This window comes from Vipera berus (assembly GCF_964194415.1).
Source record: "Vipera berus genome assembly, chromosome: Z".
Taxonomy (NCBI): domain Eukaryota; kingdom Metazoa; phylum Chordata; class Lepidosauria; order Squamata; family Viperidae; genus Vipera; species Vipera berus.
In genome coordinates this window covers 87,658,507-87,788,353 of record NC_138205.1, presented here as the reverse complement: position 1 = coordinate 87,788,353, position 129,847 = coordinate 87,658,507, and the positions used below count along the sequence as shown (strand labels likewise).

Genomic DNA, 129,847 nt, shown 5'->3' with positions numbered 1-129,847 from the left:
ATCACTGCCATATGCAGTCCCAAGAAGAAGAGAAGTTTGAGGGCAATCCCACAAACAAAAGCTTGTGGGCAGTTTCACAAACAAAATAAGTTTGTGGGCAGTCCCACAAACAAAAGAAAATCAATCAATCAATTCCAACTTTACAAGATCTTTTTTTTTCATGAGAAATTGAAATTGATTGATTGAATTCCCACTTTTTTCTTTGCAAATGGCAGAGGAGGACTGGGAGCCGCACGTGGCTCCAGAACCATGGGTTGCTGACCCGTTGTCTAGTGGCATTAAAGCCAACTGAGTAGCTTTGGGCAGTTCCTCTCTCAGCCCAATTCACCTGACAGGATTTTTATAGGGAAAATAGGAAGAGTATTAGATATGTTCGCTGCCTTGAGTTATAATAATAATAATAATAATAATAATAATAATAATAATAATAATAATAATAATAATAATAATAAATGATAATAATAATAATAATAATAATAATAATAATAATAATAATAATAATAATAATAATAATAATAATAATAATAATAATTAAAAAGTTGGAATAGAAAAAATCTAAATAAATAAATAGGAGAGATTTAATAGATCATACAGATCTGGAAATTATTGAAAAATTCTTAAAAGTCCATCTAGTATCTAAAAACCTCCAGAGAATGGGAGTCCATAAGAATTCTGAAGAGACAGCTCCACTGGTTAACTATTCTTATGATTAGGAATTTTCTGTTGATTTGTCTCTTCTTTAATTTCATTCCATTAATTATAATTTTGATCAGTGAGAAGAAAGAACAGGTCGCATTTGAAGAAAAAATACACAAGTCTCGCTAACAAGTCTTGCTAAATACGTCTAGCTCCTTTACTTGCCCCCTCCTCTTACCATTCTGTAGATCTGCTCTAAAGCTTGTTATTATCCATCTTACATACTGATTTTACTCTTTAATGTGTATGCCATTCCCTCTAGTTTAATATCATCTACATATTTAAATAAGCATCCATCCATGGGTTGAGAACAGAACCTTGTTGAGCTCAATATTCAATTTCTTCCAGGGTGCAGATATTCAACTAATTGCAGAATTTCCAGAATTAGTACCATATAGCCCACATTTATTGATAGAAACATTGTCAACTGTTAGGGAGTAAAGATTTAATGAACTGTTGATGAACAATCTTTGAGTAGGATTATTAAGCCACCGTTAAGTCCACTTAATTGCCATCCCATTTAACACACATTTAGCTTGCAAATCAGTTAATTATGAAGACTGTAAAACATTTCACTGAAATCAAGGACGACCACATGTGATCTACTACAATATATAATCTGAGATCACATGTTTGCAATATGTTTGCAATATGTTTGCTAATAGAAGATGTCTGTTTTAAAAGTGAAATAGATTTGTAGAAAGCCAGCACCCCACTCCCCCAGAGAAGGAAATATTTGGGAGAATATTTAAAAAGGCAGAATATTACATTTCCCCAAAGGAATAATGGAAGAAAAAAAATCTTAAAAGGCTTTTCTCCCCAAGTTTCTCCAGGCGGAAACTGAGCAGGCTAGCTCTGTAGAAATGCAGATTTGATAATTCTATTCAGAAAGAGTGGGCCACGTATTCATAAGCAAAATGCCTTCAGCCACAGCCCCAGAGAAGCAGGACATGACCTTTAGGACATAATGGGATTAACCACCACCATTAGAATGCCAAAGGGACACACTTAAGCTCCAGTCAAAGTACATACCATAGGAATAGGAAGAACCTCAAATATAAAGCCACAGGATCAGGAACAACTCCAAACCCAAAAGCCCAAAAAGGTATAAAAACCCACCAGTCCCAGATCCATTTTGTCAGCTTTCCTAGAACTACCTGCTGTTGGTTCTGTTCTTCAATAAACAGAACGTTCTTTCCTAAGCAGTCTCCATTTTTTGGGACTGGACCTGATGATTTTTCTTTCAACAGGTTGGTCTGGTAAAACTTCATTTTTCAGACTCTGAAAATGGAATGTGGGACATTCTGTGTGAGCCTTATAAATAACTTTACTATATAACTGGGCAAAGCAGCTTCATTGTTCTCAGTGTCAGACAGCCAGATCAGGTTACAAACAAGCTAAGAATTGCAAGGGACCAAAAGCCTTGTTGCATTTTGCTGATACTTGGGGAGCTAAGAAGAAATCATGGTGATTTATAATGGCTGGAGGGTAGGAAAACCAGCAGGATTTCTTCTCAGTTGTGCCACGTGGCCCTGCAATGGCCCAGCAAGGGACAGCCTTCTCTATTCCAACTTCCTGAGCTCTGGATATCTTCAAAAGATAAGTGTGCAATTGTGATAAGGTGGGGTATGGAGGAGGACTTTGGGGAACTAAAGGGGAAGGAGGCAGAGTGTGGAATATCTCAGAGGGTGAAGGTAGCCTCCTGGGAGTTTTTCTGCCTGCATTAGGTCTCCCATGGTTTTCCCCATCCCTGAGTCATCACATGTTCTACCTAATGACCAATGCACTTGACCTGTGCATTAATTTAATAAGGACACCAGTTTGCCATTCACCTTTGGTACTGGAACTGTGAAATAAATGTCTGTGTTGGTGGCATGAAGGAGAGAGATCCTCCTTTTGGATCACAAGATCCAGCAAAGTTCCAAGCAGTGAGCTTCCAACTTGTTCTTGCTACTTCCCCATTCTGGAGCCTAAGAGTGTTTATTTGATTGATTGATTGATTGATCGATTGATTCATTTTATGTGCTGCCCATCTCACTCTAAAAGCAATTCAGTTATAAATATGGAAGCCAAGTTACCAAAATAAAGCAGAGAAACAGTAAAATGAAAAGTGTTGGTTGGAAAGCAGACCATTTGGAGAGTGACACCAGCTGCTGCCATCTTCTCCGTCCTTTTTGTTAGGGGTCACCTTGCGAGAAAGTGAATCCCAAAGCAGGCTGAGCAAGAATGGCCTGAGAGAGGCCCCAGGGCAGACATGTCAAACACAAGGCCCGGGGGCCAGATCCGGCCCGCGAAGTGGTTTCATTTGACCCGCAAAGCCATCCTGGAAACAGTGAGGGAACAGCCCCCAATGCCTTGGCCCTGGCCCAGAGACCCTACTTCTGCCAGAGACTCTCAGATCTGTCCCACTCCTGCCCAGGCCCCCATAGGCACCCTTGATGCGAATGATGTAGAGTTGGCCATGCCCACCCAGTAGGCTATACGCACTCTAGCCACGCCCACCCAGTAGGCCACGCCCACCCTGGCCATATCCACCCGGCCCCCTGAGGGCAACTGCAATGCTGATGTGGCCCTCAATGAAATTGAGTTTGACACCCCTGCCCCAGGGTCTCAATAGCAGATGCACCCTGCCACAGACCGAAATGCTCCTGGTTGTGCCTTCCTGGGCTGGGAAGAGACACTGGCCAGATCTTTGGAGGAGGTGAAAAGGTTCCAGGGCCTTAACTTAGGCAGTGAGATGAATAATACACAAACCATATATCTATACTGTGCCAGCCTCCCAAAATAGCAGCATGCAAATTATCAGATTAAGTACTTTCTGATCAAAATGGAGTTTCCATGGTCACCCCTCCTCCTCAACCTCTTTAATCCAAGGCTGCTATGCCACAGAGTACTGTAGGATGGTGACCAGAAGTGAAAGAGATAACATTTTCTTTCTTTTGTCAGCCAAACTGTTATTTACATGTCAGGTCAGAATCTTTATCTCAAGACTTCAGCTTCAATTGCTTTATTGCTTTACTGTTATACTGTATATTGTGATTATTGTGTTTTATTATGTACTTTAATCAGTTTATAATTTTAATATAATTTGGGACAAGAAAAGGTAGCAGGTTCATTTAAAGAATAATAATTTCTCTGATCAATTGTAAGGAAAAATGCACCCAAAATGTGTATATGAGAAAAATAAAGGTAAATTGCTTGCAAAAACCTTAAACATTATAAAACTGCAACTCCAATATGTGCCCATTTTTTAAAAATGCAGAATAGATACATGAATTTTTACTCAGAGTGTTTATTTTTTAAATAAAAATAACATATAAGCTTTTGGGGAAATGTATTAAACAAAATGTAGGTTTGAGATACTGAATGAGTCAGAATTTGACAGATTCACTAATCCCTGTTAGTACAATGTGTATCTAATGGGATCTATAACAAGGGAAATGTTGTCTAAGGTGGCATGTTATATTAATGGCTTAAAGAGGGTTATGTGAGATGGTACAGCTAAAACCTAGCATATAATGTTTTAGAACAAGCAGTTCCAGGAGAATAGCTTGAATCTCAATTCTAGCTGCCCACAATATCTCCAAAAATATCATCTTTAAGAGAAAACTCTGCTCTTGACATTCATTGGCTAGTTACTTACTCATTAGATTAACTTCATTTATTTTGATAGCAAATGTCTTCACTTTGTATCAAATTGTATAACACTTTAGAAGTTCTGAAATGGAGTTAGTCTTTCTGTCCAAAGAATTTAGAGATTTTCTTTAATCTGCACGGCTTTCATCAGGAAAGACCATTTTTCATAGTCAGAGTGGTTTCAAGCTTGGCACTGATTCATGCATAGCAACAGTGACAATTTACATTTATATAGCACTTTTCATCCCCTAGGACCTAAGCAGATTTTCTAAACTACGTACACCTAGAATAACTTAATCTTGGAATGAAGGAAAATCATCACAACTGAAAGGTGAAAAGGACCTTTGTGCTAAAGGTCTGTACTGAATTTATAACAACATCCCCGATGTGACTGGAGTGTTAGTTTGCTTTTCAAGGCAAAGAATCAGGACAAATAAAAACATGGTAAGATTACAATTTTAAAAAAGAAGCAATTTCTCTTTCCTATAAATAGCTGTTCTGGTAAGCTAATATTAGACATGATCTTGAACCTGTTACAAACCTTTAAATCTGTATCTGTTTCAGCTGCACAGGTGTGCAAAATTTGCTGGCTGGCTGGCTAACCATGATAAATAATGAGATCCGACAGCAGCAGGATACTGAAAATACTATGTTCCTGCCACCTAGCGGATATCCAAATTTTTACAATCCAGGTCCAGGTCTATAAGCATGCATTTTTATTTGATTATTAGCTGTCACAAAACCATGGAATTTGGATCCTGCTTCAATTTCACTGTTCCATTATTAATAAATGGAGGAGTCAATGCAATGCACATGCACTCTGATAATGTTTGAATTGTTATGATCTTGTATCCTGCTTTCACAAAGTGGCTATTTTGGTAGCCATGGATAGATACAAACTATCAGTTTATTAGAAGGCAAACTGATGAAGTGTTCCTAGCCATCCTTCTCTATGGATGGATGGGAATTATGGGAATTGAAATCCACACATCTTCAAGTTGCCAAAGTTGAGAAACACTGCTCTATAGTCCTTTAGTGTACATCCTATCACCCCAGCTTACCACTTCCAGATAGATGGCCTCAATGGATAGAGTGCTGGGCTGTAGTTATTCCCATGTTTATTTTCTAGGAATACTGCTGGGCATATAAAGAATATTGTTTTTTTCATATCAATTAGATGAGCAATCAGTTGCTCAAGGTCTACTTGCATCCTTCAACTTTCTAAAATGGGAAGGCTTAGACGGGAAGAAAGTCTGGTGGATTTTTTTGGAAAGGGTCAGCAACTACACCAATGCCTTCAGAAATCTAGTCATCTAATTCTGAATCTAAAAAGATAAAGGTCAGGGAACAGTATGGCAGAATGTTGCAACATGTGGCTGAAAGGCACTTTCAAACTGTCTAGTGAGAGCACTCTTCTTTGTGCTATCTGCTCTAGTTCAGAGCTCCTGTAGAAATCGGGGTGTGATTACTCCGTATGAATATTCATGTATCGTCATCAATATGCTTTTCTATTATATACTGTGAAATTGCTTGATAGCCTTTTGATAAGAACAAATGGGGAGAACATTGTTGAGAAATGGGATATAATTTCAAAGGCTATGCTGACTTGTTCCCAGAATTATTAATAACCTTAAAAATAATAATATGAAGCATAAACTTTGTCTGCAAATATGATGTGTTACACTAAATAGAAGAGGTGATAGATAGCTCTGATCTGGCCTCTATTTTTATTGAGCAATAAGGCAAAGGAATGCACTGACTGAGTCAGTGATTAGTTGCTCTGAATGCCTCCCTCTTTCTTGTCTGAACAACACTTCTTGTATATTAGAAAATTTATTGTCATGAATTATATAGGTCATTATTTCTCCAAATGTAAACATGTGCTGTCTTCTATTTCTTTCTCTTTCCATTCCAAATAGTTTATTTTAAGTTTCACCTACAAACATTTCACTATTATAATCCACTAGAATCAAATTATTTTTGATACACAGAGAAGAATTCTACAGATCCTACTTTCTGACTGAATAGTTGAAAGAGGAGATGGAACAGCTGTCAGAATGTGTATACAGCTAACCTAGTCCAAGGCGTTTTGTTTTTTTGAAGTGTGCTCTTCTCACTCCCTATACAGAAACCATGGCTGAAGACATTAAGGTAGATTCTTCTGGTGCAAAGTCAGTGTCTTTCTGCCACCCTAAAATATTTACTATTTATGGCAATAGCTTCATACCCTACTATACAATTCATAACGCTCAAGCTAATTTCACTAGCACTGGATCTGAAGAAACATTTTTTACTTTCTTTCAACATTCAAGATTTTGAATAAGAAGAGACTTACTCTAAAATCAGGTGGTACTGTGGCATCCAAGACAGTAGGTTTGGAGAGGTTAAAAAAAGATAATTATTGCCACTAATTTGTGTTTTGATACTTAATTTAGGATTTGCAAACTGATACACAAATAATAAGAAAACTAGGATGGCAAAAAACCTTGAAAGTTTATTAAGAAATTGTCCCTCAGCAAATGGCGTTATTATTCTTAGATGCCCAGAAGGCCTTTGATAATGTTAAGTGGCCATTTATATATCAACAACTTAGGTATATGGATATGGGTGAAAAATTTATAAATATAATAAGGGCAATATATACTAATCAGGAAGCTAAAATAATAATAAATGGGGAAACAACCAGGAAATTTCAAATACAAAAAGGAACACAACAAGGATGTCCTTTATCCCCATTACTATTTATACTGACACTAGAGGTCCTAACGAGGATAATTAGAAACGAACCGCATATAAAAGGATTAGAAATTAAAAAAGAAATTTTTAAACTTCAAGCATTTGCGAACGATTTGGTCTTTATTATGGAGGATCCACAACAATCAGGACCGAAACTGTTGGAAGAATTAGATAAATATGGAGAAGCCGCTGGGCTGAAAATAAACAAGGGTAAAACTAAAATGATTGTTAAAAATATGATGAATAAACAGAAAGAAAACGTGGCTAGGATTATGGATATACAAATAGTCCAGAAGATAAAATATCTAGGAATTACTGTTACGGCCAGATGCACTTCAATCAAAGAAGACAATTGTGACAAAATAGTGAAACGAATAAAAGAAGACCTGGAAAGATGGAGAAACTTGAGCCTTTCATTGTTAGGGAGAATTGCTGTCATAAAAATGAATGTATTACGTAAATTCCTATTCCTCTTCCAAAATATTCCTATACAACTTGATCAAAAAATTTTTGGGAACCTGAACAAATTGACATTAAATTTTATATGGCAAGGGAAAAAACCAAGGATTAAAATGAGACATCTGCAGGATGTTAAAGAAAATGGGGGTTTTGGACTACCAGACTGGGAAACATATTATCATGCAGCGGTGTTAACCTGGATTAGAGAATGGATAATTTTAAAGAATAAAAGATTATTAACTCTAGAAGGCCATGGTCTGCAATTAGGCTGGCACGCATTCGTATGGAATGAGAAGCAAGGGCTACATCAACATTTTCAAAACCATCGGATTAGACAAACACTACTTAAAATTTGGAATAAAATTAGAAAACAAAATTACATTAAAGTACAAGTCTGGTTGTCCACCCTTGAAACAATAGTCTACCCAAATTTGTTTAATTTGGAAAACAGTACTACATACAAGGATATTATGAATGATTTGGGAGAATTGAAATCTAGACAGCAACTAGAACAACAAGGGATAAAATTGGAATGGTGGGCTTACCTACAGATACAAACACAATATGGGAAAGATAAGAAAGAGTGGGGGATAAATATTCAAGAAACTGCATTGGATAAAATTTTATTGGGGCCAGATGAGAAACAAATAAGGAAATTGTATAGTTTGCTATTGGGGTACAAAATGTTTGAGGAACAAGTTAAAGAACCAATGCTGATATGGGCTAAAAATTTGGGACATGGCATAGATTTTGATATTTGGCAAACTCTGGGATAGAAATAAAAAGATAACGCTGGCCTCAGCTTATAAAGAAAATTTATATAAAATGTTTTACCGGTGGCATCTCCCCCCAGCACAATTAGCCAAAATGTACAAGACAATATCCCCTAGCTGTTGGAAGTGTTCCAAAGAATTAGGTACTTATTTTCATGTTTGGTGGTCCTGTAATAAGATGCAAAAGTATTGGCAAAGGATTCGGATATGGTTAGAAGAAATATCAGGACGGAGTGTAGATTATAGACCAGAATTTTTCCTACTAGGCATAACAACAGAGAAGCATACCAAAGAAGAGTTATATATAATGATACATATCATCACAGCAGCGAGAATGATGTTCGCCCAGAAATGGAAAAACAGTGAAATACCAGATGAGAGTAAAGTGATAAATAAAATTTGGGCGTGTGCAGAAATGGACAAGTTAACTTTGGAAATTAAAAATAAAGACCAGTCAGATTACAACAAAATTTGGAATAAGTTTTACTCATGGTGGGAACAGAAAGGAAGGTCACAACAGAAACACACAGGATGCTGATTTCACATATTACTTGAATAAGGTGGTTGATAAGATTCAATATTCTATAACTGTATATAAATGATATGTACATAAAGTGTATATATGTATATAAAACACAAAAACAGGATTATTAAGATTATAGAGGCCTTCTGATTAACATAATTCTACATCAATAGTATAGGAAGAATCTGGCTTGGAAAAAGGTACTGCTGGCTTATATAGCAAAATATTAAGTGTCTTGTGGAACCATTTCTGGATTATTCCTATTTTATTTTCAGATAATTACAATTTCAATCAACAATAAAGGACTCTAAGTGAGAGACAACTATTCACAACAAAGTTGAAGAGGAATCAATATCATTCTTTGCATATTGCACTTGGGTGGCTGAATTTGAGAGATTTAATTCAAGGGACTGAAGACAGATTCAAGCCATCTTGATCATAGTTTGCATTCTGAAATAATGCATTGTATTTAGTAATTTTATATTAAATATAAGCAAAGTGCTTATATTTTTGTGTTTTTTCATTTCTAGCATTTTTAAAAAATATAGTTCACCCAAAGAAAGAATGACTCCTTGTAAAGCATTCTGGCCTCACATTTTTGTTTTCTCTTCAGTAATGAAGAATATATAGTACAAGGAGCAAAGGGGCTGATCATAAACAATCTTTTTCATAGCAATAGTCTTGGGCAGATAAAATAGAATAATAATTAAACAGGCCTTCCCTGTGAACTCTCCCTTTCTGTCAGGTGCTTTTTATCGTGGAACATGAGATTTGGATATTCTTTATTAACAAGCATAGATGTAAATATTAATTTGAACAAGTACACTTCCATATTGCTTATTTAACCCCACTTACCCATAGTTTAGCTATAAGCATAGCTATAAATATTAATTTGAACAAATACATTTTCCTATTGCTTGTTTAACCCCACTTACCCAAACAACCCATGTCTGCTGCAGGACTACCGCTAGTAGGAATTCTTCATTGCTTAACACCCACCACTACAGAGACTCTTTAAAAAATAAAGACAAAACCAACCAAACTTATTTCAAGGATAAGCTTTTCCTCCTAAGATTTGTCCAGTAGCAATGAATGTCTCATCTAAGGATTTTATTCTAATTATTTGATTTTTGCTTTATTTGCGGCATTAGCTAATTGTCAACTCTCCTAAAACTTGTATAGAAAAAGAAGATACTATTGTCACCATATTTATATGACTGTAGTGGAGTGGAGTCTGGATTCCCAGAAGGAAGAGACTGCATTCCAGAGGGCAAAGAGGCAGTTTCATCTGGAGAAAGAGAGTTAAGAAGATTCCTCCCTAATTATTCCTAGACTATATCTAAAATGATGCTATATCTATATCTTTAATTTGGCATGATTTCTGTCTGTAGGTGAGGAACAATAAAGGAAGAACTCTGCATGTCTTTCTTGTTTCTTGGGACCTGACACCGGCAAAAGGTAATCCTTGATTTAGTATAAATCCTACAATCCAAGATTTGACAAATCCCAAATAATTATCAGGGGATTTCTACACATTTCTACATTTCTACTCTCATATTTCTCTGAAAGGTAAACACCTTTCCCTCCTAGCAATTCTCTTGATCTCAAGGGGGTTTCACCAAATATATGATTTTTATCTCTTTTTCAATCCCAATGTTTGCAAATAGCAAAAGACCACCATTTTTCTTGGAATCAGGATATTTCAGTTTCTACCACAAGTTCTTATGGTAACGAGTGGAGCCACACCAATAGCACTTATATACCACTTCATAGTGTTTTAGAGCTGTCTCTAAGTGGTTTACAGAGTCAGCATATTGCCCCCAACAATCTAGATCCTCATCTTACCGATCTCAGAAGGATGGAAAGCTGAGTCATTCAGAATCGAACTCCTGGAGTGAGCAGTGAGTTAGCCTGGAGTAATGCATTCTAACCACTGTGCCACCACAACTCTTCCTTAGAAAGAACAACTCTTTCTACAAGAGTGAATTTTTGTTTTGGCCCATCTGAGTTCTTGGCCCCAATCAGCCATTGCAGCACCTGCAATGAAACCTCTTCCTTCCCCTTCATAAAGCTTCAGCATCTGGTTCATTGTGCTTCCAATCTGCTATGGATTAGATATTGTCATTTTTCACTCCCTTCTCCATCAGCCAAAATAGTAACTTATTGACACTATCAGGCATCTGGATGGAAAAAGGCTAGCATGCTGCTGTCTCATGACTTCTATCCCAGTGAAAGAATTGGAATGTTAAAGATATTCAACACCATGATAACTGATGACAGGTGTTTCAATGCATTTATGTGGAGATGTTTCCTTGCAGGCATCCTACATGTATTTTGGAAGGAATTTATTTTGTAACCTCCACATAAATGTACAAATATGTGACAGAAGAAAGACAAATCCAACCATTTATTTCATTTTTCTTGGGGGTGAGGATGGGGACGTATGGAGATGGGACTTCTAAATGGAGAAAAAGGTATATAGTATTTTATTTATTTATTTAATTTAATTTGTATACCGCCCTTCTCCCGAAGGACTCAGGGCGGTGAACAGGGCCATAAATACCAAAATAACCAAAATACAAAATTAAAAACAAATTAAACCCTGGTGCCCAAATGTAAAAATAAATTACACTAAAACAATAATTAAAACCCAAACCCATCAGACCAGGCCGGCTTGTTCAAACAAATAAGTTTTTAGATCACGTCGGAAGGAGCGAAGGTCGGGAGCCATCTGGAGCTCAACTGGTAAATGGTTCCAAAGGTCAGGCGCACCCACAGAGAACGCCCTCCCCCTGGGAGCCACCAGACGGCATTCTCCGACTGGTGGCACCCTAAGGAGGCCCTCTCTGTGGGAGCGCACTGGGCGGAGGGAAGTTGATGCCGGCCGCAGGTGCTCCCTAAGGTATTCCGGACCCATGCCATGTAGGGCTTTGTAGGTCATTACCAGTATCTTGAATCTCACCCGGAAGGTAACCGGAAGCCAATGCAGTTCACGGAGCAGAGGTGTAATATGGGAGTATCGGGAGACCCCCAACACAACTCGTGCGGCTGCATTCTGCACCAGTTGGAGCCTCCGAGTGGTCCTCAAGGGCAGCCCCATGTAGAGAGCGTTGCAGTAGTCTAACCAAGAGGTCACGAGCGCATGAGTGACTGTACACAAGGCATCCCGGTCTAGATAGGGCCGCAACTGGCGCACCAGGCGGACCTGGGCGAAGGCCCCCCTAGTCACAGTTACTATATGATCTTCTAAAGAAAGCTGTGAATCTAGGAGAACTCCCAAGTTGCGAGCCTTATCTACGGGGGAGGGGTAATAACTCACCCCCCCATAGTGAGAGATGGAATGATCTGAATTTCCTGAGATTCTGGCACGTACAGCCACTCAGTCTTGTCAGGGTTGAGCTGAAGCCTGTTCCTCCCCATCCAGACCCGGACCGCCTCCAGGCAACGGGACATCATGTCGAGGGCATCACTGGGGTGGTTTGGGGTCGAAATGAAAAGCTGGGTATCATCAGCATACTGATGATACCCAACTCCAAAGCCACGAATGATCTCACCCAGAGGCTTATGTAATAAGCCTATGTAATAAGCTCTCAAAAAGTATACATGTGCTAGCATCTACAGCAAATTGTGTGTGTGTGTGTAAATTAATATAAATTAATAAAACTTAGATTTAACTTTGATTTAAGCTTGAGTGTTTGACAAATGAAAATGCTTTTTAGGGTATCTTTGAAAGTTCTCTAAAACGATCCTCATTTAAAGGTATATGCTTTCATAAAGGAAAAATACTACCTTACATACAGTAAATTGTTGTCTGACTCGGAAATGGGAAAGCTTGTTTCCCCTTTTATTTTGAACAATGCTATATAACAACAACAAAAATCATACTGTATGAATGTATGAATATATGCATCAGCCCTTAGCTTTTTAATAGATTCTTACTTTATTTTTCAAGTCAAGGGAGCAGTAGTAGCATTCGGCCAGTAGGTGGCTCTCAGATCACAAGAACAAAATTCTTGGTGGGGGGTGGGAAGAGGAGGGAAACGGTTAAGCATCAATCAAGCTGCAGCTGCATTGTGAACAGGTCAAAGAGCCTTCTGCTTGCTCAGCTGCATTGCCATTCTTCCAAGCCTCCTCTTTGCCACCTTATACTCTCCTCCTTTCCCAATCATTTGATGGCATATATTGTTATTCATCAACATGGCAGTACGTTATATTGGAGCCAGGCCCACTTTTGAGTTTTCTGGAGGTTTTGCCTGGAAAATACACCATGTTATTTTTGTGCTACCTGATCACAAGTTCTTTAGGCAATGCATGTGAATTATACAATTCTATCTCCTCCTTTTAAACTATTTCATAGAGTTTTCCATTCATTCTTTCATTGCCTTTCAGCTGTTTGCGCTGTTAATACTGCAATTGTTGTGGAAATCCATGCAATTTAAAACAGATTGCATATTGATTAGTATGAAGTCTGACGAACAAATAGTTCTTTTGCAGAACAAATGTTCTAGATTTTGTTTTTTATGATATAACTGGGCAAAAAGCAGCCTGGTATATAAAATCCAAGATAAAAATTCCAAGTCCAATAATTCAAGGGTTGTTATTAGTACTTTATTACCAGTTCTTTGAGTATGTTCCTGAGGGCAATTTTTAAGAGCCAGTCTTTAAAAATTTCTCCTAGCTGAAATCCAGGATGAAAAAAAGGTAAGTGAAGTGGATAAAAACAGCTTACTGAAGAAATAACCTGAGAAAGGTTTGAGGACAAAATGTGAAGAGCTGAGAGGAAGTGAAAGTCTATGAGGGGTGCATATAGATGTGTCCAGTGCTTTTTTTGTAAAAGAAAAAGGTGCCGGAACTCACATGTTATACAACCTTTCCTTGCCTACCCTACAAGGTTCCATCCAAAAAAGGTGCCGGAACTCCGTTCTGAGCGTTCTATGACAAAAAAAGCCCTGGATGTGTCCAAGAGATCAGGGGTTTATGCAAAGATTTTTCATAAAACTGCCATCAAAATATATTAATAAAATTAAGAATGACTTTTAAGTAGAGTTCCTTGTAGTAGCCAAATTTTGTGCACTATGATTAAAGAAGTAATGACTCTTATTTTTACTAATACCTTGTTCTGTTGTCTTTTAGTAATTTTTGGATGATATATATTTTGGTGAATAGTCTTACTACATTGTATTTAGTTTATATGCAGTTGTTGTTTATTTACCTTTTTTCTGATTCTGATTCTCCTTGTTATCTTTTATTCATTTTGTCTGTTTTATGTTTTTGGTCATTGGCAAATGAATATTATTACTTCTAAGAAAAAGAAAAGGGCAACTGTGCACTAAATAATCCCAGTTGATCCTCCTTAAGTCTAGCGTTGTCGAATAGTGGAAGATTTTGTGAGAAGAAATATTAAATATTCTAGCATCTTGGTTTTGTGTGTGTGTGTGGAACAAGAAAACTTTGTTATTTTCTGCACTGAAAAGTCAACTTAAAAAAAAAAGATAAAGTTATTGCATTGGGTAAAAAATTCCATACCTTGCATCCTCCAGGAAATATCTAGAGCATAACTGATTTAGAAAATCAGAACCGAATTAGGCAGATTAAAAAAGAAGTCTTCACATAATTATTCTAGTTGCTGAGATTGTGGGTAAAATTATGAGGAGATACTGATGTACTGCATCCTAAAATTCCAAACAGAAAAATATTTTTTATTATTTTTATTATTCTTTGTTCTCTATATGCATTTTTAGAATTGCAAAACAAAAAACAATTTGGAAGTAAAAATTAGAACTGTCTTTGTATGCAATGAAACCAATTTTACAGTACTTCCTGTTTCAGAACCAGTTCAAAACTATTTCATATTATGTGATTCAACATTTGATGTTTCTTTATTAAAACATAGAAAGTGTTAATTCAACTGCTGTGATTCACTTAATGAGTGCTGCAAAAAAGGCAATAAAATCAGATACAACCACATAGTGACCCACTTAATGACCATATAATTTATGTTCATAATTCCAGGCTCAATTATGATTATAAATCAAGAACTACCTATAACATCTCTATTAGTACTTGCAGTTCTATTTTACCCAGAAGCTCTGGATACATACAACTAAATAAAAACAGATTTACAAACTTCATTGTACACTTTATAAATAAAAGCTTCATTTATTCATACACACATATTTATACATATACAACTCCCTCTTTAGGAGACTAAGCTAGGTTTGAGTTCCAGAAGAATCAAGGTGCAATGCTTGATACATTCTATCTGATAGTTTGAAATACAACAATTTCCATTTACCTTTATAAATTACAACACGGATTGGCCAGTTCCAGCTTGCTCCCCTAATCAGTTTTCCATCTGAGTACTATTGATTTATCCAGCTCACCTTGGTACCATCTTTTGTTATATGAATGACCATTTGAACTTTGACAGCTATCCTTTTAAAGAAATTTTTATTCTGTTATTTTTTTACATGTTTTTTTCTTGTGTTCATGCCCTACCATATAGTGATTTACAGAAATATCTACTGTATTTTCTGGCGTATAAGACGACTGGGCGTATAAGATGACCCCCCAACTTTTGAGATGATTTTCAAGATTTTTCATCTTATACGCCAGAAAATCAGCGAGCCCGGGAAGGCACGCCCTCCCCTCTCACTGTGGAGGAAGCAGGGCAGGCTGGTGTCTGGCGGGACTCCTTAGGAGCCAGGGAGCGATGCTGCCTCAAGAGGGAAGAGTGTCGGGCGGGAGCCGGCAGGGAAGTCCTGCACACGCGCGCACTCCCCAGCTGCTAAGGAGCAGCCGGGGAGTGCGCGCGTGCGCAGGACTGCCCTGCTGGCTCCCGCCAGACACCAGCCTGCCCTGCTTCCTCCACAGTGAGAGGGGAGGGCGTGCCTTCCCGGGCTCGCTGATTTTCCAGCATATAAGACGACTGGGCATATAAGACAACCCCCCAACTTTTGAGGTGATTTTCATGGGTTAAAAAGTCATCTTATACGCCGGAAAATACGGTATATATGCTTTTTCAACAGACCCTTCTATCTTTATAAGATACTTTGAATAAATTTCAATTATTCATTTGCTATATGTGAATGTGTGTGTGCGTGTGCGCTTGCATGTACATATGTTTCCATTCATATCTTTACACAAATATGTGGCACATGGCACGATAACCACATAGCAACAAAATAATATAGTGACAACTTTATTCTGTGTACCATTAAAAGCACTTAGTACAGTTAGTGATAAAAGAATAAAATTGCTTCATAACATCAAGCTTATTTGAAATATGTATGCTAAGAGCAAAATTGTAAAATAGTTTCCTTGGAAAAATTTTATTCCCAAATAAGCAGGGAGGAAATTAATAGTAAAGCTGAAGAAAAAGACAAAGAAGCTTATTCTGGCTACATAAGACCAAGTCTTATTTATTTATTATGAATAAATACATGTAAAACTAGAATGGAGAAGACAGCAATAGACAGCAAAGTAATGGAGGCAGGATAAAAATCTAATAAATAAGTAGAATTTAAAAAATTCTGTCCCTGCAAAGAAACTGAATTCCTTTCAGGAAATTGGGAATTAATGGGCTGCAGGAACACTTAGTTTAATTTTTCACACTTAGTTTGGGTCCAGAAGACATGGCCATCACAAAAGTCTACTGATAGGAGACCCAGCTCCTTAGGGTCAAAAGATAATTGATACAAAAGCATGGAACGGGAAAGCATTCTGCACAGGTTTGCATGTGTGGGAAGTCAGCCCCCCCACCCCACCCCAAGAAGGAAATATTAAAAGGGAGAATAGTATATTTTTTTCAAAGGATCTTAAAGAGGCAGAAAAGCATGCCTAGTTTTCTTAATAGCCCCAAGTCTCTCTCCTCCAAGCAGAAACCAGCTCTGTAGAAATGCAGATATTAATAATCCAGGAAGGTTGAAGACCCCCAGATAGAAGCTTAGGAAGACAAAGACATCTAAAATCTACATACCCCACCCAAAGTCTAAGACAGGACATAATAGGATTAACCCACAGATGCCAAAGGACAAACTTAGACTTAGGTCAAAATACATGACACAGGAAATACAAAGCCTCAAACAGGAACAGGAAACAACCTTAAGAGCCCCAGTGGGTATAAAAACCCACTCCCTACATGTGCTCTCTCTCTTTTCTTCCAGAGCCATCTTTCTGTCTGGCTCTCCTCTTCAATAAACTGCAATCTTCTTTCTAAAGCAGTCGCCATGTTGTTTATTCCCAGCTTGGACTGAACCATGATGAAGACTTTTCCTTCAACACGTGTATATATTTCTGATTGGTACCATAGAAAAATATGCTCCTGCAGCTTTTTTCTACCAGATTCCATTCAATTTAATTGAAGAGAATTTATTTTGACATTTCTTTTTTTTAAAAAGCGAGAATGTTGATGAGAGTATAGATTTACAGTAGGTGCTGGTTTTGCACCACCAACCAGTTAAGAAATGGCAAATGGGGATAGCTAGATTACCTATTTTTCATTGTGTACTCATGCTTTGAAGAATCTTTAGTTTCCTCAGTTTTCCATACTTCAGTTGAATTCCCAACAAAGAATGCAAGAGAGAGTTCATCTGATGGCTCTTTTTCAGATTGAAACATGTTGGTTGTCAAGAAAGCTTCAAGATAATAGAAGTATGGTGACAGAAAACAACAGCAGTAGCAAGCTTTGGCTGCTTTCAAAACAGCTGAAAAGCACTTAGAGAATCTAGGAAAAAATTCTCAAGCACCTGAGAATAATTGAGAGGGGGAAAAAGAGCTTTAATTACAAAAAGAATAGGTTTGTGAATTTGAAAGGCATGGTATTAATACTGACTGATTTCATAATGAAAAATACTGAAGATGTGAAAAGTTCCTTTACATAGGTTAATCACAGAGATCCAAGCAATGAAGCAAAATGCCATGTTATATATTCACAAAGAACATTTTCTTCTTCTCTATTCATGATATCGCCTTTCAAAGGAGCATGGTGGTTAGGATGCCAAGTTGACGGTTAGCAAACCCGTGTTCAATATCCGAGTGCTGCCATGGGGTGGAGTGAGCTCTTGTCCTTCTCTCCAGCTCCTGCTGGGGACATGAAAAGAGCCCCCCAACTGGGTGTCCCCTGGGCAGTGGTGATGTCACCAGCTGATCCTTTCAACCCAGAAGCTCCTTGGTGCTTCTGACATGAGTACAATGCCTTTGAGACAAATATCGGAGAAAAATATGGTGATTCCGATAGTTATCCATTCCAGTCCCACTATATTTTTACATATTTTTCCATGAAGTACATGGTTTATAAATTTTGATTTGGAATTAATTAAAATATAATAATTGTTGAGAGATTTTGTGTTTACAACACTTTTCTAGAGACTAAGAGTTGTCCTAGAATATTTTCTGAGATTAAGTGAGCGGGTGGTCTTTCAAATAACTTTGCCTCTTGATAAGATTGCAGGGTTTTACAGTATATTTTTAAATGCTCTTTTTTAATATTACGAAGGTCATTTCATACTTCAAGGATTGTTGCTTCCCTACCTCCCACCATCCACATCATTTCAATGGATAGTTAAAATGTTTAAAAAACAGTACTGTGTAGCTGAAAATAATTTTAAAAATATGTCTTAAAAATTCTTCATTATGCACAAAATTAAAAATGTTTTTCTAGGAGTGAAACAACCAAATCAAATTACTTTTTTAAAGGAATTTAATAAAATATTTGAAAAATCTTATGTTCTTAAGTGTTATTTCAAGTATTGTATACACAAAGGAATAAACTGATAGGAGTTGCCTTTTTACAGATATATCAAGATGTACATAAATCAGTCAAAGAAAAGAAAAGCTGTGTTTTATTTTTCTTCCTTTTGTTTTAATAAATTAAAGGCATTACCCAGTTTTCAATTTAGATATCTTCTTTTCCTTTATTTTGCATCTCAGTAACAGCAACATTTAGCAAATATTTAATTAATGATATTCTGCAGCTGTTTTAACAAGCATGTTTTATTTTGGGCAATTGGATGAAAGAAAAGCGAAAAATAGCATGATTATCCTGTGATGTTTTTACCTCCTTTTATATAGATGAAACAAACACATTTGCAACTTTTGAATTAGTATTTCCTACTAAACAAAAAATCAAAAATTATAGTTTAATATTGATTTATCAATGATTTGGTATAGAAAATCAAAGTCTGGATTGAAAAGTCTTCTCTTCCAGTGTAATGCAGGGAAAAAAGAAATAATTTTTTTAAATGAATAAAAATAGATTTAATAGATTAACTTGTTTTGCTTAATCTAATTCTGCTTTATAAGGTTTTTGAAAAATCCAAATGGAACTATAGATTGCCTGTGCGATACCATAGAATTTGGTTTTTTTGTATTTTCAATAACAGTATGTTTATCTTTGTATGTATCGTCTTACAGATATTTTTAAAAACCCAAGAATTCAAACATTCTATTATGTATTGATATAAATTGCTTGGAAACAGTTGAGTAATAGTTAACTGCTGTGTCTGTTTAAACTCCAGAATGCTTGTCTCCAGAACTGTTAACTTGCCTTTTAGGCAGAAATTACCGCTTTAATTTCATTGGCCGCCGCCTAGTAGTGGTCCGTATAAATAGAAGCTAAGCAGCAGTTACTGCTGCTTCTGTGTTAACTGAATAAATGTGTTGCTGTTTCACCGTTCTGCTTCATCAATGCCTCACCGATCCCGAAACATAACAATGGCGATGAAGGGGGGATGTGCTGCTAAGGAGAAGAGAGCCAGAGACCCTCACTAGGGGTGAGGCCAGGCATCAGAGCCCTGGCAGGAAGTGTGTTCCCCCCTCTGTCTGCCAGCAAGTCATGCTGGAGGCAACTACGACCTAAGGGACCTGTCCCTAGGACCAACACAGAAGCCCTTAGCAGCACAAGGCATTGAGAGGTCGGTGACATCTTACCATGGCCAAAGTCAGCAAATTGGCGAAGTTCAATGTGGTGCATCCTGAGAGATGGAGCTCAAACATCTCTCACATCGAGAACTACCTACAAGCTAACCAAGTTAGCAAAGATGGCTTAAAGGGCACAACACTGCTGTGCTTGTGTGGCCAGGTGACATTCGATATAGCCAAAAATCTAGTCACTCCAGCTATACTAGAGTCGGTTACCTACTCTGACCTCAAGAAGAAGCTCAGGGAACACTTAGAGCTGAGGCTCTCTGTCATCGCATGGAGACACGCATTCAAACAAAGGGAGCAGCAATCAGGTGAGTCAGCCGCCGAGTTCATAGCCGCACTATGACAGGCATCTTGGCTTTGCAACTTCACAGACCTTAAAGAGAGACCGAGAGACCATTTGGTATGCAGGTTGAGGAACAGGGACCTCCAGCAGAAGTTATTTGTGAAGGAAACCCTCACGTTCCAAGATGCCCTGAAGGAGATAATGACCAAAGAAGCTGCTGGAGGGGCTATCAAGGCCTTACGGCCCTCCAAGAACACTCCCAGCCCAGAAACTGTCCACCATGAGGATACCGAAAGAGCAGAGGATCCCGACATGAACCATGAGATTGATCGGCTGCAGAAGCAACCAGAAAGAAGCCAGCAGCCATTTGAGAAGGCAGTTCCCTTCACTCGATGTGCGGGCTGTGGAGGCTGACATAGACACTCAAAGTGCAGGTTCCATGCAGCAAACAAGGCCACATCACTGCCATCTGTAAAGGTCACCAGAGGGACGTTCCACAAGAAGAATTATTCAGGAAAAGTACCGGGGCCCCAGGGCAACACAGAGTTGGCTATTGCTCCAGCCGAAGGAGCGTGTTTAGAATAGGTGCCCATCACCCCATTAAAGAAAAGCTTAGACTCCAAGTCAGGCTTCAAGGAGTCCCATGCCACATGGAACTGGACACAGGGTCAGCCCTATCTATAGTTTCCCAAGAAACTTTTGATCACATTTGCAGTTGCAGCAGCAAACGAGTCAAACTCAAGCCATCTAATCTCCTGCTGATGGGTTTCCAAAACTCCTGCGTAGCAGTTAAAGGAGAAGCTATGCTCAATGTTCAGTTCAAACAGTTTGAGGGTCCCTTGGATGTCATGGTGGTAGAGGGCCACCACACAAGCCTCATTGGGCTAGACTGGTTTGATGTCTTGGGCATCCATGTGACTGGCATAAACAGAACTCAAGCAGCGGACCTGTTGGCAGTTTGCCAGGAGTTTGCTGATGTTTTCAGCCTTAGCTTAGGGAAGTACAAGGGACCTCCAATTGCCTTCAACCTCAATCCTACCGTAACCCCAATACGGATCAAGCCTTGTAGAATGCCTTTTGCCCTCAAACCCAAAATCGATGCAGAGCTGGACAAGCTGGTGCAACAAGGCATGTTGCCGCCAGTAGATAGTGGGATGTGGGAAACCCCTGTAGTCACGCCACTTAAGGCCAATGGTGAGATGCACATATGTGCAGATTATAAGTACAATATTAACAGAGCACTTCAACAACATGCATATCCGGTGCCTGTAGTCAGCCATATTTTAGCTTCACTACAGGGAGGTCGCATATTTGCCAAATTAGATTTGGCACAAGCCTACCAGCAACTGCCAGTGGATGATGCCACAGCAGAAGCTCAGACCATTGTCACCCACAGGGGGACTTTCAGGGTTAGGTGCCTACAGTTCAGGGTCAGTGTAGCCCCAGGGCTTTACCAGGGAGTGATGGAGCACACGCTCAAAAACATTCCAGGTGTGTGCCCTTATTTTGATGATGTCCTCATAGCTGAGGAGTCAGTAGAAATATTGGCAGAATGGCTCACAAACTGGCAGAACTAAAGTGAGGGAGCAAAATCTTTTTTCTTTTTTAAAGGAGAAATGGGAGATATAATCTAGCAAATTCTAGAGTAGCAGATTATCTGTAATTAACTTTAAATGTTTCGAGTAAGTTACAGACAGTATACATGACTTTGCAAGAATACCCTACATCAAGAGGTTAGCTGCTCTTGGGTTTACAAACCTTTGCCAGCAAATTTCTCTTTGGATTTAACTTCAAAAGGTTTTGAAAAAAGTTCCATTAAATTTTGCTATATCAGTTCTAAGAAATGGTTGCTTTTACTGTAAGTTTGTGAGAGAAAACAAGGCAAATGTATGAGGCAGGAATCTAGCTTTGCTTACATCTTTTCTATGATGGGATTTTCAGTAGCATTAAAACATACATAATAGTTAGCATGTGGGTAACATGTAATTACCACTCTCATACTCTCAACCCACCTCCCCATATACATAGAAACCATAGCTGAAAAACAGCTGGCTCATAAAAACCTAACTTCCAGACCCAACCTTCCTTCTGGAATTTATATTTTGTGAGTGGCCTCAGTATTGAAATAGTTCTTTTTTAAAACTAAAAAAGCAACTAATTCTATTGCCTTTGGTTTTCAATGAACGTTCAGCAAGAATAGATTGAGGTGTGCCACATTTTGCTGCCTGTAAACCTTTCAGGTTAAAGAAATCGATAAATGTCAGTGTTATTGGTATGGTATTATCTCTCCCAGATACAGTCTGGGAGAAGAGAAGCTACTTGAAAAAAGTCTGGAGTGAGAATTCTTATAATTTATAAGAATTTTTTAAGAATACTAGTAACAGTTATGATTTATGGTATGATGCTCATCTGACATAGAGTATGTAATCATAAGAATATCAGAATCAGACTTCTTTAAGACCATTACGCATACTTACCCCAATTCAGGATCAGTATTTCAACAGTGTTTTGAAGTTATCATTTTTCTTCAAATGTTCTGCAACGAAGTCAGTTAACTTACAGATCAGTTAGTAACACAAGGACAATAGTGGTAAATTCATGTGGAACAGTACATATTTCTGTTGTTTGAGAAGTGAAACTTGGTATGTGATAGTGCTCTGGATCTGTTGAAAGAAACAACTTTATTTACACTATTAATATCCTTGGATATTAGCTGATACTATTGGACTCCAAGTTGTCACTACAGTTGTAGAAAGATATAGCTCTGTGATTCACTTGGAGAAAAACCATGAATATTTTTATCAGTCTTATCAAGAAATATCAGAAGCACTTAATCTTTAGTTTGTATTGTAGAACAGTTTTATTCATGTCCACAGTTACAAACTCTTTGAGCTCTCATTGGCTACAGAACATTCTGTTTTCATATACAGCCTCCACCAATCACATTTGCTTCTAGAGATGCATAAGACATATATATCAATTTTTGAATATATCAGTACCTTGCTATGTAAACTTTGAAAAATATATTCCCATTTTCAGTTCTGAATAACATTTTCAGGTGTAATAAGGTCATTCAAATATTAGAGAGAAATGACTTTTGCTAGAAAATATGAAAATAAAAGTGAAAAGCTATGGAAAGCATATACATGCCTAGCACATTAATATGTTAGCCACACACTAGTGTCTAGTGGGATATAAATCCAAATATCTAGTAAGTCCAGGTGAGTTTTCCTTTATAGATATTAGCAATGAATGACTCATTTGATTTTATATCTTTCCAGAAGGCAAGTATCCTACAGGGTATAAATAAGGTACAATCTTCATCAGGATCCAAGCCTTCTCTTTTTAATCTCTGTGGATGAATCTTCAGAGGAGAAGGCATGATAGAAATTCGGGTCCAAAATATGAGCGATTTTAAGGTACCGTATTGAGATATTAATAAATGATATAAAATGTTATAACAAGATGGTGAAGCAGATTTCATCTCTTTTTTAAAATGTCTAAATCATCCAATTCATTTGAGGGGAAAGTAAAACAAATAAAACATTCTTGCTATCATACTGTAAGGGAAAACTACTAATATGACTTTGGAATTAAATGCCTTTCTCAGAGAATTTCATGTAGGTTTCATGTTTGTACAATATGGGGTTTGGGGCTGTCCTTTTTTCATACCTGAAATTTCATTAAACCTACAATTTAAAAATGCTGTTTAAAAGTCTATTTTATTACTTTTGGGGCATTAAGTAATCTTTATATCTTGATTCTGCTATTATGTTTTGGACCTTTTCATTATTTTAAAATATCCTCTTGTTTTTATTCAAATATCTTGGACCCTTTAGAAATATATTTTGAAAATTAAAATACATATCCTAAAATGAATTACAGTCCTCGCTTAACAAGCATTCATTTAGCGATTGTTGGAAGTTAAGATAGTACTGAAAAAAGTTACTCGTGACTGGTCCTCAATTCTGTAGTCATGTGATCAAGACTATTTATGATATTCACAGCGTCCAACATCACATGACTGTGATTTGCAATCTTCCCTGCCAGCATCCCACAAGAAAGTCAATGGAAAAGCTGGCTGGAGGTCTCAAGTCACACTCACACAATGTTTCTCTTAATGACCATCTTGCTTAGCCTTGGATTTTTCTGATCTCAACTAAAATTTTATATAAATGTCCCTTATCAGGTTGTTCCAAAAAAAATTGTAAAGGAGCTCATATTATTTGTCTCAGCTGAAATAGATGTAGTCAAAATGTAATATTGACTAATAGTAATATTGAAAGATAACATTCAACCTATATTTTCAGCTTCAGTTTTACAGATCTACTATGCAGGTTGCATAGGTTATAAAAAAGGTTCATGATTTGTTTTCAGGCACAAGATACAATTCAGATGTTTGTTTTCCCCTTCACACTGGTAAAGGTCACATTTAATGAAGAAATTCCATTAGAAAAATTTTAGGTTTGAGTCTGGCCAAACCCGAGTAGCATTTATCATTTCAACAGCTGATGAAATGAGAATTTCAGATTTATTTTTCTATATTGAAATCATTATGCAAGTAACAATTAAAAACAAAAACCATTATCAGTTATTCTCTGAGGCTGTTGGTTATATTGACCCTTGAGTGGCTTTCTGTTGCTGAATTTCATATAAAATCAAATTAGCACAATTATTTCCCATGTATCTCATAATCCCTTTGCTGTCATATTAAAATGATAATTTAGGAGCAACTTTTGGAAGGGCTGTATATCTATTACTTTTGTAGGTCACATATGACTCAAAAACTTTATTTTGCACTATACATAGTTCTAATTTTATGCCAAAGCTTATGATATATACCACGATTTTTAAGAGAACTTTATTTTCTTTCAAGCAGGGAAGTATTTCAAATCAATATCATTTCTGGAGCAGCCAATATGAAGAGTCCCTCTATGAGGGAGATGGGAAGTTTAGAAACAATTCTCCATGTTTTATTTCTATATAATAAAGTGAGCAAAAGGATATTCTTAATAAGTAGCTATTTTGCTTCTTTTCTGTAAACCCACAAAATTACAACAAACTTTCTTCCTTCTATTTAATAACTTGATTTTAATGTTTTTAACGTTAATTATGCTCTTAGCTGCCAGAGGCATTTGAAATGAGACTTGTGGTAAATAAATTTAATAAATAAATAAACAAACTTGCTAAAGAGAAAAATCTGCTGAGCATATCTGCTTTCCCATGTCCTTGCATAAAGTCATATTGCATTTTCTGAATTTTGTTCATTCTTACCTCTCAGATTTATGCCAAGCACTTTCTTGGGCATATTTAACAAATAAACCTTCTGTAGTTTTGTTTGTTTGTTTTCACTCTTGTTATATTTTATTTTACATTCAGAAATTATAATGCTATTCTTTTAATATTTAAACAGAGATGCAATCTTCAAATATATGTTAAACAAATCACACAATCACTCAACCACTCTATATTTAATATTGAAATTCATTTTATTTATTCATTTAAGAAAATTAGTGGCCACTCAATTCTCAAATTACTTTGGGCACATTACATAATTAAAAGAGAGGAAAACATTTTAAAACAAAAGGACAAAACATACATTGCATGATATAAAAATATGGGGGCCCCCTCAACACCTATATATAAAACATAGAAAAGCCATATTGTACCATATCACTAACTTTCAAAGTGTTTTTAAGGGGTCAGCAAACATATACATTGCAAAGAAAACCTTGTGAAGAAAAGCTCTTTGTCAAAGTCCAACACCAAAAGCTTCTGAGCAAATTAAACAGGCAAAGAATAAGCGGCAGGAAATTTCACTGATTGGAAACTGCAAAGAAAGAAGAAGTAGGACTAAATAATGTTTAAAGTGGGATCCCCTCATCTTCACAAAATTGGAACTGGTAATTTTTAATTTGTTTATAAAGCATCCAATGTTAGAGAGGCCAACAAGATAGGATTATTGTTCAAGGTAGTAAAATAAGTAAGGAACTGTAAAACTGTGAATGGGGCCCAAAAGAGCAAATCAAATTCAGTGTAAACAAGTGTCAAATGATAGATTCAAATTCAAATTTAAATTTGAGTTAAAAGGGTCTGTGCTGGTGGTGACTGATCAGAAAAAAAGATCTTTAAATCACAATAAGTAGCTCAGTTTCAAAAGAACAGTAATCCAAATTCTATATCTGGAACATTTAGGATGGGGACTGAAAAGAAAACAGCAAATACAGTATGAGAAAGTTCTTATATAATATATTGTATTCTGAGACCCACACATGGGATAGTGATTATAGTACTGTTTACCTCCTGTTTACCTACTGTTAAAACAGGTATTTAGAGCTACAACAGTACACACACACACACACACACAAAGACCAATAGACTAGAGAGCTACAGCAGTTCCCTATTAATAAAGTGGAGCATTTCCTTGAAGAGTAATTCAGATAGAAGACATAAGAAACTATATGGGGTATAGAAAATGTGAATATGGAGGTTTTCTCCCTCTCTAATACTATTAAAAATCATCATGATCTATTAAAGCAAAGTATGGGGAGACTGAAAACAAACAATGTAATTAATTCAACAATGTGTTATAAAAATAAAGAACTGGTGTCAACTGTACAACAAACCTGGCTGAAGCCATCTTGCTCATTCTTGGTTGCCACAAAAATGGGAGGGGAAAGTGGAAGTTTTCTGCTAGTCTAAACAATTCTCTGTCCCAGGGGAACCAAGGTCATTTCTAACAGTTGAATTGGGGGGTTGAGCATTATGTCAGAAAGCCCGCCAAACTATTCTATTGAGAAACGCAGTTAATTGCATAATACAGGGGTGGGGAGTTTAACTTTGTAATATTATAATTCTTTTGAGGGAATTTCAGACTTGGTTTCACTTTTGACCGTGCCAATACTTTGTAGCCAATAAACATGTTCTTAAGGAAACTTCCAGCCTCAGAGTTCTGATTTGTTTGGTCTAATCTATTGGAACCATGACAACTGGTGCTATTGGATGTGGTTATGGTCAGAAATTTAGGTTTTAAAAGGTTGCTGGCCAGCTTGATGAAAAGTAGTTTGATAACTGTTTCTGATCTTCAGAATCACAAGTAATACACCTTAAACCAACTTCTAAGAATCAAGAGAAGGTAAAAGGTTTTTTACACATTTATGAGCTTCCAAAATATATCTGTTGGCTACTACCTGATAAAAAAAAGTCTTGCTTCTTATTTATCCATTGATTAATTTATCAGTCATCACTATGGCATTTCCTCTGTTTACAATATTCTTATATAAAGCCTAGAACATTTATTCAAATGACTTTAAATTTGACCTCCACATTAAAAATTGATACTGGAGTTTGACTGACCTCAGCTTATCTACAAGCCAAATATGAAGCATATCAATAGAGGTTTTCAATGAATTTCTGAATTTCACACTGGTTTTGCTGGCATGATAAAAAATGGTTCTAAAGTGTTCAGTGCAGTAACTTGTTTCAAACATCAATCATTTAACCATGTATTCTTCAAATCAACATAACTCTAGTGTCATTTTCTGCTGAAAACTATGATAAAGTCCAAGAAATAATAGCCTCTTCAGTTTTATGAAAAGAACCAGATGAATGAAGGCAAGGGAGCACAATCCTAAATTTTAGAATAGAATCTGGTTAATTAACTAGGCTGTGATTAGTTTGATCGAATCTCTCTGGGTGTTTTTAGTAGGCAATTCTGGAGCTATAGTGAGAGATTGCCATTATAGAAATACCTGTCTTGCAGGAGAGGTCATTTCAATCAATACAAACTCTGCTCAGGCAGATTCCTAATTTGGAAAAGGGAGGTCGTCTGCTTCTAAATATTTAAAATAGATCAATTATTGATTGCTTCAGGATTGGCTTTAGGTTCAGTTCCGAATCATAATTTTTTAATAAATAATATGTACTTGGCTTTCAAGAAAGCTTTTGCATTCAGTACAAAAACCAAAAGGAAAACACACAAAATACAAAGAACATACAAAGAACCCTTGAATATGATGGATGAGTTTCATCCCAGGAAATGGCCAGGGAAAAAAGGGGAGGTGTGGAATGGGATGGGGGAGGAATAGTTGCCTATATAAATGTATTGTACAGATACTCATAGAATCATGTTAAGGCTTAGCATGCCAGTAGCTTTAATTTCTCCTGTCCTCCTGTCTGCCTTTTTCTCCAATATTCTAGCACCCTCTCTGCTCTTAATGATAGAATATGGCTGATGAATCACCAGATATTAGCTGTCAAATTAGTTGAATTTCAGAGAAACCATATTTAAGTTGAGCATATTGCTTCAGAAACATTATCTTTCCTTCAAAAATCAAATAAGCACCCATCCTATCCAGAAGTATGTAGCCTCTTGAGTTCTGAGTTTTATATTGAGTTTCTCAGTATATTTTCTCTAGCAACATAGCAATTATCATCCCAAGTAGAAATGAAGAGGGATAAGAAGAACCTTGTCAGGTTATACAATTTCTATCAGCTCAAGGAGCACAATCAGGCTGTATGTAGCATGCTGAGAACAAATATGTAAGTAGTAAATAGTGAAATGGGTGCTTTAAATTATCTGCAAAATTTAAGCCATTGTGCCATCCAACATACAAAAACAGGTCCCGGATATCTATTCCCATCCATGCTGATAAACAATATTTTTTTGGTGTAAGCAATGGTTCTAAATTTCTGTGACCAAAGATTAACTATTCTGCCAGCTTAGCACATTTTATTTTCAGTTCCTTTACAAAAGACATGTTCAGACAATTTATATAAAGTGGCCCTAATCTTTTGCCAAAAATCTAGTACAATTTGTTGAGATGAACTTGCTTTTTAGAAATAAAGAGGTGGGTTAGACATATTTTAATTTAAATAAGTTTCCAGCCTTTCATAGGCATAAATCATTACTATATTGTATGTTTCTACATTTTGCTTCAGGGATGATTGTTAATTCAGGCTGAAATCATGTATGTACTGTATAATTGCTAGTCATTAAAGAAGGTAATATAGATAAGAGCAAGAACACAGACTTATTTATAAATATGTTTAATAATAAGTTGTATCTGCAACATAAAATTGTGACATTTTTGTTGACAGTCACAGCCAGCCAGGCAATCAACTGTGCTTTTTTTGCAGTATGTTAATTCAATTCCTTCTCCCCCCCCCCCACTTTTTCTTTTCTTGAGCTTGTTTCAGTTCTCTGATATCTTTTTTTATTAGTTCATTTTCTAAAAGATGTTTATGCATCTGTGATTGCCTATTTTTGTCTTATTCCTAATTGTAGCCATCCTGGATCCATATTTACAGAAAGAAATTGTTTTTGATATATAACATATGTATTACCTGGTTAAGACATTATTTTATGTAGTTTTTCAATCAGCCAATCACCTCTTCTTTCAAGAATCCCAAAGCCATTTTTCACCACTGTGTTTTCCTGCAAAACCCCTGCCTCCAAAGTCTGTGTCCTCAATATATATTCTGCAAAGTCTTCATTATCTTATTAGCTCTTACCTTTTCTACTTGGAGTGCTTTTTCTTAAATTATTTTTGAGGGAGCTATTTCTGCAAATATTGGGATTCTCTTGAGTATTATTATTTTCAATAGCACCATTCTTCTAATATAGCCAAACCACCTAATCAACATGTTACTTCTTTATAGGCATGCACCATACTTATTTTCTTAGTTTTTTTGTGACTGCATAGCTTGTGCAGCACATCTGAAGAAAAAATAGGTTCAGAAAGGTTAAATAGGTTTTCCAGCCTATTGAAAGCAGCTCTGGACTTCTCAGCCAAAGGAAATAGAGATTTCCAGTGGTCTGTTTCTGTTTTTGCTCGTTTTTTTAAAAAACAACAACAATAAAATAGAGAAAAAATGGACTCCATACTGGAACATATCTAACTTATTTCCATTCTTATTTCAGTATGTCACAGAGATTTAAAAACATATTGTATGACTTGACATACTGAATTCTGCAAGTGATTAGTATGGCAATACATATAACCAAAATCATCTTTCTGGAAATAGTAGTCACTTTCATGACACACAGATGTCATCTCTTTTGTGAAGACTCAGATGTATGAGTGTCATTAAAGAAGGACTTAATTTTTTTTGCTATGTTCCACATGAGATGCTGCTGTCACATCCTTGAATTTGTTAGTTTGAGTTGGTTGCAAACACAGACACAATAAATCAATCTGCCATTTGTCAGGAAGATGATTGCCTGGAGAAATGATGTGCTTTTCAGATATGGATCTTTCACATGACCCTATTTCCATCTTGACTTATTATTCTCAGAACAGTTGTCTCAAAGGTATTCCACTAGATTAAACCAGGTACTTTGCAAACCCTCCATTTTTATTTCATGTAGGCTGACCAAGAACAGAATCCTTTATCTGAAAATTGTTAGAGAAACAGACTTACTTAAATAATTGTTGCTGTTTCATGAAAATCAACAAACCTAATATACCAAACAAGTACATTCTGTGCCTGGAGAAGACATTGTGTGGATATCTGGTGGTGCGAATTGTATTGCTCAGTGAATGTCAATTTGAATAATGTTGGTTTCTCAATCATGACTGCAATAATAATTATGATTGACTGAATTATAATCTGAAAATAGCCCACTCTAGCTGAACTGGTTAGTGATAATAAAAGCAGGGATGGATTCTAAAGAAGAAAGAAGGAAACTACATATTTCTGCAAATTATATGCTTATGTGACCTGAATGATGTTGAAAATCAGGTTTTTAGTAAAATGCCACTGAAAGTACAAATATCCTTGTGAGGAAGAAAAATCAGGTCCAGTTCCATGCTGGAAGAAAGACACTGAAAATAAAATGGAGGCTGCTAAGAAAGAAGGTCTCTGTTTATTTGGTATCCAGAAACAAAAATGGTAGCAGTCATAAAGTTATAAAAATGGTTTACAAACCTCATGGATGGATTTATATAACATTCTAAACCAGACATGTCAAACTCACGACGTCACATGACGTCACACAACGTATCGGGACGGTTTTGCCATTGCCAGTAATGGGGTGGGCATGGCTTCCAGATGACGCGTCTGGCCCATGGGCCAGCAGTTTGACAGCACTGTTCTAAACCAAAACACAGATTACCTTAGGGGATATTAAGGTATCTGAATCCAATAAAATACACCTGCTTATTGATTTAAAGAAGAATTTCTGAGTTCTTGGTTTTGTTGTTGTTTATGTTGATGAGAACATTTTGTTTTAATGCTAGTCACAATGGATTGAGTGGCATTTAAAAGGATGAGACAGAAGAAGGCATTGGATCAGATATCAGATACCAATCAGTACATGTCAGGAGCTATTATACTGAAGACAGACATGATTCTACCAGCAGCAAGTGGTTGCTAAAACCAAAATACCCCAGCTTCTCATTTGCACAAGAGAGAAAGCTATGCAGTGGGAATTATCTGCATTCTTTGCTTGGCATGCTTTTGCTAAATGTACCCTTAAAGTAGTTGGAAGTTCTTCCTTCGTTCATTTATCAATGGGTGGAAAATGACAATCACAAATGTCTGCATTTGTCTAATAAAGACAGCCAAAAATTGTTGTGCATTTTCAGATCCTCCAAACTTAAGGGAACATGAGAACTGCCAGCATTATTGGCTATTCAAATTGGAGGACTATTACTAACGACAAGCAGGCAGTTTGCTGACAGAGTGCAATGTGACGACAATAGCATTCTTTAACTGTTGAAGGAGAAAGGGGGAAGAATTAGTTCCATGGAATTGTTTCTGTATGAGCTGTGGAACAACTGAAAGATATTTCTGTAGATAGCAAAAGAGCAGCAGTTTAGCCTAGCAGGAAAAAAGATGAATATCATCTCAGCAAGTGATAACATATGGATTCCTTCAAGCAAAAGGGACCTAGCTTGAAAATGAAAAGAGATTCCAAACTCAATTTCTCCACTGACAGCTGAACTATTTTTAAATACATTGACCAAGATGGTTGAGCAATGGTAAGAACAGCCAAATATTTTTAAGTCTGCAGAAAATAGCAGCCAAAAATCAGAAAGGGAGAGATTTAGCTTTACTTTTTTGTAAGTCATAATGGAATTATTAGTTACTTCTTTTTCAAATATTCAAGAATGTAGTCTCCGTCTACTTTAACATCCTGATTTTCCCTATGAGAGAAGAGATAGACGGGTAATAGATGAGCTATATGTGAGCCAGTTCAATCTAGTGGTTAAAGCACCAGACTAGAAACCAGGAGACCACGAGCAGAAAATTCCCACCTTAGATGTGAAAGCCAACTGGGTGACTTTGGTCCAATCACTCCCTCAGCCCAACATATCTCACAGAGTTATTATTGGGGAAAATAGGAGGAAGTAGTAGTACAGGTAGTCCTCAACTTACAACCAAAATTGAGCCCAAAATTTAAATTGCTGTGGGACATTTGTTAAGTGAATTTTGCCCCATTTTACAACTTTTCTTACTACATTTGTTAAGTGAATCACTTTAATTGTTAAATTAGTAATCCTGTTTTTAAGTGAATCTGATTTCCCTATTGACTTTGCTTGTCAGAAGGTTGCAAAAGGTGATCACATGACTCCTGTAATCATCATAAATGTGAAACAGTTTTCAAACATCTGAATGTAAATCATGTGACCATGGGGATGCTGCAACAGTCATAAGTATGAAAAATGATCATGTCACTTTTTTCAGTGCCGTTGTAACTTCAGACAGACAGTAATCAAACTGTAGTATGTCAAGGATTACCTGTATTAGGTATGTTCACTATCTTGAGATTTATAGAAATAATTAAGACAGAATAAAAATAAATAAAAACAAAGATAGTTAATAACTAAAAATAAATATATAAAATGTCTGAAAAAAATTCACACAATCAACTAGTTAGAACAACAGATTCCATTTTTTTTGCCTGCCATTTAATGGTAGACTGGATTTTTGTAGCTCTGATATCGTAATTGTAACAAGAAATTGAATCACTTATCTCAATCAGTTGGTGTGTAAGTTTTAGGCCCTGAAGTGTAAACAGAATGAGGAAACAAGGCTGGGCAAATGATAACGTGGACATGATAATATTATTTGCAAACAGCCTGTCAGGTAGAAGAATGGTCAGAGATCAATATTATAATATATGCTGTCAAAAATTTCTGCATTGCACAGTAAAGATGGCAAAGGATTTTATTATAAAACCAGAAGATTTAATGCCAATCAATGTAAATCAGTCTTTCTCAATCACATCCCATTTAGACATGCTGAAGTAGAATTCTAAGCTAGCAGGTCTAGACACTATTAAGCTAGGCAGACCAGTCATGGGGGAAATGGAGAGGGGATGGGGGTGTCAAAAAGTTTAGAAGTTGATCATAAAGTCTTTTTCCCCTATTTTGTGTGCAAAGAGAGAAGGGTTTCGGGTGCACAGTTCTGGCTGTTTGATCTTTCGGATACCCCTCCCCCTGACCCACTAGCACATATTGTTGTATCTAATTTGGGATAAGTCAGCTTTCTAAACAAGAATTTGGCACCTGCACTAGGTGGCCACTGCACATTTTCCTTGCAATTTCTATCCCCTACAGATAGTTATTGACTTACATCTGTTTAACAATGATTCAAAGTTATGATGTCCTGGAAAAAAATGGACTGTGACCCGCTCTCTTTAAAACCATGAAGGTTTTCTTAACAACTGTAGTAAAAATGGATGTAAAACAAGACACAGTTATGTAATGACTTGCTTTTTGACTGTATTGATTTACCATGGAAATTCCAGTTGCAATTGTGATCATGCGATATTAGGACTATCAGTAATTTTTGAAGTTGGATAACCAGTGCATGGGGCATCCTAGAAAAGTAAAATGGCTAGGAGGTTTTGTTTAATTTCGCCAATAATGTGACAATATGTGTCTTCCATCTACATTTTTCCTGCTCCTGAAAGAGACTTCTGTATTTCTTCCTTATTTTTAGGGGACATTTCTTTTGTTGGTGCTTCTGAGCTTCCTTTATTCTTAAGTGGTAGAGAATAAACAGACTCCTAGTTTCCAATGTTTTCCTATCTAAGGAAATCCTATATTTAAAAATTCACTAGATTGTCATATCCTGTTCTTAACCTTTTAATCAGTTTTTTTTTTTTGCTTTGGGAAGGGCGGGGTGGGATATTTTGCTAAAACAACAACAAAATATTTAAAGTTGGTGGTTTGAAATACCGATTTCAAAACAGGTGAAGTTCATAATATGAGATGTAATTTACCTGTCCTTTTGAATTGGCAAAATATCCTCTGAAAAGCTGGATTTTTCGGAATGATTTAAACATTTTTATACCTGGATCAGAAGGAACATCTGTATGGTTTATTGTTACTTTGTTCTATGTCTGCTAAAGTCAGACTAATATTCCTGAATTAAATATTTCTTGATTCAAGTCCCTCAAGAGATGTTTCAAGGTTCCATTCTGGAGTTATTTGCCTTCTGCCAGAGTTTCATGTCTCATGGGTCAGATTTATGATTTGTGAAGTATACCTGTAAACCAAGAACTCAAAGTGGTTTTAAAAAGATTTGCACTCACTCCCTTTGGCCCTCTTAACCTTTTTTTCTGCAACAAAAGCAATGAGCAACATCAAATGAATAGAACAGTGTAATAGCAGCTGCTGATCAAAGCTGCGATCTTACATACCCTTTAATCAGTGGTGGGATTCAAATATGTGAACAACCAGTCCTCTGTGTGGATGTTGCTTCCAGAAGTCCATTCTGGGCCTGGGCAACAAAAAATTAGCTACTGGTTCTGAAGTGGTGCAAACTGGCTGAAATCCCACCACTGCCTTTAACCAACAGTAAATCTCATGAAATGCAGTTAGATTTGTTTGGAATATGCTTGTAGAGTATGTCATTTATAGAGAAAATTTTTATGCCCATTTTCAAGAAAACTATTTATTACTCAGCTCTTATAGCTTGTAAGTTGTATGTTGAATAATGAAATCTTTTAAAATGCCAGGCAGCTGCTGATATGGTACAATATTGTTGTTGTTGTTAGCTATGAAGTTGTGTCCGAACCATCACGACCCTATGGGCAACGTTCCTCCAGGCCTTCCTGTCCTCTACCATCTTCTGGAGTCCATTTAAGCTCACGCCTACTGCTTCAGTGACTCCATCCAGCCACCTCATTCTCTGTCGTCCCCTTCTTCTCTTGCCCTCAATCTTTCCAAGCATTAGGCTCTTCTCCAGTGAGTCCTTCCTTCTCATTAGGTGGCCAAAGTATTTGAGTTTTAGCTTCAGGATCTGGCCTTCTAAAGAGCAGTCAGGGTTGATCTCCTCTAGGACTGACCGGTTTGATCGCCTTGCAGTCCAAGGGACTCGCAGGAGTCTTCTCCAGCACCATAGTTCAAAGGCCTCAATTCTTTGGTGCTCAGCCTATTTTATGGTCCAACTTTCACTGCCATACATTGCAGCTGGGAAGACCATAGCCTTGACTATACGCACTTTTGTTAACAGGGTGATATCTTTGCTTTTTAGTGTGCTGTCTAGATTTGCCATGGCTTTCCTCCCAAGGAGCAAGCGTCTTTTAATTTCTTGGCTACAGTCCCCATCTGCAGTGATCTTGGAGCCCATCCTGGGCTCCAAGATGGTACAATATAATATTTGCCATTTAAGCTTCTTTTTTTTGTTTTTTGTCTTTTACAAACCTTGAGTGGGGATGAGAAAATGCTAAACATTCTCTAGGATGGATATGAAGTTTTTTGTAGTACTTTTTTTGCAGAATTATACAAACCTTATCATGAAAGTTTTCAAACCCAAATACATCTTCAATTATTTAAAACATTCTTATTCTCACTTGAAACAGCAAAGGTTTGGCAGAAAATAGGGCATTAAATCATTCCCCGCCCACCCCCAAAAGGGAAAATTATCAGTAATTTGTTTCTTCAGCCAGACAAGTCAAGCTAAGTTATGATGAAAATGATGTGGTGTTCTTGATCACCTCCCATTCTACAGCAGATGTGATTGCTTTTATGGCAGCTATAATGTTTCTCACAGCGCGATTCTGCTTATCACAATTCTCGTCTCAGTAGAACAATATTGCCACAGCCAAGTCAATTCAGATGGCAAGAAAAGGAGAAAAAACTACAAAGAACAAGACCCAGAACAATAACCCAGATGCATCACAAGTGATAAATGAGAGGAGGAAATTTACAAAGAAAAATTCTATTCCCCATATCCCAAAATGATACAGAGTAGGGGAATGACTGAAAATGTACTTGCTAATAGGAAGCTTTATGAATGATTCAGAATAAATATTTGGTTAAAAAAAGAGAAAAGGGGAGAAACTGAGGGAATTCTGAGCCACCTTACACAGGCTTATAATTTAGGTGTGGTTTGTTTATTGTTCCTTCTCTGCCCCTTTGGGGGCATGTGTGCAACATTGCAATGCAAAATAGAAAAGATCTGGGGGTTATGTGGTGATGGTGATGTTGCATTCTGCTCCTTCTTGCTTTTCCCCTCCTCCAGTTAATGCAGTTCTGATATTTTTTTCCTCCAAAAGGGGCAAAAGATTCAGTCTCTGTAAGGCTGAATGCATCTGATTTTGCACTTTGAACTCTTTGCAATGCCCCCCTGAAAACTTTAATGCCTCTTCCGGTGACAATCACCAGACATGCCCCTTGCAGCCTAACTTATTTATTTATTTAATTAGTTTTATATACCGCCCTATTCCCGAAGGACTCAGGGTGGTTTACAGGGCAAAATTTAAAAGACAATATAAAAGTTGAAATAGAAATAGAACTAAAATTAAAACTTAGCTGATGTGTGATGCTTGAGCATCACATCAGAGTGAAGGGATCAAAATCCCAGGCTTATATAATATAAAAAGTAAGAACCTAGGCCAGACATGTCAAACACAAGGCCCGGGGGCTGGATCTGGCCCGTGAAGTGGTTTCATGTGGCCTGCGAAGCCATCCTGGAAACAATGAGGGAACGGCCCCCGCTGCCTTGGCCCTGGCCCAGAGACCCTCCTCCTGCCAGAGACCCTCAGATCTGTCCCACTCCTGCCCAGGCCCCCATAGGCACCCTTGATGCAAATGATGTAGAGGTGGCCACGCCCACCCTGGCCATACCCACCTGGCCCCCTGAGGGCAACCGCAATGCTGATGCGGCCCTCAATGAAATTGAGTTTGACACCCCTGACCTAGGCCCTCCCAAACCCACTGATTTCCTGCTGTAACTGCTGTGTGTTGGAGACTGCTGTATTAATAAGTGTATATATATTCCTCCTGGTGTATGATATTGTAGACAGTATAAGATAAACCACCATTTAATATAGACCACTGTTTAATGAGTTTACTCCTGGGTTATCTGAGCACAATAAAACTGTGCATGCTCTGACAGGTTATGGGCCCAGAGAGAAGAGAAACCCAGTAACAGCTTGACCCAGAGCCAGAGGAGTTAAGGCTTGTGGTTTGTGGTGGTAGCAGGCAACATGGACTCTGTCAGCATAATGGGAAGAGGTTTCGGAGTATCTCATCTGAATGAGACAAACTACTTCTTCTGGTGTCTGAAAATGGAGATGTACCTGTGAAGGGAGGAGTTGTGGATGATATTTGCTGATCCACCTGCAGCCCTGGATGATGGGGACCAGAGAAAGAATGAGAAAGCATTGGCCAGCATGACTGAGTAGATGACTGAGTAGATGACTACACCAGATATGGGTTTTGTTATTTATTACAGAGCAAAACAGAACTTCTACAGCAGTTCAGGCAATGGGTGAACTTTGTAAAGTGAAGATATGGTCATAAAGTATGCCAGCTGCAAACAGACAGGAGAACAGAGTTCATGTCTGACAACTTCCAAAAGTGGCTGAGGAACTTAGGCATAAGGCATAGACGTACAAACTCATACTCACCAGAAGAAAATTGGGTAGCTGAATGGAGGAATGACATTTTGCAAACCATGAAAGACTCACTGCTGGCAGATGCAGGAATGAATAAAACATAATGGGGGAAAGCCATGAAAACAGCCAACTATCTAGTAAACAGGGTATGGAGTGTTACTATCAATGAAGCTCCATATTACCTGTTATATGGAAGGAAACCTTCATTGGCTCACCTAAGAACATTTGGCAGATATGCCTGGGTACATATTCTCAAAAGCACCAGAAGGAAAGGACATAAAAAGGCCAGGGAATTTAGGTTTGTTGGGATACTGAGGAGGTCTCAATGTAGCTATAAAGGTGTACCTCCTGATCGGTTCTCGGCAAGTGGGGTTAGAGCATATAGTGTAAGGTATGAATCCTGTAATTACCAAGAAATGTTATCATTGCCTCAGGTAGAACAGGATAAATGGAAGGAGGCTATGAACAGAGAAATGAAGTCTATGGATGTGCATCAAGTGTTTACTCTCATGAAATTACCAGCAGGAACAAAGGCTGTGGGGTGTAAATGGATATATATAAAAAAAGGATTTACACAGAGAAGGAATGTTCATATGTTGACTAAGCCTTTAAATGCAGGTAAGCATCAAGAATTGGGTAAAAGCATTTGGGTTAATAGCTGTTTAATTTTAAATGGGAGGGGTGTCAAGATAATTATTTAGAAGTTAACCAGCTGATGTAATGTATGATGTAACGATGGGAATGACTCAGCAGGGTCTGTGTCTCTTTAAGAGCAAACAGGATCTGTATCTCTTTAAGAGCTTTGAATAAAAGGAAAGGCTCCACAGATGTGTGCTTTCTCTCTTCTGTTTCCTGCTGTAACTGCTATGTGTTGGAGACTGCTTTATTAACACATGCATGTATATTGTTCCTGGTGTATGATATTGTAGATAGTGTAAGATAAACTACCATTTAATATAGACCACTGTTTACTGTGTTTATTCCTGGATTATCTCAATATAATAAGACTGTGCATGCTCTGACAACCTTCCCACAGGAATAAAAATCCCAGCACAGAGGTTAAGAAATATAGCATAAAATCATCACTTGCATGGCTGTATAACAATAAACATGCTAGATGATGATAAACATTTTATCTAGGAATGGAAAGATCCCATCAGGTACTACAAAGTCTCTCTAGTGAGAAGTCTCAGCACTGGAAGCAAAGAGAGCTGCAGAACCTAAGTAGCTGGTCAAATTCATGGGGCACAAAGCACAGACACAAAGCACAATAATGTCACAATGACAAAACATGTAGTATAACAACACAATGTGTGCTGCAAAATGCAAGTTCAACCACTTTTCCCATCCCTGCGGATTCCCATGACAGCAAATATTCCTAAAGGTAAACTGCTTCAAGTAATTTGTTATTCTGTTATGTTTCTTTCTCTTTACCAAACGGATACTATAATCATTTCTGCAAGCTCTGCCAGCACTGATAACTCCTCTGTGTCAGTGTACAGTGATACCTGCAGCCCTTCCCACTTCTATTAACTGGGGAGCACATATGCTACACATGAATATCACAAGTGACCCCCATTTGTCTGCAATGCTTCAATATCTAAGAGTAACATAAAAGAGAAACACAGGTGTCTTTAAGTGAAGAATAAATTTAATGCTTTACATTGGCTATAAATTAGTATAGCCTATATAAACAATAAATTAGTTAGGATTTGGAAGATTTTAATGTGAGACTGGTAGGATATAGAGAAAATATTTTTAGTTAGTGTTTATTCCAGGAATTTGAACTTATTTGTGTCATAAAATTCATAGAATTTTATGTCTATGTTGAAAGCAATTTTTAACATGCTTGTTTTCTTTCCAGCAGAGAATTTAATTTTGCCATCAGTAATGCATACGGAATTACAACCTATATATGACTGAATAAAAAAGTAACCATACTGTGAACAAATTGAAATCCACAGCATTTCTCCCATAGATTATTTTGAAATCAATGAAAGTGCAAAATACATTTGGTATTTTGAAGAGGGAAACAAATTATTCATTAACAGAATAACAGAGTTGTAAAAGACCTTGGAGATTTTCTAGTCTAACCCCTTGTTCAAGCAGGAAACCCTATATCATTTCAGACAAATGGCAGTCCAATCTCTTCTTAAAAACTTCCAGTATTAAAGCTTCCATAATTTCTGGAGGCAAATTATCTCACTGATTAACTGTTCTGTTAGGAAATTTCTCCTTAGTTCTAGATTGATTTTCTTCTTGTTTAGTTTTCATCCATTGCTTCTTGTCCTGCCTTCAGGTACTTTGAAGAATAGGCTGAACCCCTCTTTTTTGTCAACCCCTTAGATATTGGAGCACTGCTACCATATCATCCCTAGTCCTTCTTTTCATTAAACTAGACCAGGGGTAGGCAACCTTGGCTCTTTTATAACTTGTGAACTTCAACTCCCAGAATTCCTGAGTCAGCATAACTGAACTAGACATACCCAATTCCTGCAACAATTCTTTATATGTTTTAGCCTCCAGTCCCCTAATAATTTTTGTTGTTCTTCTCTGCACTTTTTCTGGAATCTCAACACCTTTTTTATAGCATGGTAACATGTGCTTTAAATTGTAAGCCGCCCTGAGTCTTTGGAGAAGGGCAGGATATAAATGAGATTAAAAAAAAATTGGATGCAATATTTCAAGTGTGATCTTACTAAGGCATTATAAAATGGTATTAACACTTCATGTGATCTTGATTTTATCCCTCTGTTAATGCAGTAATAATAATAATAATAAGTTGGAAGGGACCTTGGAGGTCATCTAGTCCAACCCCCTGCTCAGGCAGGAAACCCTATACCATTTCAGACAAATGGTTGCCCAGTCTCTTCTTAAAAACTTCCAGTGTTGGAGCATTCACCACTTCTGGAGGCAGGTTGTTCCACTGGTTAATTGTTCTAACTGTCAGGAAGTTTCTCCTTAGTTCTAGGTTGCTTCTCTCCTTGACTAGTTTCCATCCATTGCTTCTTGTCCTGCTTTCAGGTGCTTTGGAGAATAGCTTGACTCCTTCTTCTTTGTGGCAGCCCCTGAGATATTGGAACACTGCTATCATGTCACCCCTCACCCTTCTCTTCATTAAACTACACATACAACTACAGTTGTAGTCTTCTTTATGAAATACCTTACTAAAGTCCAAGTAAACTACATCCATAGCTTTTCACTAATTCACTTATTTTGTCACTTTCTCAAAGAATGTCTGGAATGATCTGTTTTTGACAAACCCATATTAGCTTCTGGTTATGACTTTGTTTGTCTCTTGGTGTTCACAGATCTGTTGCTTGATTATCTTTTTCAAAATCTTCTCAGGTATTGATGTCAGGTTGATAAGTCTGCAGTTTTCTGGATCTATTTTTTCCATTTTTTGAAGATGGGAACTACATCAGCTCTTTTCCAGTCCTCTGGTAGTTCCCCAGTTCTCTAGTATCTTTGAAAGATATGGTTCAGTCGTTCTGAGATCATATCTGCCAATTCTTTGAGAAGTTGGGGTATAATCCATCTGGTCCTGGTGATTTGAACTCTAAACTAGAGTAATAAGTGTTCTGTTACCATCTTTCTTTCTGTCTTTCTTTCTTTCTTTCTTTCTTTCTTTCTTTCTTTCTTTCTTTCTTTCTTTCTTTCTTTCTTTCTTTCTGTCTGTCTGTCTGTCTGTCTTTCTTTCTTTCTTTCTTTCTTTCTTTCTTTCTTTCTTTCTTTCTTTCTTTCTTTCTTTCTTTCTTTCTTTCTTTCTTCTTTCTTTCTCTTCTTTTCCTCCCTGCCTCCCTCCCTCCCTTCTTTCCACCAGTTTTCTTTGTCTGTACACTGAGACATTGCTGCTCTGATGTAACTTGGAAACAAAGAGATAAAACTCCTCAGAGAAAAGGAGGGTAGTCCTTAGAGTAAAGCGGCAAGGTGAATATTTTTAGATGTTACTCACAAAAGGATAAAAAGGATTTTTAAAAAAATAATCTCTAGGGCATTTGCAAATTAATAAAATGTAAAAATTTATTAATTTAATTTATCCGTTAATAAAATGTAAAATCCATGTAGTGAAAGTCCAATATAGGGGTAAATCAAATCCAAACATTTCCACTACTCCAAAATATGCCGTGTTTTCCTTACAATAAGCAAAAGTTATTCAAAAGAGCCAAAAAGATCAAAAGAAAAGAAGAAAGAAACATATAAAATCCAGCAGAGGGTTAAAATAAATCAGCATTCAACCAGCCGATCAATTTTTAACAATAAGAAACAAAGCAAAATAGAAGCTTTAAAAAGTGTAGTTAATATCAAGGTATGCTTAAGAAACAGGTCTACCAAAAGGAAAAAGATGAATGACTTGGTTTTCTCAACTTTCATTAGGAACTTCAGTCTTCAAGATTCCTCCTCCTTCTCCTGGTTGGGTCCACGGTTGTCTGAAAACCATCTTGGGTCATTCCTAAGTGCACCTGTTCAAATCCATGACACATTGCTACCAAACTGGTAGCCAAACTGGAAGATCATCAGCAGGAGAGAAAAATCTCCCTATTGTGCAGCAGCCATCTTGGGAGAGGAGCAGGATATATATATAAAAGATCACTACATCTCTACAGAAACACCCAAAATCAAGGATAAAAACCTCCTAGAATTTATATGGTCAATATAAAAGGGGAAAAATGACATTGCTATAGGCATGTACTACAGGCCATCCAACAAAGCAGAAGAAACAGATGAACTCTTTGCTAATCAATTAACAAACGTATGTAGAAACATATCACAGTAGTAATGGGAGACTTTAACTACCGTGATAATCAACTGGGAGACAAACTCTGCAGCAAGTGGGAGATCAAACAGATTCCTAAACAATTTAGCTGATAACTTTGTCATCCAAAAGGTAGAAGAGGTAACTAGAGGAAAAACTATACTGGATCTAATTCTTACTACTAGAGAAGAAGTGATAGAGGGAGTTAAAGTTGCTGGAACCTTGGGTGAGAATGACCACGTCATATTGGAATTTAACATAATGCCAACACAAGCAACAGAATATAATCCAACTAGTGTCTTAAACTTTAAAAGAGCTCATTTTAAAAAAGTCAGAGAAAGCTTAAAAAAATTCCATGGATAAAAATCCTAAAAGGGAAAACAACTCAAGAAATGTGGGAAACTCTGAAAAATATCATAAAAGCCCAGTCCAATACAATATCTAAAAGAAAAACAAGAAATCCAAGAAGAAACCAGCATGGCTGCACAAAGATCTCTCTGATAAACTGAAGGACAAAAAGGATAAGTACAAAAAATGGAAAGAGGGACATATAAGAGGGAACTACCAGAGGATTGAAAAAGAGCTGATGTGGTTCCCATCTTCAAAAAAAGGGGGGAAAAACAGACCCAGGAAACTACAGACCAATCAGCCTAACATGTTACTGTACTGTTTTTGGGAAGAAACTGTAAAAAATAATCAAAAAATAGATCTGTGAACATCTAGAAACAAAGCTATAACTAGAAGCTAGCATGGGTTTGTTAAAAACAGATCATGCCAAGCCAATCTTATTTCATTCTTTGACAGTGAAATGCTGTGAACATAGTATACTCAGACTTAAACAAGGCATTTGACAAAGTAGACCACAATCTACTTCTGGGTAAACTAGAAAACTGTGGATAGATAGCATCACCACCAGATGGATTTGTAACTGTCTGACAAACCATACTCAAGAAGTAGTCCTTAATGGTACTACACCTACATGGAAGTAAATAAGTAGCAGGGTACCACAAGGTTCCGGCTTAGGTCTTCAAATGTGCAGATGGCACTAAGCTGGCAGGAATAGCCAACAGTGCAGAAGACAAGCTCAGGATCCCAAAGAATCTTAGCAGACTTGAACAATGGGCCCTATCTAACAACATCAAGTTTATTGTGGAGATAAACAAGGTTTTGCTCCTAGGCAGGAAAAACCAAAGTTACAAATACAGATGAGGTGAAAGCTGGTTCAAAAACAGTAACTGTGACAAGGACCTTGGAGTCCTAATGGACGATCACTTAGACATGAGCCAGCAGTGTGCAGCAGCATGCAAAAAAGCTAGTACAATCATAGGTTGTATAAACATAGAATCAAAATCATGTGAAGTATTAGTACCACTTTATAAAGCCTTAGTAAGAACACACCTGGAATACTGCATCCAGTTCTGGCCACCACATTACAAAAAAGATGTTGAGACTTTGGAAAAAGTGCAGCTAAAATGGTTAAAAAACAGCAGCTAAAATGATTAAAGGCCTGAAGACAAAAACATATGAAGAATGGTTGCAAGAATTGGGTATGGCAAGTTTAAAGAAAAGAAGGATTAGGTTTGACATGATAGCTGTATTCCAGTATTTGAGGGACTGCCACAAAGTAGACGTGGTCAACTTATTTTTCAAAGCACCAGAAGGCAAGACAAGAAACAATGGATGGAAACTAATCAAGGAGTGAAGCAACCTGGAATTAAGGAGAAACTTCCTAACAGTGAGGACAATTAACCACTGGAACAGCTTTTATCTTCAGATGTTGTGGGTGCTTTATCACTGGAGGTTTTTAAGAAAAGACTGGACAACCACTGTCTGAAATGGTATAGGGCAGGGGTGTCAAACTCAATTTCATTGAGGGCCGCATCAGCATTGCGGTTGCCCTCAAGGGGCCAGGTGGGTGTGGCTAGAGTGCGTATGGCCTACTGGGTGGGCATGGCCAGCTGTAGATCGTTTGCATCAAGGGTGCCTATGGGGGCCTGGGCAGGAGTGGGACAGATCTGAGGGTCTCTGGCAGAAGGAGGGTCTCTGGGCCAGGGCCAAGGCAGTGGGGGCTGTTCCCTCACTGTTTCCAGGATGGCTTCGCGGGCCGCATGAAACCACTTCGTGGGCCGGATCCGGCCCCCGGGCCTTGTGTTTGACATATCTGGTATAGGGTTTCCTGCTTGAGCAGGGAGCTGGATTAGAAGACCTCCAAGGTCCCTTTCAGCTCTATTCTGATTGATTGATTGATTGATTGATTGATTGATAATTTTCCTGCAGATCAGTTGGTTTAAGAAACTCATGTAACTCATATAACTTTATGTGCAAAGGTGCTCTTCACCTGTCATATATCCAAATTTCCAAAAATACGAAACATTGGACCTTGGTTAGCAAAACTGAATAAACCAAACTCTCATATTTTATTTTGCATTAAAATTCAAAATATTAACTTTTCTTCACATAGAACTAGCTTTTTAATAATCTAAGTGGAAGATCCATTTCCATTTAAGATGCACAGTATGTCTTGTACTAATGGGTACATTTTCTTAATTACTTTGTGTGTGTGGATGTTTACTACTTCAATGAACATAAATATTTTAATTTTTAAATATGGCAATTAAAAGTCTATGATATCTGCTTCGTCAATATCTTTCCTCTTTCTGAGAGTTGAGCCAAAGACAATGTGAATAATAATAAATTATTTTTGACTAATAATAAAATTCTGACATATTAAGTCTATAAAGGAGAGAAAAGACTATACATAATACAAACAATCTTTCCCCATGCATCTCAAACTGATGAACATTTGTATCCATCCAATGTTTTTTAAAAAGGAGAGTTGACAATGAAAAATAAATATTTGAAATTTGGTTTCTGTTGGTTGATGATTCATTTGCTTGCTGAATAACTATAGACAGATGGTTAAAAAAAATCCTTATCCTCTTCTCAGTTCATCTGGAAAATTGGATGAAACACAAAACTTCACTAAATACCAGATGTTGTGTCTGAACTACATTTTGCTAGGTAACTTTTAAAGAAAAATGCTCTTTTCTAGAAAAACAATAAAACGACATGTTCTGCCTTAGATCTATTTTAAAATCACCACAGATAGTATTCCTCTCCTGAATCAACTTTATGGAGGGATTTGGACCATATTTTTAAATGTTATTTTTTCTTGTTTCTTATTAACATTAATCATGGAAATAGGGAAAATTACTACAATATTTGCTTATTTCTTTTTTTTTTCATAACAAAGAACCCATAGATTAGAAAATCTAGCTAAGCACAAATATAAAAGTATTATATTTCTTTCCTTTAACATTAACCTTTTCCATTCTGTCCTTTAACATTAACCTTTGCATTAGCCAGGATTTTTTAGTAGATTCATATTGGCTGGACTACATTTGCACACGTTACTGTATAGTAGCTTGCCTGCCAGTGTTGCTAGGGGCATAGTTTTCTCCTTGATATCCTTGTGGTCTCCTTGATTAGGGCAGGGCTTTTCAACCAGTGGTACGGGTACCACCTGTGGTACATTGGCACCTGGCAGGTGGTACACGACCATCCTAGAAAAGTGGTAGCGGGGGAGGGGAATGAGCTGAACCGGTGGTAGCGCCGATCAGCTGGAATGTGGCAGCATTTCCAGGGTCTTGTGATGTACATTCAGATGCTTGACAACTGATTCATATTTATGATGGTCACAGTGTCCCATGGTCATGTGAAGTGATCCAAACATGCTGCAACCACCCATCAGAGGGGGTGGTGGTGGAAATAAAAACTAAGCACCCCCACCCCACCCCCGCTGCCAATCCTCAAGTGAAATGCTCCCAACAATGAAAACCTCGGACAGAAGGAAGAGTGCTGCCAGGCAGGCAGGCAGGTGTCCTGTTGGCTGTGGCCTGGGGGGCACTTCTTCAGTGTCACTGTAACTTCAAACAGTCACTAAGTGAACTGTTGTAAGTCGAGGACTACCTGTACTTCATCACTTTTTTTTTTGATCATCAGGTTTTTGACACCTTGCTAGGTGACTGGTGGCACTCGGATGTTGCCATACCCTAAAAGTGGGTGAATGGGTGAAAAAGTTGAAAAGCGCTGGATTAGGGTATTGGTTTCTGCAGAAATTTACTTTGCAATCTAAAACTTTCTATCAATGAAAATTGAGCAGCCAGTGAAAGAGTTAGGTGCACTTTTCTGCCAAAGATGCTGAGACTTTTCAAATAGGATTTCTAGTGAAGTACATACATCTGATTCTATTCAAGGTACATGTATACAATGTTGGCTTAGCTCATCCATTCTCTTGTTTTAGTTAAGAAAGCAAAACTATCATAGTCAGCTAAACTGTTTGAATTGGACTGATAGCTATTTAAGCTCCTTTTTTAAAAAAAGGTTTTATCTATTTTTACTACAATATCTTCCTGTGGATGGAATAGTGCTTACATAAGTAAACTGTCCAAGAAGAAAAGTAGATATTAGAATACAGTTGTTATCAAAGGTTTTTACAATTGGGAGAATTTCCATTTATAGCTATTTCTTTATTTAGACATGCATAAATAAATGCATACATCTCCATCCTGGCCAAGCGAATGGATTTAACTTCTTTTAGCAATGCATTGATATTCTCCGAAAGTAAGACTAAAAATTAAAAACTTTATTTTATATTCTTCAGTAAAAACCTGATTCTAATCTCAAACCTGTTGCAAATTCAAAAGACAAACTGAAACTTTTTCCATGAAAAGGTTGCTGCCTCCTTCTCCAACCTTCTGAGTTGAAACCATCAGATTATTATTTATTGTGCTTTGGTAGCCATTGAATTAATCTTTCAAAAACAAAGGAATATTTAAAGGATGTTAAATGAAACATTAAGGGTGATCATTCCTTGCTCATTCTCCTTCCTTGAAAAAGAAATAATTTCATGTTGCAAAGACATGTATATTCATTGTTGCATTTAATATTTTTTGCTTGTTTTCACTCTGCAAGCCAACTGAAGCTCATAAGAAGACAGAGGAATCCCATAATTTTCAATGAATCTGAGGATTGCAATTTTTTAAAACTAATGTGCACTGATAAGCTTCTTCTACTCAGCAGGACTTCTATTTAAAACTACGTAGGATTGTGAATGAGTCACCCTAAATCAGTAATTTGACAAATATTTTGTTCATCAGTACAAAAGTTTGTATGGAGAATTGGAAGAGAGTAATATATAGAATATATATCTTATTTGTGGAAATAGTTATTGTATAGATATATCATTTATGCTCCTAGTATGTAAAAATAATCCTTTTTCAGATATTGAGTTCCTGAGTAAAATTCCTGATGATTCATATAAGTTATTTCATATTTGCAAGCTGTAAAACATATTGACCTTTTGATCTGTGTGTCGATGGTGCCAAGAAAAAGAAATAGAGTAGAATAGAATAGAATTCTTAATTGGCCAAGTGTGGTTGGACACACAAGGAATTTGTTTCTGGTGCATAAGCTCTCATATACATACAAGTAAGTAACAGTGATAATCAAAACCATGAAAAAGAGCCCTTTAAAATTAAGAATTCTTCTATCTATCATAGTAAAAGACAAATGCTACTCAATGATAATTTTAGGAGATTCTGAAGACACACATAAAATTTGCAATTTCTGTACAAGGGTAATATTTCAGCACCAGAAGACAAATTTAATTTATGGCCACGTTTTCTGCAACACTGTAAGGTAAGATAACCTTTATTGTCATTTTTTACTGTGAGCACACTGGCACACATCAAAAATGAAATTCTGTTGCCCGCTCTGTAAAGAAAGTACATACGGTATATACCCATACCTATACACAACACATACATACACAATACATACATAAATATTAATACATACAATATATGTAATATAGAAAACTTGGCCCTTAATAAGCTCACAGATCAACTACTACTGAATTAGCATGAATACATAATTGGACACAGTGAAATTCTAGCTATGTATTCAATCAATCAATCAATCAATTTATATGGCACCCATCTTGTCTGGAGCAAAATGTAGGCAGTCTACAATTATTTATTTTGTATCCTTTTTAGTTGACTTAGTTAATATTTATACTCTTCCTTCTTAATGATTTGATCACTACTTTATCTAAGCATAATTATCTTATGAAATACCTTGTGATTTTATGCCATTTTTCTATAAATATGCAAATATCACAAAATTGTATCTGTAAAAGTGTAATTGACAACTATATTACACATACAGTATTTAAAAGTGGAACTAATATTGATTTTGCATTGTATATTTTGTTTCTTGTTTATTTTAAACAGTAGTGCATGCTTCCTTTTTTTTAAAGGCATGTTACATTTCATTGGCAGCCTGCTTGCCTTCTGACATGTTTTAAAGATCATCTTTACATATAAAAAGGAAAAGCAGGAATTCCTATTATGAGATAATACTGGAGAGGGATGAACAGGCAGCAAGGGATTTATTTTGTTAACAGCTGTTATATGCTTTACAGCTTTGGTGTTTATTTATGTCTTGTGATTCTCAATTTCAAAATGGCGAGGATTTGCCCCACTGTATCTTTCTCAAATGGACTGCATTTCTTGAGTGTTACAGATACTGTCACCACTGTGCTTTGCCATCTGATCAGGGATTTCCCTGTGATGCACAAAATGAACCACAACAATGACAGATGGAGTAAGAAATATGTGGCAGTTCTCACAGCACAAGCTGCCAAAGGATGCTTTTGATGATGGCAAATGGTTGATTACTGATAGCAAGTGTTTGGCCTAGTCTTTTAAAAAGCTGTCTATTTGGAGGAAGAACTCGTGTTTTATGCATTTTCCAATATGTTCTTATTGCCTTTTCAGAAAAACAGGGAAAGGATTATCCTAAAGTGGAATGAAGTAAGGGCTGAGGATAATTATAGTAGAATCATCACTATAGTGCTATTGAGACATATTATCTTTCAGTTTAAAAATTCTACATGATACATCCTTTTTATCACAACTGATGTCAAAAGGAAGTAGATACTGCGGAATCCTTGGTGCTCTCTGAGTTTGCTTTCAGACGATTCATTACCCAATCACATAACATCATCAGTGATAGTGAGTGTGGTGTTTGTTCCCTATTTATGTACAGGTACCTTTCCATGAGACATAATGAGCGGAGATGAATTCTGCTATCCTCTTCCTTCAAAGCACAGAGTTTGCAGTTATCCAATGAAAGGGTGTATGGACAAATAGATTTTTGGAGGAAAGGAAAGGATCTGTAAACAAAACTAAGATAAAATAAAAGCTCAGTAGAAGAGAAACAGAAGCGAAAAAGAAGGAAACAGCATGGCACTGATTTGAAAGAGGGAGCGAAGGGGACATTTATCAGGTTTTCAGATACGTGCTGGTTCATTCTTTAGAATTTAAATAGATATAGATAGATTTGAGCAGTGGGCTAAAATAAGTAGAATGGAAGAAGAATTCTACACAAAAAGTAAAACTGTAATTTTCTGTGAATGGAGAAAATGAAACAGACTAAGTACAGAATGGGAGGTGGTGATATGTCTTTACAGTAGTACATGTGAAAAGCAAATGAGTGTTCTTGCTGGCCACAAGTTAATGTGAACCAGCTGTGTGATGCAGCTGGTAAAAAAGGCAAGTATCATCTTGGGGTGCATAAACAGAAGCATAAAGTGGAGATCATGAGGAACTTTATAGATTTCACTTGTAATCTTGTGTTGAAGACTGGCAACTCAATTGAAAAAAGTGACCAATTAGATCAAATTCAGAATAACTACCAAGATGATGAATGCTTCTTTCCAAGTCTCTGCACATTCTTTATTGTTTCCTCCACTACATTCCAATGCTACTAGTTGTTATGCTCTGTCGACTAATATGGAAAGAAGAGCTTTTGTAGAAACTTTGAAAATCCTATGGCTATTCTCCCTCTTTTTTGGAGATATTATGTGTGGAGGCTCATCCATCATTATTGCTTATTTTCAGATATTTCTGTCATTTCAAACATTATTTTACAAATAGGCCTATGTAGAGGTACCATAGATAGCCACACTTTCTTGGCATTTGAGAAGCTACACAAATCAATATATCAATATATCAACCAGAGTTGCTTGGATAGCGAGATGAGTGGCATGGTAGGTAGGTAGCTAGGTAGGTAGATAGATAGATAGACAGACAGACAGACAGACAGACAGACAGACAGACAGACTCCTTATAATATTCCCAGCAATAACTATTATAAATTTTTGGATATCCCTAACCAACCCCCTTTTTTTTCTTTTCTATACTCAGTTTTCAATATTTTTATCTGACCTTCAAAAATCAAAACTTATATGTTTTTCTCTATTTTCTTGAAGGTCAAAGTTGTAAACTTCTCTTAATTCACATGATGTCTGGTCAAGGCTTTATCAAGCAGGTTTTTGAACTCAGGTAGCATTTTGGGATAATTATTATCAGGTTCAAAAACAGTCCTGAAATGCATTGAACAATAACCAGAACAAGCTGACAAACCTATAAAGCAATGACTTGGAGACGCAATGCTCTGATGATTCTCATAAAAACTCTGAACATGTTAGTTTGTTTTTGCAGTATAAATAAAAAGAAACATCCTAAACCTATAGCATGGAAACATAAATGCAGAAAATACATAAAAATATTGCATATATTTTATTTTTAACTTAATACTTCTTAAAAATATAATTTATATAACAATATTTAACAAATTTGTAGGCTGCCCATCACAGAAATGTGGACATGAAAATATTTTTGAATATTTGACAGTATTTGACACCAATAAAATAAAGCAATTTATATTTAGTACATTTTATTAAACATTTTTAAAGGAAAAGGAAAAAAAATAAACAAGGTAAAAAGAAAAAAATATGCAAAATTAAAATATGCACAATTTAAGAGACTAATAGATTTTCTTGTTTTTTTGAATCCTCTAATATTTTGTATTCGTAGCTGGCTGACAGGCCGTACTCAGCGTGTGGTCCTCAATGGAACCGCATCTACATGGAAAGAAGTGTGTAGTGGGGTGCCCCAGGGCTCTGTTCTGGGCCCAGTGCTCTTCAATATCTTCATTAATGATTTGGATGAGGGGATAGATGGGGAACTCATCAAATTTGCAGACGACACCAAGCTGGCAGGAATAGCCAATACTCCAGAAGATAGGCTTAAGATACAGAAGGATCTGGACAGACTCGAACACTGGGCACTATCAAACAAAATGAAATTCAATGGTGAAAAAAGTAAGGTTCTACATTTAGGCAGGAAAAATCAAATGCATAGGTATAGTATAGGTGGTACCTTGCTCAATAGTAGTAACTGTGAGAGGGATCTCGGAGTCTTAGTAGACAATCACTTAAATATGAGCCAGCAGTGTGCTGCAGCTGCCAAAAAAGCCAACACAGTGCTAGGCTGCATTAACAGAGGGATAGAATCAAGATCAAGTGAAGCACTAATACCACTTTACAATGCTTTGGTAAGGCCACACTTGGAATACTGCATCCAGTTTTGGTCACCACAATGTAAAAAAGATGTCAAGACTCTAGAAAGGGTACAGAGAAGAGCAACAAAGATGATTAGGGTGCTGGAGGCTAAAACATATAGGGAACGGTTGCTGGAATTGGGTATATGTAGTTTAATGAAGAGAAGGGTCAGGGGTGACATGATAGCAGTGTTCCAATATCTCAGGGGCTGCCACAAAGAAGAGGGAGTCAAGCTATTCTCCAAAGCACCTGAAAGCAGGACAAGAAGCAACGGATGGAAACTAGTCAACGAGAGAAGCAACCTAGAACTAAGGAGAAACTTCCTGACAGTTAGAACAATTAACCAGTGGAACAACCTGCCTCCAGAGGTGGTGAATGCTCCAACACTGGAGGTTTTTAAGAAGAGACTGGACAGCCATTTGCCTGAAATGGTATAAGGTTTCCTGCCTGAGCAGGGGGTTGGACTACATGACCTCCAAGGTCCCTCCCAACTTTTTATTATTATTTTTATATTATTATTATTATTATTATTATTATTATTATTATTATTATTATTATTATTATTATTATTATTATTATTATTATTATTATTATTATTATTATTATTATTATTATTATTATTATTATTATTATTATTATTATTTTAAATTGAATCCTTGGTCTTTTATTGGACCATATAATGTGTCATGCCTCCGTCTGACGCTGAATCTGAGGAGGAAATGGAGCTGGAACAGGACCCTATGGAGGTTGAGGGAGAGGTGTCTGTGGCTTCAGAGGGCTGTGGGGAAGAGCAGGCTGAGGCAGGCCAGGGCCCTTCAGGTTTGGAATAGGGGAGACAGCGCTCAGGCGAGGAGCAAGGCCCACCCCCACTTGATCCTAGAGCACGGAGAGTGGAGAGAAGGAAAGAACAACACAGGTAGGCTCAATTACTCAGGAGAAGAACGTCCCACCCCACTCCACAAGGCACACCTGGGGATTGAGATTTAAGGAGACGCTGTGGGGTGGGGCATTTGTCAGGAACAAATGTTGAATCCTGGGAGGGTTGTGTATTGTTGCTCTTGTTCTCTGCCTCCTGTTTGGAAAACCTGGACACCTTGACTACCAGACTGGCTGACCACGTGGATTGAATATATTATAACCTCGGACTGTATTTTGGATTCTCTTTTGAAAACTGCTCAGACAAGCTGAGGTTCAAATGGACTCGTTAAGTGTATGTTTTCTTGTTTGTTATCTATATGGCCTTGAGTACATTCTTATACTAATCAGGCTGTATTGAGACTGCTCTGTTTGTGTGTATGTGTGTGTGTGTGTGTGTGTGTGTGTGTTGTTTTGTTGGAGGCTTGCCAGCAAATGCGGGAGCATTTGGAGGAAATTTCTAGCAATTAAAGAACTGCTGACTGCATTGCCTTTGTGCTGTGCCTGGGTCATTACATAATATTTGCCTCTAATGATCAATTAATATTTCTCCAATTTTATTGGAATAATTTGAAACAGGAAATTAAGCCTTGGTGGAATATTTGTTTTAACTTATTTTTTGTAGTTTCCTATCTTTATGTCTTTTATACAATTCAGAAGTACACATTTGCCCCTGCATAGTATTTTCTGACACAAATTCTCTATGCATATACTCTATTAACAGCTGGAGTTTTGTGTAAATTTAAAAAAAGTTACATTTGGGGAAAAATGTGCAAACTGCATTCTAAAGACTTATTTGCAATGTGATAAAAGTACAGTTTGTCAGAAGTTGAAGTTGATGGCATTAATTAATGGTAGGGTTGTTTTGCTGTTTTCTGGAAAGCCAGCTCACAAGTCCTCAATTAAGTCTAATGCAACAAAGATTTGCTAATTCATCTCTGAAATCCCCGGTTTATTTCATTTTATAAGACAAGAATTATAGGATCTTGAATCCAAAGAACCTGAATAGAAAGAGGAAGTATAATAGAATCGTTCCATCAATTCTTGTATAAATTAGAATCTTCTTTACAGTACAAATTCACAATCACTCAGAGATTATATTAGAGCAGTGAGTGAATGATCTTCAGCCCCAGAGCCCTTTATACATCCTGGTACATGGTTATTTGCAGCAATTGAAGATTGAGTCTGGATGACAAAATATTTGTCATGTTAAAATCCTTGTCTCTTTAAGTACTTATGTAGAAAATCATGATGCAAGTACAAGTGAGGAAGAATGTGCATCATGATATTGTGGTGTTGCCTGCCACCCCTCATATTTTCCTATAGAAAGCCTTCCTTTTAGCATCATCCCCTTTGTCTAGGCTAGGGCATTTGAAAACTGTTAGCAGACTCATGTTCCTTTTAGGTGCGTGTAATCTCTAAAAGAAATTTACCATATTTATTTTTAAAAAGATCTCACAAACATTCCCAAGACTATAGCTCCATCCTTATCATTTCCTTTGTGATTTCCTTTTAACCATTAACCAGAAGGACCTCCCACCCCCATCATTAAGTATAAGAAGTTTAAAACACTTAAGAAATAGCTTGATTTCACATTATTTTAAAATGGAATTTATTGTGTAGTGGGTCCTGGACCGCGTGGCAAGGAAGAAACGGATGAGTACTGCATGACAGCTCTTTATTCGTGGTAGGCGCGTACAAGACAAAGGGGGTTACCTGGACCCCTTATATACCTAGCCAGGTATCACCCTGGCTAATCCATCCATCCGAATCTCCCGCCAAAATCCCTTCAGCCAATCCAGCCACAGCACAGTGCCACCTGGTGGTAACTGCAGAGCTGCTGCTCCTACCCCATACATAACACCCCTTCCCCCTTAAAAAGAAAAAAAAAACCATATAGAATACAATTGGCATGCGTAGTACATTACAACACAAATTAATCATATACTGTGAATGGCTCTGTGAGTCCTGATAGACCGTCTCAGTCCTTGCTGGTCTTCCAAATCATCATCGGTCATGGTTGAGCCCTGGTTCCAATATTCTGTTTGACCCAGTCCCTGGGCTTCCCTATTTTGTTCATCTGTTTTTTGTTGTGATTGGTCACCCTGAGACCCTTCAGGAACCCGCTTCCTGATTTGATCTACATGATGCCTGATCTGACGATTCCCCTCCACCCCAACAATGTAGGACAATGGCCCAGTTCTGTCAACCACCACCCCCAGAATCCAAAAATGACCTGGCCTGTAGTTCCTTGTCGTTATTGAGAAATTCTCTAGAGCAGGGGTGTCAAACTCAATTTCATTGAGGGCCGCATCAGCATTGCGGTTGCCCTCAAGGGGCCGGGTGGGTATGGCCAGGGTGGGCATGGCCTACTGGGTGGGAATGGCTAGAGTGCGTATGGCCTACTGGGTGGGCATGGCCAGCTCTACATCGTTTGCATCAAGGGTGCCTATGGGGGCCTGGGCAGGAGTGGGACAGATCTGAGGGTCTCTGACAGAAGGAGGGTCTCTGGCCCACGGCCAAGGCAGTGGGGGCCATTCCCTCACTGTTTCCAGGATGGCTTCGTGGGCCACATGAAACCACTTCGCGGGCCGGATCCGGCCCCTGGGCCTTGTGTTTGACATGTCTGTTTTAGAGACTCTGGGATGCTCAGTCTCAGCAGCCACTCTGTCAGGGTGCAGCCTGTCCAATTTGGTGATGAGCCTCTTGCCTGGGGAAGTGCAGGGTGTGGTATGTTGAGCTAACAGGAACTGTGCCAACCATTGATGCCAGTTGCCATTGATGATGTGCCGCAATGCGTCCTTGGTTGTTCTTACCATGCATTCTGCTAATCCATTAGTCGACAGGTGGAAGGGCGCCATTGTAACATGCCTAATCAAGTTGGCCCTGGTGAATGCCTGGAATTCAGCAGAGGTGAATTGAGGCCCCCTGGTCTACCCGCGGTCACGATAGTTGTTGTGCCAGCCTCCGGTCTACCGCGTCAATCTCTGCTGCCTTGTCTTCATCCGCTCTGCCATACGCAGTGCTCTCCTGGTGCACTGATCCCCCGGAGCTGCTGCTGGGTTGGTGGGTTGTTTGACTGTCGCCGCTGGCCACTTCATGTGCCTGGACCTCATCCAAAACCTCTTGCAGGCTCATCTTCGGCTTCACGACCAGCTTCTGCTGCAGCCGCTTGTCATTCAGCCCAAAAGTGATACGATCTCGCAGGTGATCTTCTAAGTCAGGAAACTTGCAAAGACGAGCGGCTTGTTGCACATCCGCAATGAAGTCAGTTGTTGACTTGCCTGGCCTCTGGATCCGCTGGACAAACTGGAACCTCCAGGACATCTCAGACCTCTTAGGCATAAAATGCCCATTCAGCTTGTTTATGAGATCATGGTAGGGAACAGATGCGATGGGCGTCGGGGCGAACAACCCAACAGCCACATCATAGACATCAGACCCGCTGATATACAGTAGCGCCGCCACTTTCATGTGATCCTCAGTAATACAGTTGACAAGGAGGTACCCTTCAACCTGGCCCAGGTGTGATTCCCATCGGTCAGGCTGGTGAATGTCGAACTCCCGAATCTGAGTAATTTTTGCCATGGTCTGACCAGTCTAAGATGCTGCTTCGGCAAGAGATCGGAGAAGAACTCTTTCCCTCCGACCCAGTGACTTCAGCTAGTGATTCAGCTCTGAGCGAAACAGCATCCCATCCTCGTCTATTGTGTAGTGGGTCCTGGACCACATGGCAAGGAACAAATGGATGAGTACCGCATGACAGCTCTTTATTTGTGGTAGGCGCGTACAAGACAAAGGGGGTTACCTGGACCCCTTATATACCTAGCCAGGTATCACCCTGGCTAATCCATCCAACCGAATCTCCCGCTTCAGCCAATCTTCAGCCAATCCAGCCACAGCACAGCGCCACCTGGTGGTACCTGCAGAGCTGCTGCTCCTACCCCATACATAACAGAATTCTTTTCTCCTTTGTCCGAAATAGTCTTTCTTTGAGTGGAATAAAGTCTTTCTGCTGATAGATATTTTCTAGATAAGATGTATTTGATTGCTACCTGCTCACCACTAATTGTGACCCATTGTTTTCACCTTCATCAAACTGGTATCTACCATAAGAACTACAACCAGTATGGTCAATTGTCTTTCCAAAAATATCAGGAAATAGAAACTTACTCCTTTTATATGAAAAATCATAAAAATCTTGATACATGTATTACAGAAATAGAATGGAGAGCTAGAGTTAATAGCAATATTTTATAATAAAACAATGGATTATTTTTATCTTCATTATGATTCAAAACAGGAAAAATTAAGGAATTACAAAAAAGTAATAGGAACTCCCTAGTTATATTTTATCAGTAATTTATAATTAGCTGGGTGTTCTACTGATAAAAGCCAAGCTTTCTAAGGCTATCAAATGTAGATGTCTAAAGCTATCCCTTCTTCTGTTATTTTCTTTTTCTTTTACAATTTCTTGCTAAAAGATCAGATCTGAAAATGTTAATATGCTGATATATCATACTTTATCAACCCATCTCATACTGTGTTTTTCCTCATACTGAATAATCCATAAGTTATCATTGTTATTTATCTTCATCAGTTACATCATAGTATATCTTGAGTGCTTGCACATGGTCATGCACTGAAAATGGATTATGCCATGATATAATGCATAGTTAAACAACAGCTTTAGCTGCAATCAGATGAAATTGAAGGTCACCAATTTAGATGGTTTTAAAGAAAAGTGGCAGAAAAAGGATTAGGCTATAGTTTTGGTAGGGACGTGGTGGCTCAGTGGGTTCGGATGCTGAGCTTGTTGATCAGATGGTCGGCAGTTTGGCGGGTCGAATCCTGAGTGCCGCATAACAGAGTGAGTGCCTGTTACTCATCCCAGCTTCTGCCAACCTAGCAGTTCAAAAGCACATAAAAATGCAAGTAGAAAAATAAGGACCACTACGGTGGGAAGGTAACAGCATTCCGTGCACCTTTGGCGCCTAGTCATGACAGCCACATGACCATGGAGACGTCCTCAGACAAGAGTTGGCTCTTCGGCTTTGAAATGGAGATGAGCACCGGCTCCTAGAGTTGGAAACGACTAACACACATGTGCAGGGGGACCTTTACCTTTACCTTATAGTTTTGGTGGGTGCTGGATAGCATACCTTAAATTCTAACTGTTAAACAGCAATAGAAAGATGTTGCGGTCAGTGGTGGGATTCAAATATGTGAACAACTGGTTCTCAGTGTGGATGCCGCTTCCGGAAGTCCATTCTGGACCTGGGCAACAAAAAATTAGCTACCAGTTCTGCTGAAGTGGTGCAAACTGGCTGAATCCCACCACTGGTTATGGTCCTACGTATTTTATTAAATTCCAGGATGGCAAAGGTTGTCTCGATTGCAAAAAATATAAATAATCAAGAGATAGAAGCAAAGATTAATAAACAAGTCTAAAATACATTGGAGTTGGGTGGCCAATATTTAAAAATGAATAAAATTCTGGACGTTACATGTCACTAGTTTGATCTAACAAGTCTCTTATTTATTTTTTAAACTTATATTGTGGATTACTGAAATGTCCCTGCTGTTTAAAAATATATATTTTCATGAATGGCTACTAGTCTTTCTGATATTATGCTCTCCTTAGAAGCAAAGGCAGCACAATCAGAGACTTTCATCAAAATGACAAAAGCAATGTCATGCTAATACAATGCAAGCTCCCCCTTGTTTGTACACAAATGCAGTGTCAAGACACAAAGACAAAAGAATGGAACTTGCAAAACAAAGCAGCAATGCTGCTTTTGTTATTTGCCATTATTGTGCATCTTTTCCAGGTGCTGCTAAATGTTTTAAGTATCAATGAGTGACAAAAGAAGAGGACTATCAGTTTCAACTTCCCTCTATGAATTTCTTGATGCATTTTTTCTGGCCAGTTTATAATATCATACTATAAAATATTCCAGTCAACTTCAAATACTTCTGGCTGCATAAATCACAATAGTTTACTATATTTCAAAACAAGCAAAGTTATTATAGAAGAAACCACAGTCAATCATTTGAAGAATTTAAAACAGTTTCTAAATCTTCCAAACTGTGAATAAGGAAGATTTTTAATACTTATCTAAGCAAATTCCACTTAATCTACCACTAATTAAATACTACCATATCTCTGTATCTGCATATACTTTAATTCTATAGGAAAATGGTTTAGGTTTTCTCTAGAAAGAAACAAACCACCAAGGATTTATATTGTTTAAGTAAACAAATCTAAAATGTTTTCAGTAGCTTCTCATTGACAATAGTACGGAGACCTTAAAGCTTCAAAATGTTTAAAATTTGTGGCTCAGATTATATGAATCTATAATGTTGTTTTGCTGATGAGAAGCAAACATTAATTGATCTTTCAAGAACTGCTACACAATTGATAATGTTCCAGGAAATTCAAGTATTTAAGGCAAGCTTCAGGAAATCTGAAGATGCCATGTTTTTTGCTTACTAGAACAGAAGTAAGAAATTGTATGGAGTCTGCAGCCCAATCAAATTCTGTAGCTATTCTGGTGGGTAGAAATAGGGAATACTAAGTTCTTCTTTTATTCTTCCTGGAAAAAGGCCATCTACACAGATTGTAATAGTAACTCATAGCTGCATATCTTGCCCTGCATAGTTCATGTCTTCTGCATGGACAGTGCGAGAAAGAGCTCCAGACAGAGTACCCCAAAGGATGATTTTTGCTGTATCTTGCCAATTTCAGTTTGATTTTGGGCCTCCAAATCAGAGTTATATTTGTAAGTTACCTCCAGTAGGTTTTGGTAGATTACTAGAACCTCCACACTAGTTCAGGTTCTTAAGAACGAGATGTTGACTTGCAGGAAGGAAAGACTCTCTTGGATAGGCTAATCTGTCAGACTAGATATCTTGAATAATCTTCTTTCATTTGAAGGAATGTGTGAAGAATTGGGAAGGAAACTTCTTTTTGGGGCTATAGCCTGTTATGTACTGGGCTTGTGGTGATACACCATGTGCATTGCTGGAGCAGCTAACAGCTCTCCAGCAACACAGACTAGCTGTCTCCAGTCCTGCAATTGGCTAGCCCCAGGCGGCAGGAGTGGGTTCAAACCTATTGGCTGCCGCCTAGGGGCTAGACTATATATTGTGGCTGGTTGCAGCCCAAGTTTCAGTACAGTTCTAGCAAGAATAAAGTATGAGTTATCCTGTACTCAGCCTCGTGTCGTCATTCCTGCACCCAAGAGCCCACGACTTAACATGGCCTATAAAAATCATCCGTAGAAATTGATATTTTGTTTGAGAAGGAAGTTGCCACTGGCAGGAAATTAGCATACCATATGAAGAAGAACACATTAATTACATTCCCCAAAAGATTATTTGATGATAATGGATCAAAAATGGGATGATAGCTGAAACAAATAATGGGAGAGGGGGAAAAGAAAACTGCCATTCAATATTTTTTTGTTAGCTCTGTGATCAAAAGCAGGAAAGAAAAGAAGTAGAAATATTAATTTAGTACTTTTTATTACTCCAAGTTTATATCCTTATTTTCAGACTTTACAAATTCAAATATGGATTGTTCATTGTGGAATAATCATTTCTGATATTATTTATCAAACCTTTGCCTAAATTTGCTGGCACTAATTAAGTGCAGCTGTGGATGCAATTCCATGTTATTTGTGCATATCAAATCATAGCATTGGTTGGAGAAAAATGTTTAATATCTACAAGTCTTGGCCTTTTAAAATCCTACAAGTACTCCAAACCTTTTCCTGTATTTTAAAATGAGTATATGGAGCAGCAGGCAGAGGCCTGCAAAATAGTATTGGTAACACTTATTCTCATATGGTCATTAAAACAGAGCATACTTTTTAATGTTGAAACAGCTATATGGAAGCATTTTGGGGTTTAGTTGAAAGGTTCAAATTAAGAGCTCTTAATGAAGTATATATACTGTAATATTAGAGAAAAATAATTTGATAGGATGTTGGTTTAGGCTTAATGGGTCTTCATATATATCAGCTATATATATAGCTATCCTATTTCAGGTGACAGAAATATGATATTGCATTGTGAGAGGTTTATCTCAGTATTTATCTCAGACTTATCAGTAATTCTAAACTAAATACAATTATTCCAGCTCCCAAACCTCTCATCTTTTCTCATCATTAATAATTTTCCATAACGAATAATGTTATAATAACAATAATAATAACAACTTTATTGTCACTTTGAATGTACACCAATTGGCATACATCAAAATGAAATTTCGTTGCATACAGCTCTCAAAGGGTCGCCACCTCCGATATACACTCCTTGTTCGTGCCCAGCGCAAGTTTCAGAATGTCCATTTTAGTCTCTAGGGAGTGAACGATGGCAAACAGGACATATGGAAACAGAGCGCCATGTGGATTAGCCCTCAAATTAGCTTGTATTCCTGTATGACAACCTCGCCTCCTTTCCTATTTCTGATCCTGTCTCTTCCACTTTTTCCTTAAAGGGGCAATATATTCCTATCATCCTAAGAGGAAAAAGTTCCACAATTCACAAAATGAATGACATAGCAAAGGATGGTAGACTTTTAAATATTTCTGAATAATTTATTTATTTGTATCTCACTTTTATTATTTTTACAAATAACTCAAGGTGATGAACATATCCAGCACATCTTCCTCCTCCTATTTTCTCCACGACAATGATTCTGTGAGGTGAGTTGGGTGTGAGAGAGTGACTGGTCCAAATCTCTGAGTTGGCTTTCGTAGCTAAGGTAGGACTAGAACTCAGGATCTCCTGCTTCTTAGACTGGTGCCTTAACCACTAAACCAAACTGACTCTCAAAATATAATAATGCACAATATTTGCTTAAATAAAAGCTGACAAAGAGCTTTTATTTTACAAAATGTGATGCAATTATTGTGATTACTTTCATAATGACTAAGTGCTCACATAGGACTACAGGTAATCTTCAATGTATGACCACAACTGGAATTGAATTTTTGATTGCTAAGTGATACATTCCTTAAGTGAAATATCATGTTAGGTAAAGGTAAAGGTTCCCCCGCACATGTGTGCTAGTCGTTTCCGACTCTAGGGGCCGGTGCTCATCTCCGTTTCAAAGCCGAAGAGCCAGCGCTTGTCTGAGGACGTCTCCGTGGTCATGTGGCCGGCATGACTAGACGCCAAAGGCGCACGGAACGCTGTTACCACCGGAGTGGTCCCTATTTTTCTACTTGCATTTTTTACGTGCTTTCGAACTGCTAGGTGGGCAGAAGCTGGGACGAGTAACAGGCGCTCACTCTGTTACGCGGCACTCGGGATTCGACCCGCCAAACTGCCGACCTTCTGATCAACAAGCTCAGCGTCCTAACCCACTGAGCCACCGCGTCCCTTGAAATATCATGTTACTAGACCCATTTTACAAACATTTATACCATGTTAGTTCAGTAAATCACATGGTCATTAAGCAAATCTAACTTGCTCAATTGACTTTGCTTCTCAGAAACTGGTTGGGAAGGTCGCAATTCATGATCACATTACTGCAAGATAGTGCAACTGTCATAAATGTGAGCCAGTTGCCAACTACTGATTGTGTGACCTCAGGGATGATGCAACAGTCATAACTTTGAGGATGGGTTATAACTCATTTTTCAAAAGCTGTTGTAACTTCAAACTATCGTTACCCATAATAGATAAGATCACTAACCTCAAAATAGAATTACATATAATTTTTCAATAAAGTCGGACTTCCGGTGGCGGCGCAGCGCCGAAGACAGCCGTTTTCGGGCTGTCCGCTCCGCAGCTGTGTTTATCCACCGAAAACAGCGCCGATCAGCTGTTTAGGTGGATTTGAAGCCCCCTCCTTGGGAGAAGAGGAGGGGGTGAGGCCCCAGGTAGGGGTTGAGCTCTCCGGGGCCACCTGAGCTGAAAGTTTGGGCGGCTGAAGGATTGAGCCCCCCCGAAGCCTGGGTTGCTCCGAGCTGCTCAGCGTCTCTGCTCCGGGATCTTTGGAGCAGAGCCAGGCGTTAGCGACCACCCCTGCCAGAAGGAAAGACTTTTGAGTAATAAGGAGCAGGCAGAGCGGTACAGGAGGTCAAGGTGAAGTGGATTTTTATTTCTACTCCCTAGCTCAATGGACTTTATAGCTTTAAAGTGAAAGTACGCAACAAGTGAAAGTGGGGAAAGATGGCGGCTAAATCTTCCTCTAAAGTTCTTCGGAGTGCGGGAACTTCCCCGGTGCAACAGACATCATTGCAAGCTTTGCTTCCTCCTGCACCTCCTGTGGCATTGACACTTAAGGACTTACAAGATGCCTTTGCAAAGCAAACCCAGGTAATGTCAGAAATGATGGATGATAAGATGGTAAAGCTGGAGGAGAAACTGGAGAAATTGGAGGAGAGGATGGAAGAGAAGTTTAGTGCAATGGAGGAGAGGATGGAAGAGAAGTTTAGTGCAATGAGGGTAGACATTTTGTCTACAATTGAAAGCGTGGCTGAATGTGTGCAACGTTTGGATGAAAAAGTGGAGGATCTTAGTCAAAAGAACTCTATATTAGAAGTAAAGGTACTGGAGAATGAAAATTTAAGGGATAAAATGGACGGAGAATTGAGCCTTGTCCAGTACCATCAGATGCAGTATGCTATTAGAATCAGGGGCTTAAAAGAGAATCCTAAAGAAGACTTAAAGCAGCTGATTTCTGAGGCTTTGGAAGCAGTATTGGGCCAGCCAGCATCTCAAATAGAGGGAAGCATGGATAAAATTTTTCGTGTAAATTCATGGATTGCAAGGCAGAGGAAGCTACCTAGAGATGTGGTGGTCTATTTTACAAAGAGAGCAACTAGAGATGAAGTTATTCAAGCTGCTTATGATACTAAAGTTGTGGTTGCTGAGCAAGAAGTCCTGGTTCTAAAAGAGATTCCTCCAAAGATTTTAAGGAGAAGGAAAGATTTTGCATTTCTTGCACAGGAACTTAAGCAACGTGATATCAAGTTTAGATGGGAGATTCCAGTCGGATTGGTGGTGATGCACGAAGGTAAAAGATATCGTCTGGTTACTGTGACTCAGGCGCGTGATTTCTACAGCAATGTTTTAAAAGCAACCCCTCTATCACTCTTGGAAGCTGCAAAGGGATCTGGAGAGGGAAAATTTCAAGATGCTGAAGGGGGACAGACAGAGGAGAATGGTGCTGGAGGGGATCAAATTACAGTTTCATCGGCTGTTGCTGGAGAGCAGAGGTTGACGCGTGCCGCTTTAAGACGAGCAAGACAAGTACAAGAGCAAGCCCAGCAGAAGTTTATGGAACTTTCAAAGCGTACTTACAGTGAAGCTGTGGGAGGAGCGCGGCCCAAAGAAGTTACAGGGGCTATTGAAGATGTGCTCCAAAAGTTTCGGGGCGCCAAGCATGGCGACTAAATTTCTAACCTTGAATGTCAATGGATTAAACTCACCACAGAAGAGAAAGAAAGTTTTTCAATATTTAAAACAATTTAAGATTGATGTTATATGTTTGCAAGAAACGCATATTAGGGTTATGGACCAAAAGTATTTATCGAACTCAAGGTTGGGCACGCAATTTGTTGCCTCCGCGATGAATAAGAAAAATGGAGTGGTTGTCTACGTTAAAAGTACTCTAACAGCGGAACTAATTGAAGTAGATAAGCAAGGAAGATATGTTATGATAGATTTGCTGTTAGAAGGTAAAAAAACGCTTCTAGTTGGACTGTATGCTCCTAATCAACAACAAGCTGATTTTTTTTAGTTTACTTCACACAAAGGTTACCCAATTGGATTACAAATCGTTTATTTTTATGGGGGACTGGAATGGTGTTTTGGACGTACAGATGGATAAGGCTGTTTCTTTTAAGCGTGTTCCGAGTCATGCCAGATTGCCTAAATCTTTTTTCGAAATGAAGGACGATTTGGAACTGCAAGATATTTGGCGTGACACACATCTACATGAAAAGGATTATACTTTTTTTTCTGACAGACATCAATCTTTTTCCAGGATTGATTTTATTTTGCTGACTAATGATTTTTTTTCTAGGATTAAGAAGGTAAAGATCTGTGCAAGAACTATTTCTGACCATAGTCCAGTTTGGTTAGAGATCAATAAGGACAATAGGGATAGGCGCTCATGGCACGTAAATGAGAATTTGTTTAGAAATCAGAGAAATGTGGAAGAATGTAAACAGCAGATGAAGGATTTCTTTGAAATTAATATGAATAAGGATACCTCTATGGACATGGTTTGGGATGCTAGCAAGGCCTACATGAGAGGGGTGTTGATATATATGAATAATAAATGCAGACGTACTTTGGAAGTTAGAAGGAAAGAACTGGAGAATGAAATTAGGGGAAAAAGAAAAGGCCCTAATCGTGAACCCATTGGATGTGAAGACTAAGGAGGTTATTAACCTATTAAGAGGACAATTTGATAAGTTGATGGCTGATCAAGTGGCAACCAATTTACGGTTTGCTAGGCATAATACTTTTTGCAATGCTAATAAGCCAGGTAGATGGCTAGCTTACAGACTAAGGAAAAAGCAAAGGGCTTCTAATATAGATAAAATTGAATATAAGGGAAAGGTTGTGTTTCAACAGGATCTTATTAAGGAAGCTTTTGTGGATTTTTATTCTAAATTATATGCTAAGGAGAAGATTAATGAAAAAGACATTGATGTATATTTGGAGAATGCTAGCATCCCGGTTCTTACGCAAGCACAAAAGGAGGAGATTAATCAATTGATAACAGAAGAAGAAATTCTTATAGCAATTAAGGAATTGAAGGTGGATAAAGCGCCAGGTACGGATGGTCTTACTGCGGCTTATTACAAAAATTTACAATTGGAGTTGATAAAGCCGTTAAAGGAACTGTTCCAGATAATTCAGAGAGGGGGAAAGGTGCCTCCGTCTTGGAGAACTGCTTTTATCTCTTTGATTCCGAAGGAAGATCAAGATGCTACTCAAGTAAAAAACTATAGACCGATATCACTTTTAAATACAGATTACAAGATATTTGCTAAGGTGTTGGCTAACAGATTGATGAGGGTTCTGCAACAGGTGATTCATGGGGATCAAACTGGGTTTATTAGTGGTAGGCAAATGAAAAATAATGTGAGGCATATAGTTGATGTGATAGAGTTTTTGGAAAGGAACAACCAGATCCCTGCGGCGCTAATTTTCCTAGATGCTGAAAAAGCTTTTGATCAATTGAATTGGCAATTTTTGATGAAAGTTTTAGATAAAATGAATTTTGGGGATAATTTTTTGCAACCAATTAGGGCATTATATCAAAAACAAACTGCCCGAATAATAGTTAACAATAGTTTGACTGAAGCATGTAATATTGAGAAGGGCACAAGGCAAGGGTGTCCGTTATCGCCTTTATTATTTGTGTTAACATTGGAGATATTACTGGTAAAAATACGGAATTCGGAAAGAATTAAGGGTATACAAATTAGAGATCAGGATTATAGATTGAGAGCATTCGCAGATGATCTGGTTGTTACGGTGACCCAGCCGGAGAACTCTGTTGTGGACCTGATGGAGATAATAATGCAATATGGGAAGGTTTCTGGATTTAAAGTTAATGCACAAAAAACTAAAATTCTGGCCAAAAATATGACAGTATCGCAAAAGGCTCTTTTAGAAGGATTAACTGGATTTGAGATTGCTAAAAGGGTCAAATATTTGGGGGTGTTTTTGTCACCCTCTAATACAAAGTTATATAAAAATAACTATGAAAAATTATGGGGAAAAATTCAAAAAGAAATGGAGAGTTGGGAAAAATTGCAATTGTCTTTGCTGGGAAGAATCGCAGCAGTGAAAATGAATGTCCTGCCTAAATTTCTATTCTTATTTCAAATGATACCGGTTCTTAAAAAAGATTCTAATTTGGAAGAATGGCAACGGGGTATCAATAAATTTGTTTGGGCAGGGAAAAGGCCACGAGTTAAACTTAAGATTATGCAGGATACTCATGAAAGAGGTGGTCTCAAAATGCCTAATCTTAAATTATATTATGAAGCTGCTGCGTTATCAGGAATAAGTAATTGGATTAATTTGACACAAGAGAGATTATTAAATCTTGAGGGCCACGACTTGTTATTTGGCTGGCATGCATATTTGTTGTATGATAAGAAGGTAGATAATGTATTTAAAGTGCATATTCTAAGACAGGCATTGTTGAGAGTTTGGAAGAAGTATAGACATAAGTTAGACTGCAAGATGCCATTGTGGGCAATTCCAAAACACGCAATAGAAAACATAAATGTTGGTTTCAAACATGATGTGACTACGTATAAGGAGATTTTAAGCTTGGAAAGAAGTGTCTGGTGTTTAAAGCCGTACAACCTCTTGCGAGATGAGAAGATTGTTCAAACTTGGTTTCAATATACTCAGTTACGGGCCAGGTGGAAAGAAGATCAGAAAACTGGTTTTGCAATGACTGACGAAAATTTGATAAAGCAAATTAGAAATCAGGGTCCAGCACATATCAAATGAATATATCTTGCATTGATAGAAATTGACTCAGAAACAGAACTTGTTAAAGATTGTGTGATAAAATGGGCCCAGAGTATCCAAGAAGTTATTACAATGGACACGTGGGAAAAGATCTGGGTGAGGAACGTAAAATTTACACAAGCTCAAAACCTAAGAGAGAACTTTTATAAAATGTTTTATAGATGGCATTTAGATCCTAAAAAGCTTGCAAGTATGTATCCGAATTATCAGCCAAAATGCTGGAGGTGTGGTGGCGAAGATGCAACATATTTTCACATATGGTGGACCTGCAAAAAGGTTAAGGCTTTTTGGATAAAAATTTGGTGGAATATGCAGAAGATCTTCAAGCAAAGGATAAAGTTTTGTCCGCAATTGTTTTTGTTGGGTATAATTACAGATGCTACTGTTGTGGACACTAAGTTGATGTTGAATTTAATTACAGCAGCAAGACTTTTAATAGGTCAATATTGGAAGAAGGAGGAACTGCCGACTATAGAAGAATGGACTTTAAAGGTTTCTGACCTGGCGGAAATGGCAAAGATCTCGGCTTATTTGAAAGATCATTCGCAAGAACGTTATATTGTGGAGTGGAAAAAATGGATTGAATATATCCAGAACAAATATGGGACTAAAAAGTTTCATTTAGCATTTGAATAAGTCTTCCTTTCTATTTTCTTTTCTTTTTATATGTAATATTAGTATTGCTTGTAGTTATCTTATATGAGCTAGAGAGTGATAGATTTAAGAATTTATTGTTGGTAGCATATGGATGTTTATGATTGTTCTTTGTTTTTATACCTTGTACTTAGCTCTGGGAAGTCGGGGGGGGAGGGGGAAAGGGGGGGAGGGGTAGGGAGGGATAGGTAGGGGTGGGGGGAGGGGGGATTGTTAAAGATAAAATGTATTTTAAAACTTTTCAATAAAAAAATTTTTTTCAATAAAGTCACTCTTACTGAGATACAATAGTGACTTTCCCAAGGTCATAAGAAGAATCATAAAAAGCTGCAGTAATCACTTGTTCATGCAGTAACATATGTGAATCAGCTGTTTACATAGATATTTTCATAGATCATTAATAGATTTTATCTATGCTGGCTTTTCTTTAGTAGAAATGCTTCTTGAATGTTTGATGAGCTTTCCTATCAACAAGCAGGTGCTACTTATGAGAAAAGATGAGATTCTAGACAGTGTATAAAATTGCAGTAGGTAGGGGTGAAAATCAAATGCCTCCAAATGTACATGGTTTTTCTAAAGACAAACCTACTATAAACCAGTGGTGGCGAACCTATGGCACGGTTGCCAGAGGCAGCACTCAGAGCCCTCCCTGTGGGCACCTGCACCATGCCTTGGAGGTGGCAACTGTCCCTCTTCAACCAGCCGCCCCCCACAGGTATCCCTCCCCACAAGCAACATTGAAGTGACCACACCCACCTTGGCCACACCCACCCAATCTTCCATGACCACCACAGCCACACCCACCGAGTAGTCCATGCCCACCTGGCACCCAGTGATAAATAAGTGGATTTTGAGTTGCAATTTGGGCACTCAGTCTCTAAAAGGTTCACCATCACTGCACAATTAAAAATTGTTATTGTCCATAGACAAAACCTGTTTCCAATAAGAGAAATAAATGTAGGAGCTGGATAAAAAGCCTAGCAAATCTGATGCAGTGATTAAGATCTGGAACTGAGATTTTGACAGAACCATCCTCTGTTACCATTCTTTTTCTGATTTTTTTTTAAAAAAATCCCATTTATATCCCGCCCTTCTCCGAAGACTCAGGGCGGCTTACAATCTAAGAAGCACAAATCAATGTGCTTAGCAATAGCCTTCATTCTATGTATATGCCTGCTTATTAGGGCTTTCGCCGCCCCCCAAGCGGCATTATTACAAAGTCAGCTTATTGCCCCCAACAATCTGGGTCCTTATTTTACCTACCTTGGAAGGATGGAAGGCTGAGTCAACCTTGAACCTGGTGGGATGTGAACCTGCACTACCGTATTTTCTGGCGTATAAGACGACTGGGCGTATAAGATGACCCCCGACTTTTGAGAGGATTTTCAAGATTTTTTGTCTTATACGCCGGAAAATACATGCCAGTTGCCAAGTGTCCGACACAAGTCCGATTCAAACCCGTCTGATTCAGATGGTGCAAAGCCCTGCCGGTTCCTGCCCGATGCTGGACGGCTCCGCCGGTGCCGCCTCAAGAGGGAAGGGCGTTAGGCACCTGCCACGGCTCTCTGAGGACTCCTTAGCAGCCGGGGAGCGTGCGCGTGCGTAGGACTGCCCTGCCGGCTCACGACCGATGCCGGACAGCTTTGCCGATGCCGCCTCGAGAGGGAAGGGCGTGAGGTGCCTGCCACGGCTCTCCGAGCAACCCTTAGCAGTCGGGGAGCGCGCGTGTGTGCAGGACTGCCCTGCCGGCTCCCGCCTGACGCCAGACGGCTCCGCTGGTGCTGCCTTGAGAGGGAAGGGCGTGAGGTGCCTGCCACAGCTCCCCGAGCAATCCTTAGCAGTCGAGGAGCGCGTGTGTGTGCAGGACTGCCCTGCCGGTTCCCGCCCAATGCCAGATGGCTCTGCTGGTGCCACCTCGAGAGGGAAGGGCGTGAGGCACCTGCCATGGCTCCCCGAGGACTCCTTAGCAGCTGGGGAGCATGTGCGTGCGCAGGACTGCCCTGCCGGCTCCCGCCTGACGCCAGCCTGCCCTGCTTCCTCCACAGTGAGAGGGGAGGGCGTGCCTTCCTGGGCTCGTCGACTTGCAGCCACGCCAGAGCTGAAAGGGGCTTTTCCTTTCACCCACCCTTTGGAATAAACGCAAGAGCTCCCGGGGTCTGGCGTTTGCAAGGGGGAGGGGAAGGGGCTTAGAGGCTCTTTGGGGTGGGAAGGGAGAGTCATGTTGGAGGGGGGACTGGACTAAGGAGGCTTGAAGTTGCTTTGCAAGAATGGGTGTGCTTGATTGATTTATGTACTATTTTCCGGCATATAAGACGACTGGGCGTATAAGATGACCCCCCCAACTTTTGAGAAGATTTTCATGGGTTAAAAAGTCATCTTATATGCTGGAAAATATGGTAATTGCAGGCAGCTGGTGTTACTTAAGGAGGCATTAGCCCACTGCTCCACCAAGGCTCTTGAATGAGACACAGAAACTCTATTGTCAAGAAAAGTAGAATATCTACCATTATATCTAGAGCCAAAGAGCAGAAAGATAAGACAATGTCCATCTTGGCAGGAATGGTGTAAACTAAGAATAAATTATTAGTATTCCAGTTTTCTATTTATTAGCTTACATTGTTGTTTTAAGGATTTCATTCATTAAAATTCATACAACTGTTAAATCACTTGTACTTTTATCTAGAAATTTTCCTTTTATAGGCCTCTTTCCTTTTAGGGGCTTACAGCTAATATATCTTATTAACTATATTCTATTCTTCATTCTACAGGTTAGACCTCTATTATAGCCATTGTACTCACTGGAGAAGAGCCTAATGCTGGGAAAGATTGAGGGCAATAGAAGAAGGGGACGACAGAGAATGAGGTGGCTGGATGGAGTCACTGAAGCAGTAGGCGTGAGCTTAAATGGACTCCAGAAGATGGTAGAGGACAGGAAGGCCTGGAGGAACATTGTCCATAGGGTCGCGATGGGTCGGACACGACTTCGCAACTAACAACAACAACAACAACAACATAGCCATTGTAGCTACCAGCCATGAAATCCATTTCCCAACTTTCCTTTTCATAATTCTCTCTAGTGATATTTAGAATAATGACTTTATTGTCAGTGCAGTACATGACAATAAAGCTATTGATTCCAACTCATCTGCTCCTATTCCTTTTCTGTAACCACTATGTCCTATAAGAGTCTAACCTATCATCTACTCTTGGCTTGCTATCAGCAAAGCAAGGGCAAACTATTTTGTTTGGATGTTTGCATGGATGCCTGAAGAGACAGTAAGAGGCCTGGGCTTCAATCTGTAACAGCACATACAGTATGAACACATAAACAATATAGTTTCCTCTTTGAGGGAGATGGATGGTTTAAAAATATGAAATATAAATAAACATATAAATAAAAATGTACAGTAATAAGGGTAGGTGCATACTAATGGATTATAATTTAAATAATGCTAAGTAGTCCAATGAACATTACAAAGAGAAGCTTATTTTAAAAATAATATTATATTTAAGCCATACTGAATATCTATATGTACTTAGTACTCAAGTTTATGTATTGGTGCTCACATTAATAGCACTAACCCTGGTTCAGGTTCAGATGATTTAGTAAAAACCCATCAGCATGAGAATACTTTGGGTTCTAGGAGAATTGTCATAGGAAAAATAGATAAATGAGATGACAGGAGTGGCATCTGTTTCATCTTTCTTCAGCTAACAGGTAAACAAGTGTCTCTAAAGCTGTAAGATATTCTAATTTAACATTAAGACAGTATGGAAAAATTCCTTCAGCTTTAATCAGAATGAGAGCTTTTGACACTCTTGTGAAATGTGTTACTATTAGTATTCCATCAGTATTACGTGTTCAATGCTATACCTGAAAGGAGTAATGAAAACATATTTCCCTAACTCTCTGAATAGCAATATCAAAACCAATTTTTAAACTTTAATGTGACATCAGTTTTTATTAGGACATAATAAGTTTTGGATGCTCCCTGCTGAAATATGTTCCCTATGTTTCCCATTGAACTCCTGGTTATTTCAGAAGTGTTTTGATACTGAAGTGTATAACTACTAAGGGAGTAAATTTTTCCACATGCTATTTTCATTTTGTGACTAATCAGTTCTGTTTCCATGTCCAAAATTAGAAGCTCTTATCATTCTCCTCTTTAGTTAAAACATTTTAACATATGTTAAAAAAATCCACTTTAAAAGATCCACAATTATCTGTAAAAAACAGAATGTTAGATAAATATAAATTTATTTTTAATAGCTGAGTCTTTAATGAAGAATACCTTTTTGCTTTTGTATATATTAAGGTAAAGGTTCCCCCACACATGTGTGCTAATCGTTTCCGACTCTAGGGGCCGGTGCTCATCTCCGTTTCAAAGCCGAAGTGCCAGCGCTTGTCCAAGGACGTCTCCATGGTCATGTGGCCGGCATGACTAGATGCCAAAGGCACACGGAACGCTGTTACCTTCCCACCGTAGTGGTCCCTATTTTTCTACTTGCATTTTTACGTGCTTTCGAACTGCTAGGTTGGCAGAAGCTGGGACGAGTAACAGGCGCTCACTCTGTTACGCGGCACTCGGGATTTGACCCGCCAAACTGCCGACCTTCTGATCGACAAGCTCAGCGTCCTAACCCACTGAGCCACCACGTCCCTTATATTATATTATATTATATTATATTATATTATATTATATTATGTTATGTTATGTTATGTTATGTTATGTTATGTTATGTTATGTTATGTTATGTTATGTTATGTTATGTTATGTTATGTTATGTTATATAATATATATATATATATATATATATATATATATATATATATATATTATATTATATTATATTATATTATATTATATTATATTATATTGTATATAAATTATATTGATTACATTATATTATATATTATCCCTAAAAAAAGCAAAGAAGATTTTCCTGTTCCTACACTTCTATTATACTCTTACTTCTGCATTATTTTTCCAGATTTTGAGTAGAAGTCATTTTTTAAAAAAATGTTCCATGTATTCAAACTTCTGGGGACTTGCCAAGGATATAGCATTTCTTGTTTCTTTATCAAAATATTCCCTAACTGTATATTTTATCAACTGTAAGTCAGAATGTTTTTATTATTCAGCTATCGTGAACAATTGTACGGCCCCTTGTACATCTCTCACAGACTAAAACCCTGAGAAGGATCTTCCTCTTTCTTTACTTTGTGATTGGTAGCAGGGTTATCTGCTTTCTCTTTCTAATACTCTCCATCTTTGACAGACAATGAGAGCAAAATAATCACAACTGCTTTCTTCAACATAATTAAACTCCTGGATCAGAAAAATCCCTTTGTATCTTTAACACTGACTAGATAACACTTTGGGTTATTATTTCAGAAATATTTTTACCTAATACACACTCCCATGAACCCTCCCCAACCCTTGTCACCACTCTTGCGCCTCCCCCCCCGCATTCTCTCTGATCTGCAGGGCAGCTCTTATGACTTTGTACACCTCCGTGCACTCTGCCTGACTCCATGTTACATCTTATGCACTCTCTCACCCATCTCTGTTCCCTCCTGGATCACATAGTGCCTTTTACACACATTTGTGTAATCACCCCAGTGGGGTATGTGGCATGGGTTGGAAAGGTTGCACAGGTATGCATGAGAGTGCTGCACAGATTGAGGAGACTGTATGGGAGTGCAATGCAAGCCAGAATGCCACACAAGAGTTGCTGCATGGGTCAGGAGGGCAGTGGTCATATGGCATGGGTTGGTAAGGTTGAGCATGATATATGAGATGTGCTTCAGGAATTGGGGAGAATGCACAAGGAAGGGCATATGGGGGTGCAGATATCCTGTACAGTTTAGGGTGGTGCATGGAGGTACAGCATGGGTTGAGAAACAGAGATACATAAGAAGTGCCTTATCGGTTGAGGAGAGTGCATAGGGGTGTGCTGCAGTTTTTAAAGGATGCACGGACGATGAAAGCTAGCAGGGAAGATTGTGGGTTGCTTGGGTAAGTCTATCTCACCCAAACAACCTGCAATCTTCCCTGCTGGCTTCCCCATTGCCTTTTGGGAAGCACTGAGGGAACACTGGAAATGACAATCACATGACTGTGAATGACCATGGCAATGCAGTGGCACTGAAGAAGCAACAACTTTCTCAAATTTCGTTCCAGTGGAATAATGGATCCTGGCATTTTATAAAATTATACCATGTTAGGTATCCTGGTTCAAAAATTGTTGGTCTCTGATGCATTGTTTTGCCCAATAGAAAGTTACAAACAGACACAAAAGTTTTAGTAGTATACACATGGAATGGAAATGCTTGTTTGAAACAGAAGGCCTCAGCAGGCATTAAAAAGCGATTTGCAGGAAGCTGTTGTTTTGTCAGTTCTGTGTGAATGATATTGAGCCTAAGCCATGCTCTCTACTAATGATATAGAAGCATCTTGAGTAGTTAGTTCTACATGATCCACACATTGCAATTGGAGAAAAAGCCTTTGTGATGGGGAAGAAAACCAAACCATCTTAATGTAATAGTGATCTGAGAGTTTCTTAGCTGGGATCAAATCTGTCATTCACATATATTGCTCAGTTTTTCTCTTATATCATATATTATCTAACGAAATAAATTCTTGTTACCTCTGAACATAGTTCATGAAAACTCAACATCTTCATCATGCTATTACCCTTGATAATTTCTTCTTTTCCTTCTCTGTAAACCTTGTTCCACAAAAAAACTTTTCTTCTCTGTAACAGAGAAACAATCTGTGAGAATCTATATAATTAATCTAAATATTATTATATCATAAACAATCCTCCAAATCAAAGTGTGTTTCAAAATCAGATGCAATATTCCATACTCTTTGCTAAACCTTCTGTCTTAATTCTGATTTTCTTCTATAATGGTGAAAAAAGTAGCTGCAGAAAGACATAAAAATCCTATAGATTGCACAGGAATTTTGAATTCCTTTTTGAGCTTAGGGAGAACTACAAATTCTGTTTATTTTACTTAATATTTTAAAAGACTCTAGAATCTTTTCAAATATTGGAGCCAATTGATATTATTCCTCAAATTTTGCCCAGTAATTGGGTAAAATTCTTGATGGATAGTCTAATTGTTAGTATAAACATCTCATTAAGAAAGGAACAAGTTAGGCAACAGTGTGGCCTGTCAGCATCTAGCAAAGAAATAGATTCTTATGGGATATAGTACCTGCTTGAGAGATGTACAACTGGCAGCACCTGGTGGCTTTCCCCCAATAGCCTTTTCTTCAGTTAATTAGCAGTTATGCTGACATACAACCAGATTTCAAAATAGGATGAAGAAAAGTTATATGGGACTGAAATTGGACTAAGTTAATCCACTTTGTTCACTAAGATTAATTCGACTCGAGTTGTTACTATTGATTTTATTGGAACTTAAGTATAATGAATTCAGCACACTGAAAATAAAATTGATTTCATAGGTACTTTTCTATATTTTAGATTAAATCAATTATGAGGTGGACCAAAACATTATTATATGACCAAGTTAATTATAATTCAGGAAAGATTTATTGGACTTTGGCATAGAATATCATGGAAACCTTGTATTGTAGCCACTATGCTTCACTTTATGCTAATTACATTATAGGGGAGGAAGCAAAAACGATTAAGTGTATAGTTTGCTTCTGGTTTTTCACATATCACTGATTCCATGCACAGTTATTCACACAGAGTATTCATAACTCCATACACAGTTATCCATGCAGACATTATTATATGGATGTTGGGAAACAAATATGTTGCCTGCCTAAATTGGGGATCAGAACTAATTTATTTATTTATTTTATTTTATTTTTATTACATTTATATCCCGCCCTTCTCCGAAGACTCAGGGCGGCTTACAAGCTTAGCAGTAGCCTTCATTCTATGTATATGCCTGCTTGTTAGGGCTTTCACCCCCCCCCCCAAGCGGCATTATTAGAAAGTCAGCTTAATTGCCCCCAACAATCTGGGTCCTCATTTACCTACCTCGGAAGGATGGAAGGCTGAGTCAACCTTGAGCTTGGTGGGATGCGAACCTGCACTAATTGCAGGCAGCTGGTGTTACTTAAGGAGGCATCAGCCCACTGCTCCACCAAGGCTCTTCCCAATGATACATTCTTACTATGTTGAACCCTATATATTAAAATAGATGAAGAATATTTAGATTTTACTGGGTTTTTTTCCAAAACAAAATATTAAACTGGATATTTGGTTTTCAAGAGCTATTCCTACATTTTTTTTCTCCCCTTGCCTCCTCCATGTTTTAAAGTCTCAGTGTGGGCAGATGGGGGCCATGAGCTGCCCAACTCCGGCTTAATGGCTAGATCTGGTCAGTGCATGCTGTCTGGGGAGTTAATATTTTTATGCAATGATCTTTAGATAGTGCTAAATTTCAAAAGCAAATTAACCCTCTTTGATGACATTTATTTTTATTATTCAAAAGGACACATTGACAATTATAATAAGTCAAGATTTTGCATGCACAAATAGACACCTGCTGTCATAATCATGCATAAATTGAAAACATATTGACTATGTGGATATTTTGATAAAAAATACAGTTTCCCTAACTGTTTTAATGTTCAACTCCATTTGTACTGTTGCTATAGGATAATAGTTCAAATATTTAAATGCAAAACACTGAAAGAACAAATTGGAATTTCAGTCAGCTCCCTATTTAATTTCTTTTGTTTCATTGTTTCTGCATCTGACTTATTAACCTCTATATCTGTATTTTGCTTGCTGAATCTCATTTTATTTAAAAAGTTTATATCACATTTCAGGTTTTGGTTTTCTGCACATTGTACTTTTAATGGAATCATATAAGAAAGGTATATATCCCAAATCTACAATTTTATCTAAAGTGAGTGTTGGATTATAAAGTACACAAGTATGCTAAAACAAGTTACTGAGATTTCATCCATTATGGCTTTTAATTGATTATGCACCATTAAGTTGGTGTTAACTCATGTCTTAAAAATCATACAGCAAGATTTTCTCAAGGGAGCATCTGTTTCCAGTCTGGACGTTGGTGCATCCATTGCCACCTTAGTTGAGTCCATCTATCTTGCTATTTCTCTTCCTCTTTTCTTTTCTGTTTTCCAGAGTAATAGACTTCTCCAAAGAGCTAGATCTTCATTTAATGTATCCAAAGCATAATAATTTGTGGCTATTTATGCACTGACTAAGAACCATAGGTTGATTTGTCCGACCATTTCTTTATTTTCTAGGTGAGCCATGGGATTCTCAGAAGTGTTCTTCAGTACTAAAGTTTGGAAGCATCTGTGCTCCCCCTAACCTGCTTCTTCAAAGTCCAACTTTTGCTTACATAGACTATAGCAGGAAAAATCATTATCTGCACGCTTCTATTCTTCATGGATAAAAACCGTCCCTGCATCTCAATATCTTTTCCATGATCTTCTCTGCTAATCTGCTATCTGCTGGTCTGTGGTGTATTTTATCTGACTGATGGTTATTTTATTGTTGATAGTTGATCCTAAGAGGCAAAAATTATCCACCACTTCAGTATCTTTATTACCAGTTCTGGGATTGGTTGCTGTACCTCTTATCATTATTTTGGTCTTCTTTATATTTAATTTTATTTCCACTTTAATTCTACTTTGTGCTTCTTTTTTTTATTTAAAAGTTTTACAATACATTTTATCTTTAACAAACCAAAAAAAACCCCTCCCAACCCCCTCCCCTCCCACCCTCTTCCCCCTCCCCTTCCCAGAGCAAAATACAGGGTATAAAAATACTAACAATTATAATCTAACTTACGCAAACTATCCTAAACTATTTAAACTATCAAACTTTAACTCATATAGGTAAACTTCAAACTTTAGATAGAAAAACGCCCCCACAGCATGAACAAACGAGATGATACCTCTCGCTTACCAGCCATTTGGAAACCTGCCTTGATTGACAGACGAGTCCCAACCACCAAGAATGATACCAGACCCAAACTCATGATAACATCACATGACATCACCACCACACAACCATTCAAAAAGCAAATCCGAACCCACAATGATAACGAGGCACAACCACAAAACAGAAACCTAACTACAGCTGCAACATCAGCCACTTTAAACCCCTCCAAACCACACAATAAGCAAACTGACACCCACTATAAAAACATGGCACCACCACAAACACGAAGCCGAACAAAAACAGCACAACTCACCAGCTCAGGTCTGGAGCTGGCAGCTGAGACCAGCCCATCCACTCAGAACACACCCCCACCCAATCAGAACACCCCCACCATTCAAAACACACTACCACCCAATCAGAACACACTTGGTCCCCCACCCAATCAGAGCACACCTCCACCCACAGAACACACCCCCTCTGGCAGTTTAAAAAAGAGGAACAAACAGCCACATGCTTCTCCCAGAAGAAGGAAGCAGAAGCCACCAGCCTGATGATGACGGATGGGATTCCGTCGAAATGTCGCACCTACACCTTTAGTTCTACGCGGGAGGAAACCCGAATGACCGAAGATCCACATATAAACACCCGCGAAAACCTCAGAAAACACACACATATATATATATATATATATATATATATATATATATATATATATATATATATATATATATATATATATATATATATATATATATATATCTCATATCAATAATTATACAAATGCAAAATAATACTTTCCAGTCTAATACCAAAACACAGGGTATAAAAATACAAACAGTCATAATCTAACTTACGCAAACAATCCTAAACTATTTAAACTATCAAACTTTAACTTTAAATTCCAAACATACATATATATATCATATCAATGATTATTCAAATACAAAATAATACTTTTCAATCTATCACCCACTAAAAACAATCCCAGATAAACCAATTTATATCAATTGTCTAAAACTATTCCTCATTCCAACTAAACTTTAAATTCATATTATCCTAATGTATTATACAACTTAAAATACCATAAATTACTTTCCAAACTTAATTTTTTTTTATATAATCACATCGTTCTTATATTCTTATATTCTAATACCTATTCCAATATTACCCATAAAAATATTACAAGTTAGCTTCAATGACAAAGAAAACAATTTATATCAATTTTATAAAACTATTCTTCTATCCAACTAAGCTTTAACATACTAAAACCAGGTTTATACAACCTTCCCTTCTCCTAATGTATAATACAACTTAAAATACCATACATTACCTTCCAAGCTTAAAATTTTCCATCCAAATAACAAATCATAACCTACAGAATATCAATAAACACTACTACAAATCTTCCCAATTAACTTTTCATAAACATCTTAAAGCTAAAGCAACACAAAATATTACATAATTATTTTATAAGGGTAAAATATATCCCTTTGTGCTTCTTGATGATGGTGGCTTAAGTATATTATGTTTATGAAAGGTTCAGTACAAGCTGCTAAGTAACCAAAATTACAAAAAGCAGTTACAATATGCAAACCACTGCAGAACACAAAGAGCAAGTTAAACACTTATAAATAATTGAAATATCCCAATATGAGAAATGGGTAGAAATGAACTTGATTGTAAGCTTCAGCCATAGCCTTTGGTTTAATCTCTATCATTCCATGAAAATAGTGATTATTCTTTTCCTTTTTAAACTGATCTACAGAGGTTATGGCTTCTTTTCCTATCTATGCTTGAGCGACTGTTAGAAATGTGGCTGCCTGGTGGTTATATAATACTCAAAGGATATCCCTAATTTTTGTTTAGATCCTAAGGACTGGCTTTCAGGTTCTCACACTGTATTCTTCCAGATATCTACCGAGCACACAGAGGAACAAAGCCATCATTCAGCTTATCAGTCCAAGATTGACATGTTCTTCCAACCAACTAACTTGGAAAAAAAACACTTTGTAGCAAACTTTTCAACTACCCTATCTACACAAATCTACACAAAATATTCAGCCTTTGAATATTTATCTACAAAACTGCATTTTTTAAAAAGTAACACCTGAAAAGAAAAAGGAGAAAAAGTGCTACGCATTTATAGCATTATCTATGCATGTAAATATGTATGCTGACTTTTTGGCTGAACATTTTCTAAACTTTTTAGGATTTGTAGGCTGAGTCTCTAAATTATAAACTGTATAATGGCTTACTTAATTGCATACTTTTCCTCTTTTATCAGTAGAAAGAGAGCTTTGTCAAAAGTAAGAGAGAGGCTAAGGACAGATGTTTACTTTAAATTAAGATATACCAAATCTCATGAATTATAAATTATGTTAGTTATATAAGAAGCTGTCTCAGTCTAAAAAGAGCTATTGTTTCAATCAGTTTTGTCAAAGCAAATTAAAGGTTCCCCCGCACATGCGTGCTAGTCATTTCCGACTCTAGAGGCCGGTGCTCATCTCCATTTCAAAGCCGAAGAGCCAGCGCTTGTCCGAGGACGTCTCCATGGTCATGTGGCCGGCATGACTAGATGCCAAAGGCACACGGAACGCTGTTACCTTCCCACCGTAGTGGTCCCTATTTTTCTACTTGCATTTTTACGTGCTTTCGAACTGCTAGGTTGGCAGAAGCTGGGACGAGTAACAGGCGCTCACTCTGTTACGCGGCACTCGGGATTCGACCCGCCAAACTGCTGACCTTCTGATCGACAAGCTCAGCGTCCTAACCCACTGAGCCACCGTGTCCCTTTCAAAGCAAATTAGCAACAAGTATTTTGATAATCTATCTGGGAACTTTTACCAGAGAAGCAAGAAATTAAACTGATACCTATGACTCATTAGAAACCTTTCCTATTCTAAATATTTTTTTCTTAGATTTAATAAGAAAATGAGAAATATATAGAGTAGCTCCTTCTGAAACGCTATCATAAAGACTACAGAAGATTAATACAAATAGTCCTTGCCTAATCACCAGTTGCTTAGCAATCGTTTAAGTTATGACAGACCTCCCAAAAGCTTCTTACAATCTGTTTTCAAAATTATGACCACTGCAGTGCCCCACACAGTCATGTGAATAAAATTTGAGTGTTTGGCAATCCATCCTTACTTACAATGGAGTTAGTGCCAAGATGTACAATAGCCTCCACATCACTGTCCTTGCTGGTATTCTTGATTATTTTAGAATTACGCTTTTTGTCCCTACTGGCAGTAGCACCTGGAAGACACCTGACCTCTTTTGAAACCTCTGTGTCCTTTCCTAAACTTACATCCCTTATAACTGAATCACCAACCAGAAGGTGGCTTCTCTTTTTGGATAAAGTGAGAAAAGCTAAGGCTCAAAATGAACTAAGGCTTGCGACCAAAGTCAAAAATAACCAAAAAAAGCTTCTTTCAACATGTAAAAAATAAGAAAAAAGTGAAGGAAATGATTGGTCCATTAGTGGGTGAAAGTGGCAAAAAGGTGACAAACAACAGGGAGAAAGCAGAACTATTTAACTCGTTTTTTGCATCTGTCTTTACACAAAGGGGAAAAAAAACAGTCCAACCTATCAAAAATAGTGCCATAAAAACAGAATATAAACATAAGTTAAGATAGGCAAAAAAATGGTAAGTGAACACCTGTCTAGCCTAGACAAGTTCAAATCACCAGGACCAGATGGATTACACCCCAAGGTTCTCAAGGAACTCACAGATGTGATCTCAGAACCACTGAACTATATTTTTCAAAGATCCTGGAGCACTGGGGAACTACCAGAGGACTGGAAAATAGCTGATGCAGTTCCCATCTTCAAAAAAGGAAAAAAAATGGTTCCAGGAAATTACAGACCTATCAGCCTGACCTCAATACCTGGGAAGATTCTGGAAAAAAATAATCAAACAATGAATCAGTGAGCACCTAGAGGCAAACAAGGTCATTACTAAAAGCCAACATGGGTTTGTCAAAAACAGATCATGCCAGACAAATCCTATTGCATTCTTTGACCAAGTAACAAAATTCCTGGATCAGAGGAATGCTATGGATATAATTTACTTGAACTTCAGTAAGGCATTTGATAAAGTAGAGCACAAACTACTACTTGATAAGATAGAAACATGTGGGTTAGACAGCATCACCACCAGATGGATTCGTAGCTGGCTGAGCGGCCATACTCAGTGTGTGGTCCTCAATGGAACCTCATCTACATGGAGGGAAGTGTGTAGTTGGGAGCCCCAGGGCTCTGTTCTGGGCCCAGGGCTCTTCAACATCTTCATCAATGATCTGGATGAGGGGATAGATGGGGAACTCATCAAATTTGCAGACGACACCAAGCTGGCAGGAATAGCCAATACTCCAGAAGACAGGCTTAGGATACAGGAGGATCTGGACAGACTTGAACACTGGGCGCTATCTAACAAAATGAAATTCAGTGGTGAAAAAAAGTAAGGTTCTACATTTAGGCAAGAAAAACCAAATGTACAGGTATAGTATAGGTGGCACCCTGCTTAATATAGTAACTGTGAGAGGGATCTTGGAGTCTTAGTGGACAGTCACTTAAATATGAGCCAGCAGTGTGCTGCAGCTGCCAAAAAGCCAACACAGTGCTAGGCTGCATTAACAGAGGGATAGAATCAAGATCACGTGTAGTATTAATACCACTTTACAATGCCTTGGTAAGGCCACACTTGGAATACTGCATCCACTTTTGGTCACCATGATGTAAAAAAGATGTAAAAAAGTCTCTGGAAAGAGTACAGAGAAGAGCAACAAAGATGATTAGAGGTCTGGAGGCTAAAACATATAAGGAACGGATGCGGGAATTGGGTATGTCTAGTTTAATGAAGAGAAGGACTAGGGGTGACATGATAGCAGTGTTCCAATATCTCCAATATCTGCCACAAAGAAGCTATTATCCAAAGTGCCCGAAGGCAGGACAAGAAGCAATGGATGGAAACTAATCAAGGAGAGAAGCAACCTAGAACTAAGGAGAAACTTCCTGACAGTTAGAACAATTAACCAGTGGAACAACCTGCCTCCAGAAGCTGTGAATGCTCACTGGAAGTTTTTAAGAAGAGACTGGACAGCCATTTGTCTGAAATGGTATAGGGTTTCCTGCCTGAGCAGTGGGTTGGACTAGATGACCTCCAAGATCCCTTTCAACTTTACTGTTATGATTATGATTATGACATATATTGAATACAATGAAAATTAGAAATGTATTGTTTCTGCTACATTTTGTATTTTATAATTTTGTACTTATACCTTTGGTTCTTCACATTATGATTTGCTCTGTGTTGCTTTGCATGATTAAAATGTCTTTCTAAAGAAAACAGTTGTATCTTTATAAAGAAAAAATCTTGGTGAAAGCTTATTGATAAATGATTTTATTGCAATGAGAAGCATACAGAAAAATACTTTTTCTGCTAGATATACATTTAAACCAGTCAGGGACAAGGGGAATGGAAACCGTCTTTATAATGAGCTGTAAACTTACAAACAATATATATTCATGAATTAAAAAGCACTTGGTGGCTTATTTCTAGACTTAGAAGAATGAACATTTCCATTGCAAATGAAATTATAGCATTTACATGTTCAGCATTAACTTTGAGAATAATATTCTTTGTAGAAATTGCACGTGGAGATTTTCTTACCCGTTGAAGATTGAACGTTATGTAGACTCTTCTATAAAAGCATTCCCATGAAACAAAGTGAGTGAAACCTTTTTTGATGTACAATTTCAGAACTACACTTGACAATTTTTTAACGTGGATCTAGGGGAACTAAAATAAAAAGGAGAAACTCATTTTTATATCTGCTTCCCAAACTGTAAATGGTGAATAGGTAAAATCATCCAAGATGGAGATTGAGTCTCATTAAAAAATATTTAAAGGAATCAGGCAAAACTTTGAGTACAGAATAATTTTTAAGAAAGAATAATTTTATCTACTCTGATAAGTTACTACTTCTAGAAAATCTGCAATGAATCCATTGTTCCTGAAGCCTAGCCATTTCTTGTGCATATTCCACTTCATGCCTTCCTTCTCACCAGCCATTCCTGTCCTGTGAGGATTTTTAAAACAAAGCCCTCTAGCAAGCTTCCCCAAGGAGAATGGAATCTTGTTTCGGGGTGGGTGGGGGTGGGTGGGGGTTGGGTTGGGGGGGAGGAAAAGCATTTCCCATGAGCTGGGTGAATGATGCAGTAAAGGCTATCCCAGCCAAAATTTCAAGCCATCATTCACCTCTTCAGAAGCTGATGGACAATTTGCATTTTGATATCTTGGTAATTGAGTTTGAAAAGCATGCAATATGGAATGTTTGCACCCTCTTACCTAAAAAGCTATATCTTTCAAACAGAGTCAACCTTATAATTGAGGCATATAATATCCATTCAGCAGCAGTTAAATTTTCATAGGGCTGCAAGAGGTTTGCTACCATTTCTCAATGACCTTCTAGCCATAATTGAGAGAAACAGCCCATTTCAACTAGAGGTGATACAATTTAGACACCTGAAAAGTGTTTTTTAAAAAATGAAAATAGGCTCTTCAGTCATGAATATTTTGTCCAATATTATTGGGAAAGGCTTTTATCAGAGAAAGTATAATATTATTAAGTATTATTGAACTGCATGGATGCTAGGAAAACAATCCATTTCATCCTAGCTGAAATGGTGGTCTTGCTGAATAGATTTGAAGAAGCTGCCCAGTTAAGAAGAAATATTTTTCAAGTGCAAAGAAAATATTATTAAAGCAATATGAATTTTAATATACCCTGATTTCTATCAATTCCCAAAGCATTTTGTTTTATTGAAATAAGAAATATGCCATTTGCATATTTATTTTTAAATGTCCCAGAGCTGTTCTCCAATGATAAGTTACATTTTTTTCTATTCAGTGTAAATAGAAGTGGTATCATTTTATGTGGATAATCTCTATCATTTTAAACTAAAAGTTTTGGAAGGGAAGAAAGAGGAGAGGAAAAGAAGAACATAAAGACAAAAGTTAGTACCCAGGACTGGAGAACTCTTGGACTTTAACAATTATGCAAATTGAAATAGCTTTGCAAATAGCTCTTAGCAATAGCATGCATTAACTCTTCTTTATGTATTTCATTTAAGCAAGAATAATTCATTAACTGTGAATTTTGTATGTCATTTTTATTGATTATTGCAGGAAACAAATTTGGAATCAGGCAACAAAATGAGCTATTTTAATCATTGAATATCTACATCTCTATTTTTTCCTGAGATTGAAATATGAAGTTATTAACATTCTTTCTCTAGTAGTACTATTAATTTGCTTTTGTTTGTTTGTTTGATAAGGCTTTTCTCTGAGAGCATCAGGAAATAATTTCAGACAATGACCTAGCTGGGAGACAACAAGTTTATAAATTAATTTAGAAGCAGATGAAACCTGGCAGAAAATGCAACCAGGAACTTGTGGTCCTCAATCCAGTTAGAATACATAACACGGTCATTCAATGTTCTTGCAGAGATTGAGTATTAAATACTTTAAATGCATTGCTTAAGACCTTAATGCAGACTTTCTCTACTGTCTTCCATATGTATGGACTTCCACTCTTTCACACTTACCAAGACATTCTGGGAGTTGGTTCATATATGTAGAAGGTACCTGATTGGGGGAGTCTGGCACAGGAGGTTTAAGTAATATATTTCATGAATGGAACATCTCATAATATAAAGACATTAAATATGGAAATACACATAGAAAAACAAGGAAAGTCTTTCAACAAATCTCTGAACTCAAAAGGATGTTCCAACCTTGGTATGATAAAGGACACCAATGGACAGGGCCAGCTCTAGGCTAAGACTAAGTAGGCTCTGGCCTAGGGTACCATGATTTAAGGAGTATCAAAGGCTTCCAAAAATGCACAATGAAAAACTAAAAAGCAGTAATGATGTACTCAGTGAGCCAGCATATCTACTGGAAGGTTAAATATAATTAAGAGGACACCTTTTGGAAATACTTAACAAAAATTGATGAGCCAAATATGACTTTGCCTAGGTTGCCAGAATGTCTAGAACTGGGCCTTCCATGGCAGATAGTAACCAATTCAAAGGAGATTGATAGAAGTGCTATTTGATTCTATTTATTTATCATGTGTAATATAAATTTAAATAAATAAAATATTTAGAAATGGCCATCTCTCTCATAGATTGACTCTGGGTGGTATACTGAAATAATGCACTGTAAATATTTCAGGATAATTTAGAAGATATTCCCCACTTATATAAACTTCTAAAAGTTAGATCAGCACCCAGTCATTAACTGTCAGAAGGCTGCAGGAACTTGTATCCTGGTAAGTTCAGGTAAAGACTGGATATATGTCTTATTTATAGCATGTCAAAAAGGTAATCATATATTTTTTGTACTTTATCATCCAGAAATATTAACAAATTTATCCCAATTTGTAGGATTTAGCTTGGTAAAGTTAAACATGTGTACTCAAGTTCATTTATTAATTTACTGTGGTTACATGTTTGTGTTTTTATTGAATTTTGAAATACATTATTTTACAAACTTCAGAAGCCTGCAAGGCACAATAATAAATGGATCATTGATTATCCCACAGTCAATATGCTATTATAATTCCCCTTAATACAGCACTTCTGAGAAATTTTAGTTTGTTTGAAAGATTACACTTATAAAATGACCAGCATAAACCTTCTAAATATAATTGACAGCATTTGTTTTCTTCCATAAAATACTAGTGTCTAATCAAACTATATCCCTTAATACGTATGGCTATTCAATTCTGAAGATATAATTTCATATTAATGTCATAATGAATTTGAAGATTGAAAATGTTCATAGCAAATCAACCAGAGTAAGAAGACAGACTTGTCATCAGAATCCTCTGAATTGTAGGTCAAAAGTAAATCAATCAATACAACCCATCTAAAGCATAAGAATCCTAAAGAGTCCTATGTACATCTCAATCTTTAGTGCAAGCTTCTTGTTGCATATGAGGGTACAGTATTTTCTTTCTTTCTTTCAATTTTTCATGATTTATAATATTAAATTGGATCTCATGTCCCCATCTGTTATGGAAACATTTATGAGGTAAGTTTAACTGTAGCTGACCATCATCACCATCTTCTGGTTCTGATTCCTGATACCTATTATTCAGAATATGTTCTGACTCATACTTAGAAATCACATATGTTGAAAAAATAATCGGCATGACTCTGTGATCCAATATATACATTCTTTCCCTATTTGTATCTGGACTTCTCCATTGTATGCTGCAGAAAGTGCCCATTTATATTTTAATATGAAATATTTTAGAAGGTTTGGAGTGATCATACCAATAAAAGTCAAGTTATTAATTTAAGATGGGCTTTCTAAACCCTTTTAATATTGTTGATATATTTTTCCTTTCATTGAGAAAAATCTGACTATGTAATTGAAAAGAGCTATCATGACCTGAAGGAAGAAAATTAGTTAAATTATATTTTTTCCTTATAAGTAATGGAAAAATGTGCTGATGTAGACTATATGGATGTGAATTGAGGACTTTCAGTAAGTCAGAATCTTAATAGAAAACGCTGCCATATAACTGAGTTCTCTTCCTATTTAACTGTATTTATTGCAGGTAAGGGAATTTGTTACATCTGTAATCTTTAAAAATAATCAATATAACAATGCTACCTGTAATGTATGGGGTTTTTTGCTTGTGCAGATTCACATTTCTGTTTAAATGCTGCATTAACGATTGCTCAATGGTGTGTGTGTGTAACGGTTGCTGCCTAGGCCAGACTTGCTGTCTCCAGGGCTATCTTTGGTAGATTTGGGGCGGGAATGGGCTCCTTCAAACCTATTGGTTGCTGCCTAGAGGCCACCTGTATAAATAGTGGTGTAGCAGCTACAGTTTTGCTTCTGTTCCTGTTTTACTTCAATAAACCTTGTTCCTGTTTGAATGCCTGCATCTCATTCACTGTGACCGAAACAAATATATAAAACACTAGCGATGAGGATGGGATAGTGCTGCACCTTCAGATGAGTCTGAAGTCACTTGGAGGTGAGGCCAGAGCAGAGCCTGGCAGGAACCACATTCCTCCCCACAGTCTGCCAGCAAGCCACACTGGAGACCACCACGCCTTAGGGATCAGTCCCAGGGCCCAAACAGAAGCCAGCAGCATGAGGCAATGAGAGAAGCAGGAAGCAAAGAAAACTACTGACAATGGCAAAGGTTGGCAAGCTCAAAGAGTTCGATGTAACACATCCAGAGAGATGGACGTCCTACATCTCCAGGGTGGAGAACTACCTTCGAGCAAATCAAGTCGCCGAAGATGGTCTGAAGGCTGCAACACTCATCTGTGTGTGTGGGCCTGTAATGTTCGACATCACTGAGAACTTGGTTACTCGTGCACAGCTTGAGTCCGTTACATACGCGGACCTGAAGAAACAACACGGTGACCATTTTCAACTGAAGCTGTCAGTGATAGCATGGAGGCATGCCTTCGAACAGCAAGAAAACAGCCTGGCAAGATGGCCATGGAGTTCATTGCAGCGTTGAGGCAGGTGTCTTGTCTTTGTCAGTTCACGGACTTGGAAGAAAGATTTTGAGACCACCTTGTCTGTGGACTCAGGAGCAGAGAGCTCCAACAAAAACTTTTCGCGAAGGAGACTCTCTTGCTCCAGGAAGCTTTGAAAGAGGTCATGGCAAACAAAACCACCGGTGGGGTTGTGAAGGCATTGCGGCCCACCAAAAGCACACCGCACGCAGAAGCTGTCCACCACGAAGATGCTAAGCAACAAGAACACATAAAATCTGACCATGAGGACAACAAGATTCAATGACACCAAGACAAGGAACCAAGACCCCCTGACAAGGCAGTTCCCTTCCTTTGATGTTTGGGCTGTGGAGGCCGCCATCAACAAGCGGACTTCAAATTCAGGACAGCCACGTGTTGGGCCTATGGGAAATCAGGCCACATCGCCGCCATCTGTAGAGGTCGCCAGAAGGACCGCCATCTGGATGAGCCATTCAGGAGAGGTACTGGGGCCCCGGGGCAACATAGAGTAGGATTTTGCTCCAGATGCAGGAATGTCTGCCGCATGGGAGCTCGCCACCCCCTCAAACAAAAACTTCGACTACAAGTTGAGCTGCAAGGTGTTGCTTGCAGAATGGATCTGGACACCTTTTCAGCTGTTTCTATTATTTCTCTTGAGACCGTCCAATTCATTTGCAACCACAGCAAGAGATGGGCCAAACTTTGGTCGTCTGATATTATTTTAATGGACTTCCAGAATTCCCAAGTAGCCATCAAGGGCGAGGCCACTTTGGTCATAAAATTCAAGTGGTTTTCAGGGGCCCTAGATGTCATTGTGGTGGAGGGCCAGAGAACAAGCCTCATTGGGCTTGATTGATTAGATGCATTGGGCATTCAAGTAACCGGAATTCACCAGACACAAGTGGCGAGCTTGGCATCAGTCTGTGAGGAATTCACAGATTTTCGACACAAGCCTGGGAGAGTACAAGGGCTCTCCGATAGTCTTTAAGCTTGATTCCTCTGTAATGCCAATTAGGGTTAAGCCCCATCATGTGCCTTTTGGGTTAAAGCAGAAAATTGATGCAGAGCTGGACAAGCTGGTGAGTTAGGGGTTACTACAGCCCGTAGATGGTGGGGAGTGGAAAATTCCTATTGTAACACCACTGAAGGCCAACAGGGAGGTCAGGATTTGCGCTGATTACAAGTGCACCATTAATCAGGCACTGCAGCAGCACGCATACCTAGTGCCAGTCATTAGCCACTTCTTGGCATCGCTGCAAGGGGGTAGCATGTTTGATAAGTTAGATTTGGCATAGGCCTATCAGCAGTTACCAGTGGATGAGGCCACAACAGCTGCACAAACAATTGTGACACATAGAAGGGCTTTTAAGGTCAAGCACCTCCAATTTGGGGTTAGCATAGCCCCAGGGATCTTCCAGGGAGTAATGGAGTGTACGCTTAAGGGTATTCTGGGGTCTGCCCCTATTTTGACAATGTACTCATTGCCGTAGAGTCCACTGAGGTCCTGGCAGGGTGGCTCAAAGCTGTTCTTCAGTGGTTCTGCACAGTGGGACTCAAGCTGAGGAAGAACAAATATAAAATTGGGGTCCCTTCCATGGAATTCCTGGCGTTCCATATCGATGCTGAAGGCATTCATCCTGCAGAGTCCAAGCTGAAGGAAATTCAGTTGGCACAAAGCCCCAGGTCTAAAGGAGAGCTCCAAGCATTCCTGGGCCTCCTAAATTTTTACAACATGTTCCTTCCTAACAAGGCCACAGTGGCAGAGCCGTTACACCAGCTCTTAGACAAGAACATCTCGTGGAAATGGACTAGGATTCAGGAAAACAGTTTTAAGGCAGTAAAATCACTACTGACCTCCAATTCAGTGCTTACGCACTTTAATGAAAACTTGCCAGTTTGTATTGCATGTGATGCGTCCCCTTATGGGGTGGGAGCTGCACTAAGCCATTTATCAGCTGATGGGACTCATTCCCCTATTGCTTATTATTCAAGGACCTTGTTCTTGGCTGAGTGCAATTATGCTCAGATTGACAAAGAGGCCTTGGCCATCATGGCTGGGGTTAAAAAATTCCATGACTATTTGTATGGCCGTTATTTTACTGTCTTTACTGACCACAAGCAATTGCTGGGATTATTCACCACAGACAGGCAGACACCTGAAATACTTTCCCCCAGAATAGTAAGGTGGTCCATTTTTATGTCAGCCTACAGCTACAGGCTGATCCACAAACCTGGCAAAGACATGGGCCACGCAGATGACCTTAGCAGACTGCCATTGCCACACGTCCAGCCAGATCCAGATCCAGCTGCTCGCATCTTGTCTATTCAAGATTTGCCAGAATTTCCTCTCCATACAGGGGACGTCACTGCAGAAACAGCAGTAGACAGAACCTTAAGCAGGGTGCTGTCCTGGTTCACACTGAATGGCTTTCAGCTCATAAGGGGTGCATTCTTTGGGGAAGGAGGGTTATTGTCCCCAGTTCATTAAGACACAGAGTCTTCCAGTCTCTGCATGAGGGCCATTAGGTATTGTCCGGATGAAGGCACTGGCATGGAGCTACCTTTGGTGGCCAGGGTTAGATAAGGCTATCGAGACCCAGGTACATGGGTGTTACACATGTCAACAGTCCAGACCAGATATGCCACAGGCCCCTGTCCACCGATGGGAGGAGACTCATATGCCGTGGTCAACGATCCACGTTGACTTTGCTGGGCCCTTTCAGGGACAGCTGTTTTTGATAGTGGTAGTGGTCGACAGCCACTCTAAATGGTTGGAAGTAATTCCCATATCCACTCTGATCAATGCTAGGACCATCCAGGTGCTTAGGAAACTTTTTGCTAAACATGAGCTGCCAGGTGTCTTAGTCTCTGACAATGGGGCCCAGTTCACAGCATCCGAATTTCAGGCCTTCCTAAGGGCCAACCTCATAAGGCACACCACACCGGCTCCTTTTCACCCCTTGATGAATGGGCAGGCAGAATGCATGGTGTGTACGACGAAAGAGTCACGAAAACGCATTGTGTCAGGGGATTGGCACCATAGGCTGGCTGATTTCTTGCTATGCCAGAACACTTTGCCATGCACAGCCACAGGCAAAAGCCCAGCAGAGCTTTGTTGGGGAAGAAGACTGATCACAAAACTGGACTGTTTGCACCTGGCCCAAGTAGCAGCAGACATTGCATGTCCAAAGGCACCAAGGGGGTTGCAAGTGGGTGATAGGGGGTGGGTTAGGAACTACGGGCATGGGGCTTTGTGGGTACCCGCTAAAATTGTTAAGGTCTCAGGACCCCCTCTCCTATGAGGTGGTCCTGGCAGGGGGGTGGGTTATTCGCCGACATATTGATCAGCTGCGACGGTGGTTTGCTGAACAGTCACTAACCGAGGACTCCCCAGAGGGTCCACAACAAGAGCCACCAGCCAGCAGTCTAACAGAGCAGCTCACATGCTCTGAGAATTCTTTCAGACATTACAATGGGGACGTGGCCATAGATGGAACCATCCAGAAGTTCCAATTGTGTCCCCAGCCAGGGAAGGACAAACCAAACTGTGAAGCATCCCTGCTGACCCCACTACCCAATTGGACTTTGGTTTGGGCTAACCAGGAATGGCCAGCCAAAGGAACCCGAGTCAATTCGACTCAATCAAACTCAAGAGTCCCGGTCTACCCAGCCCGGCAGGCAAGCAGGTAGACCAGGAGTTCCCCAGAATCCCCTGGCATTCTGAATAGTCTTGTCAACCACTAAAATATCTTCAAGATTATGTTAGTAAATAATGTGTGTACCATCTGGGCGGAGGGGTGTAATGTATTGGGGGATTTGCTTGTGCAGATGCACATGTCTGTTTATTTTGATTGAATTAAGTCCTGGGCGGGCAAACAATCTGAACACTGGCAGCAGTTGTGTTCAGAAGCACAACTTAAAAAGTTAGTAGTATTGCTTTATAAACTTTGTTAGCCAATAAAAAGCAGACAACAGGGTTATTACAATATAAGGAAGACATCAATCATTCCTGCATACTCCCTTATTTCCTCCTTCAGTACTTCTCATCTGTGTACATGTTTCCCATGCTTGCATGAAATTTATCCCTGATGCAAACACTAATTACAGAAGCGAGATAGCAATAGTTAGGCAAGGCTACACAATTTGTTTCTTTTTCTAGTCCCAGTTACAGAACCGCTACAAAAGTATTTAGAATAGAATAGAATAGAATAGAATAGAATAGAATAGAATAGAATAGAATAGAATAGAATAGAATAGAATAGAATAGAATAGAATAGAATAGAATAGAATAGAATAGAATAGAATAGAATAGAATAGAATAGAATAGAATAGAGCTGGAAGGGACCTTGGAGGTCTTCTAGTCCAGCTTCCTGGTCAAGCAGGAGAACCTATACCATCTCAGACAAGTCACTATCTAGTCTCTTCTTTAAAATCTCCAGTGATGGAGTGCCCATGATTTCTGGAGGCAAGCTGTTCCACTGGTTAATTGTCCTCCTACCAGGAAGTTTCTCCTTAATTCCAGGTTGCTTCTCTCTTTGATAAGTTTCTTGTTTCTTGTTCTTCCCTCTGGTGCTTTGGTGAATAATGTAACCCCCTCTTCTTTGTGGCAGCTCCTCAAATACTGGGATACTATTATCATGTCTGCCCTATTTCTTCTTTTTCTTTAGACTAGCCAAACCCAGGTCCCACAGCCGTTCTTTATATGTTTTAGTCTCCAGGCCTTTGATCATCTTAGTTCCTCTTCTCTGAATTTTTTCCAAACTCTCAACATCTTTTTTGTGATATGATGACCAAAATTGGCTGCAGTATTCCAGGTGTGGTCTTACTAGGGTTTTATAAAGTGGTACTAATACTTCATGTGATATTGATTCTATGTTTCTGTTTATACAACCCAGGATTGTATTAGCTTTTTTGGTCACTATTGCACACTGCTGGTTCATAGCCCAATAGGACTCCAAGGTCTCTCTCAGTTACTGTTTGTGATCCAGGTATCACCCAATCTGTATTTGTACCTTTGATTTTTTTTCTGTCTAAATGTAAAACTTTGCTTTTCTCCACATTGAAACTCATTTTATTGATAGGTTCCACTGTTCAAGTTTGTCAACATCTTTTTGTATCTTGAGTTTGACTTCTGGGGTGTTGGCTACTTCTGTGTTTGCTGTCGTCTGCAAATTTGGTGAGTTCCCATTCAATTTCCTCATCTAAGTCATTTATGAAGATATTGAAGAGTAAGACGGAACCTTGTGATACTCCGTTGCTTATGTGGATGTGGTGCCATTGAGGACTACTTGTTGAGTACAGTTTGCCAGCCAGCTACAGATCCATCTGGTGGTGATGTTGTCTATTCCACCTTTTTCTAGCTTAACAAAGAGTGGTCTACCTTATCAAATGTCTTACTGAAATCTAAATATATTATGTCCATAGCATTTTGCTGGTCTACTAGTTTAGTTACTTTATCGAAGAATAAGATTGGTTTGGCATGATCTGTTTTTAACAAACCCGTGCTGGCTACTAGTTGTAAATTTGTTTGCTTCTAGTTGTTCACAGATCTGTTTTTTATTATCTTTTCTAGGATCTTCCCAAGTATTGATGTTAAACTGATTGGTCTGTAGTTTCTTGGGTCTGTTTTTTCCCCTTCCCTTTTTCCATCTTGAAGATGGGAACCACGTCACCCCTTTTCCAATCCTCAGGTACTTCCCCAGTGCTCCAGGATTTATGAAAGATGTATAATGGTTCTGAGATAACATCTGCCATCTCCTTCAAAACTCTGTTATGTAATCTGTTTGATCTTCCACTTGCTGTGGAGTTTGTCTCCCAGTTGATATCTGGGTAGTTGAAGTCTCCCATTACAACTGTGGTATGTTTCCTACATACATTTGTTAACTGGTTGGCAAAGAGTCCATCTATTTCTTCTGATTGGTTGGGTGGCCTGTAATATACACCTATGGCAATGTCATTTCCCCCCTTTTTATATTGACCCATATACATTCTGGAGAGATTTTATCTTTGATCATGTGCATTTCTATAGATATGTAATGTTCTCTTACATATAGTGCAACTCCCCCTCCTCTTTTTGTAGACCTTCTTCTTTTGAACAATTTGTATCCATCCAGCAGTCCATTCCATTCATGGGTTTCATCCCACCAGATTTCTGTAATGCCAACTATATCATACCCATCCTCGTGTTCTATTGCTTCTAGTTTGCCCTGTTTGTTCCCCAAGCTTTGAGCATTTGCATATAAGCATTTAAGATTGTAGAGATTCTTGAAATTGGTCACCCTTCCCCCTCGATTTTAGCTTAAAGCCCTCCTGATGAGTTGCACCAGTCTTTTTCTGAGTACATTTTTCCCTGTTTTTGTGAGGTGCAGCTCACCCTTTGCCAAGAGTCCTTCGCATAGGAAATGCAACCCATTTACTCTCAGAAGAATGTCTGAATAAAAGCAAAGTGGTTATTTTTATGGTCTGGGACTGAGTTGTTTGCAGAACCTTCACAAAAACCTCTTCTTCAGAACGCAGAAGCCAAATGCACGTCCTAGTGTTGAAAGCAGAGAAGAGCTGGTCCCAGTAAATATTGGACCTAAGACCTCAGACTTTTACCCAGATTTCTAAGAATGACTTCCAAATCCCCAGAAGTGATTATATTGCTGGTTGGGAAGTCACTGAGATACAGAAACTCAAGACAGAAAAAAACTCCCTCCTTGGAAGAAACATCTATTTACTGCATAGACACTGATAATTTTAACCTACATTCTGAGCTCACTGAGATGCATATCAATTCTGTTGAGATGAAGGCTTGTAGCATTTTGAATAAAATTCTCCATTTGGGAGTGAACCAGCTATAGAAATAATATCTTGTGTAGTCTTGTAATTATTTTGAGCTCTATTCTTAGCTCTTGGATTGACTTCTTGGATTTATACATTAAGGACTTTGACCTGATTTATACATTAAGGAAGGCCAGGAAGGAAGGCCTGGAGGAACGTTGTCCTCGCGATGGGTCAGACACGACTTCGCAGCTAACAACAACAAATACATTAAGGACTTTGTCTTTTATTTTGTGGTTTAGATTACCTGACATATGTATACTTTTCTGCCCAGTACTTTGGGCTGCATGTTTATCTGTCTCAACTTGTGGCTGAATCCACAAGTTGAGAGAGCGTCTAATAGTTCAGTTGCACCAGGAAGGCTATTAGTTCCTCACCTCTGTCCTCAGTGTACTGGCAGGTGAAAAAAACCAGTCAATACTTCCATGTTCCCTTACAGTGCCAGATAGGAAATAAAGCAGTTTCAGGCTGTCATGTTCTATAGTTACTTGAGCAGATTGAGAAAGGTAAAAGCAAAGCTCCCAGCGAAGAGACTGGCAAGAGATGGATTCTTAGAGCAGTATGTTTTATGACTTTCTGAATAACGAACAATAAAGGAGCATTTTCTATGTGATATTCTGAAGTTTTATATTGAGTAGGCAACTATTTAGTAATAATACAACTTTACTTGACATTTTATGAAAGTATAACAGCTGCAATGGAGTTACAGTAGAGGCAGCAGTAATACAAATTGAGCAGTGGAAGATTTTCTTATAGGTCTGGATCTGGCTTCCCTTAGTTTTTCTGAAGGTTTTATTTTTTTTACCACATACTGCAATATCCAGGGTAAGACAAGTGCTTCAGTGCATTTTATAGACATAAGCATCATTCCAAGCTGAGGAATTGCTATACTTTCTCTGAGCTACATTTATCAATGAATTATCCCGAAAATTAATTACAACTTTGGAAAATATTTCTGAACTGCTTTCTAGAGTATGGCACCATTGGCTAAACAGCAAAGAGTTAATCAGTTGGCAATTTTTAAATGTATTTCTAAATGTGGATTGACTTAGGCCCTAATACAGTTTTCCTTGATTTTCAGCTGGTGTCATTTCTATTATATGTGACTGATATGTCTGCCTGTACACATTTGCAGCCTGACAGTAATACTAACAAATAGATTACAGACACCAAATTATTTTAGAAGGCCTAGATGAAGTGCAAAAATGCTGCAGGGAAGAGGTGTTAGTTGGGCAATCTCCTCTTCACTTCTAATGGACAGCATCTATTGGACAGGCTTTGTGATGAAGGTTTGCAGAAAATTAAATGAAGCAAGTAATTAAGTAAATTATGTAAAACTAAGTGTTTCCCTATTAGGAAAATCTAATTATAACATCTGGAAGTCAATGAGGTGATTATATAGTGTGGAAAGGTTCAAAAGGAAGGGTTAAGAGAACAGCACTAATCTGGGAGTTAAACTGTGGATAACTGAGCTTCTTTGTCTAAGATACAATAAAAAAAACATGACAACAGGAATATCAAACAAAAGATAAAATGGTTCTCTGGTAATGAAAAATTTTGATGGCTTGATAATTCTATTTTTTAAAAAGGAAGGAAAGAGAGATGGTGGTTGGAGGTACTTGCAGTGCCTAACTGTTGAACTGTCATATGCTCATTTTGCCAGTTTATTTCTCTGTGCTTGTTTCTGCATATGTTTATGAAAGAGCAAAATGGAATTGGACTTGCATTAAACTTAACTCTTCATTGGAGTTCTAAACATTTTCCATTTCCATTGAAACATTCATAAAACAACACCCTTTTTGCAGGTCCTATTGCTTATCAGAAATAGCTATTTGTTAAGGGTCCTATGTGACAGAGTGTTTCAATATTAAAAGGTATGGAGTAAGGAGACTACATACAGTAGGGCTGCTTGAAAGTATGATAACTTGCTGAAGGCAGTGTCACAACCTGGATGTCACAAACAAACAAGCTGTGACTAGCCTCATCCCGAGTAGGTAAAGGCTAAGCCACTGTATGTTGTCTTTTTCTTTCCCTCTTGTAAATCTCCTTCCTTTTTTTTAATAGAGCATCTGCTAGGTTGTGTGTCCATGAAAGAAACATCTAGGCCAGGTGTTATGTGTTAAGCTTTATTGCAACACCTAAAGCTGTGTATAAGAATCACCACCAGGAGGCGTTGAACTGTAACTGTTTTGGCGGGAAGCATTTCGGCAGGAAACAGAGGTTCAAACCGATTGGTTGGTTGAGTACCTGGCCAGGTGCTGGCCAGGTATATATAAGAGTGCAGGTAGCCCCTATTCCCCAGTACAGTCCCTTCACCTAATAAAGAGCTGCTATGCTGTACTCATCATCTCAGCATCCTTCCTGCTCTCCAGAACCCACTACACAACACCAGGGGTCTTCAAACTTGGCCCTTTTATGACTTGTGGACCTCATCTCCCAGAATTCCTCAGCCCACATGCTGAGTAATGGGCCAAGTTTGAAGACCCCTGATCTAGGCAGAGAAAGTCTAGATTGATGTATCTCAAGCTTGGCAGATATATGCACTTAAATTTCTGGAGACTTCTTAGAACTGAAGAAGTCTTGCCACATCTTAAAGGTGGTGACAATAGCTGACAAACTAAAGCTCCATACATACTAAAAAAAAGTTGGAACTTTACCCAAACAGTTGTTATACCATCTTGATTTTTTGTCTGCCTTTCCAGCCACCTGTGCCCTATGGATTGCTGCTACTAATGTTATTGCTCCCAATATTTTAAACTTCAAAACTGATTACTCCTGTCTATTATCACAGTAATATGATGATCTCTTGAGTGTTTCTTTTTCAGATTTTAAAAATAGATAGAAATATACTTTGCTGTTACTAAATATGTTTTCAGGAAACTTCCAAGGCACAGGCATGAAACTAGTTATTTTTCCACATGGATGCTCAGGTATTTTCTGCTTCACCTTTATATTATGTTAAACTGCCAGTTACGTTTGGTTTACTGGGTTACTTAATTTAGGTTTTTATTTCATGATGTTACCTACCTCCACTTGTTATCCTGGTGTAAAAATATCATCAGTAATCTTATAAGTATATGATTTGACCACTTTGTCATTTATAAATGTAGGCAATCAAAAGGACCATAAGTCAGCAAGGCATGTAATTAAGCTGCACAACTGCACATATGCATTTACAGATATTTAAACCAATGTGACCAATTAGGCAATGGATTATTCTCAGAGAACCATATTAAAATGTATAATTTAATTTGACAAAATACTGATAAACTTTTAAAACACAGACGAATGAATTTAATGCACAACATTTTATAAATTATAATTTCTAAGAGAGAAATCATATAGGTCTTTATGCAGGAAATAGCATTTATTACAATAAATGAATTCCAGATTTCTCTGGCTTACCAATATATATATATTGGAGAAACATTGGAAATGGTGGTTATATAATCAGTGTATATTTTATGGCATAAAAATATAAGAAAAGTTTTGACCCTCTTTGTTAAGACTTAAAAAAGCTAAGTGTTTCAAACTCAGCTATAAACTAATATTTTTCTATAAATAAAACATCAGTTTCTAAGAAAATGTTAATAAGTGGAGCATTCCTGTGATTGATATTCCCATTTGCTAGTGTTTAGGAGGCAACGCAGATTGTTAAAAAAGAGGATGCTCTTTTACAAATCATTCTCAAAGAGGAAATGAATCACCAAAATTGAGACAAAAGAGACACAGTGTTTGCATACAATCATTTAAATGTCTACTTGTAAATTTAGAATTAACTACCATAGTTTAAAAATAAATTCACCATAGTGTGGCAGGCTGGGATGAAGTTATCTATGGATAGGTTATATCTGCTATTTAAGTCCATAAGAGCCTTGGTGGAGCAGTGGGCTAATGCCTCCTTAAGTAACACCAGCTGCCTGCAATTAGTGCAGGTTCGCATCCCACCAGGCTCAAGGTTGACTCAGCCTTCCATCCTTCCGGGGTAGGTAAAATGAGGACCCAGATTGTTGGGGGCAATTAAGCTGACTTTGCAATAATGCCGCTTGGGTGTGTGTGTGTGAAAGCCCTGATAAGCAGGCATATACATAGAATGAAGGCTACTGCTAAGCTTGTAAGCCGCCCTGAGTCTTCGGAGAAGGGCGGGATATAAATGGAATTAAAATAAAATAAAATAAAATAAAATAAATATTGTTGATGGATAGATTCCAAGTCTCTTATCTCTAGTTTTATGGTTTTCTTTTGTATCCACACATGAATTGAGCTTCTTTTCAAATTTTGGTTTAACTTGTGGAAGAAAAAAATCTTGGCCACCTATTGGGCAAACATACATAAGCTTCCTGAAGAAACAACAGATAAGAGTTAGTTAAATACTGCCCCAGTGGGTCAAACATTTTCATCCTTAGACCGTTAGCCATCACTCTAGTTAAAGAGATACTAGCATGGTTGTTACAGGTGGAAAACAAATAAAATTCTACCCCCAACTGAAAAAAAGATTAAACAACCCATTACTATGAATGTACCTTCACTATAAAACTTTGGATTTGGAGGAGGCATTTTTAATTTAGTGATTTTATTGATGATTTTCTCTTTTTTATAAGTTTTTATAAGTTACTTATTTTATATGTAAGGAATAAAAATTGAACATTAATATCTTTGCAGATAAGTTTCTATAAAGCATCCAACAAACAGCCATAAACGTAGAAATATGAAACTGTTGATATTATGCTGTGGGCTCCTATTACCTGTTAGTTCTTATACTTGAGGATACCTAACCAAAAATCAATGAATAAAGCTAAAAGACTGAGGAAGCCTCTTAATTTGGGAGAACCACAATTCCCAGAAATGCTATCTATCATGACCAATGATCAGTTATCCTGGGTATTGTAGCTCAGCAGCATCTGGAAGGCTAGATATTTCAGCCTTCCTCAGAAGTCCTTAATTTACAAGTCCTCCTGTAGTCCTTAATTTACAACCATTCATTTAGCATCCACTCAAAGTTACAACAGTACTGAAAAAAAGTGATCAAAGATCAGTCCTCTCATTTAAGACTATCACAGCACCCCCTAGGTCACTTTAACAAAGTTTGGGTGCTTGGCAACTGACATGTATTTATGATGGTTGCAGTGTCCTGGAGTCATGTGATCTCCATTAGCAACCTTCCCAGCCAGTTCCTGATAGTCAGTTGGGGGTAGCTGGAGTCACTGAACAACTGCAGTGATTTGCTTAGCAACTGTGGCAAAAAAGGTTATAAAATTGGGCATGATTCACATAACAACCACCTTGCTTAGAAACTGAAATTCTGGTCCCAATTGTAGTTGCATGTTGAGGGTTACCAATAGAATCTTTCAATCTGAACAACTTCCAAGTAGTTAATCCTAAAATATCTAGGCATAGTATTGCAAAGAACTCTGGAAATACAGTTCATATGCCTGGAAGCTGCCAAGATTGACTAATACTGCTATGGAAAGTGGGTTATATTAGCAGCAGCCCAATTTGTGGTTCTGTTTTTCCTGATTAAATATGCCAAAAATATCCCACCTGGTGAACTTGTTTCCAGCTCTATTTTTTTTTAAAGCTGTAACTTTATAATGAAATGCAGCTTTGATTCTTTCAAATGAGACTGAATATCATCTTAACAGGTAAAGCATCCCATGTTGTGACTTGCTTTCTCTTCAATTAACTCTTTTGTAAAATCTCACCCATTGTCTAGTGCTCAACCAACAACCTTCATTTAATTTCTACAGTAAGCCTATGAACTGTAGGACTGAGATCTGCTATAGCATATTGATTACAGAGTGACCTTCCTATTCAGAGAATTCTCAAAAGAGCCCACAAATATCTTTTAAGGTGAATGGAAATGTTTGCTTTGAAAACAAAAATAGCTTTCCTTTGTTAGACTTGTAGTGCTAAAAGAGAAAAAAAGAATGCTTGCTAAGCCAATCAATGACTGAGAGATTTTATAATTGCAAATATTATTTGTATATAGTGAATAAGGAAGGTGTTTACAGTCACGAGTCTTTAAAAATTGTAGTGTTGTTTTGTTCACCTGTATTCTTAACAAAAAGGTTCAATAAATTTCCAAGAAATTTATCAGTAGGCATTTGTTCTATATTATATATACACACTTGAAAGAACTTTACCCCCCCTCCACCAGATTTTGGGGAGGAGACTTTAAATTCAGTCACCAATAACCATATGACTATTGATTATAATCAATGGAATTATGGTCCATCTTCAAGACCACAGATTTTACATTGTGCACTAATGTATTAATGTTAATTTCATTTTCTAAATCCCATTAATCCAAAGCGGCATTAGCTATGAATAAAAAGGGATGTCCTTGTATGTGGAAAGAGAGGCAGGATGTTAAGAGATATTTAACAGGTTAGAAAGATAACATACTTGACAAAAATAAATGAGGAAGGAGGATCATATCATATTATGATATTATCACACAAATAAATATGAATTACTTGTACCAGTCATATGCTGTCTTGATGCAAAGGACACAATTTATACAATTCACTTCATTTGTATAATGATTCCCATGATATCACTTCTCCCTGGTAGACATCCAAGGAGTTTTCTCTGGTCCAAAGAATGCTATATGCCTCCTGGAAGCAGAAATTTAACATGAAAAGGAGGTATTACATTCCACTATGTTTTACTGTTAGTCACTTATTAATTCTTTATATAACGTTCATGACAAATCATTTGAGTTCTTAGCCACAAAATAGCATTTTATACAAAACTTCAAGCAATTTTATTTTCCCCAAACACATCTAATATCACCTCAATAACTCCTTATAGATTTATTTGTAAATATAATAAACAAATCTATAAATACAGTAAACAATTCTATAAATAGAATAAACGTATCATGCTCTTTCTCCTGGTCAGCAGGGAACCATTTGCTAAGCATTCAATTTATTCTCTCACATGCATTACTTCATTATATATTTCTCTTACCACAATCGAACCAACAAACTTTAATTCCATATTAATGCAAAATGTTCCTTAATTTAAGGCTATTTAAACTTTCACTAAATGTAAAAACTTCTTTCATCACATTCATGCATTTCTCTTTTTTTCACCATATATTTTATTGATTTTTAAAAACATAAATCACTTAATAGTTGGTAAACAGTGTGTTTGCTGGGTTTACATTTGTAAAGAAAATTAATTAACAATTGGTTTCTATAATCTATAATCCACATAGTACATTTAGTTGATTTCTCCTTTTCCCCAAAATGTCTTCTTTGCAAACCTTGAATTAATACAATTCTCATTATTTTGATAAATAACAGTTGCATTTATGATATTTTCCCAATATTCCTAGAAATAATGATCACATCAATATAATATTTCTTTTCTATCTAATCATTCTGGTTGCCTTCTTTTATATCCTGTTACAGTCCTTATTTAGATTTGTTTCTCCCATGAAGTTCAAAGTATTCTTGCTGGTTAAGATTTTCTCAACAGTTAATTGCACTTAAAGATTTAAATCAATTTTTACCACATAAACCATCTCAACACTTTCATATTTCTTAAAGAATAGGTAAAAACAGTAAACAAAAGGAAAAGAGAGCAAGAGTAAAGCAACGTAAAAAGTAAAATACTACTTAAGATATATATTCCTCCTAAGCTAATATATATTCATTCCCAAAATGTCTTATTCTTTTTAACCATAATTAAAAATATAAATAAATAAAAATATTTAATCTTTAAATATTCCATTTAATGTGTCTAGTCATTTAATCCTTTAACTCTTATTCAAAACATTTTTTCTTTTTTATACTTTATAATTTCCCTAAACACATTTAATTATCTAAAACATTTCCTTCATCTAAGCCATTTCAACAGTATTATATTACTTATATCAAGAAATAAAATAAAAAGGGGAAAAAGCATACAGTATTATTTAAGTAATTTATCCCTCTTAGAATGACATATGTATTCAGAATCTTTTCTATTTCTTTTACCATATTCAAACAAATGTTTCTTTTTTATATATTCTCTCTGGTAGATCCCATCATCTATTTTCTTAATTTTCACTTTAATCTTTTTTTTAATTTTAATCCCATTTATATCCCGCCCTTCTCCGAAGACTCAGGGCGGCTTACAATTTAAGCACAAACCAATGTGCTTAGCAATAGCCAATCAATTTTCCTTTGACCAGTATCTTTCTTGATCAATGTGTTTTTCTGAATCAGAAAGTTTTTCCATATATTCATGACTGTTGCTGTAGGTATAAGAAGTAAATCGAATAAAGCCCAATACATAACACCCCTCCCCTCTTAGATCAGACAAACTTCATAGCAATAATTGGCAATAGTACAAGTTACAAGACTTAACATCATAGCAACTTTTGTAAAACAGTACAAGTTACATTAGAGCATCAGTTAGCCAGAATGAATAGACTTCCATTATAGCAGACAAGACAGTTAATATCATAGCTCCAATACTGTTTCAGTACAGTGACAAGTTACAATACAGACAACTTTATAGTTCCTTTATTTTACAACATAATCAGCTAGATAAGAAAGAGGCTTGTGTGCCCTTGTGGAATGCCTTGGGGTTCCAGTCACTTTCTGATTTACCAGCTTACCCATCGGGCCATGTCCCTTGATGCACTTGAGTCAAAGGAATTAGATGCTCTCTGGCTGTCTTCTCCACGTTGGCCCATCCCAGAGTCATACTGATCAGCAGAGTTGACATAGTGGTTGTTAAACTCTGGTTGGCTTGCTCCTTCAGGGGATCCATGTTGCACTTCTGGACTCCCCTCCTCTAGGCCCAGTTCCTCATTGCTTAAGAAGGAAGAGTTTTGAGAGTCCATGTATGGGCTGGCATGGCTGACAGCTTGGGGACTTTGGAAGGGACTTATGACACAGTCCTCGCTTAGTGGCCGTTCTGGAGTTGATCAATGTGGTGTCTAACAACTCGCCCTCCTTCCAGCCCCACTTTGTAAGAAAGGGGACCAGATGATTTGGTAATTTTACCAGGAACCCACAGATTCCCATGTCCGTAGTTTCTGGCCCATACCCAATTGCCCACTTGCAGCCCCCTTGGGGGTTTTGGTTGAAAGGCTTCTGCTGCCACTCTATCTGGATGGAACCTTTCCAGTTTAGTGATCAGTCACCTCCCCCAACAAAGTTCTGCAGGACTTTTGCCTGTAGCAGTGCAGGGCGTAGAATGTTGGCAGAGTAAAAAATCTGCCAGTCTGTGATGCCAGTCACCTGTTACGATGCGTTTGAGTGATTCCTTTGTGGTTCAGCTTGACCATTAGAGGACAGGTGAAAAGGGGCAGACGTTGCATGTCTGATAGGATTTGCTCTTAGGAAGGCCTGAAATTCAGCGGCAGTGAATTGGGCCCCATTGTCTGAAACTAAGACATCTGGCAACCCATGTGTGGCAAAGAGTTTGCTCAGCACCTTGATGGTTCTAGCAGTAGTCATGTTTGCAACCGGGATTACTTCCAGCCATTTGGAGTGGCTGTCCACCACTATGAGGAAGAGCTGTCCCTGAAAGGGCCCTGCATAGTCTATGTGAATTCTAGACCAGGGAGTGTTCATTTCCTCCCATTTGTGAACTGGGGCATGTGGCATCTCAGGCCTAGATTGCTGGCATGTATAACAACCATGTACCTGTGCCTCAATGTCCTTGTCAAGCCCAGGCCACCAAAGGTAGCTTCTTGCTAAAGCTTTCATTCTGACAATGCCTGCATGGCCCTCATGTAATGACTGTAAAACCCTCTCAGTGAAGAGGAGATTATGACTCTGTTTCCCCATAGGATGCACCCCTTGTGAGCTGATAGCTCATGTCTTCTGACAAAATAACTCTGAAACTCAGAGCCTGGGCTTTTATCTAACCATCCCGTGTGTACCCATGAAAGCACTCTACTAAGTGTTCTATCTGTAGTTATTTCTGCAGCAATGTCCCCAGCATGGAGGGGAAATTCTGGTAGGTCCTGAATGGATAGAATTCTGGCTACTGGGGCTGGGGCTGGTTCTGTTAGTGGCAGTGAAAGTCTGCTGAGGCCATCAGCGTGGCCCATTTCTTTACCAGGTTTGTGAATCAATTTAAACGTATATGCAGATAAGAAAATAGACCATCTCAACATTCTTGGGGAAAGTATGTGGGGGGTTTGTTTGTCTGTTGTGAAGAGTCCCAACAGTGGTTTGTGGTCTGTAAAGACCATAAAGTCCCTGCCATATAAATAGTCATGGAATTTTTTTATTCCAGCTACAATGGCTAGGGCCTCTTTGTCAATTTGAGCATAGTTACGCTCAGCAGAGGACAGTGTCCTTGAATAAAATGCAATAGGAACTTGTGTTCCATTCTTTTCTAAATGACTCAAGACTGCCCCCACCCCATACGGAGATGCATCACATGCTAAACAGACTGGTTTAGACTCCCTAAAATGAGTTACAGTGGATTTAGCTGACAATAGTGCCTTTAAGTCCTGGAAGCTTTTTTCATGAATGCTGGTCCATTTCCATGGAGCTTTCTTATCTAAGAGCCTATGAAGAGGCTCTGCCAATGCAGCCTTGTTAGGCAGGAAGGCATGGTAGAAGTTGAGGAGGCCCAAGAATGCTTGTAGTTCTCCTTTGGATTTAGGACTAGGAGCCAATTGAATGGCCTTCACTTTGGATTCAGCAGGATGAATACCGTTAGCATCAATTTGAAATCCTAGAAATTCCGCTGAAAGAACCCCAATACTACATTTACGTAGTTTTCTACCTGGGACAAGTAGGAAGGCCATCCCTCTGGATGCTTGACATCGAATTTGACAGGGTTTGTGCAGAATATCTCCTAAGCCAACCAGGAGAATGCACAGAAGTGGTACTGAGAGTAGTCAGGTTTTGCACAGCAACCACACTGATACACTGAGGTGTGTAAAAAAGGAAAAAAAACACTTTACTTTTAGGAGTAGCACAAGTCAAGAATAAACAGTCCAGGTCATACACGGGTACAGAGTAGATATCAACAGTTCAAGAGTTATCCAATACAAAGTCGTCTTACCAGTCCAAAAGTCAAAAACACAGTTCTTCGGGTTTAGCAAACAGTAGCAAAACCACAATCAACAATAATCAGCAAACAATGTAACTAACACACAAACAGAGAAGCTATGTCTCTAGCTCCCTCTTATGGCTGTTGAAAGAACACAGTGTTGGCCAATCATTACACATTTAAAGGGATACAATACATTACAAATCATGGCTTATATATTGCCAACCCAACCAGTTAGGCTGTAACCATATGACTAACAGAATTCACGTAGTCTTCTGACTTTCAGCATTCTGTCTTTGGCTGATTCCTGCGGTTTTTGATCCTGCTTCTCCAAGGCCCAGGGACTGAATCCGCTGAGCACATGTCACTAGTGTGCCTTATAAGCTGTAGGGGAGGAGGAAATGCCTTTTCCCTCCAGGTGTGAGCTGCCTCTCCCCTAGTGAACTTCAGCTCTTTTGGAGTAGCAGGATCCCACCTTCTTTGCCAGTGTTGTGTAATGAGTTCTTCACACAGGAAAGGAGACAAGGCAAGTGAGTTCAACAAAGCTCATGGTTTACTGCTTGCAGGATCTGAACTGAGAATTGGATTGCAGCTTGCAGCAATTTATAGCCTGGCCCCTAGGCAGCAGCCAATAGGTTTAAAGCAACCCATTGCCACCTAGGGGTAGCCGATAGCAGCACTGGAGACCTGGAGTCTGGGTTGCTGGAGAGCCGTTAGCTGCTCCAGCTTACCACGTGGTGTTACAATTGAGCCCAATACATAACACTCAGCAACTGCTGAAAGGCATGCCCAGCCTATTGAGATTCAGCTAGAAAGCTAGCAAATGCAGTTTTCCTCAAAACAATCTTTCTCCAAGCAGCTCAGGAAAAGGAAGTCAGCCAATAAAATATATGTTGTTAAAATTATGATAGGAAAGCTTATACCAGACATAGTTTTTGGTTTCCAGGCTGGGATGGATGATGTGGACATAAATGCAAGATCTTTTCAATTAATCCGCCATGCCACTTGTTTGAATGTCTTGCTACATTTGGAACAGACATATAAAAATAGGATGTAAGAATGTCTAGTTGAATGTGTAGCCCCTTTGCAATCACATTTAACACTAATTAATATCTTGGGGGTATATCAATGAAAATGGAAATCATAGCAGCCGTCATTGATTTAATATTAGTGATGACACAGAAAGGTTTGGCTCATATAACTTGTGTTTTAGGTCTCTGTTCTATTTTAATTTACTATATAATGTATGTGTTTGGATGCATCAAACTATAGTAGAAAATATAGTACAACTTTTAAAATTTTCTGAAAAGAAATAAAACCATAAATGAAATTATGAGATTGATTTCCTATGAGCTTTGTATGATTTGATTTTTTCTGACTGCAACCTCTGTCTCTATTATATATAGAAAATGTTATATTCACATTTTTACTTACTAATCATAAAAAATATAAGAGAAAACCAAGTAGCAGATTTATTTAGCACTTATAGAATATTTTCTTAAACCATATTAAGTGCTTATTTGAAATTTGAGTTACTGGCAACTTCAGATTGTTTTCACCAAAGTTGTGCCAATGTTTCTACCTAAACTGCTGATCTCACTATCAGGTTCTTTCAGTAGTGCCAAAAGCCCAGTATCAATTTTAGACAGATTTATCTTTAAAAATTGCAAATCCCCATGGGCAGCAAAAGATAGAAAATAACTGATAATCCAGTAACTTGCTGGAATAGAATAATTTAACTGGGGAAATGACTTGTCTTGCATTATTATATTGAAGACAATCATGATGTAAGGGGATTTACAGCACACAGAGAAAATATTTTCAACATTTGGGCTGTTATTTCAGTAGAAATTAAATTAAAATAAATGTAGTTAAGAATGACATGATTACTTGCATACTTTTTCTTAGTTTAGAAAGTTATTCAAGGGTATACTCCAATCTAGAATCGACTATGGTGCTTCAATGAATTTAAAAAGAATTCTGCAAACAATACAAAAACCAGGAAGGGATATCTGTTTTTAATGAAAGAACTATGGCTGAAAAAGGCTAAACTCCTACACCTTATTTCATCTGACATCCCTAGCTTAAAGGCCAGAAATCATTTCAACTGGGTAAAAAGTGTTGGGAAAAGAAATATGGAGAGAGGAGATGTGAGTACTGGAGAAATTTCATTTACTACTATTCCAAAATCTGTCTTTCCATTTCCTGAAATATGATTTTCCTCTATGAAAGCAGTGACCATTTTTCTACTACATTCACAGATCTAGAATGACTGAATCGTATGTTTGAGCTTGTTTTATGACAGAGGAACAATCCAGTTTGGTAGAAAACATTGATCAGTACAATATATGTACTCTCCAGGGAAATAGCATTTGATCATATAAGTCACATGAGTTTCAGAAAAGGCATTTGACCTTAGATTGATAGCGTATTTGACAGAAAGCTCTCTATGTTCCTTTGTCTGGCATGTTGAATACTTTATAATAAAAATTATTAAAGTCTGAATTCATTTGGTTTCTGATATAGCAATCTCTCGGAAAGCACAAGAGAATTTTTAAAGAAGACAATGACCAAAGATTGCAAATATGTAAAAGTGTGATTTCAAGATGTATTTTTAAAACATCTCTCTCATGAATACTTTAATGTTTGAAATAAAATATTTTTGTAATTTGAGAAAAACAGTAGCATGAACTGACAAACATGAGTCCTAAAATAGGAAGTAATTATGTCATAGATAATATAAAAAGGGGCTCTCATAGACAAACATTTCTGTCCATATGAGGAGCTTTGGAAATGAGTTAGTTAGTGGTCTGAGTACATAAATGCACTTCTAAAATAATCTCTAAGGAAAGTTTGATGGTGTACTTCAAAAATGTAATGTGTATAGTAACTGGTGGCTTAACTAGAATTGAGTCACATTAGCTATTTGAATATACAGCAGTAGAGTAGCCATTTTGATCAGTCACTTAGCAACCACTACAAGTTCTGATGGACCTCCCCAGAGCTGCATATGACTCAACCCAGCAGCCATGTGATTGCATTTGGGTGCTTGGGAACTAAGCTGCATTTTAGCTATTTACAGAATGCCACAGATGCATGATTATAATTATATAACATCTTTGTCAGAAACCATAGTTTACTTCCAAGAAAAAATACTCATTTTAATCAAGGATTTGCTTAGTGACCACTGCAAAAAAGATTGTAAAATCCGGAAAGATCACTAATTACAACATCCAGTATTTGCAGATATTCTGCCTTAGTTATGTGCCCTTCTTTTCACTTTTTATACTTGTCCTTTTTATCATTCAATTTATCAGAGAGTTCTTTATGCAGCCATGATGGGTTTTTTTAGAGCTGTTATTTTTCTTCTTTGTTGGCATTGTGCTAGACTGGGCTTTTATTACCTCACTTTTCAAAATTTCCCAAGCTTCTTGAGTTCCTTTTAGGATTCTCATCCAGGAATCCTTCTCAAGCTCTAAGTCAGGGGTGTCAAACTCAATTTCATTGAGGGCCACATTAGCATTGCGGTTGCCCTCAAGGGGCTGGGTGGGTGTGGCCTGGGTGGGCATGGCCTACTGGGTGGGCGTGGCTAGAGTGCGTATGGCCTACTGGGTGGGCATGGCCAGCTCTACATCATTGGCATCAAGGGTGCCTATGGGGGCCTGGGCAGGAGTGGGACAGATCTGAGGGTCTCTGGCAGAAGGAGGGTCTCTGGGCCAGGGCCAAGGCAGTGGGGGCCGTTCCCTCACTGTTTCCAGGATGGCTTCATGAGCCACATGAAACCACTTCGCGGGCTGGATCTGGCCCCCGGGCCTTGTGTTTGACATGTCTGCTCTAAGTTTATTGAAATTAGCTTTTTTAAAGTCCAAGACTCTAGTTTGACTGTGTTCTATTGCTTGTGCTTCCAGAATGTTGAATTCCAATATTACATGATCACTTCTCCCCAAGGTTCCTGTGGCTTCAACACCTTCTATCATTTCATCTCTGTTAGTGAGGATTAGATCCAATAAGGCCAATCCCCTAGTTCCCTTCTCTACTTTTTGGGAGACAAAATTGTCTGCTAGGTTTGTCATGAATCTGTTTGATCTTCCACTTGGTGCAGAGTTTGTCTCCCAGTTGATGTCAGGGTAATTAAAGTCCCCCATTACTATTGTGATATGCTTCCTACATTCTTAGTTAGCTGACTAGCAAAAAGTTCATCTATTTCCTCTCTTTGGTTTGGCAGCCTATAGTATACACCTATGATAATGTCACTCCCCCCTTTTATTTTGACCCAAATGCATCCAAGACAGTTTTCATCATTTTTGGGCTCTATTTCTGTAGAGATGTAGTTATTTCTTATATAGAGAGTAACTCCACCTCCTCTTTTGTTTGGTCTGTTTCTTTTAAATAAATTAAATCCCTAATTTGTGGGTTTCATCCCACCATGTTTCTGTAAGGGCAACAATATCACATCTGCCCTCATTTATCTGAATTTCTAGTTCACCCTGCTTACTGTTCATAGTTTGTGCATTGGTGTATAGACATTTGAGTGCTTTATGACTGACTCTGTGTTTACTTTCTACATAACCTGTGTGGTGACTGAGTTCCCCTATTTTCTTACCACCTGTTTGGTTAGTGCACTTTGTGTGGCACTCACTGTTAAAAGCTTGATTTTGCTTGACAGCAAGATTGATATTTTTGTCCACACACACATCTATGTTATATACACTGATAACCCTATAATTTTTAGATTCTCGGGGACAAGGAAGTTCTGTATCAATTAATTCACTGTCCCTGTTCTTTAGTTTAAATATTCCTTCTGAAAATCTGTGAATTTATTGCCAAGTAACTCAGTCCTTTTCTTGGATGGATGCAAACCATCTCTTTTGTACATTTTTTCATTGGACCAGCTATAGACATCCTGACTAATATAACCAAAACGTTCTCCTTTACACCACTCCTTTAGCCACATATTGAATTCTGCTATATGCTGGCCTTTTCCATTTTGCTCCTTATACACTGGTAAAACCTCTGAAAAAGTGACCCTACAGCCTATCCTGCTGAGTTCGTGACCCAAGCTCTGGAAATCATTCTGCACAGAAAGTACATCTTTTTGGGAGAAATCATTAGTGCCATGATTCAACGTTTGTCCCAACAAATGCCCCAACATCTCCTTAAATCTCAAGCCCCAGGTGTGCATTGTGGAGTGGGGTGGGACATTCTTCTCCTGAGTAATTGAGCCTGCCTGCGTTGTTCCCTCCTTCTCTCCACTCTCTATGCTCTAGGATCAAGTGGGGGTGGGCCTTGCTCCTCACATGAGCTCTGTCTCCCCTGTTCTAAACCTGAAGGGCCCTGGCCTGCCTCAGCCTGCTCTTCCCCACAGTCCTCTGAAACCACAGACACCTCTCCCCCAGCCTCCATAGGGTCCTGTTCCAGCTCCATTTCCTCCTCAGATTCAGGTTCAGAAAAAGGCATGACAGCTCAATAGAGTAGAAGGGCTGAACTGGACACCTAATTTCTGCCTGAAGAGCGCAGATTACAGATCCTAGATAAATAATCTGTCCTTGTAGACTAGTGATTTGTGTACAGATAGGACAGTTTCCCAGTTTGAAAAGAGTACTGTGAAAGACAGCTGCAAAAGAAGTGTTGCACTGAACTAAGCCAGACATTCTGAGAAGAAAGGAATCTCAGGTGCACTTTTGTTTTTGATTTTTAGTTATAGTTAAATCTCTGGGCAGTTTAAATTGAATGGAGGTCCAATCAGCAGGGGCTCAGCTAGTTTCCTCCTCCACCCACCTCATTCTTAACTCACAGTATTGTAGCTTTTCCAAGCAACCTCTGGACAGTTTAAGTGCAATGGAGGTCCAATCTGCAGGGGCTCAACTACTTTCCTCTTCCACCCACCTCCTTCTTAACTCACTTAGCTTATTTTAGAATCTCTCAAATGTGAATGAATGTGAAATAAATGTTTTTTTAGATTTGAGCAAAAAATATAATACTACTACTACATAATACTACTATGTGATTCCTTTTGAATCTGATAGCAGATTATGATTTTTCTAATATTTTTACATTTATTATTGTCATTGGGTTATGGAGAATGTGCTTAAATCTGTCTTCCACATCAATTCCTCTGTTAATAATAATAATAAAAACAAAATAGGCAATATTTTAGAATATGAATATTCAAGATACAGCAATCTGTTCCAGACATGATGGCCCATGACCAAATATACATTTCTGCAAAAGGTTAAGTAGCAAATTATAATTGTGACCCTTTTGTTTTCTTGAGGCACCCAGGATAGAATTATGTAGCAAAACATGAATTGCTTTGAAAAATAGAACTTTTTTAATAGTTTGTTTTTCTATAGACTTCTTGAAAAGTGTAGTGTTCAGTCCATTGTATGTTTTTAAGAGTCTATGTCTTTTAATAACATGTCCAACTCATTGAATAAATACTATAAATATAATTAATTCTTAATTTCAAAAATTAAAGTATAATCTTAAGTACTAATACTTTTATAATATAATAAGGAAGAGCTGAATTACAAGTTTCAAAAACGTAGGTGAAGTAAAAGAGAAATAATTATCTTGATCTAAATAACATCCTTCCGTACAATTGAGTTCTTGAAGTGTATACATGCTTCTTGTAATCATTGTTCTGAAGAAGACTACTTATTTAAGTGTAAAGGGATCATTACTCATGTGGTGATCTTCTGAGACATCAAAGTCCAATTGCTGATTAATTAGCTTTACTGGCTCCAAGTCAGCTGGGGTGTCAAGATCGATCAGCATAACTGCAGCTGAGTTCAGTTCAACCTGACATGGAATTTCTTCTATGTACTAGCTGAGAGTTTTTTTTGTCAGTTTCTTTAACTTAACAATTTTTCTCCATGCTGGCAACAAAATGGTGAGAGAGACCAACGTAAGATGGTGGAAAGTGTGATTGTTGAGATGTGACTGGAGAGGGGGGAGCCCTTGGCACACAGAGCTATTGCACCATTGGGACTTTCTCCCTCTCCTATCTTCTCTAGAATGATTGAATGGATGCATGTGAATGACTGTATTCCTATTGTTTTATTTTCATTGTTTATTTTCATTATATTTTTTGCTTCTGTTTTTATAACATTTCATTTCATTTTTTTCATTTTTTTGTTAAAAGCCAGCTAGAATAGCCCCACAGTGAGATAGCGAGCAAATAAATTTAAAAGACAAACAAATAAAAAAAAGTATCCACTAATTTTTTATTATTAATCTGAAGCTTTTTAAGACCAGGATACTTGTTTTGGCTCCTTTGCTATTTTTCATCATTTTTCTGATAAATTTTCAAAGAATCAGAGACTTGGAACAAGCTATCTAAGCAATTGAATCCACTATCTTGCTCAGTGCAGAAATACAAATTAAGACATTATCAGCAGATGGCTGTCTAGCCCAGGGGTGTCAAACTCAATTTTATTGAGGGCCACATCAGCATTGTGGTTGCCCTCGAGGGGCCGCGTGGGTATGGCCAGGGTGGGCGTGGCCTACTGGGTGGGCACAGCTGGAGTGCATATGGCCTACTGGGTGGGCATGGCCAGCTCTACATCATTGGCATCAAGGGTGCCTATGGGGGCCTGGGCAGGAGTGGGACAGATCTGGGGGGTCTCTGGCAGAAGGAGGGTCTTTGGGCCAGGGCCAAGGTAGTGGGGACCATTCCCTCACTGTTTCCAGGATGGCTTTGGGGGCCACATGAAACCACTTCGCAGGCCGGATCTGGCCCCTGGGCCTTGTGTTTGACATGTCTGGTCTAGCCCTTCTAGAACACATCCTAAGAATAGTAAAAAAGGTAAAGGTTCCCCCGCACATGCGTGCTAGTCATTTCCAACTCCAGGGGCCGGTGCTCATCTCCGTTTCAAAGCCAAAGAGCCAGTGCTTGTCTGAGGATGTCTCTGTGGTCATGTGGCCTATATGACTAGATGCCAAAGGCTCACAAAATGCTGTTACCTTCCCACCATAGTGGTCCCTATTTTTCTACTTGCATTTTTACGTGCTTTCAAACTGCTAGGTTGGCAGAAGCTGGGATGAGTAACAGGTGCTTACTCTGTTACGCAGCACTCAGGATTCGACCCGCCAAACTGCCGACCTTCTGATTGACAAGCTCAGCATCCTAACCCACTGAGCCACTGCGTCCCATCCTAAAAATAGGAGCCCTTATTATTAGTTTTTTTTCCTAACATTACTTTTTTCTAACAGTTTCTGTGCAATATTCTTTTGGGCTACTGTTGTAACCTGAATTATTATCATATCTCTCTTTAATCTTCTCAAGGCTAAATATGTCAGATGTTTCAATCTGCCTTTATAGGTTTTACTTTAAGGTGCGTAACTGTGAATCTATTCTAATTTGTCTGAATCCTGAAAAGCACAGTGCCTAATATTATTGCAATATTTGAAGTAGGGCTTAAGCAAAGAAGAATAAAAAGGAGCATTTCTCATGATCTGAAAATCTATGTTTAAATGGACATTGCCTAATATTGCATTTACATTTTTTTTGCAATATCTTTGGACTGCTGCCTTATATTCAGTTCGCAAGCAACTGTTATTTTAAGATCTTTTTTTACAAGTGCTGTAAAATACAAGATATTATCAACCTCTATCTGTGCATTTGATTTCTGTTTCCTGAAGGAAGATCTTCACACAGATCTTACTTCATTTTTATTCTGTTATTTTCAACCCAGTTTTCTAACATATGAATATGGTATTTAATTCTGATTCTTCTTGGAGGGTTCTAGTTTTCCCATACAATTTGTGACATTAGCAAATAGGTTAAGCATCCTTTTCAACTTTTACAAAGGAAGAGTAAAGGGGCTGAGGATCGAACTTAATGTCAGTGTACTTAATATCTCTCTCCACTTTGATGATGAATCATTGATGAAAATCATTCTTTAAATATGATTTTGAACCAATTCAGTAACCATGTAATTGTCATGCCATTTAGTATATTTAATTAATATGCTAATTAAATATCATGGGATGTTTTACCAAATGTTTGGATGAATGTTGTATTTATAATAGTCTCACAATATACTAAGGAGGTTACTTGGAAAAAAAAGATCTAAGGTTAACATGGCAAGATGTATTCTTGACAATTGCAAGTTAACCTTGTACTGTTTTCTCCTGGTGCTCATAAATTGCCCTATGATTGTCCCAGAGACTGATTTCTAATTCAGGGCTTTTCAACCTTTTCACATATTGTACCACTTTTAGGTCATGACAATATTCGAGTACCACTGGTGCTTAGCAAGGTGTCAAAAACTTGATGACTAAAAAAAGGGGAGGGGATTTTGAGTCTTAATGATTAGATTGATGTGTTGTTATAGAAAAGGCGAGTTTATACTATTATGGAAAACTAAAAAGTTGAGATTCGATGTTAATGCTTCATTCTACTGCAATAGAGGAAGTAGGAAGTCATTGCCTTTTCTTTTTCCCTTCTCTCCTCACTTCCCCCCTCCTTTTTCCTCCCCACTGTGTCCTACTATTTGCTTTTGTATTTTTGCATATTATTCTATAATCTAATTAAATGTTACAAAGTGTAAAAAAATATGGAAAAAAGTACTGGTTTTAATTTATTTGGTCGCAGTTCCTTTGCTGAATTACTTTCCCTTTGCACTGACAAATGTATGACAAATTTATCCATATTTATTAAAATGCACCACTACCTTGGTGGTCAGTTGGCTGGTCGGCCCTTCTTCCTCTCTCCCTCTTCTCTCTCTTCTCCATGCCCTTCTCTTTCCCTGTCATCTTTTTTCTCCTCTCACACCCAAACTCCTCCTTTTATATCCTCTCCTCACTTCCCTGCCATCCTTTTCAGTGCACCTCCAGCTGACTCTTCTCCTCAAGGCTGCACTTCTCAGTCTCTATTTCTCCGTCCCCTTTCTTTCCCCTGCTGTCTTTTTCCCCTCTCTCTCTTTCCTGCCAAAACCTGCTCCTTTTATATCCTCTCCTCTCCTTCCCTCCTTTTCTTTATGTGCTGCTTCCAGAAGCACCAATGAGCTGGAGCCCGGTGTTGATCCTGGGACTTCTGATGAGCCCCAACAGCCCTGGGCTCCAGCTGTCTCTGCCTCAGGCTTATGTATGTTATGTAATGAACACACACACACACACTTGTGTTAATCCCTGCTAAAAAGAAACTAACTTAACTCCAACTGCTTATGAAGCTAAAATGAAACTAACCTTTAGATGACCCTGTTAACTCCAACTGTTTTGGAGGGAAACTTTGAACATTCATATTTTGGCGGGTTTTTCAAGTATTGTGATTGGTTAAGGCCCTGTGGGCTTAGAGTATAAATTACAGACAATTGCCTGCAGTTCTCCAGTTCTAGTTTGAGTCAATCAATGATGTTGTAACTATGCTGGTCTGCTCCTTGCCTAATGAAGCTCACCACACAATACGTACCACTGGTTGAAAGCCCTGCTCTAATTTTCCAGATCTTCCTTTTCCCAATTTCTGAATATAGGAACATTTGCTCTCCACCATATCATTAATGTTTCACCAATTCTTTGGGATTTTGGAAAGATAATACATAAAGATTTAATCACACTATTGGATAGTTTGTTGTTATTTAAAGGTAAAGGTAAAGGTTCCCCCGCACATGCGTGCTAGTCGTTTCCGACACTAGGGGCCGGTGCTCATCTCCGTTTCAAAGCCGAAGAGCCAGCGCTTGTCCGAGGACGTCTCCGTGGTCATGTGGCCGGCATGACTAGCACGGAACGCTGTTACCTTCCCACCATAGTGGTCCCTATTTTTCTACTTGCATTTTTACGTGCTTTCGAACTGCTAGGTGGGCAGAAGCTGGGATGAGTAACAGGCGCTCACTCTGCTACGCGGCACTCGGGATTCGACCCGCCAAACTGCTGACCTTCTGATCGACAAGCTCAGCGTCCTAACCCACTGAGCCACCGTGTCCCTTCTTGTTATTTACCAATTATATAATATTTGTATGCAATCCACATGGTGAGGTTTGGGGCAACTTACAATAGAAAAAATATATTTTTAAAATCATAAGATTAAAACATAAAAGCAGGGCTTTTTTTCCTCATAGAACGCTCAGAATGGCGTTCCGGCACCATTTTTTGCACACACACAAAAAGCTTTTGCACAAGCTATGCTACTCCCTCTATTGGCTTTCAAAAGCCTATTGACTTTCAAAAGCCAATAAGAATTGCTGCTGAGCATGCCAAAGACGTGGCTGGCAAACGTTTCACTGAAGTGAAAGTGAGTAGGCAGGAACTTTGCATCCCTCCCTGCTGCCCAAGTACACCATCTCAACTAGGTAAGTAAGAGAGGACAAGGAGTGGGAGGTGGGTTCTGTTTGGTTCTGATAGACGAGGACTCAGAGTGATTTAACCATGAACGAGTTTATTGAATACACAAAGTCAACTGGCTAACTGTCAAATGTTGCAACCTTTTATATGAGAAGAGTGTGAACTGTAACCAATCAATGGAGTCTATTTTCCCGCTCCTAGGTTATTGCAACCAATGAATGCACCTTAATTTCCCGCTCTAAACCCTACTATGCTGCAATCTGTTTGCAATCTGTTAAGTACCTTGTTAATAACTATTTACATACACAACACCCCTTACCCCCCAGTTGATGTTATTACTTTACAAAATCCTTTAAATATTTTGGTGGCCTGTGAATTCTAGAAGGGTATCTATTATTCTGGCTGCTAGGGACCTCTCTTCCTGATTGATTGCTTGGCTGCATGTTACTATTGGACCTGGGCTCTGGGTTGCTAGGCTCTGATGTTCCTCTGCTGCTGTTTTGTGTATTAGTTTGTGTTTGAAAATCAGTGGTCACTGGCCTACTTCGCAGGGGTACCTCCCAGTCAATTTGACTAAATTGATGTTGTTGTTGTTGGGAACCAGGGGATGAGATGTTTTGCCGTTCCTCTACCACACTTTCTAGCATGTTGTTATCCCTGAATCTGGATGTACTGTTTTCCCCCAATATACTTTGGTCCCCCTCTACTGGCAAGCATCCACTGGATCTCTTCCTCAGCTGATCTATGTGTCTTTTACAGATCCTATTCCCTTCCCCCTCAATAGTGTACGAAAGGGGACCTAAAATTTCAGTCACCACCCCGGGAATCCATTTATCCCCTTGGCCGTAATTCCTGGCCCAGATCAAATCCCCCACTTTAAATGTTCTGTTAGGAATGTCCCATTCAGTGTTTGATTGAAGTCTGTCAGGGTGTAATCTGTCCAATTTGGTAGTCAGTTTCCTGCCCCACCTCATTTCAGCTGGACTTTTCCCTGTGGCGGAACATGGGGTCGTGTGTTGGGCCAACAAGAACTCGGCCAGTCTCTGATGCCAGTCGCCCCGAATGATTCTTTTTAAAGCGTCCTTCGTGGTCCGCACGTTCCGTTCAGCCAAGCCGTTGGTGGATGGGTGGAAGGGTGCTGATGTCTTATGCTTAATCGAGTTGGCCTTGAGGAAATCCTGAAATTCAATAGATGTGAATTGTGGCCCATTATCAGACACAATTAAATCCGGCAACCCATGAGTGGCAAAGAGGCCCCTTAATGCCTGTATTGTTCTTGCTGAAGTTACTGAACTGACTGGTACTACCTCTAGCCATCTAGAGAAGCTGTCAACCACTACTAGAAATGTTAACCCTTGGAAAGGTCCAGCAAAATCAATATGAATCCTGGACCAAGGATTCCTAGCTAACTCCCACTTATGCGTACGGATGTGCTGTTGTTCAGGCCTAGAACGTTGGCACAAATGGCAATTGGCAACACATTCCTCGATGTCGTTGTCCAGTCCTGGCCACCACAAGTGACTCCTAGCCAACGCCTTCATCCGTACTATTCCAGGGTGTCCTTCATGTAATTCTAGTAAAATAGCTGATTTGTGAATTCCTGGAATAACCACACGATTTCCCCAGAGTAAGCATCCCAAATGAACTGATAATTCATCCTTCCTTCTAAAATAGGGCCTGTATTTTTCGTCCGGGTTGGCATTTGGCCACCCGCTCATGACCCAGGCCAATACTCTCTTTAAGGTGTGGTCCTTATTTGTTGCCTCAGCTATGTCTTTAGCAGTTAGGGGTAAATCAGGAATATCCTGTAGGGACATTATTTGTCCCACAGGTGCAGGATCCTCCTCTGTTATGCTAAGGGGCAATCTGCTGAGGGCGTCAGCGTGTCCCATGTCTTTGCCCGGTCTGTATTGGAGGGAAAATGAGTATGCTGAGAGGAAAATGGACCACCTCAGCATTCTGGGCGACATAATTTGGGGAGTCTGTTTATCCGTGGTAAACAGTCCCAACAGGGGTTTGTGGTCAGTCAGTATGGTAAAGTTCCTACCATAAAGGTAGTCATGGAACTTTTTTACTCCTGCCACTATTGCTAATGCCTCCCTGTCAATCTGAGCATAATTCCGCTCTGCCTTGGTTAGTGTCCGGGAATAATATGCAATGGGTCTTTGTATTCCTTGGTTGTCTAAGTGGCTGATCACAGCCCCTACACCATAAGGCGAAGCATCGCACGCCAGATAAATTGGTTTGTTTTCTATAAAGTGGGTTACAGTTGATTTACTGGAAAGGATGTCTTTTAACGTTTGGAAACTCACTTTGTGTTTGTTCAGCCATTGCCAGGGAGACTTCTTATCTAAGAGTCTGTGGAGGGGTTCTGCAATGGCAGCCTTGTGTGGCACAAACGTGTGGTAAAAATTTACCAAGCCAAGGAAGGCCTGTAGTTCCGCCTTGTTCCTTGGTTCAGGGGCCCATTTTATTGCTTTAATTTTGTCAGGGGTAGGGTGGATTCCATTTTTGTCAATCCTGAACCCCAAAAAATCAGTGGATTTAACCCCTATACTACATTTTTCCTTTTTTAGTTTCAATCCAGCCCCCCTAAATCTGCCCAGTACCTGTTCCAGCCGCTCTACTAACATTTCTTCATCTTTTCCAGCTATCAGGACATCATCAAAGTAAGGGCATACACCAGGTATGCCCTTTAAGGTCCTCTCCATCACTTCTTGGAAGATGCCTGGAGCAGCTGCAATACCAAATTGCAGTCTGTGGACCCGGAACGCCCCCTTGTGGGTAACTATCGTCTGTGCTTCTGCAGCTTCTTCAGAAACAGTCAACTGTAAGTACGCATGCGCCAAGTCTAACTTGGCAAACATGGCGCCGTCCTGGATCGTCGCGAGGACCTGCTTCACCGTCGGGACCGGGTAAGCATGCTTTTTCATTCCAATGTTCAGGGTGGCTTTGTAGTCAGCGCAGATTCTCACATCCCCATTGGGTTTTAGGGGTGTGACAATCGGCGTTTCCCACAAACCACCCTCAACAGGTTCTAATACCCCTTGTCCTACAAGCCGGTCGAGCTCGGCCTCGATTTTTCCCTTTAAGGCGAAAGGTACCCTTCGGGCCTTAAGCCTGATTGGTTTTACTGAGGGGTCTAGGTTAAATTTAATTGGGGGCCCCTTGTACTTCCCCAAAGATCCATCGAATACGTCTGCAAATTCATTGCAGACTGATTCGAGGGTCTTCTTCCTAATGACTGAATTTATCCCCCCAATCCAAATGCCCAGGGCAGGGAACCAATTAAGTCCAATTAAACTAGTCCTATGTCCTTCCGTAACAATTAATTCTAAGACCCCCTTAAATCCCTTAAATTTAACGTTAAGGCTGGTCTTCCCTTTTATTTTTATGGGGCTTTTTTGGAAGTCAGTTAATTGAATATTTGTTGAACTAAGTGGAATTCTTCTTCCACTTATTTGTTCAATCCTCTCAAGGGTTTCAGTGGAAATTATTGACACTGAAGCCCCTGAGTCAATTTCCATTCTGCAAGGGACCCCTTGCAGCTGGACTGTAATTTTTAATTTTCCTATTGGAAAATTGTGGCCTTTCCCCTGTCTCCTCCGGTTGACTCGCGCCACCTCCCCTAGATTTTGAACTTTAACCCGGGGTTTAGGGGTCTCCTTGCCACTGAAATTAGGGGTTACCTTACCCTCGGGCCACACATCGACTTCGTGAAGGCGGTTGTCGCGAGCACGGCTCCTACAGATGGCCTGGATGTGGCCGGTCTTGCCACATGCCCTGCACTTTGCGGTTCGGAATCGGCAAGAGGCGCGGGGATGGTTGCCTCCGCAGCTGCCGCACCGGTTCTGGATGTCGATGTCTCGCGGTTTGGTTGCGGTGTCCCTCCATGGTCGTTGTGCCCCCGTCGCTTGTCTTTGCGGAATTGCAGTTTGTTGACGGTGGGCAGGTTCAGGCCCTTCACTTCTGGGTTGTCTTGGCGCCATTTTTCCGAATCGCCTGGAGACTTCAGCGATCTCTTCCTCCCACTGCTGGTCCACCTCCCCGCAGTCCACATAGCCCTCTTGATTGATCTCGGACGTTGCAGCCATGCTGCTGTGGGGGGGGGGGGGTCGCGATACCCGGTTGACTCGTAAGTTAAAAGTTCGTCAATCACCTCCTGTAAATCGCCGGTGGGTTTGGCGATTATTCTGTTTTGTAGCTGCTCATCACGTAAGCCCAGTACTACTCGGTCCTGAATTCTAATTTCTAAATTATCGTATTTACATCGTACTGCGGCTTCCCTGACGGCAGCGACAAACCTTTGTATGGACTCTCCCGGTCTCTGGTTCCTCTTCTCAAAGATGCGCCGCCAGAAGAGCTCGGATCTCCTGGGAGTAAAGTGGACCTTAAGTTTGGCTAGGAGGTCAGCATAGGGCACGCTTGAGACCGGTTGCGGTTGACACAGTCCGACAGCGATTCGGTAAACCGGTGTGCCACAAATCGTTAGTAAAGCTGCCGCTTTTTTACGGTCGTCTGTGATTCCGTTCACTAACAGGAACCCTTCCACTTGACCGATGTATTCTTCCCAATCCTCGGGGAAGTTTGGGTCGAATTCCTTCAAGGACCCTATTTGCGCCATTCGGAGAATTTTTTTATTTCACCGCGGCCGCCGGTTGACTGTGACTCGTTTTCGAATTTGCCGCCTTTGCGCAACAATTCGCCGCTTCTCTGGTCTTCTGTCTATCCCACCTTCGTCGCCAATTTGTTTGGTTCTGATAGACGAGGACTCAGAGTGATTTAACCATGAACGAGTTTATTGAATACACAAAGTCAACTGGCTAACTGTCAAATGTTGCAACCTTTTATATGAGAAGAGTGTGAACTGTAACCAATCAATGGAGTCTATTTTCCCGCTCCTAGGTTATTGCAACCAATGAATGCACCTTAATTTCCCGCTCTAAACCCTACTATGCTGCAATCTGTTTGCAATCTGTTAAGTACCTTGTTAATAACTATTTACATACACAACAGGTTCTGCGGAGTCCATGTGCACTCCTTCCTTGTGCTCATCTGTGTCAGCCAGGCTGGTGGCCTACCTGGTGCTGGACCTGCACCACCATCACCTTGCCCTGCGCGCCTAAGTGGCCACCCTGCATCACCTGGCCCGCACCACCTCTGCTGCCTGCCCTGCGCAGCCCCACCATATAGAGTGGGCTCTGCTGCTCCCACAGCGCCAGCCGCGCCAGCTCCAGCCCCGGGGGGGAGCCCGCCGTCAATACCCCTTGCACCTGTGACTTCAGCAGTGCTGTCTCCCCCAACCCCCCACCTCCTGTGGCCACCAAGATGAGAGTTCCGGCACCTTTTTTTTTTTTTAGAAAAAAAGCACTACGTAAAAGTCAGCATGAATTTGGCTGAAGTTTTCCAGAGACTTGATAACATAGTTTATTAATTTATTTATATAAATTATAAGAAAACTTAGATATGTCAGGCACAAGAAACCTAGAAGCTCAGCTGTTGAGGAAGAATATGTTTGGAGGACAACTCACTTTGAAGAAACCATTTTCTGTTTGTAAATTTGCTTGTAAAATCTATTGCCATTAAAATTGGCATCCATTCAAATAGCAGCATGCAGAGAAAGAAGCAGGAAGTGTCAAATCTGCAAAATGGAGGGCAGTGCACATTTTTAGAACTGGTAAGAACCCTAAATATCAATATCTAATTTCATTCTTTGCACACTGACCTTATGAAGAATACTAAATGTTGTGACATTAAAATGGCTAATATTTGCTTAGTAGGTAAAAAAGGTATTTTGCCCAAAAGGCAAACAATAAATATTTCTGTCATTCTGTAAAAGGTTAGAAAAGACTTCTTCCTGTTTTTACCTAATGTATCTAATAAAGTAATCATTTATTTATAAAATCATGTGAGATTATAAATTTTTAAATTTCATAGGGTAACTGATAGAATATATATTTGCATATTTCAAGCATTTATTAAACTGCATTTGCCACATTTATAGGACAAGCTAATCTAAGAGACTGAATTTAACTGTAGCACTACTAACTTATAATGTCTCTCTTGCATATATTTGTTGCAATTGCATAAAAAAGTGAACAGTCTGAAATTTGCAGGATAAGTGGGTTCCTTATCAACAGTGCTAAATAATTTGAAAATACCTTGTGAACAAGAGCAGTCATTTTCCGGCTGAACAAATTCCGGGGTGAAGTGTTAATGGGATTCTCTCTACAGGGCCATTACATTGTGAGAATAGTTAACTATATAGTTAAATATACTCATTAGTGATGGATCATAATTCCACTTACTTCTGCTAGGCCTTGTTAAATAGCGGGTTCTTTGGCGCAGGCATGAAGACACGGAACTGAGTAGAAGGTAACTCATAGTTTATTTTGTTCAGAAACTGTACTGGGGAAATGGCTGCAAGTAGCCGCAATATATAGTCTACCCCCTAGGCAGCAGCCAATAGGATTGAATCAACCATTGCCACCTGGAGATAGCCAATTGCAGCACAGGAGACTTGTAGTTTGGGTTGCTGGAGAGCCGTTAGCTGCTCCAGCAACCCACGTATTCCTCAAGAGCCCAGTACATAACACCTCTCCCCTCTTAGAACAGACCATAGTAACACCAATTAGTCTCAACAATTGTCAAGACTCACACTAAAGTAAAAGTGATAATAATAAAAAGTAAAAATAATAAAAAGTAAAAAAAAAGTTTACAATGTTATTAAACAACGTCTCAATGAATAGGCTTCAAAGATGGCACTTTTAGACAGTTACATCATAGCACTAGTTTTCTGTAGAGTAGTGGCAAACAGGAATTACAACAATAAATAGCTCTTTATTTTACAACGTAATCTGGAAGATATGAAGGAGGCTTGTGTGCCCCAGAGGAACATTTCGGAGTTCCCATCACTTTGTGGTCTACCAGCTTACCCAGTGGGCTGGGTAGACTTGTGTCCCTTTGTGCTCCTGAGTCAAGGGGATTCGATGCACTCTGGCTGACCTCTCCAGGTTGGCCCACCCCAGAGTCAGACTGTTCGGCAGAGTAGGCACAGCGGTTGCTGAAGTTCAGTTGGCTTGCTCCTTCAGGGGATCCATGTTGCATTCCAGGGCTCCCCAGTTCTCCCTTTGGTTCCACCTCAGTTAAGAAGGAAAAGTCCTGATAGTCCATGTGAGGACTGACTTGGCTGCAAGTTTGAGGACCTTGGGAGAGACTTATGATGGAGTCCTCACTTAGTGGCCATTCTGGAAACCATTTCCTGAGCTGATCAATGCATCGTCCGACAACTTGCCCTCCCTCCAACCCCACTTCATAAGATAGGGGTCCGGATGCCTTGGTAATTTGACCAGGAACCTACAGATTCCCATGACCATAGATCCTGGCCCAAACCCAATTGCCCATGTGCAGTCCCCTCGGGGGTTTTGGTCGAGAGACTTCCACTGCCACTCTATCTGGATGCAACCTGTCCAGTTTAGTGATCAAACGCCTCCCCCAATGTAGTTCTGCAGGACTTTTGCCTGTAGCAGTGCAGGGCGTAGAATGCTGGCAGAGTAAAAAATCTGCCAGTCTGTGATGCCAGTCACCTGTGACAATGTGCTTGAGTGCTTCCTTCATTGTCCTCACCATATGTTCAGCTTAACCATTAGAAGATGGATGAAAAGGTGCAGACGTTGCATGTCTGATGAGATTAGCTCTCAGGAAGGGGGGGGAAATGCCTTTTCCCTCCAGCGTGCACTGCCTTTCCCTCGTAGACTTCAGCTCTTTAATCAGTGAAGCATGATCCCACCTTGGTCGCCACTGTTAAATAGCAGGTTCTTTGGCGCAGGAATGAAGAAGCGGAACTGAGTAGAAGGTAATTCATAGTTTATTTTGTTCACAAACTGTACTGGGGAAATGGCTGCAAGTAGCCGCAATATATAGTCTAGCCCCTAGGCGGCAGCCAATAGGATTGAATCAACCATTGCCGCCTGGAGATAGCCAATTGCAGCACAGGAGACTTGTAGTCTGGGTTGTTGGAGAGCCGTTAGCTGCTCCAGCAACCCACGTGGTATTCCTCAAAAGCCCAGTACATAACAGGCCTCATCTACAGTAAGTAGTATCTTTTCAGAGTGTTTGGTTATTCTTCCTTCATTTGTTTTGTTTCACCACTACTGAATTTTGTTCTGTTGATGTTCTTATAATACAGCATTAAGAATACATTCCAGGCAGAGTGAATCTGGAGCTAAAGGAGGCAGGAAGATGCCAAACCCATCTGTTTCAAGTCATTTCTAATCCAATTTATACAAGCAATGTTAATAGCAAAAGGAATGGATTTATGGAAGCCTTTGAGCTTTGCCTGCTACATTATTTGCTCACATCCCTTGCAGATCTCTAGAAGAATGTGCCATTATATAGGTTCATCATCCAATTCATGCCTATTATGAAAAAATGTGTTCGTGTTATTATTTATGCCATTATTCATGCCATGAATTAATTTCTTCATGCCATGTGTATGTGCAGTGGTATAGGCTCTTCTGAAAATGGATTATGGCATTCCAGAAATGGTAGTGGAGTGACTTGCTAAGTTCTAACCTGTAGATTTAGATTGTGTATTAAGTTTGATTGCTCAAACTTTCAGCTACAAAAAAGACTTGCTGCATGAAATGGTGAATTCTCTTTTGATGGAGATCTTCAAGCAAAGACAGGGTGGCTGTTTGTCAGAGATGGATCTTATACTGAATGGATTGATTGAGATGACCTCTAAGATCCCCTTTCAGTTTTATGGGCCTATCAAAAACATTCCAAAACCCAGAGCTCAGGCACTTATATTAAGGAAAAACTTTGGATCACTCTCATGAAATGGTCTCAGAACATGGATAGCAAGAAATCCTAATCTATTTAGGCACAGAATAGTAAGAACGGGCATAATTCTTTAGTTAAATTCCTGGATTACAATGCATGGGGTTTGTTATCTGAAAGCAGCAGACACTGATTTTTCACACAGTGTTTGATGTTTCCCATCTTTGAAAAATATGCATGTAATGTGCTAGGTACAGAGCTCTTCAGAGAGCCCATCTTTTAGAGAATTCAATTTGTATTCATTCCCTACAATTACTCTGCTGTAAACTCCTCATGCAAGACACTGTTCCTGATTGCATTCATCTTAGTGGTTCAGTGAGCAGGATGATAGGAACTCACACATCAGTCTCCTCATTCAAGGTACAACTGTCTGCTTGTCACATATCAAGATTCAGGCTCCGACTTCTTTGCTTAAAAACAGAGTATTAAAATATTTTTAGTTTGAGATTTCCTGGTTAGCTATTGGAGGCAGTAATGGTGAAGGAGGACTGCCAATTTATATCCTCGAAAACAGCAATGACATGCTTCTTGATTACTGGATTGATATGCATCATGCTGAACTAATAACTGCAGTTTCTAAAATTGTGATGACTTTAAGGGTATTTTCTCATTTTAGCTTACATGATAATGAAGATGATGAGGATGGTGCCAAAATTCTTTTTAAAGAACAAGTTCTTATTTCATATTTTTTCTACATTGGAAGGAAAGAATAAATTGCAATAAAATAATTAAAATTAGTTTTTAAAAGCATATACTTGTAAGGAGGTTATTTTCTGATTGTCAAAAAATTATATAATCATAATTGCATTTACAATGGTGCTTGATTTATGTGAGGGATTTGTGAACAGAGCTTTGCATTTCAGCAAAGCAATTATATTTCTAGATAAAAATGTTGTGACTTTGGATTCCTCTATTTTTACCAAAGCCATGCCAGCAAATTTCCACCTTCATCCTCAGCCATTTTTTTTAGTTTAACATTTTCTTTTCAATACTTCTTCCTATTGAAAGTAATTAATATATTGTGAGATGGTCTTCCTTCTGTGGTATTCCAGGATTCAGTACTATTGATTGATTGATTGATTGATTGATTGAATTTCTATACTGCCCTTCTCCCAAAGGACTCAGGGCGGTGTACAGGGCAATAAAATACAACATACAAAAATTAAAAAAATATTAAATTAATTTAGCCCCAACAATAAATAGTTAAAAATAAACCCAAACCCTTAGTCCAGGCTGGCCTGTTCAAACAACCAAGTCTTCAGGTCACGGTGGAAAGAGCAAAGGTCGGGAGCCATCCGGAGCTCAACAGGTAGTTGATTCCAAAGGGCTGGCGCGCCCACAGAGAATGCTCTCCCCCTGGGGGCCGCCAGCTGGCAATCCCTGACCGACGGCACCCTGAGGAGGCCTTCTCTGTGGGAGCGCACAGGATGAAGGGAAGTTGTCACCGGCAGCAGGTGCTCCCGTAGGTAATCTGGATCCATGCCATTTAGGGCTTTATAGGTCATCACCAGCACCTTGAATCTCACCCGGAGGGCAACTGGAAGCCAATGCAGCTCGCGGAGGTGAGGTGTTACATGGGAATATCGGGAAAACCCATCACAACTTGCACGGCCGCATTCTGCACCAGTTGAAGCCTCCGAGTGGTCCTCAAGGGCAGCCCCATGTAGAGAGCATTGCAGTAGTCTATCTGAGAGGTCACGAGCGCATGAGTGACTGTACGCAGGGCATCCCAGTCCAGATAGGGCCGCAATTGGTGCACCAGGCAAACCTGGGCAAAAGCCCCCCTGGCCACAGCCCCTATGTGGTCTTCCAAACTGAGCTGTGAGTCAAGGAGTATACCCAAGTTGCGGGCCCTATCTATGGGGGGTAACACCTCATCCCCATAGTTAAAGATGGAATGAACTGAATTTCCCGAGATGCCGGTACGTACAACCACTAATGCACTAAATATCTTTTAATAAACTTTTATATTTTTATCTTAAAAAATTTTTATTAGCTTTTCCCACCTATTACATCTTTCTATCCTCTCTCATTTTTGTGGATTTTTGGGTTATGTTTATCAAAACTGCTTGTAAACTGCTTTTCAATTGTTTATAATGTGGAACAGCTTCAGTTATATTGAAGTTACATATTGTGAAGGAAACAAACATTTTTCAATATTTGTCTCTTGCAATTGAATTCATTTGGCAGATCCTATCTTGGACAAAAAATTAAGCCAGATGATGTTCTTTCTGTCTCTATAATGTGGCTAAAACAAAACATGGTTTAGAGTGATGTGTTACCAATCTTTTGATGCTATTTTTTAAAAAATTGACTGGGGGAATTACACAGAAATGATAATTAGGAAATGATCTATCTGATGATCTTCAATGGCAAATACTCTGTGTATGTAAAGGGATTAATCATCGTGGTTGCTAAGAATCAAAAACAACTTGATGCCAGATATTCAGTGTAAAGGAATTTAGAGATGACCTTGTGGCATGTTTGAAAGAACAGGGAAGAAAGAAATGAACTATTAAGAAAGGATTATACATGGTCCAGAAACTGAAGCAAGTATAAGAAACTCAATTGACTCTTGATTTTGCTTACTAAAACATGAGAAAGAGAGAAATCTGGTTCAAGAGTCTGTTTCTATATCTTATCATTATAAAGTGACATTTATAAAATCCCTGCAGTGTTTATTTCTTGATCTGGTCTGCCCAGGGTTTTTTTTGTCATAGAACCCTCAGAACGGAGTTCCGGCACCTTTTTTGGATGGAACCTTGTAGGGTAGGCAAGGCTGGTTGTATGACATGTGTGAGTTCCGGCACCTTTTTCTTTTAGAAAAAAAGCACTGGGTCTGCCTCAAAGGGCTAACAGTATATAAATTTTTCCCCCTTATCTGGGCTTCCAAACCAGAAGCTTGGGAAGGAAACTATGAAGTTATTTATTGAAAGCAAACATGTGCAGTTTCTAGGGATGCTTCAGGTTGTGGGTTGTATCTTTACTAGGAACAATATGATCAATATGTCTTCAGAAAATAGGGCCAGTATTAGTCAGCTATTCAATTAAAAATTCCCAAAGCTGGTAAAGTGCTTTACTTACAAAACTGAGGTTAGCTAAGTCAAGAACAGGTATATAATAGTTCTTTAAATAGCTTTTGTTTTTCTTCCACTTAATAAGAGGTGACTAACAAAGAGAAGGAGTTGAAATATTCAATAATTGCTGTGATC

General features: G+C 38.6%; 1 long non-coding RNA gene across 1 annotated transcript; it reads left to right on the top strand.

Moving 5' to 3' along the window:
• Nucleotides 1–10,009: 10,009 nt before the first annotated feature.
• On the top strand, nucleotides 10,010–71,112 carry LOC308677330. Its single transcript, XR_014028454.1, has 3 exons — nucleotides 10,010–10,124; nucleotides 10,215–10,281; nucleotides 70,975–71,112. It is a non-coding gene; the product is annotated as an uncharacterized lncRNA (long non-coding RNA).
• The last annotated feature ends 58,735 nt before the right edge of the window (nucleotides 71,113–129,847 follow it).